The 141872-nt window shown below is 43.9% G+C and overlaps 9 protein-coding genes, 6 non-coding genes and 2 pseudogenes across 20 annotated transcripts in view; 5 read left to right on the plus strand and 12 right to left on the minus strand.

The window, feature by feature from the left end:
- Positions 1–12578: 12578 nt before the first annotated feature.
- LOC124015996 lies at positions 12579–17400 on the minus strand (annotated as a pseudogene). Its single transcript, XR_006835278.1, has 8 exons — positions 17268–17400; positions 16451–16643; positions 16009–16177; positions 15474–15609; positions 15026–15212; positions 14486–14843; positions 14040–14159; positions 12579–12706 (listed from the first exon to the last, which is right to left on the minus strand). The product of XR_006835278.1 is annotated as a 60S ribosomal protein L3-like (transcript).
- LOC124016578 lies at positions 13773–13903 on the minus strand. The gene has a single exon (XR_006835389.1). It is a non-coding gene; the product is annotated as a small nucleolar RNA SNORA54 (small nucleolar RNA).
- On the minus strand, positions 14926–15006 carry LOC124016591. Its single transcript, XR_006835401.1, has one exon. It is a non-coding gene; the product is annotated as a small nucleolar RNA U83B (small nucleolar RNA).
- LOC124016588 lies at positions 15319–15412 on the minus strand. Its single transcript, XR_006835398.1, has one exon. It is a non-coding gene; the product is annotated as a small nucleolar RNA U83B (small nucleolar RNA).
- A 15887-nt stretch (positions 17401–33287) lies between the features above and the next one.
- On the minus strand, positions 33288–38117 carry LOC124016044 (60S ribosomal protein L3). Its single transcript, XM_046331565.1, has 8 exons — positions 37986–38117; positions 37163–37355; positions 36717–36885; positions 36183–36318; positions 35735–35921; positions 35194–35552; positions 34749–34868; positions 33288–33415 (listed from the first exon to the last, which is right to left on the minus strand). Exons 1-8 carry the CDS (start codon positions 37986–37988, stop codon positions 33371–33373), a joined length of 1212 nt encoding a protein of 403 aa, XP_046187521.1. The 5' UTR covers positions 37989–38117; the 3' UTR covers positions 33288–33370.
- Positions 34482–34612, minus strand: LOC124016579. Its single transcript, XR_006835390.1, has one exon. It is a non-coding gene; the product is annotated as a small nucleolar RNA SNORA54 (small nucleolar RNA).
- On the minus strand, positions 35635–35715 carry LOC124016593. Its single transcript, XR_006835403.1, has one exon. It is a non-coding gene; the product is annotated as a small nucleolar RNA U83B (small nucleolar RNA).
- On the minus strand, positions 36028–36121 carry LOC124016589. Its single transcript, XR_006835399.1, has one exon. It is a non-coding gene; the product is annotated as a small nucleolar RNA U83B (small nucleolar RNA).
- A 72-nt stretch (positions 38118–38189) lies between the features above and the next one.
- LOC124016045 (solute carrier family 25 member 39-like) lies at positions 38190–54383 on the minus strand. Of its 2 annotated transcripts, XM_046331566.1 has the most exons (12): positions 53299–54381; positions 49934–50039; positions 47524–47583; positions 46867–46917; positions 41689–41798; positions 41443–41510; positions 41124–41248; positions 40757–40930; positions 40453–40562; positions 39648–39729; positions 39442–39522; positions 38190–39326 (listed from the first exon to the last, which is right to left on the minus strand). In XM_046331566.1, exons 2-12 carry the CDS (start codon positions 50028–50030, stop codon positions 39208–39210), a joined length of 1077 nt encoding a protein of 358 aa, XP_046187522.1. In that variant the 5' UTR covers positions 50031–50039; positions 53299–54381; the 3' UTR covers positions 38190–39207. The 2 variants fall into 2 exon arrangements, with proteins under 2 accessions (XP_046187522.1, XP_046187523.1); XM_046331567.1 differs by lacking the exon at positions 46867–46917 and having other exon boundaries at positions 53299–54383.
- A 1266-nt stretch (positions 54384–55649) lies between these two features.
- Positions 55650–63134, plus strand: LOC124016043 (progranulin-like). Its single transcript, XM_046331564.1, has 15 exons — positions 55650–55811; positions 56083–56220; positions 56827–56955; positions 57125–57209; positions 57298–57404; positions 57633–57783; positions 57901–58005; positions 58108–58199; positions 58324–58566; positions 58983–59193; positions 59314–59405; positions 59841–60170; positions 61367–61609; positions 61880–62125; positions 62339–63134. Exons 1-15 carry the CDS (start codon positions 55665–55667, stop codon positions 62480–62482), a joined length of 2463 nt encoding a protein of 820 aa, XP_046187520.1. The 5' UTR covers positions 55650–55664; the 3' UTR covers positions 62483–63134.
- A 3431-nt stretch (positions 63135–66565) lies between these two features.
- Positions 66566–71627, plus strand: LOC124015570 (RUN domain-containing protein 1-like). 2 transcript variants are annotated; one of them, XM_046330883.1, is made up of 6 exons: positions 66566–67122; positions 67942–67950; positions 68123–68281; positions 68399–68597; positions 68728–68823; positions 68912–71627. In XM_046330883.1, the coding sequence occupies exons 1-6, from the start codon at positions 66730–66732 to the stop codon at positions 69772–69774; spliced, it is 1719 nt and encodes a 572-aa protein (XP_046186839.1). In that variant the 5' UTR covers positions 66566–66729; the 3' UTR covers positions 69775–71627. The 2 variants fall into 2 exon arrangements, with proteins under 2 accessions (XP_046186839.1, XP_046186840.1); XM_046330884.1 differs by lacking the exon at positions 67942–67950 and having other exon boundaries at positions 66567–67122.
- Positions 71628–76064: 4437 nt separating this feature from the next.
- Positions 76065–78133, plus strand: LOC124015624 (60S ribosomal protein L27-like). The gene is made up of 5 exons (XM_046330983.1): positions 76065–76147; positions 76877–76959; positions 77106–77275; positions 77762–77872; positions 78049–78133. The coding sequence occupies exons 2-5, from the start codon at positions 76879–76881 to the stop codon at positions 78095–78097; spliced, it is 411 nt and encodes a 136-aa protein (XP_046186939.1). The 5' UTR covers positions 76065–76147; positions 76877–76878; the 3' UTR covers positions 78098–78133.
- Positions 78134–80284: 2151 nt separating this feature from the next.
- Positions 80285–85341, plus strand: LOC124015874 (interferon-induced 35 kDa protein homolog). Its single transcript, XM_046331353.1, is given in 10 exon segments — positions 80285–80323; positions 80400–80477; positions 82619–82777; positions 82958–83074; positions 83192–83339; positions 83413–83534; positions 83748–83861; positions 83863–83935; positions 84108–84230; positions 84590–85341. Coding segments are annotated over 10 exon segments (1146 nt in total). The 5' UTR covers positions 80285–80311; the 3' UTR covers positions 84790–85341.
- A 135-nt stretch (positions 85342–85476) lies between these two features.
- Positions 85477–95496, minus strand: LOC124015857 (branched-chain-amino-acid aminotransferase, cytosolic-like). Of its 2 annotated transcripts, none has more exons than XM_046331330.1 (11): positions 95387–95496; positions 92177–92248; positions 91494–91694; positions 91133–91243; positions 90907–91026; positions 90373–90536; positions 89718–89860; positions 87806–87891; positions 87489–87629; positions 87315–87389; positions 85477–87156 (listed from the first exon to the last, which is right to left on the minus strand). In XM_046331330.1, the coding sequence occupies exons 1-11, from the start codon at positions 95444–95446 to the stop codon at positions 87115–87117; spliced, it is 1215 nt and encodes a 404-aa protein (XP_046187286.1). In that variant the 5' UTR covers positions 95447–95496; the 3' UTR covers positions 85477–87114. The 2 variants fall into 2 exon arrangements, with proteins under 2 accessions (XP_046187286.1, XP_046187287.1); XM_046331331.1 differs by lacking the exon at positions 95387–95496 and adding an exon at positions 95139–95224.
- A 20777-nt stretch (positions 95497–116273) lies between these two features.
- On the minus strand, positions 116274–122814 carry LOC124015650 (17-beta-hydroxysteroid dehydrogenase 14-like). The gene is made up of 9 exons (XM_046331024.1): positions 122454–122814; positions 122314–122352; positions 121330–121427; positions 118891–118957; positions 117500–117591; positions 117252–117356; positions 117078–117145; positions 116813–116909; positions 116274–116630 (listed from the first exon to the last, which is right to left on the minus strand). The coding sequence occupies exons 1-9, from the start codon at positions 122542–122544 to the stop codon at positions 116487–116489; spliced, it is 801 nt and encodes a 266-aa protein (XP_046186980.1). The 5' UTR covers positions 122545–122814; the 3' UTR covers positions 116274–116486.
- A 3564-nt stretch (positions 122815–126378) lies between these two features.
- On the plus strand, positions 126379–135960 carry LOC124015902 (annotated as a pseudogene).
- A 5384-nt stretch (positions 135961–141344) lies between these two features.
- Positions 141345–141872, minus strand: part of LOC124015901 (excitatory amino acid transporter 2-like) — a 41688-nt gene continuing 41160 nt past the window's right edge. For both annotated transcript variants that reach the window (XM_046331385.1, XM_046331386.1), the window contains exon 11: positions 141345–141872. This exon is cut by the window's right edge and continues 986 nt beyond it. The gene's annotated coding sequence lies outside the window, so the exon portion shown is untranslated.

The following is a 141872-nucleotide window of genomic DNA, read 5'->3' on the forward strand; positions in this document are numbered from 1 at the left end:
ACAATGTGCTGAGATCTTGATTCACTGTATTATCTGAGTTCACTGACAAAAGCCTCTGTCCATAAATGTGTCTAAGGATGTTTCCACGAAGCACTCTGAATGAATAAGGCTTTTTTATGTACAGTATAGGCATTTTTATTTAGAATTCATAAGGAGCGGCCATTTTACAAGGCTGGATTACATAAAATCCTCAGTGGAGGAGAGGAGATACTGACATTACCATGAAGCTACATTGAGTCCTACTAGCCACATACACACACGGCAGTTTTTTATGTTTTGAGAATGGACGTTCTCCCTCTCTCTTTCATCTCTGTCTCTGTCCCTCCCTCTCTCAATTCCTCCATCTTGTCTGGCTAACATGCACAATCTCTCATTCTCTGTCCCTCTGTGACTTACACACTCACATACTACCTCCTCCCTTCTCCAACCCGTCTTCCCCATTGACTTACACTTTGTTTTGTTCTTGCTATCACCATGCCTCTTCCCGCTTATATGCCCCTCTCCTCTACTTTCTCATCTCTTTCCTCTTCCTCTCGCTCTCTCTCTGTCTGTCTCTCTATGTTCTCTCTCTCTTCTGTTGTTTTAGCTTGCTTTCTCATGAATGCAGAACATCTCTCTCCCTCTTTCTCTCCTTCCCTCTTCATCCCTCCCTCTCTATTTATCTCTCTCTGTCTTAGAATGCAGGATATTTGATGAAAGGAGGGAAGTGCTGTTGACATCACTGAAATCTAATTGACAGTGTGGCGATGGTGTCCGTCCATACAAGAGTCCCAGCTCACTGCGGGGGAAGATGCATTTGTGGGCCACACTCCTAATGAGCTCCTTACCACTGGATTCTCTGTGGCTTCAACAGCCATCCTCTCTTCATCCCTCTATCCCCGTCTCCTCATCCTGACAGCGGAGAGTTCAAGTCTGGAGTGGCTAGACGTGCCCTTGAAGAGTCAAGTCCTTTCTTGGCAGCCTAACAGAGTTGGACATTCCATGGGGACGTCATGGAGGGTTAACTCTCCGCACCCACCGCAGTTAGAGGAGAGCAAGGCTCCGGCTACACGGCTCGCATCATAGGCTGGGTTTCCTATGCTCTGTCGCTGAAGGTTACAAAGTGTCATATCTGAAATGGAGCCAGAGGAGGGAGAGATTTCTCACACTCTAATTGTGTGTGTGATTTACTCTCTCTACCCTCCCTTTCGCTGTTTCTCCCCTCTCGTACTGTGTGTCAATATCTGCATTTTAGCATGCAAGAAATTAGCCTCTCACTCTGAGAGTGTCTCCCTCTACCCTTCCATTCCCTTATCTCTCTCTCCCTCCCAGTGCTGTGTGATCAGGGAAGTGTGTGTGTGGGGGGGGTGAGGCCGGAGGAACATACGGTCTCCTTCTGGCTGGGAATATTAAGAGACCATACTCTTCTCTGGGCTGTCTTTGTGTCTAAGTACAGCAGTCTCCAAGGTTACATAACCTCGCATCAAATCAACAATGACCTTTGTCTGACTTTAGCAGCCAGTGTCCTGGGACAGAGCACCCCATGGGACCGTCAGGCACGTCACCTGAAGACTCGCCTCTTATCCCCAACAAACAGGCCACCGCAAGAGAAGGGCTCGGTTGAGCATGGCTGGAAACTGTTCAGCTGAAGAGTAACCCCACAAGGTTGAGAGAGAGAGAGAGAGAGAGAGAGAGAGAGAGAGAGAGAGAGAGAGAGAGAGAGAGAGAGAGAGAGAGAGAGAGAGAGAGAGAGAGAGAGAGAGAGAGATGGCCTCTTGTTTATGCTGACTAGAGAGTTGCTGACTGCGCTCACCTAGGTTATTTTGGGGTCAGGGAGAGGTGAGGCTACAGATAGCTAGGCATGGCTCCTCTACAAGACATGTACTTTCACAAAAACGTTTGAAACAGTAGTAGAAAAGAAACAGGTTTCAAAAAACAGTAGCAGAAAAGAAACAGGTTCCTCATTAAGAAACAGTGTTCCTCATAAAAAACAGTAGTAGAAAAGAAACAGAAAAAACAGTAGCAGAAAAGAAACAGGTTCCTCATTAAGAAACAGTAGCAGAAAAGAAACAGGTTCCTCATAAAGAAACAGTAGCAGAAAAGAAACAGGTTCCTCATAAAGAAACAGTAGTAGATAAGAAACAGGTTCCTCATAAAGAAACAGTAGCAGAAAAGAAACAGGTTCCTCATGAAGAAACAGTAGTAGAAAAGAAACAGGTTCCTCAAAGAAACAGTAGTAGATAAGAAACAGATTCCTCATAAAGAAACAGTAGCAGAAAAGAAACAGGTTCCTCATAAAGAAACAGTAGCAGAAAAGAAACAGGTTCTTCATAAATAAACAGTAAAACCACTTTTTTAAAGGCATTGGAGAAAATGGGCCATGATATCCTACCCATCCTGCACTCTGGTGGTGAGAGGCAGTACTTCATGCAGGGAGGAAGGGCACTCCTGCTCCTATAAGTTTGGGGAAGAAAGGAAAGCTGTGTCCATGGGAACGGGCTTGGAATACTGATGCCACAGTGCAGGGGTGCATTGAAGCTGCAGTCTATTCTGGCAAGCTCAGGCTAAGGCCTTAGGTATTCTCATTACAGCTGTCCTCTGAAAGCCATCAACAAATCTTACCTTTTTGTCAGAACTGGGCTTACAAGGAACTCCCTGTCACTATTATTCAATTGTGAATATCTTAAAGATAATAATACAACATTGATCAAATAGCAGCAGTGAAATAGTCTCTCATCATGTCCACATTGCGTTTGTCACTAAGCTTGTCAAAGTCCCCAGTCAGTCCTTCTGGTCCCCATAAGGGATTGTATGATTGTGATCTACTGCCTCTAAATGTTGAAAGTAAAGAGACATTAGACTAAAATGCACCATGAACTCCTTCTTTTCCTCCACTGGTAACGGCTGTGGCCAAATTTGGAGGTGGTGTCGATTAACTTAAGGTCGATCTTCTCCAGGGCCTCCCGAGTGGTCTAAGGCACTGCATCACAGTGCTAGCTGTGCCACTAGAGATTTTGGGTTTGAGTCGAGGTTCTGTCACAGCCAGCCGCGACTGGGAGACCCATGGGGCGGCACACAATTGGCCCAGCGTCGTCCGGGTTAGGGGAGGGTTTGGCTGGCAGGGATGTCCTTGTCCCTTCACACACTAGTGACTTCTGTGGTGGGCTGGGTGCAGTGCATGCTGACACAGTCACCAGGTGCACATGTGGTGTTTCTTCTGACACATTGGTGTGGCTGGCTTCTGGGTTAAGTGGGCATTGTGTCAAGAAGCAGTGTGGTTTGGTTGGTTTGTGTTTCAGAAGACGCACAGCTCTCGACCTTCGCCTCTCCTGAGTCCGTACAGGAGTTGCAACAATGAGACAAGATCCAGTGCCTTGCAAAAGTATTCATCCCCTTGGTGTTTTTCCTATTTTGTTGCATTTCAACCTGGATTTTTATCTGGATTTCATGTAATGGACATACACAAAATAATTGGTGAAGTGAAATGAAAAAAAGGACTTGTTTCAAAAAATTCAAAAGAATTTCAAACGGAAAAGTGGTGCGTGCATATGTATTCACCCCCTATGAGGCCCCTAGGTCCCAAAACTCCACAGCGGAGAGTGGAATATCTGTCCATAGGACCACTTTAAGCTGTAAACTCCACAGAGTTGGGCTTTATGAAAGAGTGGCCAGAAAAAAATCCATTGCTTAAAGACAAAAATAAGCAAACATGTTTGGTGTTCGCCAAAAGACATGTGGAGACTCCCCAAACATATGGAAGAAGGTACTCTGGTCAGATGAGACTAACATTTAGCTTTTTGGCCATCAAGGAAAATGCTGTCTGGCGCAAACGCAACACCTCTCATCACCCCAAGAATACCATGTTTTTCATCGGCAGGGACTGGGAAACTGGTCAGAATTGAAGGAATGATGGATAGTGCTAAATACAGGGACATTCTTGGCATTCTGGTTTCAGTCTTCCAGAGAATTGAGATTGGGACGGAGGTTCACCCTCCAGCAGGACAATGACCCTAAGCATACTGCTAATGCAACACTTATGTGGTTTAAGGGGAAACATGTAAATGCCTTGGAATGGCCTAGTCAAAGCCCAGTCCTCAATCCAATTGAGAATCTGTGGTATTACTTAAAGATTGCTATACACCAGCGGAACCCATCCAACTTGAAGGAGCTGGAGCAGTTTTACCTTGAAGAATGGACAAAAATCCCAGTGGCTAGACGTACCCCAAGTATTGGGGGGGGGGGGGTGAATAGTTATGCCTGCTCAAGATTTCTGTTTTTTGTCTTATTTCTTGTTTGTTTCACAATAAAAAATACTTTGCATCTTCAAAGTGGTAGGCATGTTGTGTAAATCAAATGAATATACACCCACAAAAAAATATATTTTAATTCCATGTTTTAAGGCAAGAAAATAGGAAAAATGCTAAGGGGGTGAATAATTTCACACGCCACTGTACCAATTGGATACCATGAAATTGGGTAGAAAAAGTGGTAAAAAATAATAATAATAGCAGAGGCAGAAATGTGCTGTTTCATATTTGATAAAGCCATGAGAAGGTACTTCAGAGCAGATGGAGAGATTCTTCCAGAAAGAGGCCATCACCTGAACAGTTGACCTCACCTCCATTAGAAAGGCAGGGAGTAATTAGTTGTGTATTTTACAGTGTTACTGGCAGATTTGGAGAAAGAAGTGATATTGTGTATAAGAGCGCTGTAGGTGTTGGGACTGGACGTATCTGTGCTTGCGCTGCAGTGAGGGTCAGTGCCTCTGGAGGTTATTATTGTAGTAGGATGTCCCTTGGGGGTATCCGTACCTATGTAGAACATGCGGGGGTTAGGTTAATAAACAGGCTGGAGCTAAAACCTCATTGTCGCGCGTCTTTATTTTAGATCATACTACATGGTGTCAGAAGTGGTTTTAAAATTCACATAAACGTGAAAGAGGTACCAAGTAAATCATACATTCAGGCTGTTTCAAAGCAGGGAGGGCACAGTGTTGGAGATAAAACAGCGCATATCATTATTTTGCTAGCTAACGAGCAAGGACTAAGTTATGTTAGATTTGCGTCAATTCGAATCTGGTATCAGGATAAATATGACAATGAGTCACAGACTGTATACTATGTATTTTTTATTAGCTAAGCAATAAGTGCTAAATGCAATTTTCGTATATACGGGCTCTCTGTCCCACCTCGCAGGGCAAACAGAGAACTGACTTGTTCTTGACAAAGATATAATAAATATACCATGCTTCCGAGCCGGCCTGTCAGAGTAGAGACTGGGCGTGGTTTAGACTCACCCAGCCTATCGTTGATTGTTGGCGCAGAGACCGGTCCCTGCCCCCTAAGCGCTTCAGTTGATAGATGTAAGTAACTGTTGCTGTGAAGAATATCTATGCGCTCATGCTCGATACCGCACCTGGCTCCTGTTATCTAACAAAAGACCGTTTGTTCTCGCAACACTACGTTCTGAATGTGCCACCCCCAACTCATTGCACAGTTCCTGTCTTCATGTTATTCTGTATTTTTCCATCATGAGAAAGGCCCATGGCCCTGAAACTGTTAACAATGTTTCAAGTCAGCTATGTTGCAAAACACATACATACATCGACACAAGCCAACAGCAGATAATATTAATTCACATATGGTAACGGGCTATAGTGCATAACACAGAATTCTCATAGTTACTGCTAATCAACATGTTGTAAGGGGAAGAAGCTGGCGGGATTTCAGGGTTTGCGACTCCAAGTTCAACTGCTGACTGATTTCACATTAGTCCCTCGGAGAATTTTGTTTGTATGGACATTCAAAACTGGCCGAAATGGATCAGGCGCTTTGAAAGGTACAGGGTAGCATCAGGCTTAAACGTGAAAAATGAGGCATTTCAAGTTAATACATTGATCTACTCTATGGGTGATGAAGCCGAGGATATATTAAATGCTTCAACGTTGACCGATGAAGAGAAACGTAACTACATTGCCGTTAAAGACTGTTTTGAAACGCATTTTGTAGGGAGACCCAACATTATTTTTGAGAGAGCTAGGTTTAGTATGCGCATACAGGAGCAGGGTGAAACCACCAACAGTTTTATCACAGCTGTTCACAAACTAGCAGAACAGGGAAGAGCTGATCCGAGATCGGATTGTAGTCGGAATAAGAAATATATCACTTTCTGAAAAGTTACAGTTGGATTCCCAGTTTACCTTGTCCAAAGCTGTAAACCAGGTTAGGCAGAGTGACACAGTAAAAAGACAGCAGACGATACAGCGCGACAGCAGCTCCTAGCAGAACGAAGAGAGTGAGGAAATACATGCATTTTCATACAGAGCTAAAAAAAACGGAGGGGAACACAGAACAGAGACAGACGTGGAGAAAACAATCACAGACAGCACCAGTAGCTAGTTAAAATGTTTGTCGCAAATGTGGGAAAGACTGCCCAGCAAAGGATACGGAATGCAGGAAATGTCACAGGAGAGGACACTTTTCAGCTGTCTGTCAATTAAAGCAAATGCATGAATGAGGCTTCAGAGGAGGTACAGCAGGACAGCATCTTTCTGGGAGAAGTAAAGGGAAACAATACTGGCGGGCATTCAGACATTAAACTCAATGGGGAGGTTGTGTCATTTCAACTAGACACTGGGGCAGCAGTAACAGCAATACCAACTAGGCTGTATAGCTATAGCAGAGATGGCCCTTTGCTCTCTACAAACAAAAAACTGTACGGGCCCAGTAATAACATTTTACCAGTGGTAGAGCACTTGGTGATTAAACTGGAGAGTAAAGAGTGCCATCCAGCCTGTCTTCGTCATTGACTCTCTAGCCAGACATTTGCTGGGGCTGCCAGCAATTGAAGCATTGCAACTCATTGAGAGAGTGAGCGAACTGGAGGACCCAGGTGAGGTTTTCAAAAAGAAATTCGCAAAAAAGTTCTGGTCTAGGAAGGATATAAGGTGACCACAAAATCCGCCTGAAAGAGGATGCTGTCCCCTATGCCCTTACCACCCCCCGCCAGGTGCCTATCCCTTTATTGGCCAGAGTAAAGGAAGAGTTGGGGAGGATGGAAGACATTGGGGCGGTGTCTAAAACAGAGAGTCCCACAGACTGGTGTGCAGGGATGGTGGTGGATCTGTGTGGACATGACTAAATTGAACGAGGCACTCTGCAGAGAGAGACACATATTACCATCAGTGGAGCAGTTACTGGCTCAGTTGGATGGCTCACAAGTCTTCACCAAGCTGGATGCCCGCTCAGGTTTCTGGCAGATACAGCTGTCATCAGAGAGTAGGGCACTCACAACGTTTATAACACCGTTTGGCCGGTACTGTTTTAATGTTTTGCCATTTGGAATCGCTTCCGGTCCTGAGCATTTCCAAAGTCCCATGTCCCAGCTGTTGGAGGGGCTGAATGGCGTCATAGTCCATGAGGACGATGTGCTCGTGTGCGGAAGGGACAGAGCAGAACATGATGGAAGGCTCACAGCAGTTCCTACCCGACTCCAGGAGACTGGCCTGACACTCAATGAAAAATGCACTTTTGCACAATCAGAGGACTTGTTCTTGGGATACAAAATCAGTGCAGCTGGAATAAAGCCGGGCCCCGAGAAGATCAGCGCCATCACATATGCCCAGACCCCAGAATGTGGCTGAAGTCAGGAACTTCTTAGGCATGGCCACATATGTGGGTAAGTTCCTCCCACAGTTCTCAGATACAACCAAACCTCAGAGACTTACTAGCCAAAGAGAATGACTGGTCATGGGGTCACATGCAACAGGTGGCGTTTGACAAAATCAAAGGAGATCTGGCCTCACAGAGAGTGCTGGTCCAGTACCGTCCCCACGCTAAGACAAAAGTATCAGCAGATGCATCTTCTTTTGGGCTAGGGGCAGTCCTCACACAGATGCTGGACAACATGGAGTGGGGTCCAATAGCATACATCTCCCGAAGCTTATCCGACACAGAGCAAAGATATGCTCAAGTAGAGAAGGAGGCGTTGGCTATCACATGGGCATGTGAAAGGCTCAGCCAATAACTTATTGGCCTGCAGTTTACAGCAGAGACTGACCACAAACCACTGTTGGCTCTGTTAGGGACAAAAGCACTGGACGACTTGCCTCCCAGAGTTCTGCGCTTCCGCCTCAGATTACTGAGGTTCACCTACAAGATGGTGTATGTGCCAGGGAAGGCACTGATCACAGCAGATGCACTCTCCAGGGCCCCAATTAAACGTCCATTATCAGAGGAGGAGCCATGTCTAGAGGGTGAGGTACAGGTGTCCATTAATGCAATAAGGGACAGTCTACCTGCATCTCAGACCAAACTGCAGCAGATTGCAGAGGAGCAACAACGAGACATCTGTCAACAGATAGTGCAGCAGTGCAAAAGGGATGGCCCAGGCAGGAGGAACTACCTTAGCTGCTGAAGCCCTATTGGGTGCACCAAAGTGACTTCCACTGTAATGGAGACCTTCTCATGAAAGGACAACAGATAGTTATCCCAGAGACTCTACAACCAGAAATGCTAAACAGAGTGCATGATGGACACATGGGGATAACCAAATGCAGACTGAGGGCTCAACAGTCAGTGTGGTGGCTTGGTCTGAGTACTCAGATTGCCAAGCTAGTGGCCCATTGTGAGGTCTGTACAAACTGTCAACCTTGTCATCCGGAGCCAATGATGGCAACGGAGCTGCCAAAACGGCCATGGCAAAAGGTAGGGGCGGATAAGTTCTATTGGAAAAATGACACTTATCTGCTAGTGGTAGATTACTACTCAAGATACATTGAAATAGCAAAGACACCCATAACCACATCAGCTGGTGTTATCAATGGATTAAAGTCAAATTTTTTCCAGGCAAGGGGTCGCTGAGGTCCTGGTTACAGATAACGCTCCCCAGTTCTCTGCGAGCTCCTTTTCTGCTTTTGCCGCAGAATATGACTTCATACATGTGACCAGTAGCCCCTACCATGCACAGAGTAATGGTGAGGCAGAGAGAGCTGTGAAAACAGTCAAGGGACTGCTGAAAAAGAACAAGGATCCATACAGGGCTCTGTTAGCTTACAGAGTTACACCACTGCATCATGGGCCGTCACCTGCTGAGCTCCTGATGGGCAGGAGGCTGCGTTCCCCATTGCCTGTCTCGCCGGCTCAGCTTAAACCCAGATGGCCTAACAGGAAGGCCTTCGCTGAGAGGGACAAACGTCTGAAACAAACGCAAACTGGAGACTTTAAATCGGAGACACCGTGCTAAAGAGAGGCCAGAGCTGACCGAAGGTCAACACGAGTGGATTACAAACTCAAAGACGCCAGCAATAGTGCTGAGGAAAGCGGATGCCCCACGCTCCTATGTGATGGACACAGGCTCAGAGGGGTACGAAGGAACAAAACACACCTCAGAGCTCTTCCAGATCTACCAGCCACACAGACTGAGGCCACAGAAAATGCACAAAAAGAGGGTGGAGGAGAGAGAATGCTCACAGAGCCACAAGCGCACCCAAAAAAAGGATGTGAAGCCACCAGAGTGGCTGAAAGACTATGTTACGTGAAGAGAAAACATACTGCTGGGGACCATACCCAGCAAAAAGAGATTGTACCTAAGTTAATGTTCATACTGTGTGATTTAATACTTTCATACTGTTTCAGGATGGGAAGTAGCATGTTAGACAAAACACTGGTTTCCAAATTGCATTTCAGTTATGCTTCAGTGGTTATGCATGTTGAGTTCTTGTTCATGGGAGAGGGGAAGATGTAGTAGGATGTCCCTTGGGGGTATCCATGCCTATGTAGGACATGCGAGGGTTAGGTTAATAAACAGACTGGAGCTAGAACCTCATTGTCGCGCGTCTTTATTTTAGATCATACTACAATTATTACACAACACAGGCCATCTCCATGAGTCTCCCTCCAGACACTGTATCACTTCTTTCAGTGGATGCATCATGTTCATATCACATTCTTTGGGATTTCTTTCCCCTCCTTGGACCTCAACGACGAGAAATGCTTCCGTTGGGGAAAGTTTTGAAAAACTGAAATGTGCTGTTGTGTGAACAATGCTCCAAAGACTTAAAGTAGCACTCCAGTCTCATTCTCGCCTCATTGAACACCTGATTTATTTAACAAAAGGCACATCTCAATAGGTGGTCCAGGTATGTCTGACACGGCACAAGTGGGGTTGTTCTCTATTGCTCTTCTATTGTTCCTCGAGCCAATAGACTTTCCATCAAACCAACTCCTTGAATGCCCTCCTGGTAGTTTGCAGTTCTGTCTAAAAACACTATTTTAATCAAAACATATTTGTTTACCCTTTACTGTGAGTACTTTACTGTCTTTATACTTGGGATATCACCTTAACAGGAAAAGTTTAAAAATCACTGGAGGACATCTTTAAGTTAATAGGAAATAAGGACCTTGAAAATCCTTCTGAAAATCAATTTTTTTGCAAAGGGTGCAGAATACTGTATTATGCAGAGATGTGTAGCGGGAGACGTGAGGGACGTAAATGGAGTGCAAAACACCTGCTTTTACCATGACAGACTGACCAGGTGAAAGCTATGTTCCCTTATTAATGTAACTTGTGAAATCATTAAAAAATGATTTTTACGCCTTGAGACAATTGAGACAAGAATTGTGTATGTGTGCCATTCAGATAGTGAACGGGCACGACAAAATATTTAAGTGCCTTTGAACAGGGTATGGTAGTATGTGCCAGGCGCACCAATTTGTGTCAAGAACTGCAATGCTGCTGGGTTTTTACATGTTCAACAGTTTCCTGTGTGCATCAAGTATGGTCCACCACCCAATGGACTTCCAGCCAACTGTTGGATAAACCTGTCAATAATCAACTGACTGGCTTTCTTGATGTTTATAGTATTCTCTCGAGTATGCAATCTGGCTTCCGCTCAGGTTATGGGTGTGTCACCATTGCCCTTGATTCTAAGCAACATTGTGCTGCTATTTTTATTGACTTGGCCAAAGCTTTTGATACAGTAGACCATTCCATTCTTGTGGGCCGGCTAAGGACTATTGGTGTCTCTGAGGGGTCTTTGGCCTGGTTTGCTAACTACCGCTCTCAAAGAGGGCAGTGTATGAAGTCAGAATCTCTGCTGTCTCAGCCACTGCCTGTCACCAAGGAAGTACCCCAAGGACGGTGCACTGTCCTCTCAGCACATAGCAAAGCTGCAGGTGTATGTAGGTTAAGTCTAGACTTGGTTTCCTCTATCGTAATCACTCCTCTTTCACCTCAGCTGCCAAACTAACCCTGACTCGGATGACCATCCTACCCCAGCTAGATTACAGATGTAATTTATAGATCGGCAGGTAAGGGTGCTCTCGGGCGGCTAGATGTTTACCATTCGGCCAGCAGAATTACCACTGCTCCTTATAGGACACTGTAAACGGGTCATCTCTGTATACCGTCACAAGACCCACTGATTGATGCTTATTTATCAAACAGCCTTAGGCCTCACTCCCCCCTATCCGGGGTATCTACTGCAGCCCTCATCCAACACCCGTTCCGCCAGTGACATTGTGCCAAAGTTGCCACAAGAGGAAACATTCCCGACCCAACAAATTGAGGCAATTGAGGGCAAAAGGGTGTGCAACTCAATAGGTGTTAATGTTCTGTACACTTTGTATAGCCAGTTGTCTGAATGGAAAATGACTTTCGTTTAGAAAGACGTGGCTGTATACATTCACATTCATGCAAAGCAATGGTCGAAATCTGACAAGGAATTTATCTAAACATACTATCATCCTGATCAGTGCACTCTGGACTGTAGTGTTCATTCCCTTGAAAATCCAGACAGCCTGCAGCAGCGGGCCATATCACAATAGTCCAGTCACTTTCTCAGTGTTGATGGAATAAGTGCCAGGATGTTACCCAAACAAAAGTCCCATTACGCACAATGATGTTAGCAGAGCATTTATACAATGCACACATCTTGCAGTGCAACTATGCAGGCAGTCATGAGATTCGCAACCCATCAATTAGCCTTGAACTGTACTAATTAACCACAGCTGCGGTTTCATTATTCACCAAGCTGTCATCTGCAGCTTCCCAATATGCTGACAGGCAGCGGTAAAAGGCCACCAGTACTGCCCAACTGAATCAACATCCTCCAGCTCCCTCAAGTTGGGCAACCACTAGTGAACTACAGGCAAGCAGTGCTTTATAAATCAGCTTATTTCATGAGCCATGTTGACCGTGACAAGTTAAGGGCTGATCGTCAACAGGCACGGCCAAAATGGACTAAATTCACAGAAATGTGAGTTAGAGGCACTCATCGAAAGCAAGTCTTAAGGGGTAGGTCAGTTCTGTGCATCTGTCCAGAGTCTTTGTACACCAGTGTCAAACAATAGGTGGTACAAACAGTAGCTACACAACTTTGTGACAAAGAAACTAGTCAAATTTTCCCCCTAAGGCTGCTGGGCTGTCAACTGTCCTACTTATCAAGACTCAAATTGACCAAGACACATTTAGCAAATAAGCAATTCATTTTTTGTTGAACAAATCCATGCATCAACCCAAATACAAGAACTCAATTTGCTGGGCCCACGTAGGCCTCAGATTAAAGTGTGAGATTATGCATATCATAAGAAACGAAGAAGGACTTTTCACTTGTTTTATTATTAAACAACTCCGCAGTGCAGCATGAGGACTCATACCACTAGACAGAGCTAGAGGACGACATTTAGGCAGTCTCTTCCTTGGCAATGCGGTCCTTCTTGAGTGGTCCCTGTAGACAAAAGGACAAGTGGTCAGTGACAATGCATAGAGTTTAATAAGCAGCCTCCACACCAGGGGTGTCAAACATACGGCCCCCAAGGAGGTTCGATCAGGCCCGCAGGATAATTTGAAAGTGGAAAAAATGCATAAAAGACATGGAATTAATATTTTTAATTCGCTGCAATTCATGGATTATCCGCTAAGGGGCGCACTCTTTCCATCAGAGTAGAAGACAAGCCGCATCACTGAGACAGACTGAAAACAGCAGACGGTATCAATGCGCCATCTGCTGCTTGTTACGACGTTGTTAATACCTTGGTCTCTACCTCTCCGCTACACCCTCATTAGCCAAAATGTCGTTATCCAAACGGAGAAAAGTAGATAAGGAGTGTAGAATTTTCAAAGAAAAATGGACCACGTCCTATTTATTTACAGAGATGCACGGAAAACCTTTGTGCTTGGTGTGTTTGCAACAAGTTTCGGTATTGAAGGAATATAATATTCGAGGCCACTACGAGACTCATCACAGCGAAAAATATGACGGCTTGCAAGGACAACTGAGAAGAGATAAGATTAACGAATTGCTGGCGGGTCTGAGGAAACAGCAGTCAACTTTCATCCAGAGCCGAGAAGTCAGTGAAGCAGCGGTAAAAGCCAGCTACCTAATTGCTAGCGAAATAGCATTAGCATCGAAGCCGTATTCCGACGGTGACTTTGTTAAACGATGCATGATGAAGGCGGCTGAACTTGTATGTCCCGAGAAGCGACAAGCTTTTGCCAATATTAGCCTGACGAGGAATACTATAGCAGAGAGGATTTCGGAACTATCGGCAGATTTAGACAGTCAATTGAAACAGAGAGTCAAGTCATTTATTGCATTTTCCGTGGCATTTTCCTAATGTTCTTGTGCTTCTTTACACCAAAACAAAGGAAAGACCTGATATTTTGGTTATTTATAGCAGAGTATGGTATAATTTTAATGGTCCGGCCCACTTGACATCTCCCTAGGCCGTATGTGGCCCACGATGCGAAATGAGTTTGACACCCCTGCTCTACACCATCTGTGGCTCCAGGGGTGATGTTCCCAGAGAGTGAACAGGGAACAGCAAAAAAATGATGCCGCTCCCCTGCCTCACTGAAGTTTGATCTAGCACCTGAATGGAACCCAAATTCATACCAAGAGTGAACCAGGTTACGATAAGTGCACTATGGGCATAGGGGACTGAGCTGCAATGCCAGTTGTACGTAAACTAGGGTGGGTCCACCACATTGATCCAGGGGACTTGTGAAACAGAGTGAAGCCATTGGAAGAGACAAGTAAATGTCATGGAAACTGAACGCACCATGAACGCCTTCTTTTCCTCCACTGTCTGGAAGCGGCCGTGGCCAAACTTGGAGGTGGTGTCGATGAACTTGAGGTCGATCTTCTCCGTGGCACGACGGCTGGACTGCACCAACAGAGACTGAAAAAAAAGAAGCATATATATATATATATATATATATTTTTTAAATATACAGATTAGTGATGCATTCCTTTAACAGGCCATACAGGACAACAACATTTAGCACAGTGTCCATCTGGTATGAAAAAAAATGCCCTAAAGTCAATACACGCCAGAACCCTACATGCAACAGGGCCAGCACACTGCCATTAGTTTCATCGATCCAGGGAGGGAACTACCCATATTTAATACGTACCTATTCAGTTCAGCCAACTTATAAGTACCCAATGCCAACTGACAATGCATTGGAATATACATGCATAAGATGGAATTATCTCTTTCCTCACCTTACGCAGGGTTAGCACCCTCTTCTTGACTCCAATTGTGCAGCCCTTCAGCATGACAAAGTCATTGGTCACCTCTCCGTAGTGGACGAAGCCACCCAAAGGGGTGATGCTCTTGTTGGACAGATCGTACTCGGTGGCGGCGTTGTTCTTCACCAGCTTGCCGTCCTTGGTGTGGTAGCCCTGGCCGATCTTGTAGATCTTCTTGTTGATCTCTGTGCGGTGGTGGTAGCCCTTCTGACCAGCACGGGCCACGGAGAAGGCCACGCGGGAGGGATGCCAGGCACCGATACAGGCCACCTTACGCAGACCACGATGGGTCTTACGGGGAGCTTCTTTGTGTGCCAACGGCTGGTGACACCTAAAGGGGAAATTTCAATGTTTAGTACCGGAGGGCTTAGCATTAATAACTAAAGCTTGGTTAACTACAGGCATTAGCGAGTTGTGGTCTCAGAAGGCAGCATGGAATGCATCCTCATGCGTGTCAGACACCATGCCTGATGCAGTGTTCCGTGTCTCACACAAAGCCCTTCAGACACATACCTTTGTATCCGTGACCCTTTGTGACACCGATGACATCGATCATCTCATCCTGGGTGAAGACATTGGTGATGGGGATAGACTGCTCCAGCTTCTCACGGGCCCAGTCCACCTTGTCAGAGATGGAGCCTCCATTGAGCTGCACCTCCATCAGGTGGGACTTCTTCTGCCTCAGGGGCAGCAGCCTCATCTGGATGGGGAGGAGAGAGGCATGTGAGCCTGCTAGTCCTGGGACAAGTATAGCTAGTACAAACACCATGTATTCAAACCAAAATTGGGTTAAATGTGATCCAGGGGACAGTCTCAGAAGGAAGGCAGCATGGAATGTATCCTCATGCGTGTCGGACGTCATGCCTGACGCAGTGTTCCGTGGTCTCGTCACAGACAAAGGGAGATCTGATTGATTAAAACTGTGGCGTTGCAGGGAGCGTATTCTATCCCGCTCACTCACCTGCGTGTGGGCGATGATGCGGACGACCTGGCAGTACTTCTTCATGGAGGCAAAGTCCTTCTCCAGCTGCTTCTTGCCCTCGTCATCCTGCCACTTCTTGCAGTACTTTGTGAAGGCCTTCTTCTTGGACTTGTACCTAAGAGCATGCAGCGTGACCGGAGGGTAGGGGAGAAGAGGCACACGGGTTGGCACAGGTCCTTCATAACCCCAGGGGGCCAGCGGAAGAACACTGCACTCAGCTGCTCGCCCAGCCTTCACAGGGGCGAAGGGGGCAGTTACAGCTTCAGAAGGGTTTTCGGCTCATGACGCGGTTTCTAAGAAGCGCTTTCCACCGGCCAGAGGAGCCCGGAGCTCATCAGGACACGAGGCACCCGAGCGGAGCTGCCACCAGGGGGGCACCGGATGTTAAGACTCACTGAAACACCACATATTTTATGTCGAGCAACATGCTTCAAAGCTCATATTTAAACGCAATTATACACTATCCAACCAATAATCAAAATATCTATTCTTTTTCACGTGTATAATGGCTCACCAGTTCCTGTAGAAGCGACGCTTGCACTCATCACTGATGTGCTCAGCGAAGATGGTCTTGAAGGAACGCAGGCCACGGGGGGTCTCGACATAACCCACAACACCCACCACAACCATGGGAGGAGTCTCCACAATGGTCACAGCCTCAACCACTTCCTTCTTGTTCACCTCTGTAGGAAAATAGTCAGGTATGAAGGTCAGTAATACAGGAGTTCCACAGTAGACTTAAATTGCATAAGTTCAATGCTCAACGACTGCGCTCAGTGCTCGACATTCATCAAGGGTTAGACCCAATATGTCCGCCCGTCGAGGGAATCATCACAGGCAGAAAGACAAACAGTAATGCAAGACCAAAACTAATATGGCTTGGTTATGTATTCATCAATCCCACAGCAATATTCACCCAGTCAATTAAACAAAACAGAATGAAGCCAAATACTCACTTGAGCCAGGTCTGTCGACTTCACGCACGATGTGAGTCATGCCAGCCTTGTAGCCAAGGAAGGCAGTCAAGTGGACTGGCTTGCTGGGGTCATCCTTGGGGAAACTCTTCACCTTACCACGGTGACGTCTGCTCCTCTTGCGGGGCAGGAAGCCCAAGGATCCGTGGCGGGGAGCCGAAAATTTACGGTGGGACTGTAAAGACAACGCAATTCAGCACATTGTCCATGAGGCATACAAAACTATATGAACGCACTTGAGTCAATATGTCAGAACTCGATATTGGTTGGCCTCGTGCTGTTCCTGTTCATTCTGTCCGCCCGTCGAGGGACTAGTCACCGATATTCACGAAATAAATCCCAATTAAACAAATCCCAACTATGGACGGAAACAGAGTCTTGGAATAAACATGTGTAACCGTAGTCGTTAGAGGTTCGGAGGACCTTGACTAGCTACTGTTGGGCGGGCTAATGGGTCAGGCCTCATAAGGTAAAGCCCGTTATAAAACAGTAGAAATTTAACTAGCACGTTGTCAGTCTTAAACAAGTTTGATTGTGAACTAACGTTACAAAATGTCTGTTTAAAATGTATTTGAGTAACGAAGCATGCTAGGCCTCAGAGTATCAGCCATTTTAAACTACCAGTATGCCAACGATTACTTCATACATTCATTCTGTAATAATCTAAGACCATGTTATTATGGTAAGGTCTAACATACAACTATTAATTACAGATGACACATCCTACCTATTGACTTAGAGGGGCAACATAAGGTTTAAGAAGATGCTAAACGGTCTCAAATAAGAAAGACGAACTCACCATTTTGTCTCAGAGCCGATTGAAAAAGAGGCCTATGTAAGGGGTATGTTTGGTATTTATACAAGGACGTGACCCATCACGTGATTAACGTCGCCAACCAGCATCATGGCTCCGCCTTCCTGCTGTACAAACGCTAGCTTCAAAATCTAGAATTCCACTGTAACAGAAATGCATCAGCTAATAGATAAGGCAAAAGCTCTTGTGATTGGTGCAACACCTTTTTTATTTTACAACTGAACAGCAGGGGCTGTACTAGCAAAGATGAACACTTTTAGCGTACAAGGAAAGCATGCTAAAGTCTGAATAAGCCTTAGGTCACAGGGCCGTTCCCCCACAGTTCTGAATTTAACTAATGGACACATTCATGGATACACGTATGACAGTGTTCACAGTTGTAGGAGTAGCCTCCCTGTGGGCCAATAGAAAGGGCTAGAAAACAACAACAAAAAAGCCCATTCCTCAACTTTGTCTGAATTGAGAGACAGAGACTCCTCCAGGGTGATTTGAAGCTCAGGTTTCTAGGTGCAAAGTCTTAACCAGGAGCAGTCTTGCACAGCGTGCATGTGAGCGTGCATGTGAGCGTGCATGTGAGCGTGCATGTGAGCGTGCATGTGAGCATGCATTGGCAGCTGCGAACAGTCTCTTCCCATTCTGCCACAGAAGAAGGTAGCCAACCCTGCTTCTCCACACACACAGCCCCTCAGCAGGCCTGTTGCTCTCGGTCAAGGTTTATCTTCTGGAAGAAGATCTTCCCAAACTCATAGGTGCTGATCATGACAGCACAGGCTGGGGCAAATTTGATCACCCTGGGTAGGAAACCTGAGGGGGATAAAGAGACAATTTACCAGTCCTCCACCTGATTTAGCCTCAGGCATTCAGACTGCTTACTATAACATGCACACATGACTGTAAGTCAGGCATTGCAAATATATACTTTTTATATATCCTTTGGACTTACCTGCAAAGAGCCCCCTGTATCCCGATTCAGCCAAAATTCCCCTCATGATATGCCATGTGGATGTGGGATTCTTCCAGTGGTGGGCCGTCAGAGCCCTATTTCCTCTTGGTTGCACTGCTTCCAGCCTCAGGTTGAGATTTGGAGGGCTGGTCTTTATGTTAGATCTTTTATCCAATCATATTTGCCATCATGTGTTGCCAGGGTTCTAAAATCTGCCCTCAGGCCTTCAGAATCAATAGTGCGGGCGCTTGTAGCTTAAAGTGAATGGAAATTAAAATTTCGTGTCAACCAATCAGCTTTAGAGTTGGCTATTGTACGCCTGCTGGCTGGCTCCAGTGTTTCACAGGAGCCAGCTAGCAGGCATATAGTGCGTGCACGTCTTTTGATTGGATTACCAATATTGAGAGGCAGGTCCTATATGGGCAGGTATATGCAAACCTCAGAACTAGGAAACTGAATTTGATAAACTAATTAACTTGCGTACTACTAAGCTGTTTTTTTAACCCACAATGGCGGAAGGAGGAGAAGATATCGATTTGGTCGAGGATATAATTATAACGCCATTCTCAAGACAAACTTTTCAAGAAAAGTTAGACATTGTCAGGAGAGGTCACCCGACGCCGATGCTACAAAGCCTGTCACAGGCGGGAAAGGGGTTCGTTCGCCACTTTCAAAGTTCCAACTACGAGCGCTATCAATGGCTCACAGGCTCGAGAAGCACTGCAAACTGTACTGCTGGGAATGCCTATTATTTGCAAGTGATAGATTTGGTGTTTGGAGCCACACTGGCTTTGCAAACTTGAGTTGTCTAACCAAGGCAGCAATGAGACACGGCTGGGCACTTACAAGCAATGGTGCTTTTGAAAACTTTTGGGGACACCCGAGTGGATCTACAGCTCAACGAACAAGCGTGCAGGGCAACGGGAGCTGCACAATGAAAAGATATTGTACTCTTCCCCTGCAATTCTATGAATAAAAATGTCAATTTCAAGGTGACGCAACGCCTGGTTTCATACTGCGTTTCTGTCTAAATGTATAGTGTCTAGAGCCATGGCATCATAATGATGGAAATAAGAGGTGGATTAATTCGGGTGGGACTGAGTAGGACCTCACTGAAGGCCCAGGCCCCAGGCCCACGGCACGCCATTGGATTCTTCACAGGGACAAGAAGGAAGGGAGAAAGACAGAGATTTAGTGGGCAATCCTACGTTCTATCAGAGAGGATAAAATACGATTTCAGACGTGAATGGCCATATGGGTACATAAGACCCTGTAATTATGTAACAGTATAATTTTAAACCGTATATTACACATCTCCCAGTGTCTCCATCTCTCCCAGTTGGATCTGTCTTCGTGTCTTCACCACGTCAAAAGGTAGAGTCATGATGGCAGCAACCTGGGACAGAAGACAAAGACACACTCTCTATAAGCAATACCCAGTGAAATCAACAGCAATACCACAGTGAAATAAACATAAATTACCCCTGATCTATTGATCAGCAGTACGTTATATAACTAGACAGGTGAAACACTAAAAACAGGCTTTAACCAGGGGGTCCACCTGTTATCAATTATCAATAGTCTGGCCCGGGTCTCTGCTGGCCCAGGTCTCTGCTGGCCCAGGTCTCTGCTGATGACTGCCCAGGCGGAGAGGTGTGTAAGGAGGGCAACACCTGCTGCAAGGTCCCCTCAGATGGCTATGAATGTTGCCCAATGTATCAGGTATGTATGGGGTGGTACTGTTGATACTGTATAGTGGTCTCTATATCCAGCATGTCTCATGAAGAGGGAGTAATATAGTGGTCTCTCTATCCAGCATGGCTCATGAAGAGGTTGTAATATAGTGGTCTCTCTATCCAGCATGGCTCATGAAGAGGGAGTAATATAGTGGTCTCTATCCAGCATGGCTCATGAAGAGAGAGTAATATAGTGGTCTCTCTATCCAGCATGGCTCATGAAGAGGGAGTAATATAGTGGTCTCTCTATTCAGCATGGCTCATGAAGAGGGAGTAATATAGTGGTCTCTCTGTCCAGCATGACTCATGAAGAGAGAGTAATATAGTGGTCTCTCTGTCCAGCATGGCTCATGAAGAGGGAGTAATATAGTGGTCTCTCTGTCCAGCATGGCTCATGAAGAGAGAGTAATATAGTGGTCTCTCTGTCCAGCATGACTCATGAAGAGAGAGTAATATAGTGGTCTCTCTGTCCAGCATGGCTCATGAAGAGAGAGTAATATAATGGTCTCTCTGTCCAGCATGACTCATGAAGAGTGTTGGATCAGCTCCCACACAGGCCAGTCAAAGCCCTTTTCTGTCCCATTACTCCAATGGTGGAACCAGTTTCCCCCTGATGCTCGGACAGCAGAGTCCCTTTTTATTATTGTATTTTACTACTAGCACTAACTTTGTGATCTCTGTGCAGTGCGGGAGCAATGAGCCATCTGCAATCTTTTTGGGCTCCAACTCTATTCAAATTAAAGTTTCAGCAGGTTCATGGGGAAAAGAAAAAGACCCCAAACTGTTTCTATTAGACAATGTGCTGAGATCTTGATTCACTGTATTATCTGAGTTCACTGACAAAAGCCTCTGTCCATAAATGTGTCTAAGGATGTTTCCACGAAGCACTCTGAATGAATAAGGCTTTTTATGTACAGTATAGGCATTTTTATTTAGAATTCATAAAGAGGAGCCATTTTACAAGGCTGGATTACATACAATCCTCAGTGGAGGAGAGGAGATACTGACATTACCATGAAGCTACATTGAGTCCTACTAGCCACATACACACACGGCAGTTTTTATGTTTTGAGAATGGACGTTCTCCCTCTCTCTTTCATCTCTGTCTCTGTCCCTCCCTCTCTCAATTCCTCCATCTTGTCTGGCTAACATGCACAATCTCTCATTCTCTGTCCCTCTGTGACTTACACACTCACATACTACCTCCTCCCTTCTCCAACCCGTCTTCCCCATTGACTTACACTTTGTTTTGTTCTTGCTATCACCATGCCTCTTCCCGCTTATATGCCCCTCTCCTCTACTTTCTCATCTCTTTCCTCTTCCTCTCGCTCTCTCTCTGTCTGTCTCTCTATGTTCTCTCTCTCTTCTGTTGTTTTAGCTTGCTTTCTCATGAATGCAGAACATCTCTCTCCCTCTTTCTCTCCTTCCCTCTTCATCCCTCCCTCTCTATTTATCTCTCTCTGTCTTAGAATGCAGGATATTTGATGAAAGGAGGGAAGTGCTGTTGACATCACTGAAATCTAATTGACAGTGTGGCGATGGTGTCCGTCCATACAAGAGTCCCAGCTCACTGCGGGGAAGATGCATTTGTGGGCCACACTCCTAATGAGCTCCTTACCACTGGATTCTCTGTGGCTTCAACAGCCATCCTCTCTTCATCCCTCTATCCCCGTCTCCCATCCTGACAGCGGAGAGTTCAAGTCTGGAGTGGCTAGACGTGCCCTTGAAGAGTCAAGTCCTTTCTTGGCAGCCTAACAGAGTTGGACATTCCATGGGGACGTCATGGAGGGTTAACTCTCCGCACCCACCGCAGTGAGAGGAGAGCAAGGCTCCGGCTACACGGCTCGCATCATAGGCTGGGTTTCCTATGCTCTGTCGCTGAAGGTTACAAAGTGTCATATCTGAAATGGAGCCAGAGGAGGGAGAGATTTCTCACACTCTAATTGTGTGTGTGATTTACTCTCTCTACCCTCCCTTTCGCTGTTTCTCCCCTCTCGTACTGTGTGTCAATATCTGCATTTTAGCATGCAAGAAATTAGCCTCTCACTCTGAGAGTGTCTCCCTCTACCCTTCCATTCCCTTATCTCTCTCTCCCTCCCAGTGCTGTGTGATCAGGGAAGTGTGTGTGTGGGGGGGGGTGAGGCCGGAGGAACATACTGTCTCCTTCTGGCTGGGAATATTAAGAGACCATACTCTTCTCTGGGCTGTCTTTGTGTCTAAGTACAGCAGTCTCCAAGGTTACATAACCTCGCATCAAATCAACAATGACCTTTGTCTGACTTTAGCAGCCAGTGTCCTGGGACAGAGCACCCCATGGGACCGTCAGGCACGTCACCTGAAGACTCGCCTCTTATCCCCAACAAACAGGCCACCGCAAGAGAAGGGCTCGGTTGAGCATGGCTGGAAACTGTTCAGCTGAAGAGTAACCCCACAAGGTTGAGAGAGAGAGAGAGAGAGAGAGAGAGAGAGAGAGAGAGAGAGAGAGAGAGAGAGAGATGGCCTCTTGTTTATGCTGACTAGAGAGTTGCTGACTGCGCTCACCTAGGTTATTTTGGGGTCAGGGAGAGGTGAGGCTACAGATAGCTAGGCATGGCTCCTCTACAAGACATGTACTTTCACAAAAACGTTTGAAACAGTAGTAGAAAAGAAACAGGTTCCTCGTGAAAAAACAGTAGCAGAAAAGAAACAGGTTCCTCATTAAGAAACAGTAGCAGAAAAGAAACAGGTTCCTCATAAAGAAACAGTATAGAAAAGAAAAGAAAAAACAGTAGCAGAAAAGAAACAGGTTCCTCATTAAGAAACAGTAGCAGAAAAGAAACAGGTTCCTCATAAAGAAACAGTAGCAGAAAAGAAACAGGTTCCTCATAAAGAAACAGTAGTAGATAAGAAACAGGTTCCTCATAAAGAAACAGTAGCAGAAAAGAAACAGGTTCCTCATGAAGAAACAGTAGTAGAAAAGAAACAGGTTCCTCAAAGAAACAGTAGTAGATAAGAAACAGATTCCTCATAAAGAAACAGTAGCAGAAAAGAAACAGGTTCCTCATAAAGAAACAGTAGCAGAAAAGAAACAGGTTCTTCATAAATAAACAGTAAAACCACTTTTTAAAGGCATTGGAGAAAATGGGCCATGATATCCTACCCATCCTGCACTCTGGTGGTGAGAGGCAGTACTTCATGCAGGGAGGAAGGGCACTCCTGCTCCTATAAGTTTGGGGAAGAAAGGAAAGCTGTGTCCATGGGAACGGGCTTGGAATACTGATGCCACAGTGCAGGGGTGCATTGAAGCTGCAGTCTATTCTGGCAAGCTCAGGCTAAGGCCTTAGGTATTCTCATTACAGCTGTCCTCTGAAAGCCATCAACAAATCTTACCTTTTTGTCAGAACTGGGCTTACAAGGAACTCCCTGTCACTATTATTCAATTGTGAATATCTTAAAGATAATAATACAACATTGATCAAATAGCAGCAGTGAAATAGTCTCTCATCATGTCCACATTGCGTTTGTCACTAAGCTTGTCAAAGTCCCCAGTCAGTCCTTCTGGTCCCCATAAGGGATTGTATGATTGTGATCTACTGCCTCTAAATGTTGAAAGTAAAGAGACATTAGACTAAAATGCACCATGAACTCCTTCTTTTCCTCCACTGGTAACGGCTGTGGCCAAATTTGGAGGTGGTGTCGATTAACTTAAGGTCGATCTTCTCCAGGGCCTCCCGAGTGGTCTAAGGCACTGCATCACAGTGCTAGCTGTGCCACTAGAGATTTTGGGTTTGAGTCGAGGTTCTGTCACAGCCAGCCGCGACTGGGAGACCCATGGGGCGGCACACAATTGGCCCAGCGTCGTCCGGGTTAGGGGAGGGTTTGGCTGGCAGGGATGTCCTTGTCCCTTCACACACTAGTGACTCCTGTGGTGGGCTGGGTGCAGTGCATGCTGACACAGTCACCAGGTGCACATGTGGTGTTTCTTCTGACACATTGGTGTGGCTGGCTTCTGGGTTAAGTGGGCATTGTGTCAAGAAGCAGTGTGGTTTGGTTGGTTTGTGTTTCAGAAGACGCACAGCTCTCGACCTTCGCCTCTCCTGAGTCCGTACAGGAGTTGCAACAATGAGACAAGATCCAGTGCCTTGCAAAAGTATTCATCCCCTTGGTGTTTTTCCTATTTTGTTGCATTTCAACCTGGATTTTTATCTGGATTTCATGTAATGGACATACACAAAATAATTGGTGAAGTGAAATGAAAAAAGGACTTGTTTCAAAAAATTCAAAAGAATTTCAAACGGAAAAGTGGTGCGTGCATATGTATTCACCCCCTATGAGGCCCCTAGGTCCCAAAACTCCACAGCGGAGAGTGGAATATCTGTCCATAGGACCACTTTAAGCTGTAAACTCCATAGAGTTGGGCTTTATGAAAGAGTGGCCAGAAAAAAATCCATTGCTTAAAGAAAAAAATAAGCAAACATGTTTGGTGTTCGCCAAAAGACATGTGGAGACTCCCCAAACATATGGAAGAAGGTACTCTGGTCAGATGAGACTAACATTTAGCTTTTTGGCCATCAAGGAAAATGCTGTCTGGCGCAAACGCAACACCTCTCATCACCCCAAGAATACCATGTTTTTCATCGGCAGGGACTGGGAAACTGGTCAGAATTGAAGGAATGATGGATAGTGCTAAATACAGGGACATTCTTGGCATTCTGGTTTCAGTCTTCCAGAGAATTGAGATTGGGACGGAGGTTCACCCTCCAGCAGGACAATGACCCTAAGCATACTGCTAATGCAACACTTATGTGGTTTAAGGGGAAACATGTAAATGCCTTGGAATGGCCTAGTCAAAGCCCAGTCCTCAATCCAATTGAGAATCTGTGGTATTACTTAAAGATTGCTATACACCAGCGGAACCCATCCAACTTGAAGGAGCTGGAGCAGTTTTACCTTGAAGAATGGACAAAAATCCCAGTGGCTAGACGTACCCCAAGTATTGGGGGGGGGGGGGGGGGTGAATAGTTATGCCTGCTCAAGATTTCTGTTTTTGTCTTATTTCTTGTTTGTTTCACAATAAAAAATACTTTGCATCTTCAAAGTGGTAGGCATGTTGTGTAAATCAAATGAATATACACCCACAAAAAAATATATTTTAATTCCATGTTTTAAGGCAAGAAAATAGGAAAAATGCTAAGGGGGTGAATAATTTCACACGCCACTGTACCAATTGGATACCATGAAATTGGGTAGAAAAAGTGGTAAAAAATAATAATAATAGCAGAGGCAGAAATGTGCTGTTTCATATTTGATAAAGCCATGAGAAGGTACTTCAGAGCAGATGGAGAGATTCTTCCAGAAAGAGGCCATCACCTGAACAGTTGACCTCACCTCCATTAGAAAGGCAGGGAGTAATTAGTTGTGTATTTTACAGTGTTACTGGCAGATTTGGAGAAAGAAGTGATATTGTGTATAAGAGCGCTGTAGGTGTTGGGACTGGACGTATCTGTGCTTGCGCTGCAGTGAGGGTCAGTGCCTCTGGAGGTTATTATTGTAGTAGGATGTCCCTTGGGGGTATCCGTACCTATGTAGAACATGCGGGGGTTAGGTTAATAAACAGGCTGGAGCTAAAACCTCATTGTCGCGCGTCTTTATTTTAGATCATACTACATGGTGTCAGAAGTGGTTTTAAAATTCACATAAACGTGAAAGAGGTACCAAGTAAATCATACATTCAGGCTGTTTCAAAGCAGGGAGGGCACAGTGTTGGAGATAAAACAGCGCATATCATTATTTTGCTAGCTAACGAGCAAGGACTAAGTTATGTTAGATTTGCGTCAATTCGAATCTGGTATCAGGATAAATATGACAATGAGTCACAGACTGTATACTATGTATTTTTTATTAGCTAAGCAATAAGTGCTAAATGCAATTTTCGTATATACGGGCTCTCTGTCCCACCTCGCAGGGCAAACAGAGAACTGACTTGTTCTTGACAAAGATATAATAAATATACCATGCTTCCGAGCCGGCCTGTCAGAGTAGAGACTGGGCGTGGTTTAGACTCACCCAGCCTATCGTTGATTGTTGGCGCAGAGACCGGTCCCTGCCCCCTAAGCGCTTCAGTTGATAGATGTAAGTAACTGTTGCTGTGAAGAATATCTATGCGCTCATGCTCGATACCGCACCTGGCTCCTGTTATCTAACAAAAGACCGTTTGTTCTCGCAACACTACGTTCTGAATGTGCCACCCCCCAACTCATTGCACAGTTCCTGTCTTCATGTTATTCTGTATTTTTCCATCATGAGAAAGGCCCATGGCCCTGAAACTGTTAACAATGTTTCAAGTCAGCTATGTTGCAAAACACATACATACATCGACACAAGCCAACAGCAGATAATATTAATTCACATATGGTAACGGGCTATAGTGCATAACACAGAATTCTCATAGTTACTGCTAATCAACATGTTGTAAGGGGAAGAAGCTGGCGGGATTTCAGGGTTTGCGACTCCAAGTTCAACTGCTGACTGATTTCACATTAGTCCCTCGGAGAATTTTGTTTGTATGGACATTCAAAACTGGCCGAAATGGATCAGGCGCTTTGAAAGGTACAGGGTAGCATCAGGCTTAAACGTGAAAAATGAGGCATTTCAAGTTAATACATTGATCTACTCTATGGGTGATGAAGCCGAGGATATATTAAATGCTTCAACGTTGACCGATGAAGAGAAACGTAACTACATTGCCGTTAAAGACTGTTTTGAAACGCATTTTGTAGGGAGACCCAACATTATTTTTGAGAGAGCTAGGTTTAGTATGCGCATACAGGAGCAGGGTGAAACCACCAACAGTTTTATCACAGCTGTTCACAAACTAGCAGAACAGGGAAGAGCTGATCCGAGATCGGATTGTAGTCGGAATAAGAAATATATCACTTTCTGAAAAGTTACAGTTGGATTCCCAGTTTACCTTGTCCAAAGCTGTAAACCAGGTTAGGCAGAGTGACACAGTAAAAAGACAGCAGACGATACAGCGCGACAGCAGCTCCTAGCAGAACGAAGAGAGTGAGGAAATACATGCATTTTCATACAGAGCTAAAAAAAACGGAGGGGAACACAGAACAGAGACAGACGTGGAGAAAACAATCACAGACAGCACCAGTAGCTAGTTAAAATGTTTGTCGCAAATGTGGGAAAGACTGCCCAGCAAAGGATACGGAATGCAGGAAATGTCACAGGAGAGGACACTTTTCAGCTGTCTGTCAATTAAAGCAAATGCATGAATGAGGCTTCAGAGGAGGTACAGCAGGACAGCATCTTTCTGGGAGAAGTAAAGGGAAACAATACTGGCGGGCATTCAGACATTAAACTCAATGGGGAGGTTGTGTCATTTCAACTAGACACTGGGGCAGCAGTAACAGCAATACCAACTAGGCTGTATAGCTATAGCAGAGATGGCCCTTTGCTCTCTACAAACAAAAAACTGTACGGGCCCAGTAATAACATTTTACCAGTGGTAGAGCACTTGGTGATTAAACTGGAGAGTAAAGAGTGCCATCCAGCCTGTCTTCGTCATTGACTCTCTAGCCAGACATTTGCTGGGGCTGCCAGCAATTGAAGCATTGCAACTCATTGAGAGAGTGAGCGAACTGGAGGACCCAGGTGAGGTTTTCAAAAAGAAATTCGCAAAAAAGTTCTGGTCTAGGAAGGATATAAGGTGACCACAAAATCCGCCTGAAAGAGGATGCTGTCCCCTATGCCCTTACCACCCCCGCCAGGTGCCTATCCCTTTATTGGCCAGAGTAAAGGAAGAGTTGGGGAGGATGGAAGACATTGGGGCGGTGTCTAAAACAGAGAGTCCCACAGACTGGTGTGCAGGGATGGTGGTGGATCTGTGTGGACATGACTAAATTGAACGAGGCACTCTGCAGAGAGAGACACATATTACCATCAGTGGAGCAGTTACTGGCTCAGTTGGATGGCTCACAAGTCTTCACCAAGCTGGATGCCCGCTCAGGTTTCTGGCAGATACCGCTGTCATCAGAGAGTAGGGCACTCACAACGTTTATAACACCGTTTGGCCGGTACTGTTTTAATGTTTTGCCATTTGGAATCGCTTCCGGTCCTGAGCATTTCCAAAGTCCCATGTCCCAGCTGTTGGAGGGGCTGAATGGCGTCATAGTCCATGAGGACGATGTGCTCGTGTGCGGAAGGGACAGAGCAGAACATGATGGAAGGCTCACAGCAGTTCCTACCCGACTCCAGGAGACTGGCCTGACACTCAATGAAAAATGCACTTTTGCACAATCAGAGGACTTGTTCTTGGGATACAAAATCAGTGCAGCTGGAATAAAGCCGGGCCCCGAGAAGATCAGCGCCATCACATATGCCCAGACCCCAGAATGTGGCTGAAGTCAGGAACTTCTTAGGCATGGCCACATATGTGGGTAAGTTCCTCCCACAGTTCTCAGATACAACCAAACCTCAGAGACTTACTAGCCAAAGAGAATGACTGGTCATGGGGTCACATGCAACAGGTGGCGTTTGACAAAATCAAAGGAGATCTGGCCTCACAGAGAGTGCTGGTCCAGTACCGTCCCCACGCTAAGACAAAAGTATCAGCAGATGCATCTTCTTTTGGGCTAGGGGCAGTCCTCACACAGATGCTGGACAACATGGAGTGGGGTCCAATAGCATACATCTCCCGAAGCTTATCCGACACAGAGCAAAGATATGCTCAAGTAGAGAAGGAGGCGTTGGCTATCACATGGGCATGTGAAAGGCTCAGCCAATAACTTATTGGCCTGCAGTTTACAGCAGAGACTGACCACAAACCACTGTTGGCTCTGTTAGGGACAAAAGCACTGGACGACTTGCCTCCCAGAGTTCTGCGCTTCCGCCTCAGATTACTGAGGTTCACCTACAAGATGGTGTATGTGCCAGGGAAGGCACTGATCACAGCAGATGCACTCTCCAGGGCCCCAATTAAACGTCCATTATCAGAGGAGGAGCCATGTCTAGAGGGTGAGGTACAGGTGTCCATTAATGCAATAAGGGACAGTCTACCTGCATCTCAGACCAAACTGCAGCAGATTGCAGAGGAGCAACAACGAGACCACATCTGTCAACAGATAGTGCAGCAGTGCAAAAAGGGATGGCCCAGGCAGGAGGAACTACCTTAGCTGCTGAAGCCCTATTGGGTGCACCAAAGTGACTTCCACTGTAATGGAGACCTTCTCATGAAAGGACAACAGATAGTTATCCCAGAGACTCTACAACCAGAAATGCTAAACAGAGTGCATGATGGACACATGGGGATAACCAAATGCAGACTGAGGGCTCAACAGTCAGTGTGGTGGCTTGGTCTGAGTACTCAGATTGCCAAGCTAGTGGCCCATTGTGAGGTCTGTACAAACTGTCAACCTTGTCATCCGGAGCCAATGATGGCAACGGAGCTGCCAAAACGGCCATGGCAAAAGGTAGGGGCGGATAAGTTCTATTGGAAAAATGACACTTATCTGCTAGTGGTAGATTACTACTCAAGATACATTGAAATAGCAAAGACACCCATAACCACATCAGCTGGTGTTATCAATGGATTAAAGTCAAATTTTTTTCCAGGCAAGGGGTCGCTGAGGTCCTGGTTACAGATAACGCTCCCCAGTTCTCTGCGAGCTCCTTTTCTGCTTTTGCCGCAGAATATGACTTCATACATGTGACCAGTAGCCCCTACCATGCACAGAGTAATGGTGAGGCAGAGAGAGCTGTGAAAACAGTCAAGGGACTGCTGAAAAAGAACAAGGATCCATACAGGGCTCTGTTAGCTTACAGAGTTACACCACTGCATCATGGGCCGTCACCTGCTGAGCTCCTGATGGGCAGGAGGCTGCGTTCCCCATTGCCTGTCTCGCCGGCTCAGCTTAAACCCAGATGGCCTAACAGGAAGGCCTTCGCTGAGAGGGACAAACGTCTGAAACAAACGCAAACTGGAGCCTTTAATCGGAGACACCGTGCTAAAGAGAGGCCAGAGCTGACCGAAGGTCAACGCGAGTGGATTACAAACTCAAAGACGCCAGCAATAGTGCTGAGGAAAGCGGATGCCCCACGCTCCTATGTGATGGACACAGGCTCAGAGGGGTACGAAGGAACAAAACACACCTCAGAGCTCTTCCAGATCTACCAGCCACACAGACTGAGGCCACAGAAAATGCACAAAAAGAGGGTGGAGGAGAGAGAATGCTCACAGAGCCACAAGCACACCCAAAAAAGGATGTGAAGCCACCAGAGTGGCTGAAAGACTATGTTACGTGAAGAGAAAACATACTGCTGGGGACCATACCCAGCAAAAAGAGATTGTACCTAAGTTAATGTTCATACTGTGTGATTTAATACTTTCATACTGTTTCAGGATGGGAAGTAGCATGTTAGACAATAACACTGGTTTCCAAATTGCATTTCAGTTATGCTTCAGTGGTTATGCATGTTGAGTTCTTGTTCATGGGAGAGGGGAAGATGTAGTAGGATGTCCCTTGGGGGTATCCATGCCTATGTAGGACATGCGAGGGTTAGGTTAATAAACAGACTGGAGCTAGAACCTCATTGTCGCGCGTCTTTATTTTAGATCATACTACAATTATTACACAACACAGGCCATCTCCATGAGTCTCCCTCCAGACACTGTATCACTTCTTTCAGTGGATGCATCATGTTCATATCACATTCTTTGGGATTTCTTTCCCCTCCTTGGACCTCAACGACGAGAAATGCTTCCGTTGGGGAAAGTTTTGAAAAACTGAAATGTGCTGTTGTGTGAACAATGCTCCAAAGACTTAAAGTAGCACTCCAGTCTCATTCTCGCCTCATTGAACACCTGATTTATTTAACAAAAGGCACATCTCAATAGGTGGTCCAGGTATGTCTGACACGGCACAAGTGGGGTTGTTCTCTATTGCTCTTCTATTGTTCCTCGAGCCAATAGACTTTCCATCAAACCAACTCCTTGAATGCCCTCCTGGTAGTTTGCAGTTCTGTCTAAAAACACTATTTTAATCAAAACATATTTGTTTACCCTTTACTGTGAGTATTTTACTGTCTTTATACTTGGGATATCACCTTAACAGGAAAAGTTTAAAAATCACTGGAGGACATCTTTAAGTTAATAGGAAATAAGGACCTTGAAAATCCTTCTGAAAATCAATTCTTTTGCAAAGGGTGCAGAATACTGTATTATGCAGAGATGTGTAGCGGGAGACGTGAGGGACGTCTAAATGGAGTGCAAAACACCTGCTTTTACCATGACAGACTGACCAGGTGAAAGCTATGTTCCCTTATTAATGTAACTTGTGAAATCATTAAAAAATGATTTTTAAGCCTTGAGACAATTGAGACAAGAATTGTGTATGTGTGCCATTCAGATAGTGAACGGGCACGACAAAATATTTAAGTGCCTTTGAACAGGGTATGGTAGTATGTGCCAGGCGCACCAATTTGTGTCAAGAACTGCAATGCTGCTGGGTTTTTACATGTTCAACAGTTTCCTGTGTGCATCAAGAATGGTCCACCACCCAATGGACTTCCAGCCAACTGTTGGATAAACCTGTCAATAATCAACTGACTGGCTTTCTTGATGTTTATAGTATTCTCTCGAGTATGCAATCTGGCTTCCGCTCAGGTTATGGGTGTGTCACCATTGCCCTTGATTCTAAGCAACATTGTGCTGCTATTTTTATTGACTTGGCCAAAGCTTTTGATACAGTAGACCATTCCATTCTTGTGGGCCGGCTAAGGACTATTGGTGTCTCTGAGGGGTCTTTGGCCTGGTTTGCTAACTACCGCTCTCAAAGAGGGCAGTGTATGAAGTCAGAATCTCTGCTGTCTCAGCCACTGCCTGTCACCAAGGAAGTACCCCAAGGACGGTGCACTGTCCTCTCAGCACATAGCAAAGCTGCAGGTGTATGTAGGTTAAGTCTAGACTTGGTTTCCTCTATCGTAATCACTCCTCTTTCACCTCAGCTGCCAAACTAACCCTGACTCGGATGACCATCCTACCCCAGCTAGATTACAGAGATGTAATTTATAGATCGGCAGGTAAGGGTGCTCTCGGGCGGCTAGATGTTTACCATTCGGCCAGCAGAATTACCACCAATGCTCCTTATAGGACACTGTAAACGGGTCATCTCTGTATACCTGTCACAAGACCCACTGATTGATGCTTATTTATCAAACAGCCTTAGGCCTCACTCCCCCCTATCTGGGGTATCTACTGCAGCCCTCATACACCCGTTCCACCAGTGACACGGTGCCAAAGTTGCCACAAGAGGAAACATTCCCGACCCAACAAATTGAGGCTATTGAGGGCAAAAGGGTGTGCAACTCAATAGGTGTTCATGTTCTGTACACTTTCTATAGCCAGTCGTCTAAATGGAAAATGACTTTCGTTTAGAAAGACGTGGCTGTATACATTCACATTCATGCAAAGCAATGGTCGAAATCTGACAAGGAATTTATCTAAACATACTATCATCCTGATCAGTGCACTCTGGACTGTAGTGTTCTTTCCCTTGAAAATCCAGACAGCCTGCAGCAGCGGGCCATATCACAATAGTCCAGTCACTTTCTCAGTGTTGATGGAATAAGTGCCAGGATGTTACCCTGACAAAAGTCCCATTACGCACAATGATTTTAGCAGAGCATTTATACAATGCACACATCTTGCAGTGCAACTATGCAGGCAGTCATGAGATTCGCAACCCATCAATTAGCCTTGAACTGTACTAATTCACCAAGCTGTCATCTGCAGCTTCCCAATATGCTGACAGGCAGCGGTAAAAGGCCACCAGTACTGCCCAACTGAATCATCCTCCAGCTCCCTCAAGTTGGGCAACCACTAGTGAACTACAGGCAAGCAGTGCTTTATAAATCAGCTTATTTCATGAGCCATGTTGACCGTGACAAGTTAAGGGCTGATCGTCAACAGGCACAGCCAAAATTGACTAAATTCACAGAAATGTGAGTTAGAGGCACTCATCGAAAGCAAGTCTTAAGGGGTAGGTCAGTTCTGTGCATCTGTCCAGAGTCTTTGTACACCAGTGTCAAACAGGTGGTACAAACAGTAGCTACACAACTTTGTGACAAAGAAACTAGTCAAATTTTCCCCCTAAGGCTGCTGGGCTGTCAACTGTCCTACTTATCAAGACTCAAATTGACCAAGACACATTTAGCAAATAAGCAATTCATTTTTTGTTGAACAAATCCATGCATCAACCCAAATACAAGAATCAATTTGCTGGGCCCACGTAGGCCTCAGATTAAAGTGTGAGATTATGCATATCATAAGAAACGAAGAAGGACTTTTCACTTGTTTTATTATTAAACAACTCCGCAGTGCAGCATGAGGACTCATACCACTAGACAGAGCTAGAGGACGACATTTAGGCAGTCTCTTCCTTGGCAATGCGGTCCTTCTTGAGTGGTCCCTGTAGACAAAAGGACAAGTGGTCAGTGACAATGCATAGAGTTTAATAAGCAGCCTCCACACCAGGGGTGTCAAACATACGGCCCCCAAGGAGGTTCGATCAGGCCCGCAGGATAATTTGAAAGTGGAAAAAATGCATAAAAGACATGGAATTAATATTTTTAATTCGCTGCAATTCATGGATTATCCGCTAAGGGGCGCACTCTTTCCATCAGAGTAGAAGACAAGCCGCATCACTGAGACAGACTGAAAACAGCAGACGGTATCAATGCGCCATCTGCTGCTTGTTACGACGTTGTTAATACCTTGGTCTCTACCTCTCCGCTACACCCTCATTAGCCAAAATGTCGTTATCCAAACGGAGAAAAGTAGATAAGGAGTGTAGAATTTTCAAAGAAAAATGGACCACGTCCTATTTATTTACAGAGATGCACGGAAAACCTTTGTGCTTGGTGTGTTTGCAACAAGTTTCGGTATTGAAGGAATATAATATTCGAGGCCACTACGAGACTCATCACAGCGAAAAATATGACGGCTTGCAAGGACAACTGAGAAGAGATAAGATTAACGAATTGCTGGCGGGTCTGAGGAAACAGCAGTCAACTTTCATCCAGAGCCGAGAAGTCAGTGAAGCAGCGGTAAAAGCCAGCTACCTAATTGCTAGCGAAATAGCATTAGCATCGAAGCCGTATTCCGACGGTGACTTTGTTAAACGATGCATGATGAAGGCGGCTGAACTTGTATGTCCCGAGAAGCGACAAGCTTTTGCCAATATTAGCCTGACGAGGAATACTATAGCAGAGAGGATTTCGGAACTATCGGCAGATTTAGACAGTCAATTGAAACAGAGAGTCAAGTCATTTATTGCATTTTCCGTGGCATTTTCCTAATGTTCTTGTGCTTCTTTACACCAAAACAAAGGAAAGACCTGATATTTTGGTTATTTATAGCAGAGTATGGTATAATTTTAATGGTCCGGCCCACTTGACATCTCCCTAGGCCGTATGTGGCCCACGATGCGAAATGAGTTTGACACCCCTGCTCTACACCATCTGTGGCTCCAGGGGTGATGTTCCCAGAGAGTGAACAGGGAACAGCAAAAAAATGATGCCGCTCCCCTGCCTCACTGAAGTTTGATCTAGCACCTGAATGGAACCCAAATTCATACCAAGAGTGAACCAGGTTACGATAAGTGCACTATGGGCATAGGGGACTGAGCTGCAATGCCAGTTGTACGTAAACTAGGGTGGGTCCACCACATTGATCCAGGGGACTTGTGAAACAGAGTGAAGCCATTGGAAGAGACAAGTAAATGTCATGGAAACTGAACGCACCATGAACGCCTTCTTTTCCTCCACTGTCTGGAAGCGGCCGTGGCCAAACTTGGAGGTGGTGTCGATGAACTTGAGGTCGATCTTCTCCGTGGCACGACGGCTGGACTGCACCAACAGAGACTGAAAAAAAAGAAGCATATATATATATATATATATATTTTTTTTAAATATACAGATTAGTGATGCATTCCTTTAACAGGCCATACAGGACAACAACATTTAGCACAGTGTCCATCTGGTATGAAACAAATGCCCTAAAGTCAATACACCCCAGAACCCTACATGCAACAGGGCCAGCACACTGCCATTAGTTTCATCGATCCAGGGAGGGAACTACCCATATTTAATACGTACCTATTCAGTTCAGCCAACTTATAAGTACCCAATGCCAACTGACAATGCATTGGAATATACATGCATAAGATGGAATTATCTCTTTCCTCACCTTACGCAGGGTTAGCACCCTCTTCTTGACTCCAATTGTGCAGCCCTTCAGCATGACAAAGTCATTGGTCACCTCTCCGTAGTGGACGAAGCCACCCAAAGGGGTGATGCTCTTGTTGGACAGATCGTACTCGGTGGCGGCGTTGTTCTTCACCAGCTTGCCATCCTTGGTGTGGTAGCCCTGGCCGATCTTGTAGATCTTCTTGTTGATCTCTGTGCGGTGGTGGTAGCCCTTCTGACCAGCACGGGCCACGGAGAAGGCCACGCGGGAGGGATGCCAGGCACCGATACAGGCCACCTTACGCAGACCACGATGGGTCTTACGGGGGAGCTTCTTTGTGTGCCAACGGCTGGTGACACCTAAAGGGGAAATTTCAATGTTTAGTACCGGAGGGCTTAGCATTAATAACTAAAGCTTGGTTAACTACAGGCATTAGCGAGTTGTGGTCTCAGAAGGCAGCATGGAATGCATCCTCATGCGTGTCAGACACCATGCCTGATGCAGTGTTCCGTGTCTCACACAAAGCCCTTCAGACACATACCTTTGTATCCGTGACCCTTTGTGACACCGATGACATCGATCATCTCATCCTGGGTGAAGACATTGGTGATGGGGATAGACTGCTCCAGCTTCTCACGGGCCCAGTCCACCTTGTCAGAGATGGAGCCTCCATTGAGCTGCACCTCCATCAGGTGGGACTTCTTCTGCCTCAGGGGCAGCAGCCTCATCTGGATGGGGAGGAGAGAGGCATGTGAGCCTGCTAGTCCTGGGACAAGTATAGCTAGTACAAACACCATGTATTCAAACCAAAATTGGGTTAAATGTGATCCAGGGGACAGTCTCAGAAGGAAGGCAGCATGGAATGTATCCTCATGCGTGTCGGACGTCATGCCTGACGCAGTGTTCCGTGGTCTCGTCACAGACAAAGGGAGATCTGATTGATTAAAACTGTGGCGTTGCAGGGAGCGTATTCTATCCCGCTCACTCACCTGCGTGTGGGCGATGATGCGGACGACCTGGCAGTACTTCTTCATGGAGGCAAAGTCCTTCTCCAGCTGCTTCTTGCCCTCGTCATCCTGCCACTTCTTGCAGTACTTTGTGAAGGCCTTCTTCTTGGACTTGTACCTAAGAGCATGCAGCGTGACCGGAGGGTAGGGGAGAAGAGGCACACGGGTTGGCACAGGTCCTTCATAACCCCAGGGGGCCAGCGGAAGAACACTGCACTCAGCTGCTCGCCCAGCCTTCACAGGGGCGAAGGGGGCAGTTACAGCTTCAGAAGGGTTTTCGGCTCATGACGCGGTTTCTAAGAAGCGCTTTCCACCGGCCAGAGGAGCCCGGAGCTCATCAGGACACGAGGCACCCGAGCGGAGCTGCCACCAGGGGGGCACCAGATGTTAAGACTCACTGAAACACCACATATTTTATGTCGAGCAACATGCTTCAAAGCTCATATTTAAACGCAATTATACACTATCCAACCAATAATCAAAATATCTATTCTTTTCACGTGTATAATGGCTCACCAGTTCCTGTAGAAGCGACGCTTGCACTCATCACTGATGTGCTCAGCGAAGATGGTCTTGAAGGAACGCAGGCCACGGGGGGTCTCGACATAACCCACAACACCCACCACAACCATGGGAGGAGTCTCCACAATGGTCACAGCCTCAACCACTTCCTTCTTGTTCACCTCTGTAGGAAAATAGTCAGGTATGAAGGTCAGTAATACAGGAGTTCCACGGTAGACTTAAATTGCATAAGTTCAATGCTCAACGACTGCGCTCAGTGCTCGACATTCATCAAGGGTTAGACCCAATATGTCCGCCCGTCGAGGGAATCATCACAGGCAGAAAAAAAGACAAACAGTAATGCAAGACCAAAACTAATATGACTTGGTTATGTATTCATCAATCCCACAGCAATATTCACCCAGTCAATTAAACAAAACAGAATGAAGCCAAATACTCACTTGAGCCAGGTCTGTCGACTTCACGCACGATGTGAGTCATGCCAGCCTTGTAGCCAAGGAAGGCAGTCAAGTGGACTGGCTTGCTGGGGTCATCCTTGGGGAAACTCTTCACCTTACCACGGTGACGTCTGCTCCTCTTGCGGGGCAGGAAGCCCAAGGATCCGTGGCGGGGAGCCGAAAATTTACGGTGGGACTGTGAAGACAACGCAATTCAGCACATTGTCCATGAGGCATACAAAACTATATGAACGCACTTGAGTCAATATGTCAGAACTCGATATTGGTTGGCCTCATGCTGTTCCTGTTCATTCTGTCCGCCCGTCGAGGGACTAGTCACCGATATTCACGAAATAAATCCCAATTAAATAAATCCCAACTATGGACGGAAACAGAGTCTTGGAATAAACATGTGTAACCGTAGTCGTTAGAGGTTCGGAGGACCTTGACTAGCTACTGTTGGGCGGGCTAATGGGTCAGGCCTCATAAGGTAAAGCCCGTTATAAAACAGTAGAAATTTAACTAGCACGTTGTCAGTCTTAAACAAGTTTGATTGTGAACTAACGTTACAAAATGTCTGTTTAAAATGTATTTGAGTAGAGAAGCATGCTAGGCCTCAGTGTATCAGCCATTTTAAGCTACCAGTATGCCAACGATTCCTCATACATTCATTCTGTAATAATCTTAAGACCATGTTATTATGGTAAGGTCTAACATACAACTATTAATTACAGATGACACATCCTACCTATTGACTTAGAGGGGGAACATAAGGTTTAAGAAGATGCAAAACGGATTGAAAAAGTCTCAAATAAGACGAACTCACCATTCTGTCTCAGAGCCGATTGAAAAAGAGGCCTATGTAAGGGGTATGTTTGGTATTTATACAAGGACGTGACCCATCACGTGATTAACGTCGCCAACCAGCATCATGGCTCCGCCTTCCTGCTGTACAAACGCTTGCTTCAAAATCTAGAATTCCACTGTAACAGAAATGCATCAGCTAATTGATAAGGCAAAAGCTCTTGTGATTGGTGCAACACCTTTTTATTTTACAACTGTCCATCTCAACTTGTTCTCAACTAGCCTACCTGGTTAAATAAAGGTGAAAAATAATAATTTTAAAACAGTAAAACCAGTCAGAGCATACAAAACATTCTATACATCCATGTAAGGTACACAAGAAATAATAAACACACAAATTGAAGATCAAGGCAACAACTCAGTTCAGTCCAGTAGCCTAGTTTGTAGAACTCCAGATCTTTCTCAAATGCTGAAAAAAAATCTAATGAACGTTCTTCAAAAAAACTATATTGAGCCCAGGTCTGAAATGGATCAACAGAAAACCTACACACATTCAATCATGTAAAAATATAAATAAAAAGTATGTCAACCCCTTTTAGATAGCATAGTCAATTTGCCAGCTGTTTTGTCTGAAGTATTTCGGTTGATTGAATAACATGTACCAAATTAACTCATAAAACCCATTTCTCATCCTAGGGGAATGAGCCATGGTAACCCACCTACATGGTATTTATTCCCATCACAAAAATGGACATTGAATAGTAAGCTACATTTGGTCAGATGACAAATCAATATGAGAGAATGCTACATTAAGAATATCCACTCATCTCAGCTCAGCCTTGCATTTGGTCTGGGCTAGTAGTTGAAGGGAAGGTCTTGATTGAATGGATTACTTTGCATGCAGTTTTTTTAGGGTTGTTGTTAGAAGTGTTATCCCAGGTATGAACAGCAGGGGGCTGTACTAGCAAAGATGAACACTTTTAGCGTGCAAGGAAAGCATGCTAAAGTCTGAATAAGCCTTAGGTCACAGGGCCGTTCCCCCACAGTTCTGAATTTAACTAATGGACACATTCATGGATACACTTATGACAGTGTTCACAGTTGTAGGAGTAGCCTCCCTGTGGGCCAATAGAAAGGGCTAGAAAACAGACAAAAAATCCTGTGCATTGGCTGCTGCTAATAGTCTCTTCCCATTCTGCCACAGAAGAAGGTAGCCAACCCTGCTTCTCCACACACACAGCCCCTCAGCAGGCCTGTTGCTCTCGGTCAAGGTTTATCTTCTGGAAGAAGATCTTCCCAAACTCATAGGTGCTGATCATGACAGCACAGGCTGGGGCAACTTTGATCACCCTGGGTAGGAAACCTGAGGGGGATAAAGAGACACAATTTACCTGATTTAGTCCTTCATTCAGACTGCTTACTCTACCAGCACTTCAGGCATTGCAAATATATACTTATTATATATCCTTTGGACTTACCTGCAAAGAGCCCCCTGTATCCCGATTCAGCCAAAATTCCCCTCATGATATGCCATGTGGATGTGGGATTCTTCACAGGGACTAAGAGGAAGGGGAGAAAGACTTAGTGGGATTTAGTGGGCAATCCTACGTTCTATCAGAGAGGACAAAATATGATTTCAGATGTGAATGGCCATATGAGTACATAAGACCATGTAATTACACACCTCCCAGTGTCTCCATCTCCCCCAGTTGGATCTGTCTTCGTGTCTTCACCACGTCAAAAGGTAGAGTCATGATGGCAGCAACCTGGGACAGAAGACAAAGACACACTCTCTATAAGCAATACCCAGTAAAATCAACAGCAATACCCAGTGAAATCAACATAACTTACCCCCTGATCTATTGATCAGCAGTACGTTATGTAACTAGACAGGTGAAACACTAAAAACAGGCTTTAACCAGGGGGTCCACCAGGGGGTCAATTATCAACAGTCTAATGGTTGTCACAATGACACAGCAATTCTCTATTCTTTTCTGGTGTCAACTCAACCCTTATAATAACTCATGAGAGGACTGTCGAACTGCCATGATTTGACAGGGAACTTCCTGTTTTACTACAGATCTAGGCTAAGTAAATGTGTCCACGTCTCTCACACATGAGAGAATCTCTCTAAACAAACATAGGCCTGTTTTCAGCAGGGAGAGGCATTTGATCTTATTTATCATGGCCTCTTTCTGTCATAAATACAAATAACATCTGTGTTACAACTGGCTTTCCTTTCCTGGTGAGAGATAGCACACTGAACTCTTCTCCATGTTTGTCAATGATCTACCTAAAATAAAACACACCTCTGCCTCACTTACAGTAAACTGAAAAGAATAGGAGCGGGAAAAAAATAATTTGACTATTTAGCTGTATACACCTTGCAATGTACAAACCATCCATCATCTTCTTCATGAAATCTAATAGAAGACATCTGCTTAACATACATTGTAAATTCCCAGTAGTGGTATTAATGAGATACTCACAGCTCCAGAGATGGCTCCTGCTGTGAAGCTGATTGAGAAGGTGGCCTGAGACACATTGTACTGATCACACAGCTGGGCCTTCACCAGCTCATAGTTGAACCAGTACAGGGCTGCACACACAGAAAAACAGTCAGATTGAAAAGTCACTGAGAAACATTATCACACCGAAGATAGTATTTATTTTTCACCCACACAGGCGGTCTTCATTATGTAACCCCCCAACTACTATCAACCAGTCCAACTAAGCCCTAGCAGTGACAGATAAATGGTTAGTGACATAACGTCCATGGAGGTGAAGTCTCACCTGAGAAGGGGACGTCTCGTAGGACGGTGGGTCCCCAGCCCCTCCACAGGGACAGCCAGCCATCCTGGGCAACACTAGAGCGGATACACACCCTCAGCTCGCTGTAGGTCAGCTTCCGGGACTGCATCTTGGTACGCACCAGCTCTAATGGGCTGATCACACTCACTGCTCCCACTGGAGAACACACAGAAACGGGGGAGTCAACGGAAGAGGGGCAGCAACAAACACATTACAGAAGGGAACAATGTAATAATGGCATTATTATATATATACATTCTTAGTGTGGTGTGTGACAACTGAACTATCATAATCAAGACTTAATCAAATTCAAGATATTGTGAACCCCCATCCCATGTAGTCCACTTACGTCTAGCGAGACCCCCAGCCACCAGGGGGATGTAGTTGCCTTGGAACCCCATGCCGTAGCGCAGTAAGTCTCTGAGCTGGTCATAGCAGGTGAAGTAGATGACAGTGGCAGGCACCGCCATCACCCTGTACACAAACAGCAAGAAACTGTCAATCTCAAAGCTCTGCAAGCTGTTATATGATTAGGTGCAAAACAACACACTGAAATTGAAACCATGAAGTTATAGTTCTGAGTTCTCTTTTACACGATCAAGGACTGATCGCTCTTGTTACCGTTCTTTATTACAAATACATGTACTTGAAATACTCCAGTGACTCACAGTGTGGGAGGCAGCCCGCTCCACAGAGACCTGACCCCCTCGTTGCGCGTGATCTTCACAAAAGCATCCTGAGAAAAACATACACCACACCGTGTTTGTCCTTGGGAACTGTGGAGTTCCAAAAAAATACAAACATTTTGGACTTCAAAAGACAGGTCGTTCCCCATCCAGTGTTTTAACGATGTCAAACCAGGTGATGTTGTGCTGTGTTGGTGGGAGTGAATAAGAGGGTTCTGAGTCTCTTACCAGGGTGCCACTGAAGTGGGTTGGTGTTTTGTACCAGCTGGTGCAGCTGGCCCCATACTGACACACATAAATGTGATCCATCAGGCCATTACAATACAGGAAGCACTTCCCTGAGACACAAAACACAAGAACAGGGTCACCAAAACAACCATACTGGTTAATATGTTACTGTACGAGACATGATGCTCTACTTCTATCTATACTATAGATAGGTAAATGTGAACCTACTGGGAGTAATGCCAAACGTTGGCGTCTCTGTAGGGCACGCATTCATGTGTAATTATAGTAGGTCCGTTTGATACATCTATAGCTTCTAGTTATGTCAAATGAATGGATATTCAATAGTTCTGTAAAATAATGACATTGGTAAAAAAAAAAATACTTTAACAGTTTGTTTTTCAGTCAATAGTTGAACTTATATTGATGTGAGAGTGTCCATGACAGAGGTTAGATAAGCTATTAATAACAGAGGTTATGGCAATGACCGGTCAGACAGACACTGGGGACGATAACACCAAGGCTGCTCTAGCCAAGGCCTGCTCTGGACTACTAGTGTTTGCCTTATTTTAGGTATTGGCAAATGGTCAATCCAAGGCAAAGTATTTGAGGAGAAATCTATAAACAAACAAACGAGCTCCTCTAGTAATAGAAAATTACATTGTAAAATAAGTGTTATACAGTATAACCTATGAACTACTTGTTTGTTTCTTTGAGATTCATAAACACAAGTACCACAAGGTATAATTTGATACCCGGTAGCTATGAATCATGTTGAAATCTTTCAAGTACCAGAAAGCACTGATTGTTACCACATCATTTCCTTGTGAAGTTCAATATGCTAATACTAACTAGCTGGTTACAATATCTGGGCAAATTTCCCTTAGTTTTCTTTATAAAATGTTCAGAGTGAGTTATGGTGTAGCTGAGTGGAGAGATAGAGAGAGAGAGCGCCAAGGCTGTAGCCCATATAATCATTCAGCTGAGAGTATGAGGGTGCACTGAGGAAGAGTATGAAGTTACATACATATGTATGTAACTATGTATGTATGTATGTATGTATGTATGTATGTATGTATGTATGTATGTATGTATGTATGTATGTATGTATGTATGTATGTATGTATGTATGTATGTATGTATGTATGTATGTATGTATGTATGTATGTATGTATGTATGTATGTATGTATGTATGCATACATATACATACACACATATATACACATATACACACATATATACACATATACACACATATATACATATACACATATATATACATATACACATATATATACATATACATATACACATATATACATATACACATATACACATACATATACACATACATATACATATACACATACATATACACATACATATACACATATATATACATATACACATATATATACATATACATATATATATATATATATACATATATATATATACACACATATATATATATACACACACATATATATATATATATACACACACACACACACACACACACACACACATACATATATATATATACACACACACACACACACACACACATACATATATATATATACACACACACACACACACACACATACATATATATATATACACACACACACACACACATACATATATATATATATACACACACACACACACACACATACATATATATATACACACACACACACACACACATACATATATATACACACACACACATACATATATATACACACACACATATATATATATACACACACACACACACACACACACACACACACACACACACATACATACATACATATATATATACAGTGCCATGCGAAAGTATTCGGCCCCCTTGAACTTTGCGACCTTTTGCCACATTTCAGGCTTCAAACATAAAGATATAAAACTGTATTTTTTTGTGAAGAATCAACAACAAGTGGGACACAATCATGAAGTGGAACGACATTTATTGGATATTTCAAACTTTTTTAACAAATCAAAAACTGAAAAATTGGGCGTGCAATATGTGCCATGTAAAAAAGCCAACGTTTGAGTTCCTTGCTCAGAACATGACAACATATGAAAGTTGGTGGTTCCTTTTAACATGAGACTTCAATATTCCAAGGTAAGAGGTTTTAGGTTGTAGTTAATATAGTATTTATAGGACTAGTTCTCTCTATACCATTTGTATTGCATATACCTTTGACTATTGGATGTTAATATATGCCATTTAGCAGACGCTTTTATCCAAAGCGACTTACAGTCATGTGTGCATACATTCTACGTATGGGTGGAAAGCTGTTGGGATCGAACCCACTAGGTTTTGTTGTAGTTAATATTATTTAAGGACTAGTTCCTATACCATTTCTATTGCATAACTGAGCTACACAGGCACTTTAGTATTGCCAGTGTAACAGTATTAAAATGTTCCATCAGTTTATGTTCCACATTATACTGTCATTATACAACATTATCTTCACCAGATCCTGTTACGGAGTCTAGTTGATAGGTAATCGACTAGCCGGACTGTTCCCCGGACTCCACTTGTTGCCATTCGTACAATGCACAAACAAGGCTATTGAACCTGACATTGGTGTCTGTCGTTATTCCTTTATCTAACATATCATACTGAAACAGATCCCTCTCAGCACTGCCTGGACTATGCAAAAATGCAAATGCTTTCCGTTTGAGTTATATTAGGTTTTATTTTCATCGTTTTTCATCGTCCCTCTCCTCGCCCCTGTTAACTTGAAATGACACAACGACAAGGTTCCAGTTTAACAAAGTTTACTATACCGTATGAACACCCTCAAAGGTCGCCATTACACTCAAGGCTAGGTCCATCAACTACCAGACTTCCTGCGCATGCTCACTCTTGACTGAGAGATAGCCCCGTAATAACAGAAATATTGGGATACTTAAAACATGAACTTAACAGCCCCTACCTGGGCTCAAACCAGGAACACATCGACAACAGCCACCCTCGAAGTAGCTTTACCAATCGCTCCACAAAAGCCGCGGCCCTTGCAGAGCAAGGGGAATAACTACTCCAAGTCTCAGAGCGAGTGACGTTTGAAATGCTATTAGCTCGCACCCCGCTCACATCGGTTACACCAGCCATTAGGCTGATAAGCTTGAAGTCATAAACAGCGCTGTGTTTGCGAAGAGCTGCTGGCAAAACGCACGAAAGTGCTGTTTGAATGAATGCTTACGAGCCTGCCGCTGCCTACCATCGCTCAGTCAGACTGCTCTATCAAATCATAGACTTAATTATAACATAATAACACACAGAAATACGAGCCTTTGGTCATTAATATGGTAGAATCTGGAAACTATCATTTCGAAAACAAAACGTTTATTATTTCAGTGAAATACGGAACCCTTCCGTATTTTATCTAACGGGTGGCATCCCAAAGTCTAAATATTCTTGTTACATTGTACAACCTTCAATGTTATGTCATAATTACATAAAATTCTGGCAAATTAGTTCGCAATGAGCCTGACTCTGCGTGCAATGAACGCAAGAGAAGTGACACAATTTCACCTGGTTAATATTGCCTGCTAACTTGGATTTCTTTTAGCTAAATATGCAGGTTTAAAAATATATACTTCTATGTATTGATTTTAAGAAAGGCATTGATGTTTATGGTTAGGTACAGTCGTGCAACGATTGTGCTTTTTTCGCAAATGTCCTTTTGTTTAATAATCCCCCAGCGGTGCACCGATTATACATCCCCCAGCGGTGCACCGATTATACATCCCCCAGCGGTGCATCGATTATACATCCCCCAGCGGTGCATCGATTATACATCCCCCAACGGTGCATCGATTTCCGATTGTTATGAAAACTTGAAATCGGCCCTAATTAAATCGGCCAATCCGATTAATCCATCAACCTCTAATAGACATAGAGGTCGACCGATTAATCGGAATGGCCGATTATATACAGCCGATTTCAAGTTTTCATAACAATCAGAAATTGGTATTTTTGGGCGCCGATTTCCGATTGTAATTTTATTTTCTACCTTTTATTTAACTAGGCAAGTCAGTTAAGAACACATTCTTATTTTCAATGACTGCCTAGGAACTGTGGGTTAACTACCTTGTTCAGGGGCAGAATGACTGATTATTACCTTGTCAGCTCAGGAGTTCCAATTTTGCAACCGCACAGTTAACTAGTCCAACGCTCTAACAATTGCACTCCACGAGTAGCCTGCTTGTTACGCGAATGCAGTAGAAGCCAAGGTAAATTGCTAGCTAGCATTAATCTTATCTTATAAAATCAATCAATCATAATCACTAGTTATAACTACTAATCCAGTTTAGCAGGCAATATTAACCAGGTGAAATTGTGTAATTTCTCTTGCGTTCATTGCAAGGGCCGCGGCTTTTGTGGAGCGATGGGTAACGATGCTTCGAGTGTGGCTGTTGTTGATGTGTTCCTGGTTCGAGCCCAGGTAGGACCGAGGAGGGGGACAGAAGCTATACTGTTACACTGGCAATACTATAGGGCCTATCAGAACATCCAATAGTCAAAGGTATATGAAATACAAATGGTATAGAGAGAAATAGTCCTATAAATACTATATTAACTACAACCTAAAACCTCTTACCTTGGAATATTGAAGTCTCGTGTTAAAAGAAACCACCAACTTTCATATGTTCTCATGTTCTAAGCAAGGAACTTAAACGTTAGCTTTTTTACATGGCACATATTACTTTCTTCTCCAATACTTTGTTTTTGCATTATTTAAACCAAATTGAACATGTTTCATTATTTATTTGAGGCTAAATTGATTTTATTGATGTTTTATATTAAGTTAAAATAAGTGTTCATTCAGTATTGTTGTAATTATCATTGTTACAAATAAATAAATAAAAAAATTAATCGGCTGAGTTAAATTGGTATCGGCGTTTTTGGTCCTCCAATAATCGGTATCGGCGTTGAAAAATCAGAATCGGTCGACCTCTAATAGAGGGTACATATAATTGCCAAAGATTTCAAAATCAATTTGCTCAGACTATGGTTAAAGCGCATTTGTTTTGTTTTCCCAGGAAACCCAGTTTGTTAGTAGGTCATATTGGCAGAGCAGTGCCAGATAGGCACATGTAGTCAGTCAGACTGGGCAAAGTCTGGGCATGCAGCGAGCGGCGCCGGCTGGTTTACTCACATTTGGAGGGGCGGATTACACCACTCCATGAAGCAGAGTCAGCAGCTAAAGCTATGAAACAAAGCAAAGAGAGAGAGATAGAAACACAGAGATGGAGAGAATGAAAGAGCACAAGACACACAAAATAAGCATTTGAGCAGAGAAAAGCTAAAGCATGTCTCACATTCCACTAAATGTAGCCCGACATGGCTGCCGAAGGTCAACATTGCTGACATAAGGACTTCTAAACCCCCTTTACTTCAACCCCTCTTCTATTATTTAGGTTTAGGGAGCAGATGGGCAAGAGGCTGAATGTAGTCTCTCACAGGGAAAATGATGACAGTGCAGTTGAGTTTATTTATTTAATTTATAATTTTTTAATTTAACTAGAAAAGTCAGTGAAGAACAAATTCTTATTTACAATGACGGCCTATGAACAGTGGGTTAGTTCAGGGGCAGAACAACAGATTTATACCACGTCAGCTCGGGGATTCAATCAAGCAACCTTTCGGTTACTGGCCCAATGTGCTAACCACTAGGCTACCTGCCTCCCCAGTTTTCAGGGGTGGGGAGTGGGGACATAAATAAACATCTAATACTTAGACTATCCCCGCAATGGTAAGAAGCAATAAGCAGACTCATCGTATAAGCAATGAATGTTATCTGTTGGTGTTCTACCTTGATAGAATGGTGTTTGCTGGGCCTGCAGCCTTATCTTCACAACGTCCAGTGGTGTGACTGTGAAAGAGAGACAGATTCAATTATACTGATCTATTAACACACATCATGGGTCTCGTCAATGAGGAACATCTGCATACATGAGTGTGAGCGTATGTTTGTGTGAGGTGCAGGTATTGGAGTGGCCATCACAAAGCCCTGACCTGAATCCTATAGAAAATGTGTGGGCAGAACAGGAAAAAGCGTGTGCGAGCAAGGAAGCCTACAAACCTGACAGTTACACCAGCTCTGTCAGGAAGAATGGGCCAAAATTCACCCAAAGTATTGTGGGAAGCTTGTGGAAGGCTACCCAAAACAATTGACCCAAGTTAAACAATTTAAAGGCAATGCTACCAAATACTAATTGAGTGTATGTAAACATTCTGACACAATGGCAATGTGATGAAAGAAATACAATCTGAAATAAATCACTCAACTATTATTCTGACATTTCACATTCTTAAAATAAAGTGGTGATCCTAACTGACCTAAGACAGAATTTTTTACTAGTATTAAATGTCAGGGATTGTGAAAAACTGAGTTTAAATGTATTTGGCTAAGGTGTATGTAAACTTCCGACATCTTCCGACATCAAATGTATACAGTGGGGCAAAAAAAATATTTAGTCAGCCACCAATTGTGCAATTTCTCCCACTTAAAAAGATGAGAGGCCTGTAATTTTCATCATAGCTACACTATGACAGACAAAATGAAAAAAAAAAATCCAGAAAAATCACATTGTAGGATTTTTTATGAATTTATTTGCATATTATGGTGGAAAATAAGTATTTGGTCAATAACAAAAGTTTATCTCAACACTTTCAAAATCTCACGATACATGGCCCCATTCATTCTTTCCTTTACACGGATCAGTCATCCTGGTCCCTTTGCAGAAACAGCCCCAAAGCATGATGTTTCCACCCCCATGCTTCACAATAGGTATGGTGTTCTTTGGATGCAACTCAGCATTCTTTGTCCTCCAAACATGACGAGTTGAGTTTTTACCAAAAAGTTCTATTTTGGTTTCATCTGACCATATGACATTCTCCCAATCTTCTTCTGGATCAACCAAATGCTCTCTAGCAAACTTCAGACAGGCTGGACATGTACTGGCTTAAGCAGGGGGACACGTTTGGCACTGCAGGATTTGAGTCCCTGGCGGCGTAGTGTGTTACTGATGGTAGGCTTTGTTACTTTGGTCCCAGCTCTCTGCAGGTCATTCACTAGGTCCCCCCATGTGGTTCTGTGATTTTTGCTCACCGTTCTTGTGATTATTTTGACCCCACGGGGTGAGATCTTGCGTGGAGCCCCAGATCGAGGGAGGTTATCAGTGGTCTTGTATGTCTTCCATTTCCTAATAATTGCTCCCACAGTTGATTTCTTCAAACCAAGCTGCTTACCTATTGCAGATTCAGTCTTCCCAGCCTGGTGCAGGTCTACAATTTTGTTTCTGGTGTCCTTTGATAGCTCTTTGGTCTTGGCCATAGTGGAGTTTGGAGTGTGACTGTTTGAGGTTGTGGACAGGTGTCTTTTATACTGATAACAAGTTCAGACAGGTGCCATTAATACAGGTAATGAGTGGAGGACAGAGGAGCCACTTAAAGAAGAATTTACAGGTCTGTGAGAGCCAGAAATCTCTCTTGTTTGTAGGTGACCAAATACTTATTTTCCACTATAATTTGCAAATAAATTCATAAAAAAATCCTACAATGTGATTTTCTGGATTTTTTTTGTCTGTCATAGTTGAAGTGTACCTATGATGAAAATTACAGGCCTCTCATCTTTTTAAGTGGGAGAACTTGCACAATTGGTGGCTGACTAAATACTGTTTTGCCCCACTGTATATATAAGTTTGATAATTATATAGACCTGATCATCTGTTGAAGAAATTGACCAACACCGACTAGTTCAAGTATACCCAGTTTGTCATTTATTGATTTTAACACATCGGTTTTGTCCTTTACCATTCCCGGTGGTGAAAATATTAAATTGTCTGTCTGTAGAAGAGTCACGTTTTCGTTTTGAAGTAGGTTCCCCTGTCTTACTCTCTGCCATGTTTGGGTGTTGCTTGGTTTCATCATATTTGTTGATACATTTCTCTAGTCTTATGATTTGTTTTGTACGGTTATCCAGATTGAAGGTGCTAATATTCCCCATCAGATTGTGTAGTGATAATATTTAGTCTAATTTACTGATTTAGAATATTGTGTTTTTATCTTGAGGTGGTCTACAGCTGTGTTCATTCCACCATCTTGGTGTTTGCAATCTGTGCTTTTACTGGTTCCCCTAAATTTCCCTAGGTAGGTTTATTTATTTATTGGCAGAGAGGACATGTTTGTTGTTGTGCCCCTCTATTGGACATTGATCTTACCGAACACTGATGTGAGCAGCGCCCCAGTGCCAGAGGCCAGCATCTGCTGCACTGGAGTGATCCCAGCTGAGGGGGTAACAACAGGCCGCTCCCCCATCCTGACCACCTGAGACAGACAGGGAGACAGAAAACATCAACTTTAACCACACTACTCAAATGTCAGTGTCATAGTGTTACTTTAGTTCTCTTCTAATGAGAGGCAAGTTAGTGCTTGACAGATTCCATTATATGTGAAATAAACAAGGCTGTTGGGGAGTGCCTCTGCTTTGAGATAGGCTATACTCTGTCAAACTGTGCCTGATTACTGAGACAAAATATAATGTCCTCAGGGCAAGACGGCCAGCATGGTCACTGCCTGGACAACAGCATGACTATTGTAAAGCTTGAGCTTAGCCTAATCCTAGGCTCCTGCATATTATCCAAGCGTATTCAGAAGTCTATTTCTAAGTGATAGTGACTAGACGTACAGTAGCCTCGTTCATGTGTGATAGGAGGGGTTATAATAGAGCGCTTGACACACTAAGATAAGGTATCTGTTGTGTGCACATCTCCCCTCTCCTAGCTACTACACCCAGTTTTCAAACCCCACACACTCCCACAACACCTCACTGATACAATAGCACGTCTGATAACATAAAAACTACTATCCACAGAAGATTGACTAAGCCCACATTCAATACAGACAGCGGGGGGTATTAGAACCTGACGAATTGAAAATGGGTGATATCAAATGGCAATTTGAAATGGGTGATATCAAACGTGTTTACTAAGATACATTAATAATTGGCAGATTATGAATGAAAGAGTCTAGAAAGCAACAAGAAAGAACATCTACCTCTCTCTTTACAGTACCACTAACATAGGGCTAATTGTTTCTAGATGAACATTTCTAGCCCAGTTCTTGATCAGAGGGAGCCATCTCAAGCATATGATCAAGTGTTGTTGAGAGGCTCTTGCTGCCAAGGGATTCTTTTTAATTTTTACCTTTATTTAACTAGACAAGTCAGTTAAGAACAAATTCTTATTTTCAATGACGGTCTAGGAACAGTGGGTTAAGTGCCTTGTTCAGGGGCAGAACGACAGATTTTTACCTTGTCAGCTTGGGGATTTGATCTTGCAACCTTTTGGTTACTAGTCCAATGGTCTAACCACTAGGAATGCCTGACAGCTTGAAATACATTTTGGACACTACAGTGAAAATGGTTAACTTTGTTAAAGCAAGGCCCCTGAACTCATGTATTTTCTGCAATAGGCAATGACTTGGGCAGAGACCACGTAATGCTTTTATAACGTAACGCTTTTATAACATACAGAAGTGCGCTGGTTATCAAGGGGCAAAGTATTGACAATTCTTTTTAAATTGAGAGATAAGCTTAAAGTTCTTCACTGAGCATAATTTTCACTTATCTGACCGCTTGCATGATGATGAGTTTCTCACACGACTGGCCTATCTGGGGGATGTTTTTTCTCGCCGGAATGATCTGAATCTAGGATTACAGGGACTCTGCAACTATATTCAAAGTGTGGGACAAAATTGATGCTATGATTAAGAAGTTGGAGCTCTTCTCTGTCTTGATTAACAAGGACAATACACAGGTCTTTCCATCATTGTATGATTTTTTTGTGTGCAAATTAACTCAAGCTTACGGACAATGTCAAATGGAATATAGCGAAGCACCTGAGTGAGTTGGGTGAGCAATTATGCAGGTACTTTCCCAAAACAGATGATACAAACAACTGAATTCCTTATCCCTTTCATGCCCTGCCTCCAGTCCACTTACCAATATCTGAACAAGAGAGCCTCATCGTAATTTCTGGATTGGGCTGTGCTCAGAGTATCCTACCCTGGCAAATGGCGTTGTTAAAGACACTGATTCCCTTTGCAACCACGTACTTGAGAATGTGAGAGTGGATTCTCAGCCCTCACCAGCATGAAAACTAAATAATAATAATAATAATACAGGCACTGTCACGACTTCTGCCGAAGTCGTTGCCTTTCATTGTTCGGGCGGTGCTCGGCGTTCGACGTCACCGGTCTTCTAGTCATCATTGATCCTTTTTTCATTTTCCATTGGTTTTGTCTTGTTTTCCCACACACCTGTTTTCAATCCCATTCATTACCTGTTGTGTATTTAACCCTCTGTTTACCCTCATGTCTTTGTCAGAGATTGATTTGTTGTCAGTGTAGTGTGATTGTTTGTATAGGTGCGCGTCGGGTCTTCGTACCCATGTTTTGTTTGTACATTTATTGTTATGGAGCATACTCGTGGAACTTTATTAAAAGACTCCATATTTAAACTCCATTTGACTCTCCTGCGTCTGACTTCCCGCCACCTATTACACCTATGCCTGACAGGCACAGACTGTGTGTGGAAAATTATTTAAGACAGACTCTCTCCAAATACAACCCAACATTGCAGAATTATGTGCATCCTTTCAAGCACAACCTTCTCATTAACCTGTGATGAGTTAGTCACAATTGTCAATGAACAAATAAGGTTTTATATGTAAGATGGTTAAATAAAGAGATGTATATTATTATTTGTGCTTTGGTCCTATAAGAGCTCTTTGTCACTTCCCACAAGCCGGGTTGTGACAAAAACTCACACTCATTCTTATGTTTAATAAATGTATTGTATAGTGTGTGTGGCAGTCTTACAACGATGGCAAAAAACAACATTGTAGAGTGCACTGACCCTGGTGCTAGAGGGGGTACAGCTGAAGGTTGAATGTTTGAAGGGGTACGGGACTATAAAAAGTTTGGGAACCACTGTGCTAATCACTGTTCAATCTCTCACTCACAGAGCAATGGCTAATTTAGTCTTTACATTTCCACCCTGTTGAGATTATGCACATAACAGATTGGAAAATGCACCTCAAAAAATGTAAGTGCCTGAGTTTGATCAACATGTTTTTCTGAAAGCTAAGTAACTGTAATATTGCACTGTACTGCATCTCATGTTTGCACTACACCCACATCTACAAAGATACTTTGTGACATCTCCACCCAGTCAACAAATCTGACTCTGTAGCCTTGTTGGCGTGGTGATATAATGATGATGAAGGACTAACACACGGACATTTTGTCGTGCTGGGAGAAAAAAAACATGTTGTCGTGCTCCTTTCTCAATTATAAAACGCTCACAAAACATTGGTTGTAGAACCTACCTAGGTAGCTAACGTTACATGAGCGACCATGCATGTACAGTAGAGTAGCTAATCTAATGGCAAAACAGGAACACATGCCAGCCCTCCCCAATCCAAGATGCTTGATAGCTAAGGCTAGCTAGCTGGCTAACAGACACTAGCTAGCTGACTAAATATCGCAAAACAGAAGATACATCATGCCAAAGCTTGATACTCACCTCTAGTTTATAGCGTAGCTATAACGGGTATCTATCTGCGTTGTGAATTTGATGGGATTTCATGGCATGTTGCCTGTTTCCCTGAGTGTTGAATGGACATGCTGTTCACAGCCGTGAGCTGCTGTTAGCTAACTTGACAAAGCTATCGAGCTAGGAACAAGTAAACCGACCCCTGATTTGTCTGCCGTGTCAAGACACGCCTTCCATTAGTCTGACCACGGTTCGTGCTTGGTTATTCTTCTTCTTCCCTTGCAAAAAGAAATTGAACTATATTTTAACACATTTAAATACTCTGCCAACAAAAACGCTGTTAGAATTATAAATGTGCGTCCTCCCCTCCCTGACTTGCCTCTTTACTTGAAATAAATGCCTCCCCTTCGTATCTCTATTACACTGTTCCTGCCATCTCTGCAACATCACTGTCCATATCAGGCGTGTTGCCTCTGCCTTGCTTATTGAAACTACAACATCCCCACTACTAAGTGCTTGTTAAGCCAGTACATTAACTGCCTCGTTCCCCTCCACCCCCACATGGGCTGGGACCCAAGTAAATCTTATCTGTATACCCATCTGTCTAATCTTGCCATGGGTTTGTAGACCCTCATTAAACATGGCCTTGTCTGCCATGTGACCTAAAGGACTGGAGACTCATCAACACTGCACATGAATCAGAGCAAATAACTACTCTGTCTGGCTTGACTTCCTCCACCCACTGCAAGGCCAACAGTATGGCTATCAACTCTGCCTTATATACAGCCAGATAATCTGTAATATGTTTCTTGACTGCCACCCCACAGTCCTGCATCGCAAACGCTGACCCAGTACGTCCTGAACCATCTGTGTAAATAGCCACAAAATCCTGATACACAGTATCCAGACATCTCTTAAACAAATCAGATGGATCAACACCCTCCCTATCTTTCTGTAGGTTGACCCAATAATTAATTGCCAACTGCTGTCTCCTAATCTACAATGTCATATCCCCCATCTACACCTGTAGCGCAGCCACTGGTGAGGTCCGAAACGCCCCACTACGTTATCTGAGTCCTTGCCCTTGCTTGTTTCTCCTCCATCCTATCCGTTGTTATTGGTTTGTCCCAATGACAGTATTTATATTTGTCCTTTGAACTACTGCACCTTCTAGCGGATAAGCTTTTCTAGTACCTGTCAGTGGCGCGTGTGTGGTAGATTGACACCTGTGTAAACCATTCAGAATGTCGAATAGCTAGGAAGACATTTAGGGGCGTGAACATATTTCCTGCACTTGATATTTTGTTGTTGAGAAACTTCAGCGCTTTCAGGAGTCGGCTACATTGTCAAGGAGCACTGACACCTGTAAAGTCACTGAAATAGAGGTAAGGTCAACTTTTTTTTATGTAGATAGTGGCAAGATCTCAATGACAAATTCTAAACTTCTCAAGTGAAATTGTACCAAATGTTCTACTTCAAATTAAATTGCATATATTGTTTATGCTATCCTTGTCATTGCTTTTAAATTGTTGTCATTGTTCATTGTCTTTTGTGATAACAATTACAAATAATTTAATATGGACCTAGGTGGGTGGGTCCATCTTTTAAAATTCTAAATGCACATTCTGGCCAACATGGTTGAGTGTGTGCCAATAGAAAAATAAGCATGATGATATGTCAAGGTCCACAGTTCTTCTGGAACTGTTAAAGCCCATTTCATTCTCCTTTTGAAACCACCTTGTCACAAAATACAGTAAGTGAACAGTACTGATTGTCAGGTGAATATTGTCTGTGGTTAATACACCTGTGTTCCCTATTGCTCTTGATACCACAATGAAGGAAAGTATCTCTTATGGGAGGTACTTGGCTCAAATTAAGGGGAATTTTCCTTTCATAAAAACAGGTAAACTGAAAGTAGAAATACTGTATTCTGCATCATTTTTGTGTCTAGTAGCCTAAACAACACTGAAGCAATGGTAGACTGCTTTAATGATCTCCCATGTGAAGCTCAGCACTTAGTAACAGTATAATCATATCCCCTTTTCTGCATCATAGATTCATTATTTAAATGTGGTTGCATATGAGGAGGGCTTTGTCATGGTAAGAATGTGGAACTGTTAACTTTCTGAAGCTCACCAGATGGAACATAAAAGAGGAAGTGAACCTATGGAAATAGCTTGGGGAATTTTGATATACTTTAGTAGGCTACAGCACTACCCAGTTAAGAGGAAAGTGAGAGTGCTGTCTAGATTTAGTTCTGATGACTTCATTGTTGAGAATTTATGCATTTCTGTACAAAAGAGCTTTCTAACATTTGTCAGTTATTGATTGTACAATAAATGCATATAATATATAGTTTGTGTTAAAGTTATTTCTGTCTCTCTCTTTCTCTCCAGATGCAGAGGTATCTGGTGTTCTGTATGGCCCTGTTGGCCATACAGAAGGTCTCTGCTGATGACTGCCCAGGCGGAGAGGTGTGTGAGGAGGGCAACACCTGCTGCAAGGTCCCCTCAGATGGCTATGAATGTTGCCCAATGTATCAGGTATGTATGGGGTGGTGCCTGCAGAGCTTAGCCCTTAGCTTTATTTGCAGCCTGAACCCGAGTTCCCCGACCCTTGTACACTGAATTATATCTATTAGAAGTGTACAAACCAAATAGGTAGACTATGGTGTCATTGTCTCTTACCCTGAAATAGATATCTTTTTAATTGCACCCTTGTGCTAGCATTCTCTCGTAGTATCTGTTTGGTCTGTAAGATGTGAGATTCTAACACACTTTGTTAATCAAACTACTCTCTTACCATTTATCTCAGGCTGAGTGCTGTGAGGATCATATCCACTGCTGCCATGAGGGAACACTATGCGTTGTGAATGAGTCCATGTGTGTGAATGGAACTGTCTCCCTACCATGGGTGGAGAGAGTCTCTGCTAAACAGTCCATATATCCTAAAGTAAGAATGCCAGTGAATCCAGGAAGAAAGTTTAGATGACCATTAACAACGTTGAAATGCACTGTAACAATGACACCAGTTGATTTTCATGGCAATATGTGTCCCTGTTTTCAATCATTCACATTGTTGAGGAAAACTCGTTGGAGGAATCAGGCAGAACTCATTTATCAGCAATAAGAGTTTATTCAAGCAACTGCAGGGACGATCACGACACAAAGAACGGCTTACCCCTCTCTTAAAGCTTTATACAAACAAGAATCGGTTCTAACCAGTTCTCACAGCCTACGATTGGGGAGTGATATGATCTTTAGAGATCTAAATAGACAGAACTAGAATTCAGCCTGGTTACGGCTTTAGTGGCCTAGAGATAAGGAGCCAAAAACAAAACCCTTTGTGAGGTGTGTGAAGAGGGTACTGAAAATTAACAGTGAAAAGTACATACAGTACTATTCAACTCAAGCATTTACATAGCATTAGACTCTAACAAAACCATTTTCCCCCAACAACGTAATTAACCTAGATGAACGTAAGGAAATTAAAAATACTATGATCAGTCATGTTTTTTGTCATTGAAAAAGTCAAATGTATTTTTTTCTACCCCTCTAGTCTTTCAGAATGATCAGTGCATATGCCGGGAATGAGGATGATAACATCTGCCCTGACAAGTCCCACTGCCCCGAAGAGTTCTCCTGTCTGAAGGCCACTACAGGCTATGGTTGCTGTCCTATTGCTCATGTAATAACCTAACCACTGCTGCAATCTAGCCTTTTGCGCCAGATTCATACTGTTATACCGTTCACATAAACATGCATTGGTGTCAATGGAAAAACTAGAGTTATGTGCACAAATATCAAGTTAGGATGCAGGCCTGAGTGAATAGTAAATTGATCTAATGTACATACAGGCAGTGCCTTGCTCGGATGGGAAACATTGCTGTCCTGAAGGCCACCAGTGCAGCACAGACTGCAGCTCCTGCATCAAACAGACAGGTTAGACTCTTGTGGAGTCACATGTTGCCATCTTATGCTTCTGTTGCAACATCATCACTAACCCCTCTGCCTTCTTCCACCCCGGTAGAGCCTGTTGTTGCAGTGATGTGCAGTGACAGAGAATCTGAGTGCCCAGTGGGAACCACATGCTGTGAGACTCCAGATGAGAGTTGGGGGTGCTGCCCCATGTCCAAGGTACAGGGGGGCTATATGGAGGGGGCTAGGGGGTTATATTATAATGGATTTGCGAGTCAGGAATCATATTGGTCCTTTGAATGTGTGACATGTACACTCTCCAGTGTCTGTAATCACTCCATGGAGAGATGTCTAATCAAGGATTTGCATGGCCTTATGTGCTAACCCTTTGTTTATATATGGTCATCTCATGAGGTGATTCTCTGTGTGTCTGTGTGCACTGACCAGGCTGTGTGCTGTGAGGATAAGATTCACTGTTGTCCTGAGGGCAGCACCTGTGACATCAAGCAATCCAAGTGTATATCCACTACCAACAAGGAAATGCCCATGTGGGCTAAGTTCCCTGCCCGCAAGAGGGCAGAGTGGGAAAACCAGAATGGCAGGTTTCACCCCCCCCCCACACACAAAAAAAGGCATATTTTCCTGATCTATTTTTGTACCAATCACTGTCTGGATGTTAATGTGTATATGATAATTTTGCTGTACGTGCTTTCAGAAGTTGCCCAAGTGACGACACCTATTCCAGTCACTACCACCTCAGCCAATAGGAGTCCTGCTTCTCTTTGGGAGGGTACTTCTCCACCCTTCATTAGGACAGGAGGTATGACATTACACTTCTTCTTAGAACAATACAATAGTGTTGTGGATTATTTTGTTAGCTCGTCCAGTTGTGTTGATCGCTAACACCCTGCTGTCTCTCCAGACGTTCCCTGTGATGAGTCAACGGCCTGTTTGGATGGAACCACATGTTGTAAAACACAGGAAGGAGGATGGGCATGCTGTCCTCTGCCACAGGTATACTATGTCTCATACTGTAGGGGCCCATTCACTCTCTTAGCTAATCCATTTCTTCAAGATAGATCAACCTGATTGCATGTCTTTTGCTTCCCCTTTTTGTTTGGGTTCTTCTCTCTTCCAGGCAGTTTGCTGCAGTGACTTCGTCCACTGCTGCCCACATGGTAAGAAGTGCAACCAGACTGCCCAGACGTGTGATGACCCCTCAGGCTCCCCCTATGAGCCCTGGCTGAAGAAGGTTCCTGCTGTGCCTCGGGAGGGTAAATTGCCAGGAGATGTTACCTGTGACCCCACCCACGTGTGTCCCGACAACACCACCTGCTGCAAGACAGCGTCAGGAGGCTGGGCCTGCTGCCCCTTGCCTGAGGTAGGGACAGAGAGATATGGCTACTACTGCTGTGGATAGGCAAATTCATGAATGGCCTCTTAACTTGACTGCTCTGCGATGCGGTGAGAGATTCTGTATGACTAACAAAGAGGCACTTGGTCTTTACGACATCCCAACATCACTTCCTCATTCTTTACTCCTGTCAGCTTGCTGCTGCTTGTGATCTTAACCTTTCTTCTGCCTTGTTAAGGGGTTTTGGAGCTTGAACCAATTGTTGTTTTAATAGCATTGAAAAGTAGAACTGGGAAACTGGGTAATATAGGGAGTCACAACTTTTCTCTAACTTGCATAATCTCTTCTGCTACCAGCAATACCTCTACATAATTCCTATAAAGGCTTGTGAGTCTTAAATGGCAGAAAATGTTTGTTCTGTGTCTATCCCTTCCTCCCTCCAGGCTGTTTGCTGTGAGGACCATGAGCACTGCTGTCCCCATGGCACCACCTGTGACCTGGCTGGCCTCACCTGTGATGGTCCCTCAGGGTCGGAGCCCATGGTGGGGAAGGTGCCAGCTCTCACAACTCTGGCATCTGATCATGAAGAGGCAGCCACAGACCAGCAAGGGGTGCAGGTGGATGACATGGAGCTGCCTACAGAGGATGACAAAGGTGATGAAGATGAGGAGGGGCCCAGGACACCATATGACGCCCACACCACCTGCTGCTTTATTAAATATTTTGTTAGCTCGTCCAGTTGTGTTGATCGCTAACACCCTGCTGTCTCTCCAGACGTTCCCTGTGATGAGTCAACGGCCTGTTTGGATGGAACCACATGTTGTAAAACACAGGAAGGAGGATGGGCATGCTGTCCTCTGCCACAGGTATACTATGTCTCATACTGTAGGGGCCCATTCAAGACAGCGTCAGGAGGCTGGGCCTGCTGCCCCTTGCCTGAGGTAGGGACAGAGAGATGCGGCTATTACTGCTGTGGATAGGCAAATTAAGGAATGGCTTCTTAACTTGACTGCGATGCGGTGAGAGATTCTGTATGACTAACAAAGAGGCACTTAGTTTTGGTCTTTACGACATCCCATTATCACATCCTCATTCTTTACTCCTGTCAGCTTGCTGCTACTTCTGATCTTAACCTTTCTTCTGCCTTGTTAAGTAGTTTTGGAGCTTGAACCAATTGTTGTTTTTATAGTATTGAAAAGTAGAACTGGGTAATATAGGGAGTCACAACTGTGCTCAATACTTCTACATCATTTCTATAAAGGCTTGTTGTGTGTCCTTTCCCTTCCTTTCCCTTCCTTAAGGCTGTTTGCTGTGAGGACCATGAGCACTGTTGCCCCTATGGCAGCACCTGTGACCTGGCTACCCTCACCTGTGATGGTCCCTCAGGGCCAGAGCCGATGGTGGTGAAGGTGCCCACCCTCACAACCCAGGCACCTGATCATGAGGAGCCACCCGTAGACCACCAGGGGGTGCAGATGGACGACATGGAGCTGCCTACAGAGGATGATGACAGTGACGAAGACGAGGAGTTGCACAGGACACAGTGTGACGCCCACACCAGCTGCCCAAAGGCCGCCACCTGCTGCTTTATGAAGTCCACCCAGAAATGGGGCTGCTGCCCACTGCCACAGGTGAGTGTTACAGTAATGGTTAGTGCTGAGCAATTGGTGCTTTTGAGGTCTGTTCGGTTTCAGTTCAGTTATGAAAAGAATAATAACGGATTTCGGTTTTGTTTATTTGGGTTGAATGCTGTAACAGCACAGAATAAAACAATAAAAGTCCCATGATGGAAGTGACTGGCCATTACTGCTTTTCACATTGCTTTACTTTAATAAAATATTTGGTTTTGTGTGTATTACATTTGTTTTAATTTATAACTTTGTTATTTCATTCCAATTAATCATTTAATCTCTATAGAGCTGCTGCCTATGCTGTCTGACAAAATAACTATTTTGTAGTTCTTCAACATAAATAAGGCATACTTTTATGACTGCTGAATACCAACTATCAATCACTTAGATCATGTATTTCCAGGTAGAGATACCTCGCGAAGCAACAGCTGCTCCAAAGACAGTACAGTATGAAGATAGGCAGAAACTGCATCTCCAATAGAAATATCTAATCACGCTTGTAGGCGATGCTCATGCGCAGAAACGCCATTGGGTCTAACGGGCATCACGTGCCGAACTGCGCATGTTCATGCCACCAAATCAAAGGCACTTCTTCAATATAGTATTTTTTATTAAAATTAAAACATGTAAGATTGTCACTTTCATGAGGTTGGAGTAATAACTTGTTCAACTATTTAAGACGTTGGATCAAATCTAGGTTGTACCTTTAGATTTGAGGAAAAAAAATGTAAGGACACTTTTTTTACTTGTCCCATTGACTTCTCAAACCCCAGCCTGGTCTGCTTCTCAAGCCTCTCTATATCCCTTCTGTAGCAGGCATGAAAGAAACACAGACCGGACAAGTCGATGCGCAATGGATTATAGTCATTGTAGTTAATTACAATGTTTTATGCGCTAAACTATGTAGAATATTGGCTTGTTGGAAACAACTCCCTACAACATCTCACAGTTGAGGCTGGATCTGATTTATCTCTAAAGAAACTGCAACGTGCGCATTGAGCTCATAAAAATAAAGAAATAAATAAAGAATAAAGAAATTAAAGAATTAAAATAATTGAACTGACATCGGTCAATTAGTTGCTTGATAACCAAAATATTGGTTAATCACTCAGCACTATTAATGGTGTTCCCATTAAGGAAGGATTTTAGGGAATGAAAGCCCTTTCCCTCACTACTCGCTGTTCCCTCTTCCCCAGGCAGTGTGCTGTGCTGATGGAGAGCACTGCTGTCCCAAAGACTACATATGTGATATGAGCAAGACTTCCTGCTCTAAGGGTGGCGTGGTGATCCCATGGTACAACAAGCTGGCAGCTGAGCCAGATGACAGTGCCCTCACTGCCCCCCTCTCTGTGAAGTGTGACACCCAGAACAGATGCCCTGAAGGCTCTAGCTGCTGCCAACTTTCCACAGGACAGTGGGGCTGCTGCCCCCTGCGCAAGGTTTGTTTGAGCGAGGGTGTGTGTTGGTATGCACATGCGTATAGAGAACCCTAGAAACAGTTTTGCTCTGCTATCTCACATGGGGAACCTTTCATGTCTGTACCACATCTGGCTGTGATTGGGAGTCCCATAGGGCAGCGCACAATTGGCCCAGCATTTGTCCAGGTTTGGCCAGGGTAGGCTGTCATTGTATATAAGAATTTGTTCTTTACTGACTTGCCTAGTTAAATTTAAATATAAATAATTTCTCTGTCTTGTCTCCCTGTATAGGCTGTGTGCTGTGCAGATGAGGAGCACTGCTGTCCACAGGGCTACAGCTGTAACATGGGTTCAGGGACTTGCCAGAAGCTAATGTTTCTTCAGTTCCAGATGGTACCCCTAACTCGGGTGTCTGCGCCTGAGCCCCCGACCCCACAGGAGAAGGAAATCCACTGTGGGGGGCCGTTTGTCTGCAATAATGAGGAGACATGCTGCAAGGTCTCCGCCACTACATGGGCCTGCTGTCCCGTTCCAAATGTATGATACACCTCCGCCCTCTCACCACAGACACCACAAACGCTTCTAGAAATGAAAATGACATACTAATGTTAGTGGAGTTCAAGACTAAGGCATCTACTCTCCTTCTATTGAATAGTCAAATTCCTATATTGTTTCTCTCATTGCTTCCTCGATCTCTTTTTTTACTCTCCCTTCCACCTTATCCCTGCCCTCCTCCACCTGTCCTCCTAGGCGGTGTGCTGCAGTGACATGAAGCACTGCTGCACTACAGGCTACACCTGTGGTGAGGGAGGGTCCTGCACCCAGTCCACTGGCTTCAAATGGGACCACTGGCAGGTGTTCTTCTCCAACAAGAAGAGAGCCCTGCGTGTGTGACAACATTGGGCTCGACCCATCACTCCAACCGTTGCTAGGCCCACACTCCACCACCAGACGCATTGCACTAATGAAGGGACGCAGGAGCTTAATATCACTGTTACAGTATATCAAATTGTGTTTTTTACAGAGGAAAAATGGTGTGTGTGTGTATATATAGGAAAGGGAAGTGAAAATAAGTAACATTTTGCGCCATTGGTAGGTGCTTGGAATGTTACTACATTTATTTCAAGAGATACCCATGCTTGCTCATGAACAGAAACTATCAAGGATTTGCTGTCCACAGGGCTACTCCAAAAATTAGATACCAATGTTGAACAATCTTTTAGGGTTGTGACTCAGGGAAGGATTGGAATGTGATAAAACTAGTTGTAAGATACTATCAAGATTGACACAGAGGAGCATATACATGACAAGAACTTAGTACTGTTTTACAATGTTTGTTACCTTTTAAACAGGAAAAGTGTTGTGTTTTTTAGTTGATCATGTGAAGTGCATTGTGCCTCATAGTTTCAAGTATACTTTTGAAATGCCTTTTACATTAGTCTGCCATATGTAGGCCGTCATTGTAAATAAGAATTTGTTCTTAACTGATTTGTCTAGTTAAATAAAGGTTAAATAAAATAAATATGCCACCCTGTGGCTGAACTGATACTGTCTACTTGGGAAGACTTGAAATAAATATATATATATCTCTATATATATATATATATATATATAAATAAATAAATAAAGGTTAAAAATACATATATAACTAGGAAAGTCAGTTAAAAACAAATTCTCATTTTCAATGACGGCCTAGGAACAGTGGGTTTTACTGCCTTGTCCGGGGGCAGAACGAGAGATGGGGCAGAACAAGAGATTTTGTCAACTCAGGGATTCGGTCTTGCAACCTTTCGGTTACTAGTTCAATGCTTTAGCCACTAAGCTACCTGCCACCCCACATACCCTCCAATGCTCTAGCCACTAGGCTACCTGCCACCCCACATACCCTCCAACGCTCTAGCCACTAGGCTACCTGCCACCCCACATATCCTCCAACGCTCTAGCCACTAAGCTACCTGCCACCCCACATACCCTCCAACGCTCTAACCACTAAGCTACCTGCCATCCCACATACCATCCAACACTCTAGCCACTAGGCTACCTGCCACCTCACATACCCTCCAACGCTCTAGACACTAGGCTACCTGCCACCTCACATAACCTCCAACGCTCTAGCCACTAAGCTACCTGCCACCCCACATACCCTCCAACGCTCTAACCACTAAGCTACCTGCCACCCCACATACCCTCCAACGCTCTAGCCACTAAGCTACCTGCCACCCCACATACCCTCCAACGCTCTAGACACTAGGCTACCTGCCACCCCACATACCCTCCAACGCTCTAGCCACTAAGCTACCTGCCACCCCACATACCCTCCAACGCTCTAACCACTAAGCTACCTGCCACCCCACATACCCTCCAACGCTCTAACCACTAGGCTACCTGCCACCCCACATATCCTCCACGCTCTAGCCCACATGCCACCCCACCCTCCAACGCTCTAACCACTAGGCTACCTGCCACCCCACATACCCTCCAACGCTCTAACCACTAAGCTACCTGCCACCCCACATACCCTCCAACGCTCTAACCACTAAGCTACCTGCCACCCACATACCCTCCAACGCTCTAACACTAGGCTACCTGCCACCTCACATACCCTCCAACGCTCTAGCCACTAGCCACCCCACATACCCTCCACTAGGCTACCTGCCACCCCACATACCCTCCAACGCTCTAACCACTAAGCTACCTGCCACCCCACATACCCTCCAACGCTCTAACCACTAAGCTACCTGCCACCCCACATACCCTCCAACGCTCTAACCACTAAGCTACCTGCCACCCCACATACCCTCCAACGCTCTAACCACTAAGCTACCTGCCGCCCCATATGCCCTCCGTCTTGTTGCTACCACATTTTAAGTAAGAGATCGATTATCCCACTTCCTTGTGTTTTAGAAATTATGCCATTTTAAATGGTCCGTAATGATTCTGGCTGTTGCTACCAAAGGGAATTAATTTGCTGTAAAATGTGATTTAAAAATAAAAGTAATTGCCAAATCAATTGTACACTATGCATGTGTTGGGTTGTGAACAGTGTTCACTCAAATCTGTGCCCAGGATGTAACTATAGTAGGCCTTGCAAGTAAAAAGGTAAAAACTCAAGAGGTGATAAAGGTGAGTACTGAGTTGGAGAAAAACCACATTCAATGTCTGATACGTTTTCTGTGGGTTTTATGGCGGACTACACTCCAAAAGGTGTATTGGCGCCACCAACTTGACGATTGGAAACCCAATAAAATATGAATACATCCATACGTAATAATGATACTAACTTAATCCACCCTAATAAAAAATAGTATATAGACAAAACAAAATCCAACTTCGTATTTTAGATACCCATATCTCCCTTAGGTTCTAGGACCTGAGACGGTGGTACGGCTTGGGGCAATATTCCTTATCTCCTTTGGTGTGAAATCTTTCTGCCTCAGGAACCGCTCCGCCGCAATCACTATGATTTCCATCTTCCTGAACCTTCTCCCCACCATGGCAGTGCCAATAATTACCATAGCTATAAATGCCACAAAGTCCACCTTCTTAACCTTTAAAATGTCAGGATCCTGCTGGTGAAAGGCAACTCCGGCAGCCTAGAAATCCTACCTTGGATTCTTCTGGAGCACCATTCAAACCTTTTCATAGCTGCTGCATATGAAATACTCTGTGCCAACCCTGACTAAGCCACCTCATTCTCTTACACCCTTGTGGGGCATTCGGAAGACTTGGCTTCATTGTTCCCACCGCAATTGCAACATGTCACATATTCATCACTTTTATAAACATTATGGTCCCTTCCACTTGGACATCTCGGCTTCTCCCTTCTGCAAACACTTGCTACATGACCAAAACCTTCACAATGATCACACTGCATTTGTCTTGGGAGAAATGCTCGGACTCTGTAGTTAATATGCCCTAACTGCATTTGAGTAGGGAGACTCCACATCAAAAGAACAAATAGACTTTATTTTTTCACCATTCATCACACCATTCATCCAACGTGCTTCAATTACTCCAGGAATATTTTTAATCTCTTCAAAATCAACTTCCCACGAGACTCCTGCGGCGGCCTGATGTACCCCCCTTGAGGGGTGCCCTGTTCCGAAGAGACACACAAGACACTTTAAACTTTATTTTATTTTATTTCACCTTTATTTAACCAGGTAGGCTAGCTGAGAACAAGTTCTCATTTACAAATGCGACCTGGTCAAGAATAAAGCAAAGCAGTTCGACACATACAACAACAGAGTTACACATGGAATAAACAAACATACAGCCAATAATACAGTAGAACAAGTATATATACAGTGTGTGCAATTGAGGTGAGATAAGGGAGGTAAGGCAATAAATAGGCCATAGTGGCGAAGTAATTACAATATTGCAATTAAACACGGGAGTGATTGATGTGCAGAAGTTAAATGTGCAAGTAGAGATACCCGGGTGCAAAGGAGCAAGATAAATAAATCAATGCAGTATGGGCTAGCAATTTAGAAAATTTCAGATTTTTTTTCCTTTATTTAACTAGGCAAGTCAGTTAAGAACATATTCTTGTTTCCAATGACGGCCTAGGAACAGTGGGTTAACTGCCTGTTCAGGGACAGAACGACAGATTTGTACCATGTCAGCTCGGGGATTCGAACTTGCAACCTTCCGGTTACTAGTCCAACGCTCTAACCACTAGGCTAGCCTGCAGGTTCGGTCTGATGAGCCCACCTCTCGTGATCCTCACAACCTTCACTTTACCCAGTACTCTCTCCACCAGTTTGAATAAATCAAATGGTTTCTTCAGGATTGGTACTCTACGAAACCACCGGATTAAACACCAACAAACCATACTCCTACTATTCTCGTCAGTGTGCCCCACTGGGACGTTATGCTACGGATAGGTTAAAATGGCATATTGCTGTTTCTTGCAGGCAGTTCATATGCACACCAAATCAGTGCTTTTACGATGACGTGGCACTGTTTATGACGTTTGGAAGCCCGCCTCTCCCTTTGACGTATGAATATTTCAAGATGGCGATGCACCTGCTTCATCGGTGGTAAAAAACGGTGTACATAAACGATAAAACAAAGCGTCGTTTCCAGTTGACAATAACTTTAATATTGGAGGACAACGTTGTCTTTATTACCTTTCAAACATGTCGACAGAGGAACTGTCAACCTCGGACAGCGAAGCTGCCTTTGCTGGGGCTGGCGAGCGATGGGCGCCCGTCGGCGCTGTAGCCAGTCCGGAGGATGAGAGCGGGAAGGGAAACGCGGTCGAGCCGAGGAGGAAAGGCTCAGCTGCGTCTGGTGAGACGGAGATGGCCGCAAGATTGAGGAAATTGGAGGACGAACAGGGCCTGCTGAATTCCTCGCTCCTCGCTTTGACATCTCATTTTGCACAAGTGCAGTTCCGCTTGAAGCAGATAGTTCACGCTCCGACTGATGAGAAGGAGAGGATGCTGGTAGAACTCGAGGAGTTTGCCTTCAAAGGCTGTCCTCACGTGGTGGGATGCAGGCCACAGGACTCTCAACAGCTTGAAAACGCGGTAAGTAGTCCATCTAGCCCACGGCTGGTCAAGCTTGGTAGATCCAAGAATGTAAACAATGGTTTCTCTTCAGTAAGTGAAAAAATGATGTCAACACAAACACTCAATTGCTTGAGGTTGTGTGATTATGCAAGCTATAGGCTATCCATTATGTGTAGAAAAATAGGTTATGTTAGTCCCCCACAAAACAGACCACAGACCGACGTCAGTACAGTGTTCCACCAGTAATACCTGGTGAGGGGATGGGAGTGAGTGTGGTGGTCACATTAGTTGCTGCCCGTAGGCTGGTCATCATTCAGTGTCAGTAGGATAGCTGTGAGGATGACCACTGGACACATATAGACTCAGACACACCCTGGGATGCAACACTCAACATGCGATCGTACACACACGCACACACAGGCAGTAGCAGCCACCGTCTTGTCAAACCTCTCACAGGAAATGAAATTATCCTGTGGCTACCTGGCTTTTGATTAAGGCTTTGGTTTGCATCAAAACATCAAGGCTGTACTCTCTGTTCTGTTCCCTGAGATCTGTTATCTCCAGAGGAAGATAGGAAATGGTGGTATCTCATCAACACAATAAGTGACTGACAGGCTCAGTTAACATGCTTCCAGAAGATCATTATCACTATTATTACAGAGATCAGACCTGACCTCTGTAATCATAGCTTCTGTATGCACAACTAAACCAAACCCCATAGTTTACTCCATGCAACTCTCCATTTACCTTCGTCATAAGGCCTGCTTATGTAATACTGTCTTTGATTAAAGGTTTTATTTTTCTGATTTCCTCTGTGTCTACATGCTTTACTTGTAGGAGGACCTGGTGAGTATGGCTACAGCTCTCTGTTCCTCTCCAGCATCTGTTTAGTCTGTCTTAAGTAAACATGCACAATGAATAAGGGCTGTGTATAGATCCTCCCCATCACTCCCTGTCCCCTCTGTACACCCCAGTCCTCCACTGACAGTGTATTCTGTGTTCTCTCTTCTCCACACAGAGTGAGAGGGAGAAGAGGGAGCGTCTGGAGGTCCAGAGGGAGAAGCAGAAGGAGCTCATCGTCCAGCTGAAGACCCAGTTGGATGACCTGGAGCGCTATGCCTACCAGGAGGGCAGCTACGACTCCCTGCCCCAGTCTGTGGTCATGGAGAGACAGAAGGTAGGGCTCCGTTCATGTACCAGAAGTCTCCTAAAAGTCTGTTCGATACAATGTTGTTTCCTCCCCATGTGTAATGTCCTGGTAATACTCATGACTGTTCCACTCTTCCACTGCCAGGTAATCATTGACGAGTTGATCAAGAAGCTGGATGTGAACTTCAACGAGGACATAGGGAACCTGACGCCTGAGGAGCTAAGACAGAGAGTGGACGCTGCCATCGCTCAAATTGTCAACCCAGCCAGGGTCAAGGAGCAGCTGGTGGACCAGCTCAAGACCCAGATCAGGGACCTAGAGATGTTCATCAACTTCATCCAGGGTAGGTGGCAGTGGGCCTGGGATGCCATGTTGGCTGTGGTTAGGTGTCTTGGAAGCTCAGTAATACACTTGTTACCGAAATATTCCACCAATATTCTGACTTACTACTGTATTTTCCCTTTACCCAACAGATGAGGTAGGGAACCCTCTTCTGTCTGATGGTGAACCCAGCCAGCAGCCGAGGACAGCAGGGCCCAACACCAGAGCCCCTGGAGGGAGGAAGAAAAGTCAGTTATCACCCAGCATTATTATCATAGGCTCTACAACATCACTCACAATACATCTGTTCTAACGATTCTCTTCTCCTGCCCATAGTGGACCCAGAGCAGGCCCAGAAGATGAGGCAGACGGGCTTGCAGCTAATCCAGCGGGCCCTGGCTGTGCTGCAGATCTTTGCAGTGAGCCAGTTTGGCTGTGCGGCTGGCCACGTTCCCCAGAGTATGTGGTCGCAGGGGGAAGTGGGCCAGGACTACGGCCCTCTGCTGCAGCGTCTGGAGGGGGCTGTAGACCGGGTTCGAGTGCAGGCCTCGTGCAGACAGCCCTCAGTAGATCACGTGGTCAGCTACAACAGCAGCTTGGCCCTGGGGCCCCGTGATGAGCTCACTGCCTTAGTGAGGAAGGAGCTGGCCATGGCTCTGAGAGACCTGCTAGCCCACGGTCTCTACTCCCCCTCCCAGGGCATGAGCCTGGTGCTGGCCCCCATCTCCTGCCTGCTGCCCTACAGACCTGGCCCATCGACCATCCACCCCTGGGAGCTCTTTGTCAAGTACTACCACTCCAAAAATGGCAAGGCCTTCGTGGAGTCGCCAGCCCGCCAGCTCTCGCAGTCCTTCAGCCTACCTGTTGCGGGCAATCCGGTCACTGTCACACCCAAGCAGTCTCTGCTCTGGGCCATTCACTCTGTGTTGCTGGAGCACGATCGCTACAAGCGAGGAGCAGACTCGGAGTTCAAGGCTCTGGTATGCATGGCTCTGAATGAGCAGAGGCTAGTGTCATGGCTTAACCTGCTGTGCAAGTCAGGGGCCTTGGTGCACCCGCACTACCAGCACTGGAGCTATATGGCCCAGACAGGCTTCGAGGGAGCCCTGCGCATCCTGGGACGTATCAGCCACCTCAAGTTTAACCTGCCGGTGGACCTGGCTGTGAGGCAGCTCAAGAACATCAAGGATGCCTTCTGAGAAGGGACTGTCGAGAGACACCCAAAACCATGCTTTCAGCTCACATGGTTACCAGGCCTGATTTAAGGCTAAAAAATAATACAATCAACTGGCCCTTGAGGACTGGAAGGCATGGTTTGGGTCTTCCTCAAGTGCTGAAATTATAATTGGCATAAAAGAATTGTGCTAATGTTGCTTTATCCGTTTAACTTTAAATGTATCTTGGGTCGTTGGGTCAAAACATTTTTGTTAGCATCCTGTCTAAAAACATGGCATGAATTACGTGCAAAGCTGTTCAACAAAAATCAAGTGTGCAATGTTGAGATGCATTATATAGCAAATCTGATTTTTATATAGCAAATCTGTAACTCTAACATTTAATTTATCCATGCCCCCCATAACCACACAAAGGGAGCATATCAAGATCTTAATGACTTGTTACATTGCATTATATGGAGCTTGTTGCCTCCCCTTAGGAAACCCTTCCTTTATGTGATGTTGTTTGACTTGTCCCTATGGAGATGAGATACAGTAGCTCAGACCTATGCAGATAATATCGTGAGGTTGGCCTTTTATAGTAATTCACTACTGTATAATGATTACCTATAGAATGGGTGATCATCAATGTGACCAAATGTATAGTCATTCCCTCCCCATACTCTGTAGTATGGGTAAAAACAGACCAGTATCCTGCACTGTCACTAAACTGTACATTTTGTGTTCTCTACGGAAGAGAATAATATGGGTTACTACAGTTCACATTCACAGAGCATTGCTCTCTGTCTGTGGTTACTCAAAGCTCCACTGTTGCGTTCACAGAAGACGCGCACTATTCAATGCACTCAGGTCAAATGAACGTGGCAACAGTTTATGCTCTCACCAATGAATGTACAAGAGAGGTCAAAATTCTAAAGATGTCACGAGTGTTCTGAAAATCAAAATGATCACTCATGCAGCATGTAGTGTCTCTCCGTTGAGAAATAAGCAGAACCTGCCTAACGTGTCTTAAAGAAGGTGGATAACGTAGAGACCCTGTATTAACTGCTGCTTTACTGGTCCGTATGGAAGTGATTACAAAAATATATACGATTGAGCTATTTAGCTTATATGTAATTATATATTTAATCGTCCAATATTTAAGATGATTGTGGGATGTGATTGTTTTCTCTGTTTCTATTCGTTTTTTGAATGGTGAATGAAAACCTCTTGAAGTGAAATCTTCCTATTACATGTGAATCACATGGGGTGTATCCTGAAAAGCTGTCTGTACAAACCATAGATACGGTTCATTTCCACATGAGTGAAAACTGTTATCATCCTTGGTATGGTTTTTCCAACCCTCATATTAAGGTGTTACCTACTTTGTTACTGGTTAAGTGCTGCTCCCAGACTTTCTGTTCTATTCTCTTATGGTATTGTACTGAGATCTATTTCTATTTTGTTGTATAGTAAATTGCAAATGCCTCAGCCGGACCACTACCAGACTATGCTTGGATCTGGTCTGTGCTTTACTGGTGTGCGTCTACATGTAGTGTATGGGAGGACAGGTTGTCCTACATCGAAAGGGATACTGATGTGTTAGTGTGAATATCAATACCCCCTTCATTTAGCCTGCATTGTTACTTTTCACTTTTCAAATGCACTGTGCTCATGTCAAAACTACTGTTAACGCAAACATAGACGCACACATCACAATACTACTACTAAGCAATGTACATTTCTGTATGAAAAATGAGACTTAGTTACTGTCTCTGATTTTGTTTTTGCTTTTCTGTGTATACCCTACTGGTCAGATTGAGAAAAAGTTATACAGCTGTTTATTGTTTTTGTTCAATAACTATGAATGTGAGCAAATAAACCATTTCAAAAACCTATTTCAGCCCATGCACAATTTGTATCCATTCATTGCTTTCAACACAATTGTTGTCAGTGCACATTAATAAGTCATAGAAAATACAGGGGTAATAATGATGCCTGACACTTTTGTCTTTAGTCAGGTTGCAGGCCTTCACTTTGCATAGCAGCATCAGAGAACACTGGCAACTGTGCCATCAACTGAATAGGACACCTTGATTGCCACATGTCACAGAGAAGCTCAATATAGGGCTGACTCTAGGTTGCCTTTTATAAGCTTGACATAAATGGCTCCTGAGTGGCGCAGTGGTCTAAGGCACTGCATCTCTGTGCTAAAGGCATCACTGCAGACCCTGGTTCAATCCTGGGCTATATCACAATTGGCTGTGATTGGGAGTCCCACAATTGGCCCAGGGTCGTCAGGGTTAGGATAGGCCGTCATTGTAAATAAGAATTTGTCCTTTAACTGACTTAAAAAATGTATATATGATCCAAAATAAAGGAACTGGACCAGTTCTGAGCATTTCTTATTATTATTTTTATTAAACCTAATACAAAAATCAGCTTACATTGCTACATCAAACATGTCAAACAAAACAAAACACAGGTAGGTATTAACAAGAAAATACTCGAACATACAAAAAATATCAATCAAATAATACAAAAAATAAACAATTTTATTGCAATTGTATTCACCCTCAAAAAATCGTATAATGGTTCAGGAAGATGTTATTCACTAGGGTTAATGTTTTAATAAGATAATTAAATTCAATCAGAAAAAATGTGTAATTTTGGTATAGAATTTTGAAATTTTTGTTTGTGTATGAAGAATTTGGCAACAAGAATTTAAAAAATGAACAATCATTTCAGTGGTCTTGTTATCATTGCAATAGTAACATATATCTTTCATGTCAAAAACATGGGTTGTGTTCATAATGGTAAATAAGTATTTTGCAAGGTTTTCCCAAAATTCTGACACAAATTTACATTCAAAGAACAAGTGAGAGATTCTCACCTTCTTTTTCAAAGAAAACGCAGATATCATCAATAGCCACACATTTGGATATCATAGAATTACATGGATATATCTTCTGTAAAAATGTTGAAGTGCACTTCCTTAACTTTGTTTGGTATACAGTATTTGTAAGGCCTTAACTATGCATTTTTCCAGACAGTGTCAGAAAAATGTTCCTCTCGGTGTAAGTTGGTTTTGTGAATGAAGAATTCGTCTTATATATTTATTACAACAAGATTTATTAAGTAAGCCCACGCCTTCCAATCTGACTTCTGGATAAACTTTGTGATCATTCCCAAAATTAAGATGACTTTTCATAAGTGTAGTTAGACCACTGGGAACGACTTTGATCACAGAAATAAACTCTCTGAAAGGTATTGGAAACTCTTTCAATGTTATAAGTTGTTCATATGTGAGAATATTACCCATGTGGTCGAAAACATGAAGAACAAAGTCAATATTCCTCTCATGCCAGCTGGGGTAGAACAATGACTTATTCCTTACAGTTATGTCTGAAATATTCAACAAGAGAGCTTTATGTGGGGAAAAATTGTGCAGGAAACATATTTTCCAGGTCATTAAAGCTTGTTGGTGAAACCTAGCCAATTTAGCAGGTAATCTTTCAGTAATATAATTACATTTCAGTAAAAATGTAAGACCTCCCAATTTATTAAACACATTATTTGGAATGAAATACCATATTGAATCAGTATGGATCAAACATTTTTTCAACCAGTTTATTTTGAAAGTGTTATTTATGTCAACAAAATCCAACACTTCTGGACCGCCTTCAGCTCTTTTGTTAGAAAGGACAGATCTTTTTCCGTTTGTGAAACTTATTTTTCCAGATGAAGTCAAGAAAGGTCTTATTGATCTCTTTACAAGTAGCTGAATTTACACATAACAATAAAGAGGGCTACACAAAACGAGACAGTCCCTCTGCCTTGGACAGAAGTACACTCCCAAGTATAGAAAGATCTCTTTGTAACCAATTATTAAATATATTTTTAGTTCTCTTAATTTTAGTAGAGAAATTCAAATGTTGTCTGACTAAATGGTTTTTTGACAGATGTATTCCTCAATATTTAACACAGTCCTTTACAGGAATATTTTCTATTTCTTTATCATCAGAGTCAAATAAACATAAGATTTCACATTTAGAAACATTCAGCATTAATCCTGATTCAATAGAAAATGCAGTTATAGCATTAAGGGTGACCTGGTCTTTGTCTCTTTAAAAAAATATATATATTTCACCTTTATTTAACCAGGTAGGCTAGTTGAGAACAAGTTCTCATTTGCAACTGCGACCTGGCCAAGATAAAGCATAGCAGTGTGAACAGACAACACAGAGTTACACATGGAGTAAACAATTAACAAGTCAATAACACAGTAGAAAAAAGGGGGAGTCTATATACAATGTGTGCAAAAGGCATGAGGTAGGCGAATAATTACAATTTTGCAGATTAGCACTGGAGTGATAAATGATCAGATGGTCATGTACAGGTAGAGATATTGGGGTGCAAAAGAGCAGAAAAGTAAATAAATAAAAACAGTATAAAAACAGTATGGGAATGAGGTAGGTGAAAATGGGTGGGCTATTTACCAATAGACTATGTACAGCAGCAGCGATCGGTTAGCTGCTTAGATAGCTGATGTTTGAAGTTGGTGAGGGAGATAAAAGTCTCCAACTTCAGCGATTTTTGCAATTCGTTCCAGTCACAGGCAGCAGAGTACTGGAACGAAAGGCGGCCAAATGAGGTGTTGGCTTTAGGGATGATCAGAGAGATACACCTGCTGGAGCGCGTGCTACGGATGGGTGTTGCCATCGTGACCAGTGAACTGAGATAAGGCGGAGCTTTACCTAGCATGGACTTGTAGATGACCTGGAGCCAGTGGGTCTGGCGACGAATATGTAGCGAGGGCCAGCCGACTAGAGCATACAAGTCGCAGTGGTGGGTGGTATAAGGTGCTTTAGTGACAAAACGGATGGCACTGTGATAGACTGCATCCAGTTTGCTGAGTAGAGTGTTGGAAGCCATTTTGTAAATGACATCGCCGAAGTCGAGGATTGGTAGGATAGTCAGTTTTACTAGGGTAAGCTTGGCGGCGTGAGTGAAGGAGGCTTTGTTGCGGAATAGAAAGCCGACTCTTGATTTGATTTTCGATTGGAGATGTTTGATATGAGTCTGGAAGGAGCGTTTGCAGTCGAGCCAGACACCTAGGTACTTATAGATGTCCACATATTCAAGGTCGGAACCATCCAGGGTGGTGATGCTAGTCGGGCATGCGGGTGCAGGCAGCGATCGGTTGAAAAGCATGCATTTGGTTTTACTAGCGTTTAAGAGCAGTTGGAGGCCACGGAAGGAGTGTTGTATGGCATTGAAGCTCGTTTGGAGGTTAGATAGCACAGTGTCCAATGACGGGCCGAAAGTATATAGAATGGTGTCGTCTGCGTAGAGGTGGATCAGGGAATCGCCCGCAGCAAGAGCAACATCATTGATATATACAGAGAAAAGAGTCGGCCCGAGAATTGAACCCTGTGGCACCCCCATAGAGACTGCCAGAGGACCGGACAGCATGCCCTCTTAAGAAAAGTGTAGTATTATCAGCCATTTGGGAAATGTTGATTTCTTTGTTAAAAAATGGTTAATCCATACAAATTGGCATTATTCAGAATATCTAGAGATAGAAGTTCCACAACCAAAATTAATAAAAATTGCGAAATTGGGCATTGCTGTCATACACTTCTGTTGATACTAAATATTTAGGAAGTATTAAGATTTAGTAGTACATAACTACTTATATCTTTGTAAAACATGCAAATTACTTTAATCAAATTTTCACCAAATCCAAAAAGTTTAAGAGACCTAAAGAGAAATTCATGTTCAATTGTGTCAAAGGCTTCACATAAGTCCAAAAATAAGACAACTGAGTCAATTGCATCTGAATAATCTATAAGGTCCAAGACTAAACGAATATTAGAGTTTATGTGACGGCCCTTCATCTATTCCTTTCTTTAATCTTTTGGCATAAACCAGAGCAATCCATTTATAATCAACATTTAAAAAAATAATTGGTCTCCAATTGTCAATGAGAGAAGGGTCTTTATCGGGCTTCGGAATCAATGAAATAAGACCCTGTTTCATAGTGTTGACCATTTCCCCATTTTTAATGCAATCTTGAAACATATTGAAAATCGTGTCGTGTAGTAAGTTCCAAAACTGTCTATAGAATTCAACTGACAGGCCATCCGGGCCAGGTTCTTCAGTTGACACAGGTGAACCGCAAACTGAGGGGAAATCATCCTCAATTACAGGGACATTATTCTGAATGTGGCAAATGTAGCTTTTACAACCATCTTCCTAAAATTGAGATCTGTAAAGGTTTTCATGCCACCTTTACCAGTTCCGAGCAAAGAGGTGTTCCGCTCGGCGGAAATGACGCATCATTGATTTGATGTGAAAGGTCACGAAAATCTTCTCAACTTCCTTTCCTGCTAGCGGTGGCCACAGAATAGCACCAGTGAGTGAATTTCTCAACGCAATAATCTTCAACCATCTTGATAAATCCTGACGTTTACATACTTTTTGATTGTTTTTTACCCTAAAGTATACGTTTAAGATCCGGGTTTAGGGATAATTTCCCTAAATTTGACATTTATATTGGAAAAATATGTACTTTTATATAGTGTCCGCTATCCATATAGCTAGCGTTTCAACATGGCAGCTTGCTTGATGAGGGTTCATGTCGATTCAAAACCAACCACTTCGGTTATGTAATTTATATAATCAGATAACCACAATGTGCTCGGTTAATGGCGTTCGGTTGCCCATTTAAATGTATGAATGTATACAACATCTCACCTGAATGGTAACGTTAATAAGCTAGCTAGGTAAATAAATAGCGATGGCTGTCTAGCTGAGCTGGGCAATAGAACGAGTCAAAATTTACTCGGCTGAAAAACCGCAAAAGAACGTTGGTTAAGACATGTAATTTAACTTTTCTTAAAATACTGTTTTTCATTACATGACTTTGCTAATTTACGTCGTTGCTCCTGCAATCGCGTTCAGTCATTGGTCATCTGACGTCCAAGCTGACGTAGCTAGTTTTAGGTAATAGCATACCGGTACTCCCTAGATAACAAAGATACTACTGATATCTAGAAGCAGTGAATATTGTCCCACATTGATCATTCCATGGCGTCTTGTGTTAGTAATAGTGCTTTTCTTTTATAACTCCTCTGTCACCCAGAGATGGGCAAGTTCATGAAACCTGGGAAGGTGGTGATGGTCCTTGCTGGGCGCTACGCTGGTCGTAAAGCTGTTATAGTCAAGGTAAGTTTGCTCCTGAGCTATTGCTAAATGTGCATATTTCACTCCCAGTTTGATTAGTTACTGTTTGCTTGGATAATCCTCTTGAAATGTGGTCCATAAACACTGGTAACTGAACAGCTAACTATATATGGATTCTCTTCCTACAGAACATTGATGATGGCACCTCAGACCGCCCTTATAGCCACGCACTTGTCTCGGGCATTGACCGCTACCCCCGCAAAGTGACCACAACCATGGGCAAGAAGAAGGTTGCCAAGAGGTCCAAGATCAAGGCCTTTGTAAAGGTGTACAACTACAATCACCTCATGCCAACCAGGTCAGTGCCAGGTGGACATGGGAGTAATGGTTTGTTTAGGTGGCTACCTACTGACATGTGAGACTAAACTGTAGGTGACTAGCAGTATTGCATCCATGTCTACATTTTTATGGAATTCTAGCAGTGGCCAAACTGACAGGGTTCTATTAAGTAGGATGCAACGTCAAGGAATGTATAGATGGTGTACAGACTGGACCCTTTTCTGTTTGATGTGGTGAACTACCATTTCACACTCCTAAGCCATGTTGTACTGAGCTGACCCAAAGTATGGTTTGGGTCAGCACGCTAGTGAAGTCTGGCTTCTCAACACATTTAATCTCTGCATGCATTAGTAATTTTGATAGATGGTTCGATTTTCATTCTTGATTCTTGGAATGTTCAGAGTAGTTGATGGAGAAGTGTTATCCACTTGCGTTTGTCCTTTTTTATAGGAATTTGACGTAGGTGTCTTACTAAGTCTCTTGCTGTGTTTTTCCTTGTGCTCAGATACTCCGTGGACATTCCCCTGGACAAAACTGTCGTCAACAAGGATGTCTTCAGAGACCCTGCCCTGAAACGCAAAGCCAGACGGGAGGCCAAGATTAAGTTTGAGGAGAGGTGAGTCTTTTCCCACACCAGGAACCAGGACTTGTGAGAAATGCACAGGTTCTTTGTCCTGATACTATCTGACACATGATACAAGTAGCTTAACTACTATAGGATAATAAAATGGCAGGCTTTTTCGTCTCCATTGTAAACCTTTTCTAAAATGTGTTTTTTTTTTCTATCCATAGATACAAGACAGGGAAGAACAAATGGTTCTTCCAGAAGCTTAGATTCTAGGTGTTCATTGGTTTCACAAATAAATGTATAAAAATATCTTGACTGGTGTTTTCATTTTTGGTTTTATTGACAAGTGTTGGAGATTAAGCAATACAGCTGCTGATTGCCTCATAAAAAGCAGTAGAAAGGTGTTTACAAAAGCTGCTTGTTAATGATAATGTCATGAATTAACTTATTGGCCCAACCAGACTTGTGTGAACATGGCGTTGACAAGTGGAAACGCTGGAAAGTACAAGCTTGTCCTTTTACATTTTGCTCAAATCCATTTCCACACTATCATATTGGTCTAATGGTATCAGTATGGCACAGTGGTCACCAAGCTACTGGGTGCATGTTTTCCAGCCACTAGCACACCTGAGAAATCTATTCAAGGTCATTTTATATTCAGGACCCTGTCTTTCAAGGGATAATTTGTAAAAATCCAAATAACTTCACAGATCATTGTAAAGGGTTTAAACACTTTACCATGCTTGTTCAATGAATCATAAACAATGAGCATGTACCTGTGGAATGGTCGTTAGGACATTAATGACTTAAATGTAATGTAAATGTAAGGTCAGTCATGAGAACTTAGGACACTAAAGAGGCCTTTCTACTGACTGAAACACAAAGAAAGATGCCTGTGGTCCCTGCTCATCTGTGAATTTGGTTTAGGCATGCTGCAAGGAGGCATGAGGACTGCAGATGTGGCCAGGGCAATAAATTGCAATGTCCGTATTGTGAGATGCCTAAGACAGCGCTACAGGGAGACAGGACTGAGAGCGTATCGTCCTCGCAGTGACAGAACGTGCAACAACACCTGCACAGGATCGGTACATCCGAACATCACACCTGCGGGACAGGTACAGGATGTCAACTGCCCGAGTTAAACCAGGAACGCACAATCTCCATCAGTGCTCATACTGAGAGGCTGGACTGAGGGCTTGTAGTTCTGTTGTAAGGCAGGTCCTCACCAGACATCACCGGCAACAACGTCGCCTATGGGCGCAAACCCACCATCGCTGGACCAGAGAGGACTGGTAAAAAGTGCTCTACACTGACGAGTCACGGTGTTGTGTGATGGTCAGATTCGTGTTTATCTTCGAACGAGTGTTACACTGAGGCCTGTACTCTGGCATTGGATCGATGTGGAGGGTCCGTCATGGTCTGGGGCAGTGTGTCACTGCATCATCGGACTGAGCTTGTCGTCATTGCAGGCGATCTCAACGCTGTGCGTAACAGGGACGACATCCTCCTCCCTCATGTGGTACCCTTCCTGCAGGCTCATCCTGACATGACCCTCCAGCATGACAATGCCACCAGCCATACTGCTCGTTCTGTGCATGATTTCCTGCAAGACAGGAATGTCAATGTTCTGCCATGGCCAGCGAAGAGCCTGGATCTCAATCCCATTGAGCATGTCTGGGACCTGTTGGATGTGAGGGCCAGGGCCATTCCCCCCAGAAATGTCCTGGAACTTGCAGGTGCCTTGGTGGAAGAGTGGGGTAACATCTCACAGCAAGAACTGGCAAATCTGGTACAGTCCACGAGGAGATGCACTGCAGTACTAAATGCAGCTGATGGCCACACCAGATACTGACTGTTACTTTTAATTTGACCCCCCCCCCCTTGTTCAGGGACACATTATTCCATTTCTGTTCGTCACACTGTCTCCGTTGTTGAATCTTGTTATATTCATACACATATTTACACATGTTAGGTTTGCTGAAAATAAACGCAGTTGACAGCGAGAGGACGTTTCTTTTTTTGCTGCGTTTATATATATATATATTCAGTAAAAGATGATGTATTGAGTGCTGTGCTGGAGCATAATCAAGGATTTAATGAGTGCGCGTAAGGGCTACCCAAGCGCCTACCTCTTGTCGAAATCTGCCGTGTCAGATTGAAGAAACTGAAACTGAAAGAAAAAGACGTACCATTACACAACAGCTAACTACGGTAAGTGGTTTACTCAGCTTTGTCTTCTATAAAATCGTAACTAAATGATGTTAAACTCATTTTAATTTAAAATGGTTTGGATATGTGTTAAGAGTCATACTTTTTTAAATTAAAGATTTAAAATGTACGGTCAATGGTACTTGGACGCGTTGATTGTTGGGCCGAATCAAAAAGGAATGTGTAACTATATGAATTCCCGAAAGCTTTAAACTAGATCGTTTCAAACAACTTCATTTTATGAAGTGTAGCCTACACTCGTCAGTTTCTCCGACAGTCATGTGTGATGAGGTAAGGGGGACCCCATCTTCAGTGAGTCCTATCATTTGTATAAACAGGCGGCTGACCTAATGGAATTGTTTTTCAGGATTTCTCCTTAATGACAGACACCCAGGGATCACAAAACACCTTGGATGGAATCCTACATGCTATCAGCAAATGCAAGGTATATTTGACCAAAGAAAGGATATTGATTGGGAAAGCCCCAAAACTTGTCTGACTCCAATCACACAAGTCTAGGACCAAAAGGCTCCTTAACAGCTTCTACCCCCAAGCCAGAAGACAATGAAATGGCCACCAGGACTATTTACATTTGTTTTTACACAGCTGCTACTTGCTGTTTATCTATGCATAGTCACTTTACCCCTACCTACATGTACACATTTCCTCGACTAACCTGTACACCTGCACATTGACCCGGTACCCCCTGTATAATGCCTCCTTTTTGTTATTTTATTGTTACTTTTTATAATTGGTAAATATTTTCTGAACTCTTTCTCTTTGTTGGTTAAGTAAGCATTTCACGCTAAGGTCTACCTACATCTGTTGTATTCGGCGCATGTGACAAAGTTTGAATTGCGAAATAAATGTAAAATATATATATATACATACAGTGCCTTGCAAAAGTATTCATCCCCCTTAGCATTTTTCCTATTTTGTTGCATTACAACCTGTAAAAAATGTTTTTTTAAATTTAGATTTCATGTAATGGACATACACAAAATAGTCCAAATTGGTGAAGTGAAATGGAAAAAAGAACCATACAAATGGAAAGGTGGATCGTGTATATGTATTCACCCCCTTTGCTAAGAAGCCCCTAAATAAGATCTGGTGTAACCAATTACCTTCAGAAGCCACATAATTAATTAAATAAAGTCCACCTGTGTGCAATCTGTGTGTGTGTGTGTGTGTGTGTGTGTGTGTGTGTGTGTGTGTATATATAAACTGTTCTGCAACACTGCCAAGAAAGTGGCACCACCAAGCAAGTGGCACCATGGAGACCAAGGAGCTCTCCAAACAGTTCAGGGACAAAGATGTGGAAAAGCACAGATCAGGGTTGGGTTATAAAAAAATATCAAGACATTTTGAACATCCCACGGAGCACCATTAAATCCATTATTTATGTAAAGAATATGGCACCACACCAAACCTGCCAAAAGAGGACCGCCCACCAAAACTCACAGGCATTAAGCAGAGAGGCAACAAAGAGACCAAAGATAACCCTGAAAGAGCTGCAAAGCTCCACAGTAGAAATTGGAGTATCTGTCCATAGGACCACTTTAAGCCGTACACTCAACAGAGTTGGGCTTTGCGGAAAAAATCCATTGCTTGAGGAAAAAAATAAGCAAACACGTTTGGTGTTCGCCGAACGGCATGTGGGAGACTCCCCAAAATATGGAAGAAGGTACTCTGGTCAGATGAGACTAAAATGTCATTTTTTGGCCATCAAGGAAAACTAAATCTGGCGCAAACCCAACACCTCTCATCACCTCGAGTACACCACACCCACAGTGAAGCATGGTGGTGGCAGCATCATGCTGTGGGGATGTCTTTCATCGGCAGGGACTGGGAAGCTGGTCAGAATTGAAGGAATGATGGATGGCGCTAAATACAGGGATATTCTTGAGGGAAACCTGTTTCAGTCTTCCAGAGATTTGAGACCGAGATGGAGGTTCACCTTCCAGCAGGACCCTAGCATACTGCTAAAGCAACACTTGAGAGGTTTAAGGGGAAACATTTCATTGTCTTGGAATGGCCTAGTCAAAGCCCAGACCTCAATCCAATTGAGAATCTGTGGTATGACTTAAAGATTGCTGTACACCAGCGGAACCCATCCAACTTGAAGAAGCTGGAGCAGTTTTACCTTGAAGAATATACAACAATCCCAGTGGCTAGATGTGCCAAGCTTATAGAGACATACCCCAAGAGACCTGCAGCTGTAATTGCTGCAAAAGGTGTCTCTACAAAGTATTGACTTTGGGGGGGTGAATAGTTGTGCACGCTCAAGTTTAAAAAAAAATTGGTCTTATTTCTTGTTTGTTTTCAACGTGGTAGGCATGTTGTGTAAATCAAATGATACAAACCCCCCAGAAAATCTATTTGAATTCCAGGTTGTAAGGCAACAAAATAGAAAAAATGCCAAGGGGGTGAATACTTTCGCAAGCCACTGTGTGTATATTTAGATATATAGAGAGAGTTAGAGAAAGAGAGGCTTTGTCTAATGTATAATAATTCATGCATATTTAATCTCCTTGGTTTGTGAGTGTAGCCTATGGCTCAAGGGCCTCATAGAATCTGTGTTCTCAGGTTCAACACAATCAGTTGCTGAAGGAGCAGCAGGACCTGTCCAGAGCCAGGGATGACCAGGAGGACCTTGCTAAACAGTTCAGACAGCGCGTAGTCAAACTGAGGATATCTCTGGAAGAGGATGACAACAACCAAGCCAGGGATGTAGACTCTGAAAGGGTATGACAACCTCTCGCAAACCACTAAACCGAAGATCAACACTAGGATTAACATTTGTCTTAGGATATCACTATATTTCGCTTTTCCTATACTTAGTGGCTTTTTGCGGGGTTGAGAGAGGTCTTGATAGAGGTTTTGGATTCTGCCTGAATGACTGATAGGAGTAATGTTTCTCTGCAGAAGAAGATGGCTGCCCTGCATGATGAGGAGAGCAGACTGAAGAGGGAGATCCAGAGAGCAGAGGAAGAACTGCAGCTTGAGGAGGAGAGCACCCACCACCTCAAGCAGCAGACTGATGTAGGGCCACACCCCAAAACTCAGGAGCTGTATTGTTAGTCTTAGTGTGGCTGTGTACTGTAGTAGATGTGTTGAGATTTAGTTTCACTATTGAAGATGGTCTTTCTTGGTTTTTAGGTGTCTACTGCTGCAGTGCCTGAAAAGAAGGTTGTGTTCACTGGAGAAACGGGTGATGGTGCAAACATACTCTATTTTAATGTGAAGCCACATATAGTGTATCCAATGGAGGAGGGCACTGCACTGATCACTTTTGAGGATGAGGAAGGTAAGACCGAAACCTTTACTCTGTCTAGCACCTATTTTATTTCTGTGGTTATTATACCACCTTTCCTCCACAGTGGCCCAGAAGATCCTGAGCCTGAGGGAGCATAAGGTGGATCTGGGCGGGGATCTGGGCGGGGATTGTGCCATCACTCTGGAGGCCACGCTCGTACAGCTGCTGGTGCCCTGTCAAGTAGAGGTACAACCACAGAGAGACATCTCCACTAGTGTTTAGGTGTTAGGCAGATGATGTAATCAGTGCAATACAAGGGCCTGAACAACTGTGGCTCTGTTATGAAGAGTGTCATGTGCAGAATAACTTGGATTACATCCAGTTAGTTTATTTCATTGGTATGTATGTCATTGCATTCCTTTGTGTGAACCAGTGTCTGTGTGTGCACCTGTCTCTCAGTTGGACACCGAGGTATGTTCCCGCCGTATCCTGGTTTCCAACCTGCCCAAGAAGGCCGGGGAGGACCGCTTGCTCGACAAACTGGAGATCCACTTTGCCAAGAGCAAGAATGGAGGGGGGGGAGGTGGAAGAGTCTGACATGCTGCATGATTCTGGCAACGTGGTCATCACTTTTATAGAAAACAATAGTACGCAAGTCAAGTTCCTGTCAGAAAAAAAATATTTTTCTTCATAAAGGGGAAAAGCTCAGACAAATGAATTTTCATCATACTGTTATTTCTGTCCATTCTTTCTGACTTTATATAATGAGAAATGTACAACTTTTGATTATCTGAGCGTACTGTGCATTGTTTACCACAGTTGCCAAAGGCCTGACTGGCAAGCTGTACCACGATGTGGAGTTTGAAAAAGGGAGGAAGCACAGTGTGAAGGTGACTCCATTTCTGAACGGAGAGATCACAAGTTTCCAGGTAAGCAGATTTCATATTCATGGCCATGAGTTTATCCCTTTAACTCCATGACAACCAGACTATGAAATAAGCAATTTATCATAGACCAACTACACTATCAGCAGAAATACCTTTATGCCTAGTGAAATCAATTCTGAGAGTAATGTTATAAACCATACACAGTATCAGCCTGTGGTTGTGCGCCCATTAAAATTGTTACAAGTTACAACTACAATGGGATTGTTATTCAATTAGGAAACTCAAGGCCCAATACACAAGATAATAGGTGCTCAACTCATTGTTTGGGACTTACAGACAAGCTAGTCTAAACATTAATGTCTAGAAGCTGTCTGCAGTAAAGCGATATCCTCCAATCTGACCCCTCTACCAGACACGGCTGTCAGCGTACTGTGCTGCTGACTGGCATCCCTGCCGTCATGGAGCAGGAGAACCTGCAGGACCTGCTGGAGATCCACTTCCAGAAGACCAGTAACAGTGGGGGAGAGGTGGACGCCTTCCTCTACAACCCTCTGGGGCAGCACACCCTGGCCCTGTTTGAGGAGGACTGTCCCACTGAAGACCAGAGCCAGTGAGAGGGCCAGGCACTGATAGCCCTCCCCAGTGAGCTCAACAGACACCTTTCTATTGCTGCTCATCTCAGTACAGGATCAGTTAAATCCAGCCTGGGGATCTAATCCTGGCCTGCTATCAGCATGTTCTGATAGAGATATGATCTCATCTTTCAATCAAATGCTAATCTTAGGGGTTGGCACTGTGCCAAAGCTGTTGTCTGAGGTTGTCTTTTCCTGTTTCAAAACATAATTTGGTAGAATCTATTTATATACAATTTCTGATTATGTATATGCAGATCATTTTGGGTGAAATGTTTTTAGTGAAGAAAAAATATTCAGAACAAAAGTTGCCAAAGAAATGTAAATTATGCTTGACAAGACTAATTTAGATTTCTTTAAGTTAACATTTAGAAGGAATGTGTATTCTACAGCTCTCTAAAGGTGTCAATATTTAGTGTTCTATAATCATGGTATTCTATTGTTTTCTGTCATTCTTAGTATTGAATGAGCAATCCTGTACGGTAGAATCAGTGATTGTAATAAAGTCTGTCCAATGGACCAAGTCAGACATTACGATGGTGTGTGTGGTTCGTTCATTATTACTGAGAAGGGACTACGCTGACAATGTGAGATTTGAGTTTTAATCGAGTAAAGTGCATGAGCATCAAAGCAGTACATAGTTTAGCAAAACCACATCCAGTCAGACAATGGAACACAGATGGAGTTTATTGTAAAAATCTAGTAACAATGTCCCACAACAAAAACACAAAGATCCAGCAGGATAGCCTAGTGCAACCACTACAGACAAGTTAGATCCACAGGACAACGACAGTCCACACACCCGGTCAGGCACTTAGGGAGGAATGGAGAAAACCAAGCGATATGAAAGAGGCAAATACATTCATAGAAAGGAAAGCAGCAGGGTGAGGACATAAACCTGGATATACAGTTAATAATTGGGAAGACAGTTGTTCCAATTGACAAGAAAAACCCAGACAAAAAAAATAACTACTCATTGTTACCTTAAGTTTACATAATGATTACACACAACCTAGTGCAGAAGTCAGACAGTCTATAGCATCTATTGAACGTGGTCTCTCTCGTACTCTGAAGTCTACATTATAAACTGGTTGGCTGACAGCCGTGGTTTATCAGACCATATACCACGCATATGACAAAACATGTATTTTTACTGCTCTAATTAAGTTGGTAACCAGTTTATAATAGCAATACGGCACCTCGGGTTTGTGGTATATGGCCATTATACCACGGCTTAGGGTTGAGTCCAGGCACTCCGCAATGCGCATATGAACAGCCTTTAGCCATGGTATATTGGCCATATACCTCGGGCCTTATTGCTTAAGTATATCATGTAGCTATAGCTAACCTCTTTGTGTATGCTTGAGTTCACTTGGACCTCTCCATTTTAATCTCAATCTTCTCAACATCACTTTCTTAGTGGCATCTTTCCAATCCAGAAAGACACGTGATCACTTGACTGAATTTCTTCTGCTCAGTCACACACTTGACTTAAATCAAACTAAGGTCAGTGTAAACTCATTTCTAGGAGATTGTTGAAAAGCACCTCTGGTGTCAATATGCTATGTATAAATAACCATTTGTATTCCTGATATACATAGGTTCTACAACAACAAAAAGTACTTTAAATCATATTCTACTTCCTCAGGTTATAGAGTGACATTTAGAAAGTAACAAATCCTGTGACGTGGTTTTGATCTGATCCGTTCCTACAGTCAACACATTCCTTATGATGTCAGCCAGTGATAATGTCTAACAGACTCAATTGTTCCTATTAAGGACCTGTAAAAAGTTATTCCCATATTGCAAATGACCAATAACCCCCTACAATAGTTGTGCGTATTGCATATTTAAACTATTACAACAATACATTAGTTTGTGTTCAATAGCATGGACAACCCTATAGACCATCTCAGGTAGTGTTTATTAAAAAGCTTGGAGGACGATTTCGTCTGTAACCTGTGCTACAGTATGATAAAGGACTGAATAGGAAGAAGACCGACTCTGTTCCTAATACAGACTAGACTAGGTTGGTTGAACCGAGGCTGCAGCCGTTTCACAGCATTACTTATACAGTATTGTGTAACTGTCGGTATTCCATGCAAATTGCAACATTTGAATGACAGACTAATCCTATCCCTTTAAAAGTCCCCGCAGAAACACCAAGAGTAACAGACGTGACCTGTTCATCTCTGCCGGTCTGCCAGCCTATCAGAAGGAGTGCATTATGGGTTGTGCTGAAGCTGCTGGTCTTGAAGATGGAGCGGAGGACTGGTCGCGATATGATTGGCATGTGCAAACTGCCAATTAAACGACCAGTGGTGCCCATTCACTCTGTTTCCGGCCATACTGAGGAGTGGATGGCGCCAGAAGTGAAGAGTGGAAACAAAAAACGAGCATCATCTTTATTCTGTTGCTTAGAGCAAAATGTATTTAGTTCTAATTAATATCGAAGGGAAGTACTCTGTTTAAAGGGTCAAAGCAAGCATTAGGGCAGACCTGCTTACCTGCATGTCTGTCAGCTCTTTGTGGAATCGCTTGGCCAAGTCTGGACCATTCTGCATTGTAGGAATTTGGTAGGTCTGAGGGAGGGGAAGAGAGAATATAATCTGGAGCATTTTGTTTGAGGGCAAAACAAAAGGGTTTCAGAAAAATGTAAATACACCAAGGCTTGTGGTTACCTTCCCTTTGTAGAGCAGGCTGCCGACGGGACAGACCACACAGGCCGTCCCTGCACCAAACACCTCCGTAATCCTGCCTGAGTCCAGAGCACCGAGCAGCTCCTTCATGCCCATGGTGCGCTCTGTCACTTTGAACTCTCCCTGAAGGAAACAAAACAAGTCCGTATGACTGTGCATCACTAGAATTCCAATAAAATAATTATGCTAACCATCTTCTGTCTTCTATGTCAATGGATTACACTGGTCTTATATCCTCTCTGTTCTCAAATAACTTTGATCTTTTCCCATTATAACCTCCCTCTTCCTCCCCTACTTACCCATTCTCTGGCCAGGTCTAGCAGAGACTGTCTGGTGACTCCTGGGAGAATGATGCCATCTAGAGGAGGAGTCAGCAATTCTCTCTCTGCATACAAACAGGCACTCTTACTCACATGCATAAGCTGTACACCGTCGTTTGGAGTTGAACAGAATTCACCATTTCAAGTTGAACAGAAACATTAACATCAACAGGGGGAAGCACTGACACAGCCTATTTTGACAGTCTAGACATACAGACTAGAGACAGTCAAACAGACATACAGACTAGAGACAGTCAAACAGACATACAGACTAGAGACAGTCAAACAGACATACAGACTAGAGACAGTCAAACAGACATACAGACTAGAGACAGTCAAACAGACATACGGTACCTTCAGAAAGTATTCATACCCCTTCACCTAGTCTGCATTTGTGTTACAGCCTGAATTCAAAATGGATTAAATATTTTTTTTTTATCTCTCAATCTATACACAATACCCCACAATAAAGTGAAAAGCACATTTTTGCACATTTATTGAAAATTAAATACAGAAATCTCATTTACGTGTACATACCCGAGCCAACATTTTATCGAAGCAACTTCGGCAGTTATTACAGTTGTGAATGAGTCTGTAAATCTCTATGAGCTTTCCCCACCTGGATTGTGCAACATTTGCCCATTATTATTTTCACAATTTGAAAGAGCTTGAAGAATTTGTTATTGATCATTGCTAGACAACCACTTTTAGGTCCTGCCATAGATTTTCAAGTAGATGTAAGTCAAAACTGTAACTCGGCTACTCAAACATTGACAGTCTAATTTTGAGGTAGAGTTGGCCTTGTGTTGTAGGTTATTGTCCCGCTGTAAGGTGAATTCATCTCCCAGTGTCTGGTGGAAAGCAGACAACCAGGTTTTCCTCTAGGATTTTACCTGTGCTTAGCTCCATTTATTTTTCATCCTGAAAACCTCCCCAGTCCTTAACAATTACAAGCATACCCATAACATGATACAGCCATCACTATGCTTGAAAATATGGAGTTGTACTCAGTAATGTGTTGTATTTGCCCTAAACACAACACTTTGTATTCAGGACAACAAAAAAGTTAATTGCTTTGCCACATATTTTGCTGTATTACTTAAGTGCCTTGTTGCAAACAGGATGAATGTTTTAGAATATTTTTTATTCGTACAGCCTTCCTTTTTCCCCACTCTGTCATTTAGGTTAGTATTGTGGAGGAACTACATAGTTGTAGATTCATCCTCAGTGGTTTCCTAATTACAGTCATTAAACTCTAACTGTTTAAAAGTCACCATTGGCCTTGTGTTGAAATCCCGAAGCGGTTTCCTTCCTCTCTGGCAACTGAGTTAGAAGGGATGCCTGCATCATTGTTTGACTGGGTGTATTGATACACCATCCAAAGTGTAATTACTAACTTTACCATGCGCAAAGGGATATTCAGTGTCTGCTTTTTTAAAAATTATTATTATTCTTTTTATTTATTTTTTTACACATCTACCAATAGGTGCCCTTCTTTGTGAGGCATTGGAAAACCTTCCTGGTCTTTGTGGTTGATTCTGTGTTTGAAATTCACTGCTCAACTGAAGGACCTTACAGATAATTGTATGTGTGGTGTACAGAGATGAGGTAAACATTAATAACTCATGTTGATTACTATTATTGCACACAGTGTGAGTCCATGCAACATATGTGACTTGAACTTATTTATGCTTGCCAGGGATTGAATACTTATTGACTCAAGACATTTCGGATTTTAATTTGACATTATCACTGGCCTATTGTGTGTAGGCCAGTGATAAAATCTAAATGTAATCAATTTTAAATTCAGGTTGTAACAACATTTGGAAAAAGTCAAGGGTTGTGAATACATTCTGAAGGCGCCGTGCAGACCATAGACAGTGAAACAGACCTCCTCCCTCATTCGTCCAGTAGATGAAGAGGTTCATGGTGCCGACCTCTGTGATCTCCTCCTGCTCTCCATACAGCCACAGGACCTGCTGACAGCCCTGCTTTATAGCCTCATTCTGCACTGCTATAGTAGGCCCATAGTTACTGACAGAGAGGGGAGAGAGACAGAAAGTATGAGAGTGAAAGGGAGGAACAGACATGGGAGAGAGGAGGGGTGATGGAATATTTCATTTCAGAAGGCAGCTCCCTTGGAAACACACAACCCTCATAAACAGCTCCTCCTGCTGGGGGGGCTGACCTTGTGAGAGAGGTCAAACAACATGGCTACCAGAGGACAGACGGGACATTAAGTTCATGTTCAGCTAACATGCAGCCAACATGTTGTCTAGAGGAATGTGCATGGTTAAAATAGCTAAACAATTACATTATAAGCCTCAAACTGTCTCTATTCAGAAGTTAACTTGGGGGCCCAGAGTCAGACCATATCTTGATAATTACATGATGTTATACAAGAGTTGTTATATAGCTAATAAGCTATTAAGAAACCACTCCTTTTTCAGAAATTCCAATGCAACAAAGCAACCCATTGTTGCTGTCGCAAATTGTTGAGTCACTTCTACTTGGAAGTGTGTGTGTAATAATAATAATATACTCACCCCCCCATCTTGTAGGCTCCGACCCCCCCTCTCCAGGCCCTGACATAGCTTGGGTCTGCCAGCAGAGCGACTGGGCTGAAGGCCCCTGTGGTAAAGTAGGGCCCTACAGGACCCACGATGCAAAATAGTAGGGCTTGGCTGGCCCTCGACACACCCAGGGAAGGCTAAGGCCAGGAGGGGGAGAGGGGAGGAAGGAGAGGGGTGTTACTGGAGGAAACAGTGACAGCGCTATGTCACTACCTAGGGCTAAGTGTAGATGGTTAAAAAATAGATATGATCATTATTTTTCTTTAACTAGGCAAGTCAGTTAAGAACCAGTTCTTATTTACAATGATGGCCAAGGAACAGTGGGTTAACTGCCTTGCTCAGGGGCAGAACGATAGATTTTACCGTGTCAGCTCAGGGATTTGATCTAGCAACCTTTCAGTTACTGGCCCAACACTAACCACTAGGCTACCTGCCCCCACCCCCAATGTGAAATGTGAAACCATGGAGACAGTCTCCTGTGTCTGTGAGAGGGGGAGCAGTGCTCACCTCAATCCCAATGTAGGTGGGTCTGATGTAGAGGCTGGCGTCTAGGGAGTAGGGGACCCAGTCCTGGTCCACCTCCACCAGCTTCCTGATGCACTCCAACAGCTCCACCTTGTCAAACAACTACACAGAGATGGGAGGGACAGAGGACCTGTAACTACTTGGTTCAGTTCAATTGAGTGGAAAACCAGAACCGGGTTCTTCAGGACCAGGTCTGAGAGAGACTCACAGGGAGACAGCTGCGGTCAGCAGTGCGGTGCATCCTCTCCATGTTCAGGTTGGGTCTGAACAGACGGATGTGGTTGTCCACCCCTCTGAACGCCTTCATGCCCTCAAACAGCTGAGAGACAGACACAGACATACTGTTCATACATCTGGCAGAATGAACCATCTCTGAAAGAATAAGCTAGGTGACTTGTATCAAGGACCGAGGTCTCAGTAAGACAGTGCTCGCCTCGTCAGGCAAATTGACCACTGCGCTCACATTTCCTTTATGAAACAGAATGTGAACTATTGCGACGTCTGTCTGGTTTTACGTGGCTAACATAGCCTAATGTCTCCTATGTCTGCACTATGGCTCCTTCTCTCACCTCTATGGAGTAGTGCAGGGCAGAGGTGGCAGGGTGCAGCGACAGGTTCTGAAAGGGCTTGATCTGGGGAACCTTCCAGCCCTCTTTCTCTGACCAATAGATGGTCAGCATGTGGTCTGAAAACTGCTTGCCAAACACCAGGGAGGCGGGGTCTGGCTTGGGCTTCCCCGCAGTGTTGCGCTCGATAGTGAGGTCTGCGGCCTGAGAGAGGAAGAGCAGCGGGGCAGAGCAGAAGAGGCAGACGGACAGACAGACGAGGAGGGGAAAGGAACAGAGCGAGGGCCGAACACAATGATTGTCTTTATTGTAATGAAAGGGCTTGCTTGGAGCGGAAATTAATGGTGGCTTGGGAGCCAATTAAGCACTTCAATTAAACTGAATTAAATAATCAAAGCACAAGGAAGTGAGAGAAGAGAAGAAAGGGTACAGAGTCACGTGGTGGACTAAGAAAGCGTTTGATCAATAGACCCCCGGGCTGACTGGTAGGCTACTGAACACGAGCCAAATGACACTTCTACCTGTAAAGAAGCTTCAGCCGGCCTCTGTTAATAAACAGCCGTGCCTCAGAGTCATGCCAAGCTCCTAAAAACCTCCTGTGTTGGGGGTTGTGATGACAAAGATTAATACAATGACTCAGGATACTGTCTCAGGTGTCTGGTCATTACTTCTCCTTTATATATTACCTTGAATGAGCTGGCAAACCGCAACGACCCCAAAGAGTAGGGGATGGCTTGAATGAACCGTCCATGAAGTGCCTAATAAACAAGAGAAAACATTACATTTAATAATCCTGGTAAAGTTAAAAGAACATAGGCATCAGAATAACATTATGACAAATAACCTACTAAGAACCTTGTAATACAATCTACTCCCACATTAGAAACTTGCCTTCTCAACCAAGGTTACAATGTTGTCCCTCTTCTAGATAGATGTAAACCAGTAAAGCACCACGTGTCTGGCGTGACATTTTATTTATTTATTTATTTTATATATATATATATAGTGTTCAGTACCTGCACTGTGTCTGTGTAAGGGACAGCTGGAGCAAAGCAGGCTGTAAATACACTAACAATAAATATATATATATATACACACACACACACAAAAAGGTATGTGGACACCCCTTCAAAACTAGTGGATTTGGCCATTTCAGCCACACCCGTTGCTGACACGTGTATAAAATTGAGCACACAGCCATGCAACCTCCATAGACAAACATTGGTAGTGGAATGGCCTTACTGAAGGACTCAGTGACTTTCAACGTGGCTCCGTCATAGGATGCACCCTTCCCAACAAGTCAGTTAGTCAACTTCCTGCCCTGCTAGAGCTTCCCCGGTCAACTGTAAGTGCTCTTTTTGTGAAGTAGAAACATCTAAGAGCAACAACGTCTCAGCTGCGAAGTGGTAGACCACACAAGCTCACAGAACGGGACCGCCGAGTGCTGAAGAGCGTAAAAATTGTCTGTCCTCAATTGCAAAACTCACTACCGAGTTCCAACCTGCCAATGGAAGCAACGACAGCACAAGAACTGTTCGTCGGGAGCTTCATGAAATGGGTTTCCATGGCCGAGCAGCCGCACACAAGCCTAAAATCGCCATGCGCAATGCCAAGCGTCGGCTGGAGTGGTGTAAAGCTCGCCGCAATTGGACTCTGGAGCAGTGGAAACGTGTTCTCTGGTGTGATGAATCACGCTTCACTATCTGGCAGTCCGACGGACAAATCTGTGTTTGGCCAACGCTCTCAAATGCCAGGAGAGCGCTACCTGCCCCTTAGTTCCAGTGAAGGGAAATCTTAATGCTACAGCCTACAATGACATTGTAGATGATTATGTGCTTCCAACTTTGTGGCAACAGTTTGGGGAAGGCCTTTTCCTGTTTCAGCATGACAAAATGTGATCCATACAGAACTGGTTTGTTGAGATGGGTGTGGAAGAACTTGACTGGCCTGCACAGAGCCCTGAACTCAACCCCATCATACAACTTTGGGATTAATTGGAAGTCCTTACACAACCTGGAGGTTTGTTTTGGGTTATTGTCCTGTTGAAAAACAAATTATAGTGGGACTAAGCCCAAACCAGATGGGATGGCGTATCGCTGCATAATGCTGTGGTAGCCATGCTGGTTAAGTATGCCTTGAATTCTAAATAAATCACAGACAGTGTCACCAGCAAAGCACCCCCACACCATCACAACTCCTACATGCTTCACGGTGGGAACCACACACGCAGAGATCATCCATTCACCTACTCTGCGTCTCACAAATACACAGAGGTTGGAAACAAACCATTGCAGCAATTCCACCATGAAGGCCTGATTCACAGTCTCCCCTGAACAGTTTATGTTGAGATGTGTCTGTTACTTGAACTCTGAAGCATCTATTTGGGCTGCAATCGGAGGTGCAGTTAACTCTAATGAACTTATCCTCTGCAGCAGAGGTAACGCTGGGTCTTTCTTTCCTGTGGCGGTCCTCATGAGAACCAGTTTCATCATAGCGCTTGATGGTTTTTGTGACTGCACTTGAAGAAACTTTCAAAGTTCTTTACATTTTCCGCATTGACTGATCTTTATGTCCTAAAGTAATGGACTGTTGTTTCTCTTTTCTTATTTGAGCTGTTCTTGCCATAATATGGACTTTGTCTTTTACCAAATAGGGCTATCTTCTGTATACCACCCCTACTTTGTCACAACAACTGATTGGCTCAAACACATTAAGGAAAGAAATTCCACAAATTCACTTTTAACAAGGCACATCTGTTAGTTGAAATGCATTCCAGGTAACTACCTCATGAAGCTGGTTGAGAGAATGCCAAGAATTTGCAAAGCTGTCATCATGGCAAAGGGAGGCTAATTTGAAAAATCTCAAATATATTTTGATCTGTTTAGCACTTTTTAGGTTACGACATGATTCCATAACGTGTGTTATTTCATAGTTGACGTCTTCACTAGTAACCTACAATGTAGACAATCTACAATAGTAAAAATAAATTAAAACCTTTGAATGAGTAGGTGTCCAAACATTTGACTGGTACGAGAGAGAGAAGAGAGAGAAGAGAGAGAAAGAGAGACAGAGAGACACAGAGAGAGACTGTGTGTTGGAGACATAGCCAACACCTCATAGCAGGCATGCCATTTTACAATGAAACGTAATTTGACACTGTATTTCCATGCATTGAGATTTCGCTTTTATCGTAAAAACAACACCCTTCACATTTTAAAGCTTACATCTGTAGATTCTGACTGGCTAAAGATTCGGAATAATGTAATCCACCCTAAATATTCATTACTGCATTGTTATTTTGCATAACAATGAAAATCTGTTTAAAGATGTTTACACCACACATTTATTTATCACCCCCGCTCCGAATGCTGGCGCAAAGACACCCCTAGGCCTATTCATATGTGACTGCACGCTTTATGTCCACACTGCCAACACGAATAACGTCACCAAAAGCAGTAGCTGCGCCTGTGTAGCTGATAGACTGAAGATAAAGCAGCGCGGGACGAGTAGCACATCAGTTAAACAAGTAAATAGTAGAGGTCCATTAACTCTTACTTGTTCAACACATTAGCCCCGCATTGTTAACTATTTACAGACGATCGAGATAAACAGACAATAGCGATATAAGAGAGTGATCTTTGGACTCACCGTCCTCAGAACTGCCATCGCCGCTACGTAGCTAATGAATGGTATGTGTCCGTGTGGGAGCAAATTCTATAAACAGTGCGTTCCGTATTGGACCTTGGCATAATGACAACAATGTTCTTGAGATTAAAATAATAAAACACCAACCATGTCCAAATTCGTATCTGATATATATTTCTTATATATTTCATTTGTAAATTGTGCAAGAATATGTTTGCAAATTCCATTGAATTTCAAGTAGGCTATTTTACCTTTACACGAAATAATAAAGACGTCATCTGAAGACATGCTGGTATGAATACTGGATTCATTGTTAATAAAATATACAGCAAATTATAATGGAAGATGATAATATTCAGCACAGCAGTGTATTGTTGAAGATGACATAGGCGTGACGAATCTCTGCCATCTGATTGGACAAAACAGACACGATTAGATGGGTTCGAATAAACGAGGTTAATCAAGTTCAAACGACCAAGAGTGGAGATGGCCACGATTGGTCTACGAACGGGGAGTTGTAGCAATCTTGTTATTTGATTGGACGTCGTGCTTTCGGTGGGATGGGCATTTAAATACTACAACGTAACCATCATTTGGATGTGTATTTGTTATATAATGCATAATTTCTCCTGTAATATTGTATACATTTTTATAATAATACTATGTTGAACCCTGTCGTTTTCTTTACATGCCAATGTTGTCCATCAGCATTCAGCACACTTGCATTGTCCAATACCGTGTCCACAAAGATTGTCTATTATATTAACAAGATAGTCAAGTGGCAGCTCTAAAAATAGAAATGTATGTCCTCAAAGATGGAAGATAGCCGGGGAGGAGGCGAGATCAGGTGGGACCATTATAGCCAATGAGGAAAAAGAGGGCCGAACAGGCCCCCATTAATATCGACAGGACTGAAGTGAAGCGGGTCAAGAGTTTCAAGTTCCATGGTGTCCACATCACTAACAAACTATCATTGTTCAAACACACCAAAACAGTTGTCATGAGGGCACGACAACACATTCTCCCCCAGGATAATGAAAAGATTTGGCATGGGTCCCAGATCCTCAATTTTTTTTTTTACAGCTGAGTAAAACATCTTGCTTCACATTTTCCTCTCTGGTGTGCATATGGAAAGCTGATGCAACTCTCCGGAAGCATTTCCCGGTTGCACACATTTTATGATCTTTGGGTTTCACAACTTCTTCTAGTGCACCACTGAGATATACAGTATATTAAATACTAGGCACTCTGGCTATCACACTCACAGAACCTATGTAGCTAAGCCTACTGACTGAAAATAATGAATTTAACTTACATGCAAGTGGATGCTATCCTATGGGAGGGTGGCAAAATATCTTGTCTGATATATGTCTAATTGTTACTAATCAAATGTATTTTACTGTATTCAAAATGTGTGTATTGTAAATAAAAAATATTGGCATAAGTGAGGTTGTATAATCTATTCCAAGTAACCTAAGTTTAATCAATGTGGGCATCTGTGTTTTGTGGAGCCTGCATCACTTGTTGGTCTAGTTTCATTTAATGTTGAATTAGGCCTACTCTGGGGATTTCTCCTGGGGATTTGTTCTACCCTGTAGCAAAACAAATGACAAATCCATGTCACTGAGATTTGTGCTCTGGAGTTTGGAGCATTGTGAAGAACATTAAAATCATGCAAAATACTTCACGAGAAAGCATGACTTAGCCACAGAGGATCATTAGCTTTTTTAAAAAAATAGCATTGGATTGTTTAAAATCAAAAGCATGTAGGCCTATATGCCTAGCTGGGAAGCATTTCAATTTGGGCAGCACATGTAGCAATAGGCCTGGGTAATTATTGAGATGCGCCTGTCAGTGAAAAGCAATGCATCTAAAATATGTGTGAAGATAATGTGCAGAATGCGCTCAGCTCTCCAGAATGTGATTAGCTGTCTCCCGCCAGTTCTTGCGCATTCCTTGTTTGTATTAGTTGTTTGACTGTTGAGTGTTCTTTTTTATAAACTCACCTTTACGTATGTCACCAGTAGTACATTTACCTTTAATCTGCATCATTTGGTTACATTCAATTCAGTTAATGCATGGATTAAAGGACAATTCTACCCCAAAACAATATTTTGGTATTTGTTTAATCAGTCCATTGATTACATAATCCCCAAATGTTTTGCTTGTCAGCACTCAAGTTTTCAAGACATGTAATTTTACAGCAAAGTGCATCATGTGGGGATGATTTCTGTATTTGGAAAGTAACATATCTTGAAAACTTGATTACTGACATGCAAAACATTTTTAAATGGATTTTTTATTTCACTTTTATTTAACTAGGTAGGCCAGTTGAGAACAAGTTCTCATTTAGAACTGCGACCTGGCAAAGATAAATCTAATCAGTGCGATACTAACAACACAGAGTTACACATGGGATAAACAAATATACAGTCAATAACACAATAGAAAAATCTATATACAGTGTGTGCAAATGTAGTAAGAACCGGAAAGTAAGGCAATAAATAGGCCATAGTGGCAAAATAATTACAATTTAGCAATTAACACTGGAATGGTGGATGTGCAGAAGATGAATGTGCAAATAGAGATAATGGGGTGCAAAAGAGCAAAAAAAACAATATGAGCTAGTTGGGTGGGCTATTTGCCAGAGGTGGGACCAAGTCATTATTTTACAAGTCACAAGTAAGTCTCAAGTCTTAGCACTCAAGTCCCAAGTCAAGACAGGCAAGTCCGAGTCAAGTATCAAGTCCTAAACTTTGAGTTTCGAGTCCTAAACAAGTCATAATGTGCTCTTCACCAAATGTAATACCATTTCATATGTTTAACAAGAGTAATAGTATATTATATTTATGCAAATCATGAATGCTTTTAAAAATATCTCTATATGTATTACTTTCATTACATTTTACATTTAAGTCATTTAGCAGACGCTCTTATCCAGAGCGACTTACAAATTGGTGCATTCACCTTATGACATCCAGTGGGACAGTCACTTAACAATAGTGCATCTAAAACTTAGGGGGGGTGGGGGGGTGGGGTGAGAGGGATTACTTATCCTATCCTAGGTATTCCTTAAAGAGGTGGGGTTTCAGGTGTCTCCGGAAGGTGGTGATTGACTCCGCTGTCCTGGCGTCGTGAGGGAGTTTGTTCCACCATTGGGGGGGCCAGGGCAGCGAACAGTTTTGACTGGGCTGAGCGGGAGCTGTACTTCCTCAGTGGTAGGGAAGTACAGCAAATGTTATATTTCCATAGAAATACATGAGTAGCCATGAGAAAGACACACCCACCCAATAGTGATCGACTATCGAGGATCGCTATGGGGCGAAATCGGGCTATGTAGGCTTGTACACAATCGCCCAAACTTAACACACACACACACTCTCTCTGTGTGGTTACAGTTGTCAATGGTTTTAGGAACAGCAGTAACATCAGGCAGGATTTAGGCTATCTTGGGTGCGATGATCACGTTCCCGCACTGACTGACTGTGTGGAGGCTCATTGATTTAACGTTACGTTAGCCTACATGATGCAGCAGTAAAGTAATAAAATATATAGCTGTCGGCTATATTAGCCATGACTTAACATTCTATGTGCAGCTTCAAATGTTGAACAAAGTTGGACATTTTTGCGCCTCCGTTTGTAATTTTCTTCCCGCATGTTTTGCAAGTTGCAATCCGTTTTTTTGTTGACACAGCGTCGTCTTTATATCTGAAAATAATAATTTGGGGTATCATCTTTCCAAGGGCTCCATCTGAATTCACCTGCCGACCTTCCTCTGCACTGCCACGCACAACTTTTTCTCAGCTGGCACAATTTGATTGGCTGCTGTCCGATTCAAACTGTAATCAGTTAAATGAAGAGTTGATGCACTGTACACGTTTTTTAATAGCATAATTTTATATATATACTCATATATACACACATATGTACACACATATATATATATATACACACATATATATATACACACATATATATATATACATATATATATATATATATATATATACACACATATATATATATACACACACATATATATATATACACACACATATATATATATACACATATATACACACATATGTACACACATATATATATATATATTTATATATATATATATATATACACATATATATATATATATATATATATATACACACATATATATATATATATATATATATATATATATATATATATATATATATATCCACACATAGATATATATATACACATATATATATATACACACACATATATATATATACACATATATATATATATACACACACATGTTTATTTATTTTATGTGATGATAAAAGGCTCATACAATACAAATATTTTTATGTTTTCTTTCACAGTGATAGCGACTCCGACTGGGAGGCCCCGGTGCAAAGCTGCCCGCTCTACCTGTGCCCCCAGTGGTGTTCATATGCCACAGTTCATTACTGCAGGCATGACTGTGCCTCAGAGCCGAAAGGGCACAGCATGGAGGCGTCGTTGTGTTCTGTGTCGCATGAAATGCACCACTTTACATCAGAAAGAGACTGCTATGGGACATGGCACAGGTAACAAAATATTATGATGAGGACTTCCAAGAGGTGTGTACTGTTTTTTAAATTTTTTAATTTATTTTCTAATATTTATTGTAAATTTTTTTTGTGTGTGTGTGTTAGAATTTCTTTTTGATATGTTGTATATAGTTATTTGCACTGCTGTATATAGTTATAGGTAATTTCACCAATTCGGCCACTTGGGTACATTTGGGCAACTTGTGTGGGACACCTGGGTGACTTCATGCTAAATGTCATGTAGCTCCACCCATTCCTGAAGTTATCAGTCTGAAACTTTGCACACCTACAGTTGCCCTCTGGTGTTATCCATCAAAATTATCTCCAGCATCCTATCTGACTGTGTGGCTATTCTAGTACATGTGAAAGATGATACTACAACAATAAAAAACAGAAAATGTATGCTCTTTCTTTCTCTTTTCTTCCACCAGATCTACTGTGTTATATTCTCCTACATCCAATTAACATTTCCACAAATTTCAGAATGTTTCCATTCAAATGATACCAAGAATATGCATATCCTTGCCTCTGGGGCTGAGCTAGAGGCAGTTAGATTTGGGTATGTCTTCAGGCGGAAATTGAGAACAAAGGGTTGCAGCCATAACAATTAAGTCGAGTTGCAAGTCATGTTTGTGACTCGAGTCTAACTCGAGTCCAAGTCATATGACTCGAGTCCACACCTCTGCTATTTACAGATGGGCTGTGTACAGGTGCAATGATTGGTAAGCTGCTCTGACAGCTGATGGTTAAAGTTATTGAGGGAGATTTAAGACTCCAGCTTCAGTGATTTTTGCAATTAGTTCGATGGCAGTTATGTCATTTAGGACCTTGAGCGTGGCTGAGGTGCAACCATGACCAGCTCGGAAACCAGATTGCATAGCGGAGAAGGTACGGTGGGATTCGAAATGGTCAGTGATCTGTTTGTTAACTTGGCTTTCAAAGACTAGAAAGGCAGGGTACAATAGATATGTCTAACATTTTGGGTCTAGAGTTTCTCCCCCTTTGAAGAGGGGGATGACAGAAGCAGCTTTCCAATCTTAAGGGATCTTGGGTGAAAAAGAAATGGCGAGGCTTGGGAAAGTTGCTGTGGAGGGTGCAGAGCTGTTGACCGGGGTAGGGGTAGCCAGGTGGAAAGCATGGCCAGCCGTAGAAAAATGCTTATTGAAATTCTATTATTGTAGATTTATCGGTGGTGACAGTGCCTCAGTGCAGTGGGCAGCTGGGAGGAGGTGCTCGTATTCTCCAGTGTCCCAGAACTTTTTGGAGTTTGTGCTACAGGGCGCAAATTTCTGCCTGTGCTTATTGGTTCCTGAACGTTGAATATTGCGAGGGCTATTTGATGCTAACGCAGTAGGCCACAGGATGTTTTTGTGCTGGTCAAGGGCAGTCAAGTCTGGATTGAACCAAGGGCTAGATATGTTCTTATTTTTATTTTTTTTCAACGGGGCATGCTTATTTAAGATGGTGAGGAAAGCACTTTTAAAGAATTACCAGGCATCCTCTGATGGAATGTGGTCAATAGAATCCAAGATGGCGTAGCAGTCGGACGACTTGTCATGTCGTGTCCCTTGTATATATCGTTTTTTTACATATTTTTCTTTGCATATCTTTTAAAACATTTTGCTAAACCTCAACTTCGAAATACTCTCCTGCAACCCGCCTCACCCAATGTAGCGCGGATCTGCTTTTTTTTCTAAAGTACTTATATTTACTTCGGATCCGGAACCCCTCAACTGAAGCTAGCCAGCTAACTACCAGCAAACCATTGCCAGCGGTCATCAGCTAACTGGTCATCAGCTAACCTTTAGCTCGGAAAGCTCTCGCCAGTTCGACCAAAACGCGACTCTAACCAGAGCATAACGGACCTATTATTATTTATTTTTTTATCCCCGGATTCCCACCGCAAACGGAACATTTTCAGCTGGATCTTCACAACTAGCTAACTAGCTAACCGCAACCCCGGATGATTACTCCTGGCTAGCGTTTCCATCCACTTAGCTTGAAGCTAGCTCAGCCAGAGCTCCTGTGCTACCACCAAAGCATACTCCTGGGCCACAATATCCGGACCCACGACCGTTCTATCGATGTCACCGCATGAAGAGGCATAAACAGACTCACCCCATTGCGACGTCCCCCAAAGACTAACTTTCTAGCCCTTGCTATCTGCTTGCTTGCTAATTCGGCCTGCTAACTGCTAGCTTGTTTAGCCCCGGTCCGCTAACTGCTACCTAGCTCAGCCCCGTCCTATTAACTGTTAGCACAGGCCTGCTAACTGTCTGAATTGCTGCGTCCCCAGCCAGCCCAACCACTCACTGGACCCATATTTACTTTCAATCTCTTTTCGATTTTTAATTTGATTATACCTTCCGGTAACCTGCCTCACCCAATGTGATATGGAATCGCTATTATTTTTAATTTTTATAACACATTCAAGAACCTCCAGAAGCTAACCAGCTAACTAGCTACAAGCTATTTAGTCATTGTTAGCCACTGCTAGCGGCTTTACCTTCTGCACAGCCAGCCAGTTTTTTTAACCTGGATAATACTCACCAGTCCCATCCACCGCTGCCCCCTGGACACTGATCACTTGGCTACATAGCTGATGCATGCTGGACTGTCCATTAATCACGGTACTCCATTCTGCTTGTTTATGTTTTATCTGTCGGCCCCAGCCGCACTCAGGCTCTGTGTGTAGTTAATCCGACCCTCCCTGCCTAGTCAACGCCATTTTACCTGCTGTTGTTGTGCTAGCTGATTAGCTGTTGTTGTCTCACCTACTGTTTAGCTAGCTCTCCCAATTCAACACCTGTGATTACTGTATGCCTCGCTGTATGTCTCTCTCAAATGTCAATATGCCTTGTATACTGTTGTTCAGGTTAGTTATCATTGTTTTAGTTTACAATGGTGCCCCTAGTTCCACTCTTCATACCCCTGATACCTCCTTTGTCCCACCTCCCACACATGCGGTGACCTCACCCATTACAACCAGCACGTCCAGAGATACAATCTCTCTCATCATCACCCAGTGCCTGGGTTTACCTCCGCTGTACCCGCACCCCACCATACCCCTGTCTGCGCATTATGCCCTGAATATATTCTACCATGCCCAGATATCTACTCCTTTTACTCTCTGTCCGAAACGCTCTAGGCGACCAGTTTTGATAGCCTTTAGCCGCACCCTCATAATACTCCTCCTCTGTTCCGTGGGTGATGTGGAGGTAAACCCAGGCCCTGCATGTCCCCAGGCACCCTCATTTGTTGACTTCTGTGATCGAAAAAGCCTTGGTTTCATGCATGTCAACATCAGAAGCCTCCTCCCTAAGTTTGTTTTACTCACTGCTTTAGCACACTCTGCTAACCCTGATGTCCTTGCCATGTCTGAATCCTGGCTCAGGAAGGCCACCAAGATTTCTGAGATTTCCATACCCAACTATAACATTTTCCGTCAAGATAGAACCGCCAAAGGGGGAGGAGTTGCAGTCTACTGCAGAGATAGCCTGCAAAGTAATGTCATACTTTCCAGGTCCATAGCCAAACAGTTCGAACTACTAATTTTAAAAATGACTCTCTCCAGAAATAAGTCTCTCACTGTTGCCGCCTGCTACCGACCCCCCTCAGCTCCCAGCTGTGCCCTGGACACCATTTGTGAATTGATCGCCCCCCATCTAGCTTCAGAGTTTGTTCTGTTAGGTGACCTAAACTGGGATATGCTTAACACCCCGGCAGTCCTACAATCTAAGCTAGATGCTCTCAATCTCACACAAATCATCAAGGAACCCACCAGGTACAACCCTAAATCTGTAAACAAGGGCACCCTCATAGATGTCATCCTGACCAACTGGCCCTCCAAATACACCTCCGCTGTCTTCAACCAGGATCTCAGCGATCACTGCCTCATTGCCTGTATCCGCTACGGAGCCGCAGTCAAACAACCACCCCTCATCACTGTCAAACGCTCCCTAAAACACTTCTGTGAGCAGGCCTTTCTAATCGACCTGGCCCGGGTATCCTGGAAGGACTTTGACCTCATCCCGTCAGTTGAGGATGCTTGGTCATTCTTTAAAAGTAACTTCCTCACCATTTTAGATAAGCATGCTCCGTTCAAAAAATGCAGAACTAAGAACAGATACAGCCCTTGGTTCACTCCAGACCTGACTGCCCTCGACCAGCACAAAAACATCCTGTGGCGGACTGCAATTGCATCGAATAGTCCCTGCGATATGCAACTGTTCTGGGAAGTCAGGAACCAATACACGCAGTCAGTCAGGAAAGCTAAGGCCAGCTTCTTCAGGCAGAAGTTTGCATCCTGTAGCTCCAACTCCAAAAAGTTCTGGGACACTGTGAAGTCCATGGAGAACAAGAGCACCTCCTCCCAGCTGCCCACTGCACTGAGGCTAGGTAACACGGTCACCACCGATAAACCCATGATTATCGAAAACTTCAACAAGCATTTCTCAACGGCTGGCCATGCCTTCCGCCTGGCTACTCCATCCTCGGCCAACAGCTCCGCCCCCCCCCCCCACAGCTACTCACCCAAGCCTCTCCAGATCCAGATAGCAGATGTTCTGAAAGAGCTGCAAAACCTGGACCCGTACAAATCAGCTGGGCTTGACAATCTGGACCCTCTATTTCTGAAACTATCCGCCGCCATTGTCGCAACCCCTATTACCAGCCTGTTCAACCTCTCTTTCATATCGTCTGAGATCCCCAAGGATTGGAAAGCTGCCGCAGTCATCCCCCTCTTCAAAGGGGGAGACACCCTGGACCCAAACTGTTACAGACCTATATCCATCCTGCCCTGCCTATCTAAGGTCTTCGAAAGCCAAGTCAACAAACAGGTCACTGACCATCTCGAATCCCACGTACCTTCTCCGCTGTGCAATCTGGTTTCCGAGCCAGTCACGGGTGCACCTCAGCCACGCTCAAGGTACTAAACAATATCATAACCGCCATCGATAAAAGACAGTACTGTGCAGCCGTCTTCATCGACCTTGCCAAGGCTTTCGACTCTGTCAATCACCATATTCTTATCGGCAGACTCAGTAGCCTCGGTTTTTCGGATGACTGCCTTGCCTGGTTCACCAATTATTTTGCAGACAGAGTTCAGTGTGTCAAATCGGAGGGCATGCTGTCCGGTCCTCTGGCAGTGTCTATGGGGGTGCCACAGGGTTCAATTCTCGGGCCGACTCTTTTCTCTGTATATATCAATTCTATATACTTCCGGCCCGTCCTTGGACACTGTGCTATCTAACCTCCAAACAAGTTTCAATGCCATACAACACTCCTTCCGTGGCCTCCAACTGCTCTTAAACGCTAGTAAAACCAAATGCATGCTTTTCAACCGTTCGCTGCCTGCACCCGCATGCCTGACCAGCATCACCACCCTGGATGGTTCCGACCTTGAATATGTGGACATCTATAAGTACCTAGGTGTCTGGCTAGACTGTAAACTCTCCTTCCTGACTCATATCAAACATCTCCAAACGAAAATCAAATCAAGAGTCTGCTTTCTATTCCGCAACAAAGCCTCCTTCACTCACGCCACCAAACTTACCCTAGTAAAACTGACTATCCTACCCATCCTCGACTTCGGCGATGTCATTTACAAAATTGCTTCCAACACTCTACTCAGCAAACTGGATGCAGTTTATCACAGTGCCATCCGTTTTGTCACTAAAGCACCTTATTCCACCCACCACTGCGACCTGTATGCTCTAGTCGGCTGGCCCTCGCTACATATTCGTCGCCAGACCCACTGGCTCCAGGTCATCTACAAGTCCATGCTAGGTAAAGCTCCGCCTTATCTCAGTTCACTGGTCACTATGGCAACACCCACCCATAACACGCGCTCCAGCAGGTGTATCACACTGATCATCCCTAAAGCCAACACCTCATTTGGCCACCTTTCGTTCCAGTTCTCTGCTGCCTGTGACTGGAACAAATTGCAAAAATCGCTGAAGTTGGAGACTTTTATCTCCCTCACCAACTTCAAACATCTGCTATCTGAGCATCTAACCGATCGCTGCCGCTGTACATAGTCTATTGGAAAATAGCCCACCCATTTTTACCTACCTCATCCCCATACTGTTTTTATTTATTTTATTTTCTGCTCTTTTGCACACCAATATCTCTACCTGTACATGACCATCTGATCATTTATCACTCTAGTGTTAATCTGCAAAATTGTAATTATTTGCCTACCTCCTCATGCCTTTTGCACACAATGTATATAGACTCTCCTTTTTTCTACTGTATTATTGACTTGTTAATTGTTTACTCCATGTGTAACTCTGTGTTGTCTGTTCACACTGCTATGCTTTATCTTGGCCAGGTCGCAGTTGCAAATGAGAACTTGTTCTCAACTAGCCTACCTGGTTAAATAAAGGTGAAAAAAAATAAAAAATAATATCCTTCCAGGATACCCGGGCCAGGTTGATTACAAAGGCCTGCTTGCTGAAGTGTTTTAGGGAGCGTTTGACAATGATGAGGGGTAGTCTTTTGACCACGGACCCAGGAAATGAGGCAGAAGGTGAATGCACCAATTTGTAAGTCGCTCTAGATAACAGCGTCTGCTAAATGACTTAAATGTAAATGTAATGTAAATGATCACTGAGATCCTGGTTGAAGACAGCAGAGGTGTATTTAGAGGGCAGGCTGATATCTATGAGGGTGCCCGTGTTTACGGTGATGGTTTAGGGTTGTACCTGGTAGGTTCCTCGATCATTTGTGTGAGATTGAGGGACGGCCGGGGTATTAAGCATATCCCAGTTTAGATCACCTAACAGTACACACGCTGAAGATAAATGGGGGGGGGGGAACTAATTCACATAGTGTCCAGCGCACAGCTGGGGGCTGAGGGGGGGGGGGTCTATAACAAGCGGCAACAGAGAGACTTATTTCTGGAAAGGTGGGTTTTTAAAGTAGAAACTGAAACTGTTTGGGCACAGAACTTGATAGCATGACAGAACACCGCAGACTCTCTGCAGTAGATTAACCCCATCCCCTTTGGCAGTTCTAGCTTGGGCAAAAATATTGTAGTTGGGGATGGAAATTTCAGAATTTTGTGGCCTTTCTAAGCCACGATTCAGACACGGCTAGGACATCAGGGTTGGCAAAATGTGCTAAAGTAGTGAATAAAACAAACGTAGGGAGGATGCTTCTGATTTAACATGCATGAAACCAAAGCTTTTACGGTTACAGAAGTCAACAAATAGCGGCTGGGGAATAGGAGTCGAACTGGGCCCCCAGTTAACTTCAACATCACCAGTGGAGGAGTAGGATAAATCAAATCAAATCAAATGTATTTATATAGCCCTTCGTACATCAGCTGATATCTCAAAGTGCTGTACAGAAACCCAGCCTAAAACCCCAAACAGCAAAGCAATGTAGAAGCACGGTGGCTAGGAAAAGCTCCCTAGAAAGGCCAAAACCTAGGAAGAAACCTAGAGAGGAACCAGGCTATGTGGGGTGGCCAGTCCTCTTCTGGCTGTGCCGGGTGGAGATTATAACAGAACATGGCCAAGATGTTCAAATGTTCATAAATGACCAGCATGGTCCAATAATAATAAGGCAGAACAGTTGAAACTGGAGCAGCAGCACGGCCAGGTGGACTGGGGACAGCAAGGAGTCATCATGTCAGGTAGTCCTGAGGCATGGTCCAAGGGCTCAGGTCCTCCGAGAGAGAGAAAGAAAGAGAGAAAGAGAGAATTAGAGAGAGCACACTTAAATTCACACAGGACACCGAATAGGACAGGAGAAGTACTCCAGATATAACAAACGGACCCTAGCCCCCCGACACATAAACTACTGCAGCATAAATACTGGAGGCTGTGACAGGAGGGGTCAGGAGACACTGTGGCCCCATCCGAGGACACCCCCGGACAGGGCCAAACAGGAAGGATATAACCCCACCCACTTTGTCAAAGCACAGCCCCCACACCACTAGAGGGATATCTTCAACCACCAACTTACCATCCTGAGACAAGGCTGAGTATAGCCCACAAAGATCTCCGCCACGGCACAACCCAAGGGGGGGCGCCAACCCAGACAGGAAGATCACATTAGTGACTCAACCCACTCAAGTGACGCACCCCTCCTAGGGACGGTATGAAAGAGCCCCAGTAAGCCAGTGACTCAGACCCTGTAATAGGGTTAGAGGCAGAGAATCCCAGTGGAAAGAGGGGAACCGGACAGGCAGAGACAGCAAGGGCGGTTCGTTGCTCCAGAGCCTTTCCGTTCATCTTCCCACTCCTGGGCCAGACTACACTCAATCATATGACCCAATGAAGAGATGAGTCTTCAAGAAAGACTTAAAGGTTGAGACCGAGTTTGCATCTCTTACATGGGTAGGCAGGCCATTCCATAAAAATGCAGCTCTATAGGAGAAAGCCCTGCCTCCAGCTGTTTGCTTAGAAATTCTAGGGACAATTAGGAGGCCTGCGTCTTGTGACCGTAGAGTACGTGTAGGTATGTACGGCAGGACCAAATCAGAGAGATAGGTAGGAGCAAGCCCATGTAATGCTTTGTAGGTTAGCAGTAAAACCTTGAAATCAGCCCTTGCCTTGACAGGAAGCCAGTGTAGGGAGGCTAGCACTGGAGTCATATGATCAAATTTTTTGGTTCTAGTCAGGATTCTAGCAGCCGTATTTAGCACTAACTGAAGTTTGTTTAGTGCTTTATCCGGGTAGCCGGAAACTAGAGCATTGCAGTAGTCTAACCTAGAAGTGACAAAAGCATGGATTAATTTTTCTGCATCATTTTTGGACAGAAAGTGTCTGATTTTTGCAATGTTACGTAGATGGAAAAAGCTGTCCTTGAAATGGTCTTGATGTGTTCTTCAAAAGAGAGATCAGGGTCCAGAGTAACGCCGAGGTCCTTCACAGTTTTATTTGAGACGAATGTACAACCATTAAGATTAATTGTCAGACTCAACAGAAGATCTCTTTGTTTCTTGGGACCTAGAACAAGCATCTCTGTTTTGTCCGAGTTTAAAAGTAGAAAGTTTGCAGCCATCCACTTCCTTATGTCTGAAACACATGCTTCTAGCGAGGGCAATTTTGGGCCTTCACCATCTTTCATTGAAATGTACAGCTGTGTGTCATCCGCATAGCAGTGAAAGTTAACATTATGATTTCGAATGACATCCCCAAGAGGTAAAATATATAGTGAAAACAATAGTGGTCCTAAAACGGAACCTTGAGGAACACCGAAATTTACATTTACATTACATTTACATTTAAGTCATTTAGCAGACGCTCTTATCCAGAGCGACTTACAAATTGGTGCATTCACCTTATGACATCAGTTGATTTGTCAGAGGACAAACCATTCAAAGAGACAAACTGATATCTTTCCAACAGATAAGATCTAAATCAGGCCAGAACTTGTCCGTGTAGACCAATTTGGGTTTCCAATCTCTCCACAAGAATGTGGTGGTCGATGGTATCAAAAGCAGCACTAAGGTCTAGCAGCACAAGGACAGATGCAGAGCCTCTGTCTGATGCCATTAAAAGGTCATTTACTACCTTCACAAGCGCAGTCTCAGTGCTATGATGGGGTCTAAAACCAGACTGAAGCATTTCGTATACATTGTTTGTCTTCAGGAAGGCAGTGAGTTGCTGCGCAACAGCCCTTTCTAAAAATTTTGAGAGGAATGGAAGATTCGATATAGGCCGATATTTTTATATTTTCTGGGTCAAGGTTTGGCTTTTTCAAGAGAGGCTTTATTACTGCCACTTTTAGTGAGTTTGGTACACGTCTGGTGGATAGAGAGACGTTTATTATGTTCAACATAGGAGGGCCAAGCACAGGAAGCAGCTCTTTCAGTAGTTTAGTTGGAATAGGGTCGGGTATGCAGCTTGAAGGTTTAGAGGCCATGATTATTTTCATCATTGTGTCAAGAGATATAGTACTAACACACTTGAGCGTCTCTCTTGATCCTAGGTCCTGGCAGAGTTGTGCAGACTCAGGACAACTGAGCTTTGAAGGAATACGCAGATCAAATCAAATCAAATTCTATTTGTCACATACACATGGTTAGCAGATGTTAATGCGAGTGTAGCGAAATGCTTGTGCTTCTAGTTCCGACAATGTAGTAATCTAGCTAACAATTCCAAAACTACTACCTTATACATACAAGTGTAAAGGGATAAAAAATATGTACATAAAGATATATGAATGAGTGATGGTACAGAGCGGCATAGGCAAGATGCAGTCGATGGTATCGAGTACAGTATATACATATGAGATGAGTATGTAAACAAAGTGGCATAGCTTAAAGTGGCTAGTGATACATGTATTACATAAAGATGCAGTAGATGATATAGAGTACAGTATATACGTATACAAATGAGATAAATAATGTAGGGTATGTAAACATTATATGAAGTAGCATTGTTTAAAGTGGCTAGTGATATATTTTACATCAATTCCCATTATTAAAGTGGCTGGAGTTGAGTCAGTGTGTTGGCAGCAGCCACTCAATGTTAGTGGTGGCTGTTTAACAGTCTGATGGCCTTGAGATAGAAGCTGTTTTTCAGTCTCTCGGTCCCAGATTTGATGCACCTGTACTGACCTCGCCTTCTGTCTGGATGATAGTGGGGTGAACAGGCAGTGGATTGGGTGGTTGTTGTCCTTGATGAACTTTATGGCCTTCCTGTGACATCAGGTGGGGTAGGTGTCCTGGAGGGCAGGTAGTTTGCCCCCGGTGATGCGTTGTGCAGACCTCATTACCCTCCGGAGAGCCTTACGGTTGAGGCCGGAGCAGTTGCCGTACCAGGCGGTGATACTGCCTGACAGGATGCTCTCGATTGTGCATCTGTAGAAGTTTGTGAGTGCTTTTGGTGACAAGACGAATTTCTTCAGCCTCCTGAGGTTGAAGAGGCGCTGCTGCGACTTCTTCACGATGCTGTCTGTGTGGGTGGACCAATTCAGTTTGTCTGTGATGTGTACGCCGAGGAACTTAAAACTTACTACCCTCTCCACTACTGTTCCATCGATGTGGATAGGGGGGTGTTCCCTCTGCTGTTTCCTGAAGTCCACAATCATCTCCTTAGTTTTGTTGACGTTGAATGTGAGGTTATTTTCCTGACACCACACTCCGAGGGCCCTCACCTCCTCCCTGTAGGCCGTCTCGTCGTTGTTGGTAATCAAGCCTACCACTGTTGTGTCGTCCGCAAACTTGATGATTGAGTTGGGGGCGTGCGTGGCCACGCAGTCGTGGGTGAACAGGGAGTACAGGAGAGGGCTCAGAACACTCCCTTGTGGGGCCCCAGTGTTGATGATCAGCGGGGTGGAGATGTTGTTACCTACCCTCACCACCTGGGGGCGGACAGTCAGGAATTCCAGTACCCAGTTGCAGAGGGCGGGGTCGAGACCCAGGGTCTCGAGCTTGATGACGGGTTTGGAGGGTACTATGGTGTTAAATGCTGAGCTGTAGTCGATGAACAGCATTCTCACATAGGTATTCCTCTTGTCCAGATGGGTTAGGGCAGCGTGCAGTGTGGTTGAGATCGCATCGTCTGTGGATCTATTTGGACGATAAGCAAATTGGAGTGGGTCTAGGGTGTCAGGTAGGGTGGAGGTGATATGGTCCTTGACTAGTCTCTCAAAGCACTTCATGATGTCGTTTAGCTCAGTTACCTTAGCTTTCTTTGGAACAGGAACACTGGTGGCCCTCTTGAAGCATGTGGGAACAACAGACTGGGATGGGGATTGATTGAATATGTCCGTTTTACTCACCTCCGTTTTGGTTGCGGGCCGTGTCAGTGGCACTGTATTGTCCTCAAAGCAGGCAAACAAGGAATTTAGTCTGCCTGGGAGCAAGGCATCCTGGTCCATGACTGGGCTCGTTTTCTTTTCGTAATCCGTGATTGACTGTAGACCCTGCCACATACCTCTTGTGTCTGAGCCGTTGAATTGCGATTCTACTTTGTCTCCATACTGACGCTTAGCTTGTTTGATTGCCTTGCGGAGGGAATAGCTACACTGTTTGTATTCGGTCATGTTTCTGGTCACCTTGCCCTAATTAAAAGCAGTGGTTCGCACTTTCAGTTTCACGGGAATGCTGCCATCAATCCACGGTTTCTGGTTTGGGAATGTTTTAATCGTTGCTATGGGAACAACATCTTCAATGCATGTTCTAATGAACTCGCTCACCGAATCAGCGTATTCGTCAATGTTGTTGTTTGACGCAATACAAAACATATCCCAGTCCACGTGATGGAAGCAGTCTTGGAGCGTGGAATCAGATTGGTCGGACCAGCGTTGAACAGACCTCAGCGTGGGAGCTTCTTGTTTTAGCTTCTGTCTGTAGGCAGGGAGCAACAAAATGGAGTCGTGGTCAGCTTTTCCGAAAGGAGGGCGGGGGAGGCCCTTATATGCATCGCGGATGTTAGAATAGCAATGATCCAAGTCTTGTTTTCAGATTTAAAAAGAGGAGTCCGTAATTTGCTTTCTAATAATCATGATATTTTCCTCAAAGAAGTTCATGAATTTATTACTGCTGAAGTGGAAACCATCCTCTCTTGGGGAATGCTGCTTTTTAGTTAGCTTTGCGACAGTATCAAAATAAGGGTATGGCTAAAGGCTATAAGAACTGGTCGTCTAGTGCATTGGGGACAGAATAAAAGGAGCAGATTTCTAGGCGTGGTAGAATGGATTCAGGGCATAATGTTGTCACAAACCGGCTCAAAGTTCGTAACAAAAAGGAGACAACGTGGAGACCAGGAATAACAAAATATATTTATTAAATAAAGTAAAATAAGTACAATTAACAATGGTGTGTGTAATCAGTAGTGCAAGTGAGTGTTTTGCATGCATTAATGTGATAATGCGGGGTGTTGAAAGGTGCCAAAGCAAACAACCAAAGGCCACAAAAATACCACAACAAAATCTATAAAGGTGTCTGCATGGAGAGAGTCTCCACCATGAATGGGGCAGTGGTGTATTTATCCTGGGACACACCAGGTATTTATCCTGGGAGTCCAGGTGTGTCCCATTTCTCTGACGATCCTCCCGGCTCCGCCCACCGACATCCTACTTAGGAAGACAAGAGCAAAGAGAAAGAATTCGTCAGACAGAGTGGGAGGGTCGTCACAATGTACAGACAATGGTATGGTAGGATGTGAGTATAGTGGAGGTAAACCTAGGCATTGAGTGACGATGAGAGAGGTCATCTCTGGAGGCACCAGGGGGGACAACAGAGCTATCTAAGGCATGTTGAGTGGGACTGAGGGCTCTACAGTGAAATAAAACAATAAGAACTAGCCAAGACAGCAGTAGACAAGGCATATTGACATTAGAGAGAAGCATAAAGAAATCACAGGTGTTGATCAGGAGAGCTAACACAACAGTGTATCCGGTGCCTCGGCTAAGGAAAAGGCCTACTGTATGTCTGTCTCCCCAGCCTGGTGAGTACTGTGCCGGCTCCCAGCCCGGAGCTTCCAGAGATGCCGGCCTCCAGTCCGGAGCCCCCAGCGACGACGGCCCCCAGTCTGGGGCCCGCCCTGGCCAAACCAAAATACAGACATAAAAAGGATCTCTAAGGTCAGGGCGTGACAGTACACCCCAACGCTGGCTCCGCTGGCTGGCTCACCACCACAGGAGGCTCCCCTGGCTCACCCCACTTGGTGCGGGGACCCTCTCCGCCGACCCAGCGGATAGATGCCCACCCAGATCCACCCCTATAGGTTTAGGTACTGTCACGCCCTGACCTTAGAGATCCTTTTTATGTCTGTATTTTGGTTTGGCCAGGGCGTGAGTTTGGGTGGGCATTCTATGTTTTGTGTTTCTATGATTTTCTATTTCTATGTTTAGGCCGGGTATGGCTCTCAATCAGGGACAGCTGTCTAATCGTTGTCTCTGATTGGGAACCATACTTAGGTACCCCTTTTCCCACCTGTGTTTGGGCGAAGTTAACTTTGTTTGATGGCACATAGCCTTAAGCTTCACGGTTTGTATTGTTTAGTCGGACCACATCAGGCGATCACGTCTGCAGTCTAGTCGTGATGGATCGGTGGGGCTCCGTCTCGACAATAATGGTTCCAGGCCAATTGGCAAGGAAGGTATTATAGCCCTACAATTAGCTGGTATATGGGCCTACCTCAAGGCTAGCTCAATGCTAGCTGGTGCTTTCTTCGGGGCAGAGGCGTTAGATAACAGTAGCCACTCATTTGCAGCTAGCTAGCTGCGATGGTCCGGTGTAATGATCCAGAGCGGCAGGAATCCGGTGATGTGGTAGAGAGAAGCAGTCCGATATGCTCTGGGTCGATATCGTGCAGTGGAGACTGGCAGGTATTGTCCGAGCTAAGGCTGGCAGGTGACCGAGAAAAAGGTGAAGACCGCTAGCCGTGGCTAACAAAGACTAGCAGCTAGTTAGCTGGCTAGCTCCTGATGGAGTTCCAGTTATAAGGAATAAAAATAGCAGATCTGTACCACAATGGGCGAGGCAGGTTGCAGGAAAGTATATTTAGTTCGTAGATAGAAAGTGAGATTAATATATATATATATATATATATATATATATATATATACGAAAAAGACTGGCTATTTACACTGGATAAGACAAACACACACGTCCTACTGCTACGCCATCTTGGGTCAGACACTTTGGGACTATGTCATCAATGGACTAATGTGTCTGGTTGCCTGTTTTGGGATGTCTGGTTTTTCTGATTGTCTTAACTCACCACCACTAATAAGCTGAGTTTATGTTAATGGAATTTTGTTTAAATTAATGATTAGAATATTCCACCCTGAAACCATATGATTGTATGAAATTGATTAGAATCATGAGATTATTCTAATAATGTGTGTGGTTTTAGTCAGAATGATATATCCATGAGTGTAGTTTAGTCAGAATTAGGGTATAACAATACTGTATATCTGTACAATATGTCTATTATAGAATCTTAAAAACAGACAGTCTGAGCAAGATTCGGTGCCGACCTTGGCTAGGGGCCACTGAGAATACTTCCCAGGGTCTCCCTATCTTGAGAGAGGACGGGTGATTCTCATGGCCTCCCCTAATCTTTGTCGGCTGGGTAGCAGGACAGTATGTGCGTAGGATACTTACTGTTTGTGTGGAAGTATTGTAACGGTTTTGACTTGGTTATTATTTATAGGGGTGCCAGGTAGGTTGTGCCTACCAGAGAAAACATTGGTTTCTCCTTTTAGTTTGGGTGGGAATGAGTCCCATCTGGTCCGTCAAGTCTACACCAATACAAAGGATTTATGTAAAAGTCAGGATGGAAATAAACTTTTCATAAACCCTTAAAACATTGGAAAGAACTTCAAAAAAACTATATTATTTTGCGTGGGTTGGTATTAACATCAATGATTACACACACATATAATAATAACACAATGAGTTCTGGTTCCTCCAGAAATGTCCTGTACCTCGGGCCTAAAGAGTCCAGTCCGGTAAAGGAGTTCAGTGAACTCAAGTGACTTTTGTCACGCAATGTTTGTCCGTTCATTCAGTGTAGCGTAAACACCGTATTAAACATACCATCAATATAACAATTATTTTACCACAGAACTTAAAGCGTATCAACTCTTACTAAGTCCTCAACTACAACTAACTACATAAATCATCACAGTATACCTCACATCAAAACAAATGAAATACCGTATACAAAAAGGTGGTGGTCAGTCAGACAATCCAATCCGCCAGTAGATCTCCAGCGGAGAAAGGCCACGAAGAACGGAGAGGTGTAGTCCATGGACGCAAAGAGTGGATCCGATCCTGGGTAAACTCTATTAGGCTACAAAACAACGGAATAGAGAAGCTTCGGGAACTGAGGGTTGAACACATCCTCATTCACGTCTCTATCACAACCCCACTTTTGCGCAGCTGATGCTGGCTATTTAATTGGGAATTAAAGGGAAAGCGCCCTATTGGAAGGAGCTGCACTGAGACGGTTCAGAAAATTCGGGGCCGTCACAGTATGTGCGCAGCTATAAAATGGATGTCTTTGTATTCTTGACTTTAGAACGTTCTCTGAATAAACTGTACTAACCTTTTGCATAAGCTGAGTCTTTGACTAATTATTATTATTATTATTCCCATGGTCTTATAAACCTCGGATTGGTCAGAGCTATTGATTATCATTGGGATTGAAAATTCTTGTGACAGTTTCTCAGCAATTATTTTCTTCAGCAAGTCAATTAAGTGTATATATATTGTTTTACATCCATTGTGAATGATAATAGTTCCTCACAGTATTTGAAAAAGCTTTCACCCAGTAAACTAATAGAAAATGTAAGTGGAAAACTATTGCGAAAACTGCTCCAGATCACTTGATATCCACCACAAAGGGGAAAGAATAGAATATGGAGGGTGGAGAGGGTCAGACCCGATTGAACTTAAACGGTCTATCGTACAGCAGAGCGTGTCCAACTCCAAACCAACCACACTGAATAGATAGGAGCATATCATGAGTGCAGTTTACAAAACAGAGCTCTCCATGCAAAATAGGTCCCCTATATACATATCTCGTGTTTTTTCCTCTCTCCCCTACCCCAATCCCATTATCATTTATATCAACAATGCAACGGAAAAAATAGTTTAATCGTTTTTATTGCAACAACACAAATTATTGCAGCTTTACCATCTCACCACCAGGGGGTGCTGTACCATCTCCAGCACCTCTACATCACGTGGCTATGGATAAGACAGGGTGATTGGTTCAATAATCACAAGCAGGATGGCAATAGATCATAACAGGTCCTGTTATTGGTCAGGTAGGCACAAGGCCCGGAGTGACAGGCCTGCTCATGGGACCTGGCTCTTGTAGCCGTAGTTGAGTTCTGCCCCTCCACTAAGCAGCAGGTCTATCCCAGTGCAGAACGTAGCATCAGCAGCCAGGTACAGAGCAGCCAACCCACTCTCAGCTTCTGTCCCCATTCGACCAAGCAGCTGTTGGAGATTAGGAAGAATGTTATAGATGAGGCATCAGGTTCATCAAGACGAGAGATGCAAGTGAAATTGGGAAGTCTCTACCAACCCTCCCTTTTCAATGCATTCTGAAATATGTCATTGTAACAGATCTTATATTTCATCGTATATCTTGTATCGGCTCCTGTCCAGTGAGCACTTGCCTGTGCGTTCTCTCCCTCTTTAATGGTAGCTAAGGTATCTGCAGTCTGTCCAGCCAGCTCCTCCCACAGAGGTGTCATCACATTACCAGGGGAGATGCTACAAGACAATACACATTTAGACTGCAGCAAACAGAGCTAGAGATAAGAGAAAAAAGTGGAAAAATACAAAAGTATTTTAAAACAGGACGGACAAAAGGGCAAGAGAAAAAAATAAGTAGAAAATCCTAAAAGTTTGCAAATGGAGACAGATGCCAGTTCTACTCACCAGTTGACTCTCACTTGGTATCGACTCTCATCCACAGCCATGGCTTTTGTCATGGCAATGATCGCCCCCTTGTGGAGGAAAAGAGACACATCACCCCTGTTAGGCCTACTTCTCCAAGCCTCAAACAGTGGGATAAAGTACTGATGCATACTGTTATCTAGATTTTTTGTTCACCTTAGTGGCTACATACGGTGCTGCATTTTTCTGACCAATGGAGCCCACCAGACTGGACAAGTTAATGATGTTCCCCTGGCGCTGTCGCAGGTGGGGCAGGGCATACTGAGGAGGGGAGATCCCGTGATGACGTAACACATAGGGTATATAAAAACCCATTATTAAGGCTCATACATGCTTATAACAAGTAATAAAGCATCATACCTGAAGGCTTTCAGTAAAGGAAATATAATGAGTGAATGATTTACTTTGGAGGCCAAGAAGTAACTGATGAGGTTAAGATTCAAAAGATCTCTGAACTCATCTGCAGTAGTGTCATCTGTGGGTTTATGAGGTGGGTCTGAAAGGGGATGAAAGTGAGGGAACTCAATGAATACAGCATAAACACTAACCAAATGTCTATGGAGTGAATTGTAGAAGAGGGGGAAGAAACATGCATTTCATATCCACAAAAAAAAGTGTTAAGTGGTACAAAAACGTGTGCAGATCTTAAAAAACGATGAAAACCAGTAGAGCATTAAAAATACATCCGCGTTACGACTTGCACCTTTGTCAGGGTGTGACGATCAGGAGGTGATCGGTTTGATGCTGCAAGCTGCAAAACGTATACACGAAGTACAAAACATGAGGAACACCTGCTCTTTCCACATCAGACAGACTGGGTGAATACAGGTGAATGCTACGATCCCTTATTGATGCCACTTCAAATCAGTGTAGATGAAGGGGAGGAGACAGGTTAAAGAAGTATTTTTAAGCCTTGAGACAATTGAGACATGGATTGTGTCTGTGTGTCATGCAGAGGGTGAATGGGCAAGACAACATATTTAACTTCCTTTAAACAGAGTATGGTAGTAGGTGCCAGGCGCACCGGTTTTGTCAAGAACTGCAACACTGCTGTGTTTTTCACCATAAATAGTTTCCTGTTTGTATAAAGTATGGTCCACCACCCAAATGACATCCAGCCAACTCTGGGAAGCATTAGAGTCAACATGGGCCAGCATCCCTGTGGAACGCTTTCGACTCCTTGTAGAGTCCAGGCTGTTCTGGGGGCAAAAGGAGGGGTTCAACTCAATATTAGGAAGGTGCTCTTAATGTTTTGTACACTCAGTGTATGTATTTTTAATGCTTGAATATGCCTGTTTAAATCATGGCTTGCCAGGGCCTCCCAAGTAGCACAGCGGTCTAAGGCACTGCATTGCAGTGTTAGCTGTGTTATATGGCGGGCTGTGTCGCAGCCGGTCGCGCCTGGGAGACCCATGAGGCGACGCACAATTGGCCCAGCGTCGTCCGGGTTAGGGGAGGGTTTGGCCGGCCGGGAAGTCCTTGTCAGTGCATGCACACTGACAGTTGTTCGGTGCTTCCTCCGACACATTGGTGCAGCTGGCTTCCGGGGTTAAGCGTGCATTGTGTCAAGAAGCAGTACGATTTGGCGGGGTTGTGTTTCGGGACAATGGGACAAGACTGTAACTACCAAATTGGATATGACAAAATTGGGGAGAAAGAGGGTAAAAAAAGTATATATATAATAATAAAAATAAGTGCCTGGACGTGGATTGGTATTCCAACTATCAGCCGATTTGTGGATATATCATTTCCTTAACAACATCAATACTCATACAAAATAATATCAGATACTTACGCCACCCAGCATTGTTGACCAGACAGTCTATTTGACCATATTGCTCCACTGTCACTGAAATCAACCTCTGCAGAGAGAATACCATACGTTGAGTTGACTGCACTCTGTCATTGACCACCACACTGTGTTAGACGTGTATAATTACTCTCTCCGGGTATGTGGACCTATGATCCCATTACCTATGTACCTACCTAACTTGCTACATAGAGCCTAAGCTGAAAAACCAGCTAGACGCACCACTAAAATAACGTACAAACATAAACACATTCCTCAGTCAAACACACAAAACAGGTTATAACAATGTCACTACTGTTCACAAGCACCAGGATCTGGACACTGAATGATGATTGGATGTGTAGAAAAAAAAGAAGTCGCTCTGGATGAGAACATCTGCTAAATGACCTAAATGACCTAAATGACCTAAATGTAAATGTAAAACATTATGGAAAGCTTCCGTCTTGCAGTGTTAGTCTGACCACTAATACATTTGAATTGTCTGATGAGGCTTCATCCATCTGTCCACTCCAGTTGAAGTCGAAAGTTTACATACACTTAGGTTGGAGTAATTAAAACTTGTTTTTCAACCACTCCACAAATTTATTGTTAACAAACTATAGTTTTGGCAACTATATCTACTTTGTGCATGACACAAGTCATTTTTACAACAATTGTTTACAGACAGATTATTTCACTTATAATTCACTGTATCACAATTCCAGTGGGTCAGAAGTTTAGATACACTAAGTTGATTGTACCTTTAAACAGCATGGAAAATTCCCGGAAATTATGTCATGGCTTTAGAAGATTCTGATTGACTCAAATGATGTCAATTAGCCTATTGCAGGTGTACCTGTGGATGTATTTCAAGGCCTACTTTCAAATGCAGTGCCTCTTTGCTTGACCCCATGGGAAAATCAAAAGAAATCAGCCAAGACCTCAGAAAATAAATTGTAGACGTCCACAAGTCTGTTTCATCCTTGGGAGCATTTTCCAAATGCCTGAAGGTACCACGTTCATCTGTACAAACAACAGTACGCAAGTATAAACACCATGGGACCACACAGCCGTCATACCGTTCAGGAAGTAGAAGTGTTCTGTCTCCTAGAGATGAACGTACTTTGGTGTGAAAAGTACAAATCAATCCCAGAACAACAGCAAGGGACCTTGTGAAGACGCTGGATGAAACAGGTACAAAAGTATTTATATCCACAGTAAAACAAGTCCTATATCGACATAACCTGAAAGACCGCTCAGCAAGGAAGAAGCCACTGCTCCAAAACCACCATAAAAAAGCCAGACTACGGTTTGCAACTGCACATGGGGACAAAGATCAGAATTTTGGATAAATGTCCTCTGGTCTGATAAAACAAAAATAGAACTGTTTGGCCATAATGACCATCGTTATGTTTGGAAGAAAAAGGGGGAGGCCTGCAAGCTGAAGAACACCATCCCAACCGTGAAGCACAGGGATGGCAGCATCATGTTGTGGGGTGCTTTGCTACAGGAGGGACTGGTGCACTTCACAAAATAGAAGAAATCATGAGGATGGAAAATTATGTGGATATATTGAAGCAACATCTCAAGACATCAATCAGGAAGTTAAAGCTTGGACGCAAATGGGTCTTCCAAATGGACAATGACCCCAAGCATACTTCCAAAGTTGTGGCAAAATGGCTTAAGGACAACAAATTCAAGGTATTGGAGTGGCCATCACAAAGCCCTGACCTCACTCCTATCGAACATTTTTGGGCAGAACTGAAAAAGCAGGCCTACAAACCGGACTACAAACCGGACTCAGTTACACCAGCTCTGTCAAGAGGAATGGGCTAAATTCACCTAACTTACTGTGGAAAGCTTGTGGAAGGTTACCCGAAACGTTTGACCCAAGTTAAACAATTTATTTACTAGGACTAAATGTCAGGAATTGGGAAAAACTGAGTTTAAATGTATTTGGCTAAGGTGTATGTAAACTTCCAACTGTTTAATATATATATATATATTTTTTAAACAAATTAATAAATATATGTCAGCACAGACCTCAATGCCTGAGTGAACTCTCAGTCTGGGAGGCACAAAAAACAGGAAACCAGGGCACAGGAAACACAAAGCTTCAAATAATGACCGACTGGGCCTTTAACAGTGATTTCTAAGCAGTTTATAAGCAGACCTTCAAATGAGGAGCAAGGGGCTTGCTAGAGCTGTGAGTAAACTCAGACGAGAAGAGTCCTTTCACAGACAGGGATAATACAACAAAGACTAAAGATAGGTGGAGTGTAGATTACAATACACAACGTTTTAGTAAGCATTCTGATAAACCACAGGTCATGTGATCCATTGAGGAATGAGGATATAAACTCTGTTGAAATGTTGTGCATATGAGTGATCATTTGACTCTCATTTCACTGCCCTATAAGATAAGTCATTGCCCAGAAGCCCTACCTTGATGTCCTCCTCTTTGGAGATGTCACAAGGTACAAATTTGCATGACCCTGGCCCTGCCCTGTTCAGCTCGGCCTCTAGAGCCTGTCCTGCTGCCACTGTCAAAAAAACCAAAACAATATATATATAATAAGAATACAGTAAATATGCAATGTAAAGATGATGTCGAGAGGGATTTATTAAATGATTCATAAAGTCTTCAACAATGGATCACTGATGAATGAAGATTCTGAGACATTATTGTGTGGTGATTCTGATGTTTTCTTGTAACTGATGGCTTCTACGGTTGTGGCTCGATGGATAGGATAACTAATGCAGTAGGTTAGGATAACTAATGCAGTAGGTTAGGAGAACTAATGCAGTAGGTTAGGAGAACTAATGCAGTAGGTTAGGATAACTAATGCAGTAGGTTAGGATAACTAATGCAGTAGGTTAGGATAACTAATGCAGCAGGTTAGGATAACTAATGCAGCAGGTTAGGATAATTAAAGTAGCAGGTTAGGATAATTAACGTAGCAGGTTAGGATAATTAACGTAGCAGGTTAGGATAATTAACGTAGCAGGTTAGGATAATTAACGTAGCAGGTTAGGATAATTAACGTAGCAGGTTAGGATAATTCATGTAGCAGGTTAGGATAATTAATGTAGCAGGTTAGGATAATTAATGTAGCAGGTTAGGATAATTAAAGTAACAGGTTAGGATAATTAAAGTAGCAGGTTAGGATAATTAAAGTATCAGGTTAGGATAATTAACGTAGCAAGTTAGGATAATTAATGTAGCAGGTTAGGATAATTAACGTAGCAAGTTAGGCGAAAAAGTTTAAGGTTAGGTTTAGCTACAATCCTACAGTTGTCGCCGACGCAACTCGAGCATGCAACTTTTGGTACGAAGCTGTACTCCATCTAGCCACAACCGTAGAAGCCACCAGTTCCCCCACACCTGCAATGGTATACTTTAATCTGAGCACCCCCTCTTGCACTCACCCCCTCTTGCACAGAATACAACTTTGGCTCCATTCTCCACTGGGGAAAGAACAACAGAATAGCACATTATTGTTTCCCCAGTACCTCACTCTGCTCAAATCTCAACAAATTTACTTCAAATCAGCAACTTTGATTCTTACCGAATACTTTGACAATCCCTCTACCAATCCCCTTGGACCCGCCGGTCACAATGACAACTTTGTCTCCGTAACGCAAAGTACTGCCTGACATGTTCACTAGAGCCAACCCGTCACGGGTGATGATTTCAGTGACGATACGTTCGCAAAGAACCGCCACTACCTGGTTGACTGTGTTTGGTCGATTGCCACAAACAAAGTGACTTGCCCTCTTTCCAAGCTACACTTTTTATTCTATTTCTTTACATGCAGCAAAATATATAATTGCATCCCTCCCGTTGTCTTTTTGCCTTTTACATTTCTACGTTAACTTTCTCTTCCCTCCTCCAAGTTCCTTAAAAATCATGGGTTTTGTTGTCGTCTGTGAAGACAGGTGAGCGGCTTTGTGGGATTTGTAGTTTAAACTCCATGCAAGTTTTAACGCACATCCTGGTGCTGCAACCTGCTGTGTCAACATGCATACCGGTATCTCAGTCTATGTATGAGGCATATTCTGAAATTGAAAAAATAAGCCATTACATTCATCAATTAACCAAGAAGCCAATGGGATGGTTTTTGCAATTGTCTAATGCATAATTTAAAAAATATATTTAAATGCTTTAATGCTCACTTTCCTGTAAAATCCACCTCATATCAGTGTTATAACTGTTATACATTTGACATGTTTTTTTTCCCCACCTTCCAACTGACACACGTCTCTAAATAGTTCAACTCAACCATCAATTCTTATTTTACATTTACATTTGAGTCATTTAGCTTACAATCGTATCCATAGCGATTTAAAAGAGCGATTAGGGTTAAGTGCCTTGCTCAAGGGCACATCAACAGAATTTCTTTACCTCGTCGGCTCGGGTTTCAAACCAGCCAACTTTCGGTTACTGGCTCAACGCTCTTAACTGCTAGGCCCCATGTAACCTTTTTCTGGCCCAGAAATAATGCTGTTGACATCTTACAGTGGTCATTATATGTCACTTACATTTTTGTTGACACAACACCTGTGAGTCATTACCTGCCTGACACGTGTGCACCATACCCTATACTATACCATACACTAAGCCATCTGAATAAAGGCTTACGAAAGGATCATCAGAAAAGGAGTGTCATGGCTTTTTGTTGTAGGCTTTCAGTTTTACTGTTCGGTCTCATAACATGTGTTAACATGTTTGTAAATGTGACTTGGGCCCTACATTTGTCCTGACCACACCTCACCAGGAAATGCATTGGCTCTGCTACATAACTCATTTAGGGCCCTGAGTATTTCCTGGTAAGGTGACATTGTCAGAAAAACACAGGGCCCTAGTCAGGAGCATTATAAATACTGAAGCCAGGATGGAACTCCAAAATACATTCTCACTGGGATTTTATGGGTGTTCATTTGGGTCTCGTGAGGACATCAATACATGTGTTGAGGATGGTGTGTGTGTTTTTGTGTGTTTGTTTATGACAGGGAGAGAGGGGAAATTGAATACTTTAAGAGAGAGGCAGGGGGCTGACATTAGGGGTGGGGGTATGAAGAGGACTTTAAGAGAGAGGCAGGGGGCTGACATTAGGGGGTGGGGGTATGAAGAGGACACCGTGCTGAGGTTGTAGAGAGAAAGCAGTGGATTGAATTTCGACCTGACAGCATTCTCCAGAGAAATAGTAGGCATGAGAGAGAGCAAAGGGGAGAGACTGAGGCTGTGACCTACAAACAAGCTTAACTATCTTCACTTCACCCAGGGTGGGGTATCAGCAGACAGATTAACACTACCCCTGAAGGAGCCTTGGCCCCCCCATGACACAGCTAGGGAGGTGGGAGATAGAGACTTACGTAGAGATCAAACAGGGGATAGACAGACAGAGAGACAGCCAGAGGGTGGGCCGGACGGACAGACAGACAGACGGCCAAAGGGAGGGCCAGACAGACAGACAGACAGATACCCCTTGGCGGAGGTACAGTAGTGGAGGCACCGTGATTCTCTTGAGTAATTAGTCTCTATCAACAGGAGCTGACTGACAGAGGGGTGAGTGGAACAGTGCAGGCTGCTTCTTGTAAATAACACCAATAATATGGTTCTTACTTCACAGCAGCATGCTTGGGCATGGCATGTAACTAGGATGTTTATGAGTAGGACTCTGTTATTCTAATAATGGCTGTGTTGACTGTAAAGACTAATGTTCTGATTAAAGAAATAGTCATTCTGACCGAACATAAAGGTTAACGGTTCTGATTGAAATAACACCTGTCTAGTTCATGCTTTTATTTGTTATTCTTTACTGTAGATGTAAAATGTGTCTTGCATACTACCGGTCAAGACTTTCAGAACATCGAGTCCTTCAAGGGTTTTTCTCTATTTGAACTATTTTCTACATTGTAGAATAATAGTGAAGACATCAAAATTATGAAATAACACATATGGAATCATGTAGTATCCAAAAAAGTGTTAAACAAATCAAAATGTATTTTGTATTTGAGATTCTTCAAATAGCCACCCTTTGCCTTGATGATAGCTTTGCAAACTATTGGCATTCTCTCACCAGCTTCACAAGGTAGTCACCTGGAATGCATTTCAATTAACAGGTGTGCCTTCTTAAATCAAATCAAATCAAATCAAATTTATTTATATAGCCCTTCGTACATCGGCTGATATCTCAAAGTGCTGTACAGAAACCCAGCCTAAAACCCCAAACAGCAAACAATGCAGGTGTTAAAAGTTCATTTGTGGAATTTTTTTCTTTCTTAACGTGTGAGCCAATCAGTTGTGTTGTGACAAGGTAGGGGTGGTATACAGAAGATAGCCCTATTTGGTAAAAGACCAAGTCCATATTATGGCAAGAACAGCTCAAATAAGCAAAGGGAAATGACAGTCCATCATTACTTTAAGACATGAAGGCCACTCAATACGGAACATTTCAAGAACTTTGAAAGTGCAAAGTGCAGTCGCAAAAACCACCAAGCGCTATGATGAAACTGGCTCTCATGAGGACCACCACAGGAATGGAAGACCCAGAGTTACCTCTGCTGCAGAGGATATGTTCATTAGAGTTACCAGCCTCAGAAATTGCAGCCCAAATAAATGCTTCACAGAGTTCAAGTAACAGACACATCTCAACATCAACTGTTCAGAGGAGACTGTGTGAATCAGGCCTTCATGGTCAAATTACTGCAAAGAAACCACTACTAAAGGACACCAATAAGAAGAAGAGGGTTGCAAGGGCCAAGAAACATGAGCAATGGACATTAGACCGGTGGAAATCTGTCCTTTGGTCTGGAGTCCAAATTGGCGATTTCCACCGTAAAGCATGGAGGAGGAGGTGTTATGGGGTGATTTGCTGGTGACACTGTCTGGGATTTATTTAGAATTTAAGGCACACTTAACCAGCATGGCTACCACAGCATTCTGTAGCGATACGCCATCCCATCTGGTTTGGGCTTATGGGACTATCATTTGGTTTTTCAACAGGACATTTTTATTTTATTTTTTAAATGTAACCTCCATTTAACCAGGCAAGTCAGTTACAATGACCCAACACACCTCCAGGCTGTGTTATGGGCTATTTGACCAAGAAGGAGAGTGATGGAGTGCTGCATCAGATGACCTGGCCTCCACGATCCCCCGACCTCAACCAAATTGAGATGGTTTGGGATGAGTCAGACCGCAGAGTGAAGGAAAAGCAGCCTACTAGTGCTCAGCATATGTGGGAACTCCTTAAAGACTGTTTTAAAAGTATTCTATGTGAAGCTGGTTGAGAGAATGCCAAGAGTATGCAAAGCTGTTATTCTGCTGTAGAAACTAGTAAAAATAATGAAAAACCCCTCAATGAGTAGGTATTCTAAAATTCTTGACCGGTAGTGTATTTGGGGGCGAATTGGCGTAAATTACTTTAAGCTTACATTTCTGTTAAATAATTATTAGTATTAAAATGGCCAATAATGTGAGTTGTTTCTCCTCCCACTTCTTTGTCTGCCTTTACCTGATATGTCTCTTCTTCTGCAGTACCTGATATGTTTCTTGATAACTTCAGCAGCGTTGTGCATTTCTCTCTAGAGTAAGGGGACAAACTGTCCTCACAAAGAACTAAATAGAAGCTGAATGACAGACCAAGGAATGGAGAACCATGACAAGGGTGGAGGTGAAGGAGGAGGAGAAGGAGACAAGAAACATCTCCCAGAGGAGGTGAGCGAGAGCGACAAGGAGACCAAGGACCAGCGCAACAAGGCGGAGAAGGGAGAGAAGGAGACAGAGAATAATGGCAGTGAAAAGGAGAGGGTTGAGGGGAAAAGGGAAAGCTGTCGTCGCTCAGGCTCCCTGTGGAGGGGGGGCTGGGCCCTGACGGAGCGGCTAGCCATCAACGTGTCGGGGATGCGCTACGAGACACAGCTCCGCACTCTGGCCCAGTTCCCCGACTCCCTCCTGGGGGACCCTAACCGCAGAATTCGCTACTTTGACCCTCTGCGCAATGAGCTGTTCCTGGACCGGAACCGGAACTGCTTTGACGCCATCCTCTACTTCTACCAGTCTGGCGGGCGGCTGCGGCGGCCTGCCAACGTGCCCCTGGATGTGTTCTTGGATGAGCTGCGCTTCTATGAGCTTGGTGAGGAGATCATGGAACGCTTCAAGGAGGATGAGGGCTTTCCCAAGGAGGAGGTGCCTGCGCTGCCTGAGAACGAGATGCAGAGGAAGGTTTGGATGCTTTTTGAGCACCCAGAATCCTCCTCGGGCGCACGCATCATCGCCATCATCAGCGTCATGGTCATTGTGGTGTCCATCGCCATCTTCTGCTTGGAGACGCTGCCTGACTTCAGGAACGAGAAGGAGCTCCGAGAGGTGAGAGGGGGCCGTTGTGGGGCCAGGGGCCTGAGGGCCAAACAGAAATGACACACAGGAGAGAGAGAATGAGAGAGAAACAGAGAATAGTAGAAAAGGAAACAAACAAAGGGACCAGGAGAAAGGAGAGGCTGCGGGAGATGTACATAAAGCACAGATAGAGGAAGTTGAGGAATGAAGAGAGGAATGAAGAGAGGGATGAAGAGAGGGATGAAGAGAGGGATGAAGAGAGGGATGAAGAGAGGGATGAAGAGAGGAATGAAGAGAGGGATGAAGAGAGGAATGAAGAGAGGGATGAAGAGAGGGATGAAGAGAGGAATGAAGAGAGGGATGAAGAGAAGGATGAAGAGAGGGATGAAGAGAGGGATGAAGAGAAGGATGAAGAGAGGAATGAAGAGAGGGATGAAGAGAAGGATGAAGAGAGGGATGAAGAGAGGAATGAAGAGAAGGATGAAGATAGGGATGAAGATAGGGATAAAGAGAGGAATGAAGAGAGGGATAAAGAGAGGAATAAAGAGAGGGATGAAGAGAAGGATGAAGAGAGGGATGAAGAGAAGGAATGAAGAGAGGGATGAAGAGAGGGATGAAGAGAAGGATGAAGAGAGGAATGAAGAGAAGGAATGAAGAGAGGGATGAAGAGAAGGATGAAGAGAGGGATGAAGAGAAGGAATGAAGAGAGGGATGAAGAGAGGGATGAAGAGAAGGAATGAAGAGAGGAATGAAGAGAGGGATGAAGAGAAGGATGAAGAGAGGAATGAAGAGAGGAATGAAGAGAGGAATGAAGAGAGGGATGAAGAGAGGGATGAAGAGAGGAATAAAGAGAGGGATGAAGATAGGGATAAAGAGAGGAATAAAGAGAGGGATGAAGAGAGGGATGAAGAGAGGGATGAAGAGAAGGAATGAAGAGAGGGATGAAGAGAGGGATGAAGAGAAGGATGAATAGAGGAATGAAGAGAAGGAATGAAGAGAGGGATGAAGAGAGGGATGAAGAGAAGGATGAAGAGAGGAATGCAGAGAGGGATGAAGAGAAGGATGAAGAGAGGAATGAAGAGAGGAATGAAGAGAGGGATGAAGAGAGGAATGAAGAGAGGGATGAAGAGAGGAATGAAGAGAGGAATGAATAGAGGATGAAAGAGTAAGGAATGCATCTTGACAGGGTGCTAAGAGAACAGAGGTTAGCACATTGGGAGACTGATGATGGGGTGATCATCAACAGTCAGTGAAGGATGACAATTAGTAAAGGATGACAGTTTGTGGATGACAGTTGGTGAAAGTCAATGACAGATGTCACCCTGTGGAACATAAATACTACATGTGTGACGACACAGGCCCCTCACAGGGTTAAACACAACATGCGACACACACACACACACACACACACACACACACACACACACACACACACACACACACACACACACACACACACACACACACACACACACACACACACACACACACACACACACACACACACACACACACACACACACACACACACACACACACACACACACACACAGACAGGACAGAGTGATTTCTGAGATTATTTTAGTCATGTCGTTAAAATTGAGGGAAAGGAATGGGAAGAGTGGGGGGTGAGGAGAGGAGAGGGGGAACGAAAGTGTGGTAGGAAAACAATAGAAATAGGTTGGAGGAGAGAGAGAATCACAGTTAGGGAACTAGAGAAAGAGGGAGGTTGCAGGTAAGAGCGGGAGAGAAAAAGGGGTGGGACAGAGAGAGATGAGGGGCAGGAAGGGAGGGGTAAATATGGACTGCACAAAGAACATTATGCTTTATTGATGGTATCTCCAGATCACTGACCATCTGTCTCACATTGACTGGTGCTCCAGGATCACTGCCAAGACGACTCCGTATGGGAATAGATGGAGTTGATAGGAACATATAAACCAAGAGAAAGAGAGAAAGAGGGAGAGAGAGAGGGAGAGAGGGAGAGAGAGAGAGAAAGAGGGAGAGAGAGAGAGGGAGAGAAAGAGGGAGAGAGAGAGAGAAAAAGAGAGAAAGAGGGAGAGAAAGAGGGAGAGAGAGAGAGAGAGGGAGAGAAAGAGGGAGAGAGAGAGAGAGAAAGAGGGAGAGAAAGAGGGAGAGGAAGAGAGAAAGAGGGAGAGAAAGAGGGAGAGAGGGAGAGAGAGAGAGAGAAAGAGGGAGAGAGGGAGAGAGGGAGAGAGGGTAAGTGAAAGTGGAGTGCAAAAGAGGAGAGTGGAGAGGAGCGTGTCTCACGTTACTCCTTAGAGATCTAAAGGAGCTATATATAGCGTAAGGACAACCCTAAGAGCACATCAACACGTAAACGTTGGTTCCCATTAATAAACACACTGACTCATACCCACTGAAAGAGGCATGGAAAGAGTAGTACAGAACACCTATTTGATGACTCGCACAAAATGAAATGTACTTCACCTGCCAAGTGGATTACCGACAAGGTTGGCTTAGCTGCTTTTGGATTTTGAGGGATCATGCAAAAGCACAGAACACAAGGTATATGGTGGGTCTTACCGAAGCGCATATGCACACACCCGACCTCTCACACTCACTCACATGATCAGAACATCTGACAGAAGACACACAGCGCTCTGTACAGACTCAAAATGGCAGCATAGGTGGCAGCAACTGAAAATAAATCCTTGTCTTTTACAAGACGACCACCTCCTGTTGCAACGGAAGCTCTAGACATACAGTATTGAAAGACGTGCTGTATGGTTCTCTAGACATACAGTATTGAAAGACGTGCTGTATGGTTCTCTAGACATACAGTATTGAAAGACGTGCTTTATGGTTCTCTAGACATACAGTATTGAAAGACATGCTTTATGGTTCTCTAGACATACAGTATTGAAAGACGTGCTGTATGGTACTCTAGACATACAGTATTGAAAGACGTGCTTTATGGTTCTCTAGACATACAGTATTGAAAGACGTGCTGTATGGTTCTCTAGACATACAGTATTGAAAGACATGCTTTATGGTTCTCTAGACATACAGTATTGAAAGACGTGCTGTATGGTTCTCTAGTCATACAGTATTGAAAGTCGTGCTGTATGGTTCTCTAGACATACAGTATTGAAAGACGTGCTGTATGGTTCTCTAGACATACAGTATTGAAAGACATGCTGTATGGTTCTCTAGACATACAGTATTGAAAGACGTGCTTTATGGTTCTCTAGACATACAGTATTGAAAGACGTGCTGTATGGTTCTCTAGACATACAGTATTGAAAGACGTGCTGTATGGTTCTCTAGACATACAGTATTGAAAGAGGTGCTGTATGGTTCTGTGACCATTTGGAATGAGCAGCTAGTTGTTATTCCTTTCTTATTGGGTGACAAAGAGTGAGAATGTCTGTCGGGGAAGTGTGATCATGGCTTTTCAACCTCATAAAGGTGAGGAGAAATGGAACTAAAGTGGGTGACAAATGTGAGGGCAAATGTCACTGTCATTTCAGTTGGTAAAAGCATTCCAGGCCTCTACATAGAGATTAACATATACAGTATATGCCCAAACAAACAACTGCTGTATATACACCTCACACAGGCAAACTCATGCAGGCACACGGACAGGCACTAACACACAACTTTTGCTTCACTTTTGCTTCACTATAATTTTATCATAGGCAATAAAAATTCTGAGCCATTTGCCTCCAATCCATCTTATGGCTGGACATACCATAAAACCTACGTTTGACTGTCTCACTTTGAATCCCAAGACTGCTTCTTAGAAAACATTGTCAGGATGAAATGAAGTGTCAGATTCGTCAGTCAGTGCAGACGCTGTGCTGTAACATTAGCCGTTGTCACATGCAGTCATGCTCTATAATGTTTTTCTTCTGTTTAAATATAGAGACAAAACACATTTGCATCAAGGTCTGCGGAAGGAAAGAGAAAGTGTGATTGCACAAGTGAAGTTATACACAGTATTACAGTTATCACAGTCTTAATCAGACCGTGATGACAGATGCATTTTCCACATGTGCTGAGGAAAAACTTTGCCACCTTTAAATTAATCACTTCTCCTCCCTCTCTCCTCCTCATGTTTACTGTAGTCATCATGGTTCTCCCCGACCTATGTCTAACCTTCCACCCTTACTATTTCTTATTAATGAATTTATGTCCTTCATTACCCTTGTAATGAACACGAGGAGAGACAGAGAGTTGGTTTCAAGTGCAGCGTGCAGCAGGTGTTTATTGTAAAGGACCACAGGAGGAGGCAGGTAGCTGGGCCCAGGGGCAGGCATAAGGTCATACACAGGAGGAGGCAGGTAGCTGGGTCCAGGGGAAGGCAGAAGGTCCTACACAGGAGGAGGCAGGTAGCTGGGTCTAGGGGCAGGCAGAAGGTCCTACACAGGAGGAGGCAGGTAGCTGGGTCCAGGGGCAGGCAGAAGGTCATACACAGGAGGAGGCAGGTTGCTGGGTCCAGGGGCAGGCAGAAGGTCCTACACAGGAGGAGGCAGGTTGCTGGGTCCAGGGGCAGGCAGAAGGTCCTACACAGGAGGAGGCAGGTAGCTGGGTCCAGGGGCAGGCAGAAGGTCCTACACAGGAGGAGGCAGGTAGCTGGGTCCAGGGGCAGGCAGAAGGTCCTACACAGGAGGAGGCAGGTAGCTGGGTCCAGGGGCAGGCAGAAGGTCCTACACAGGAGGAGGCAGGTAGCTGGGTCCAGGGGCAGGCAGAATGTCATACACAGGAGGAGGCAGGTAGCTGGGTCCAGGGGCAGGCAGAAGGTCCTACACAGGAGGAGGCAGGTAGCTGGGTCCAGGGGCAGGCAGAAGGTCCTACACAGGAGGAGGCAGGTAGCTGGGTCCAGGGGCAGGCAGAAGGTCATACACAGGAGGAGGCAGGTAGCTGGGTCCAGGGGCAGGCAGAAGGTCATACACAGGAGGAGGCAGGTAGCTGGGTCCAGGGGCAGGCAGAAGGTCCTACACAGGAGGAGGCAGGTAGCTGGGTCCAGGGGCAGGCAGAAGGTCATACACAGGAGGAGGCGGGTCGCTGGGTCCAGGGGCAGGCAGAAGGTCCTACACAGGAGGCAGGTAGCTGGGTCCAGGGGCAGGCAGAAGGTCATACACAGGAGGAGGCAGGTAGCTGGGTCCAGGGGCAGGCAGAAGGTCCTACACAGGAGGAGGCAGGTAGCTGGGTCCAGGGGCAGGCAGAAGGTCATACACAGGAGGAGGCAGGTAGCTGGGTCCAGGGGCAGGCAGAAGGTCCTACACAGGAGGAGGCAGGTAGCTGGGTCCAGGGGCAGGCAGAAGGTCATACACAGGAGGAGGCAGGTAGCTGGGTCCAGGGGCAGGCAGAAGGTCATACACAGGAGGAGGCAGGTAGCTGGGTCCAGGGGCAGGCAGAAGGTCATACACAGGAGGAGGCAGGTAGCTGGGTCCAGGGGCAGGCAGAAGGTCCTACACAGGAGGAGGCAGGTAGCTGGGTCCAGGGGCAGGCAGAAGGTCCTACACAGGAGGAGGCAGGTAGCTGGGTCCAGGGGCAGGCAGAAGGTCCTACACAGGAGGAGGCAGGTAGCTGGGTCCAGGGGCAGGCAGAAGGTCATACACAGGAGGAGGCAGGTAGCTGGGTCCAGGAGCAGGCAGAAGGTCCTACACAGGAGGAGGCAGGTAGCTGGGTCCAGGGGCAGGCAGAAGGTCCTACACAGGAGGAGGCAGGTAGCTGGGTCCAGGGGCAGGCAGAAGGTCATACACAGGAGGAGGCAGGTAGCTGGGTCCAGGGGCAGGCAGAAGGTCATACACAGGAGGAGGCAGGTAGCTGGGTCCAGGGGCAGGCAGAAGGTCCTACACAGGAGGAGGCAGGTAGCTGGGTCCAGGGGCAGGCAGAAGGTCATACACAGGAGGAGGCGGGTAGCTGGGTCCAGGGGCAGGCAGAAGGTCCTACACAGGAGGAGGCAGGTAGCTGGGTCCAGGGGCAGGCAGAAGGTCATACACAGGAGGAGGCAGGTAGCTGGGTCCAGGGGCAGGCAGAAGGTCATACACAGGAGGAGGCAGGTAGCTGGGTCCAGGGGCAGGCAGAAGGTCATACACAGGGGGTCCAAAAGGGAACAGTACAGGCAGGGAAAAGGCTAGTAATGTAGTCTGGGAGATCAGGCAATAGGTAGATAACAGGAAATCCGATTGGCTAAAGTACAGGCAGGGAAAAGGCTAGTAATGTAGTCTGGGAGATCAGGCAATAGGTTGATAACAGGAAATCCAATAAGCTAAAGTACAGGCAGGGAATAGGCAAAAGGCACCGTTAGTGAACCATCATACACAGGAGGAGTAAATCACAGGAAAGCCAGCGCTCTGAAAGACATGTGTCACAAAACAAACAAAACCTCACAGTGACGGGGTGCAAAGAACTGAACTAAATAGTGTGTGATAATGACATACAGGTGTGTGAACAGGTGATTAGAATCCAGGTGATTGGGATCTGGAGAGTGAGCTGCGTTCAGGGGATCTACGTGTTGGAGGGTGTGAGTTGGAAGGAGACGTTACAACCCTGTTTGTTATCTCTTGTCTAAACCACGGTCATCCCCCCCTTCACTGTTTTATCTCCCCTCAATCTCTCCTGCTTCATTTCTAACACCACTCACTTTCCCTCTCTCCTTCTCTCCCTCCAGAAATTCACCTACCAGCCCCATCCTACCCTCCCCAACATCACCATCCTGGTGCCTCCCACTGGCAGTGCTTTCCATGACCCCTTCTTCCAGGTGGAGACCATATGTATCTTCTGGTTCTCCTTTGAGCTCATCATGCGCTTAGCCAGCTCCCCAGTAAGCTCCACTTCTTCAAGGACGTGATGAACACTATCGACTTCCTCGCCATCATTCCCTTCTTCGTCACTCTGGGCACAGAGCTGGCCAGGGACAAAACCTCCAACAAGGACCCGGGCATGTCTTTGGCCATCATCAGGGTCATTAGGCTGGTCAGGGTGTTCAGGATCTTCAAGCTGTCGCGTCACTCCAAGGGCCTGCAGATCCTGGGCCAGACTCTGAAGGCCAGCCTGAGAGAGCTGGCCCTGCTCATCTTCTTCCTCTTCATCGGAGTCATCCTCTTCTCCAGCGCTGTCTACTTCGCCGAGGCGGACAGCCCCGACACGGTGTTCACCAGCATCCCCGAGGCCTTCTGGTGGGCCGTGGTCTCCATGACGACAGTGGGCTACGGGGACATGTACCCTACGACTCTGGGGGGCAAGCTGGTGGGCTCCATGTGTGCCATCGCTGGTGTGCTCACCATCTCCCTGCCAGTCCCCGTCATTGTGTCCAACTTCAGCTACTTCTATCACCGAGAGACGGAGTGTCTCGAGAAAATCAGTGAGTACACCCACATCAGCACCTCTCTCTGGGAGGGTGAGGATGAGGAGGGAGACAAGGGGAGGGAGATTACACTCCCCTGTATGTGGGTGACTGCAAGGGAATCTGTAACCCCCTCAATGGGACACTGCTGTCAGGACTGTGTGCGGGGCAGGACGGGTGGGAGAACAAAGGCAACGTGTACCTCAGGGAACCCCTGGTCACTCAAGTGTGAGACAGGATAGATGGATAGACAGAGGATCTGCTGAATACAACCCTGGTACTCTGCCTCTAAGTTAAATAGAGAGAAAGATAAAGGAGGATGGCAAAGTAAAGGAGACGAGATACAAAAAAAATACTATTTTACTCAAGGACTTACTTGCACGCTTGCACCGTCAATGGCTTACACCGTTTACTACAAACAGAACTGATGAGACCATGGCAGATATTGTGACAGCTTGCGTTTAGCTAATGTCACTGAGAATTGAGTATGATGCCATCATATTGACAATAAAAACAGCTGAAACAGAATGTATATTTATTTATGATATATTTACCAGATTGTAATAACAGTTTATACAGTACATACAACTCTAGCAATTGTAAATGTTGGTGTTTATAAGACATGAGTGAATTGCAGTGCCATTTTATATGTTATTGTGTGCTAGCTAGTTAAATGCACAGGGCCATTCTGAATGTGTGTAGAGGGTTGACTAAGGGCGTTTTTACCATTTTTGTCAACCCAGTACAGTTTGCAATTTTTTGTGCAGCGTGAACACTCTCAAAGAGGTCAGACCCACTCAGAAGGAGACAGAAGAGCCCCCTAAGCAAACCGAACTGAGATCATCTCGAGAGCTGGTCTGAGTTCGGTTCTCTTGAATTCCGAGGTTTGATTCCTTTTTTAGGGCAATGTGAACACAAAGCTCCCCCGGGTTCACTTGTCATTATTTCCGCACGACACACTAGGCTCCTGCAGCATTGTTTCCCTTGTCGTAACCACTCACATTGGTGCCACAAAAGAGAGAAGTGGATGTGCAGGTTCATGGAAAAAAACGTGATGTTTTTTTGTATTGATTAGCGATTGTCAAGAATCCACAGAAATGTTTAGTTTTTAGTTCAGACTATTTGTTTGCCATATGTGATCTATAGGCTAAGAGAGGTTCATAAACTGTTTATTTGATTGTGGGGTTTGAATAGTGTGAGAAGACAACAACATATTTGGTGAGAATCACAACATAGGGTCCAAAATCAATTCTAGCTCTTAAAAGGGCGGCAGCCTACATTGGGTGTACAATATTCAATTACAGTATTATTTAATCTGCAGTTATTGTTCTGCTATTTATTCTGTAACCAATAATATTTACATGTAGTAGTGTCTTCTGATTAAAATGATTATTTATCCCCTTTTTTCACTAAATGCAGTCTATTAGCTTTCAAAATGTAAGCAGGTGTATATAGCTGTCTGATAACACGTTTTGATGGAATGTCTTGTCCTGCACTGCACTTTGTAAAACCCTGGAGTGCATTGAGTGAATTTTGGAAAAAGATCTTGGTTCCTTTCTAAACATGGCAATGCAAAGGGGACTCGGACCACAGGATAGGTGAAGTGAACCGACAAAAGAGTTGAGTCCTCATTCAAAGATCAGTTCTTTTAAAGAGGACAATGTGTAAAAACAGTCTGAATGTCCTGATGGGACTGGGCACCGTCTCTGAAAGCTATGGCAGAAATGCTCTGCAGTGATATTGTGGTGACGTGGAACACAAAGAGATCAGCCTGGGGGCTGTGGTGCAAACAGAGAGCAGCCCTAAGTGTTGGCCCTGGGACAGTGGAGAGTTTTCAGTGTGTAAGGGAGACAGCTAGGCTGGGCGGCAGGGAAATCTGATCCTGGACCTGTCAGGCTTCCAGCTGACCCTTCCTCCCAATGGCTGTGCAGGGCTAACACTAGTAATAATAATAATAATATATGCCATTTAGCAGACGCTTTTATCCAAAGCGACTTACAGTCATGTGTGCATACATTCTAGTAGATACCACTGGCCTAAATCCACACTCACCCCACTGGGTAGAAGTACTTTACTGGTCATCCAAAGACACATCCCTGCCCCTGTCCATGTTACCATGGTGCCTCAATTATCTTGCCTACTTAGAATGTGTCTTAACAAAATGCTTTGCACAGTGTTCACTGTTTATACTGTGCTTTATAAATACAGTGCCTTGTGAAAGTATTTGGCCCCCTTGAACTTTGCGACCTTTTGCCACATTTCAGGCTTCAAACATAAAGATATAAAACTGTATTTTTTTGTGAAGAATCAACAACAAGTGGGACACAATCATGAAGTGGAACGACATTTATTGGATATTTCAAATTTTTTAACAAATCAAAAACTGAAAAATTGGGCGTGCAAAATTATTCAGACCCCTTAAATTAATACTTTGTAGCGCCACCTTTTGCTGCGATTACAGCTGTAAGTCGCTTGGGGTATGTCTCTATCAGTTTTGCACATCGAGAGACTGACATTTTTTCCCATTCCTCCTTGCAAAATAGCTCGAGCTCAGTGAGGTTGGATGGAGAGCATTTGTGAACAGCAGTTTTCAGTTCTTTCCACAGATTCTCGATTGGATTCAGGTCTGGACTTTGACTTGGCCATTCTAACACCTGGATATGTTTATTTTTGAACCATTCCATTGTAGATTTTGCTTTATGTTTTGGATCATTGTCTTGTTGGAAGACAAATCTCCGTCCCAGTCTCAGGTATTTTGCATACTCCATCAGGTCTTCTTCCAGAATGGTCCTGTATTTGGCTCCATCCATCTTCCCATCAATTTTAACCATCTTCCCTGTCCCTGCTGAAGAAAAACAGGTCCAAACCATGATGCTGCCACCACCATGTTTGACAGTGGGGATGGTGTGTTCAGGGTGATGGGCTGTGTTGCTTTTACGCCAAACATAACATTTTGCATTGTTGCCAAATAGTTCCATTTTGGTTTCATCTGACCAGAGCACCTTCTTCCACATGTTTGGTGTGTCTCCCAGGTGGCTTGTGGCAAACTTTAAATGACACTTTTTATGGATATCTTTAAGAAATGGCTTTCTTCTTGCCACACTTCCATAAAGGCCAGATTTGTGCAATATACGACTGATTGTTGTCCTATGGACAGAGTCTCCCACCTCAGCTGTAGATCTCTGCAGTTCATCCAGAGTGATCATGGGCCTCTTGGCTGCATCTCTGATCAGTCTTCTCCTTGTATGAGCTGAAAGTTTAGAGGGACGGCCAGGTCTTGGTAGATTTGCAGTGGTCTGATAATCCTTCCATTTCAATATTATCGCTTGCACAGTGCTCCTTGGGATGTTTAAAGCTTGGGAAATCTTTTTGTATCCAAATCCGGCTTTAAACTTCTTCACAACAGTATCTCGGACCTGCCTGGTGTGTTCCTTGTTCTTCATGATGCTCTCTGCGCTTTTAACGGACCTCTGAGACTATCACAGTGCAGGTGCATTTATACGGAGACTTGATTACACACAGGTGGATTGTATTTATCATCATTAGTCATTTAGGTCAACATTGGATCATTCAGAGATCCTCACTGAACTTCTGGAGAGAGGTTGCTGCACTGAAAGTAAAGGGGCTGAATAATTTTGCACGCCAATTTTTCAGTTTTTGGTTTGTTAAAAAAGTTTGAAATATCCAATAAATGTCGTTCCACTTCATGATTGTGTCCCACTTGTTGTTGATTCTTCACAAAAAAATACAGTTTTATATCTTTATGTTTGAAGCCTGAAATGTGGCAAAAGGTCGCAAAGTTCAAGGGGGCCGCAAGGCACTGTATGTTCTTATGATCAGAGATTGTGAGCTGCACAGATAGTGGGTTGTGTGTGTGCATCTGTGTATGTGTGTGCGCTGTGTATGTGTATATGTGTGTGTGGTTACCAGTATGTGTGTGTGTGTGTGTGTGTGTGTGTGTGTGTGTGTGTGTGTGTGTGTGTGTGTGTGTGTGTGTGTGTGTGTGTGTGTGTGTGTGTGTGTTTGTGTGGTTACCAGTACGTGGTGTGTGTGTGTGTGTGTGTGTGTGTGTGTGTGTGTGTGTGTGTGTGTGTGTGTGTGTGTGTGTGTGTGTGTGTGTGTGTGTGTGTGTGTGTGTGTGTGTGTGTGTGTGTGTGTGTGTGTGTGTGTGTGTTTGTGTGGTTACCAGTACGTGGTCTGTGTGTGTGTGTGTGTTTGTGTGGTTACCAGTACGTGGTCTGTGTGTGTGTGTGTGTGTGTGTGTGTGTGTGTGTGTGTGTGTGTGTGTGTGTGTGTGTGTGTGTGTGTGTGTGTGTGTGTGTGTGTGTGTGTGTGTGTGTGTGTGTGTGTGTGTGTGGTTACCAGTATGTGTGTGTGTGTGGTTACCAGTATATGTTCTGTGTGTGTGTGTGTTTGTGTGTATGCACGTGTGTGTGTGGTTACCAGTATGTGTTCTATGACTGCGAACCCTGTTAATATTTGTTGTATTTAATAAAGATAGTATTTTATCAGTTATCTAAATGAGTCCCTGTTTTGTTAACAGAGGGGAGATGAGTCAGCAGATGTCCACTTCACCACAAAACAATTATCTAAACAACAACAACCAAAATGTCTAGTCTTTCAAAATGTTGCCATTATTGGCAGGTTTAGATACCATCTGTTTAACTTGGTGAGAGAGAAAATTGGATCGCACCCCAAAGGATTGAAATGATTTCCCTCCTTGCAACTATGTCTTTAGTCTCTAGAGGTCAAAGCACTCAGTGCAAATCCTCCTAGTCATCCCAGCTCAGGGACATCATACTGAGGACTCTGTGGTTGCTTCTTCTGAGCCATGAAGCCAGAAGAAATATGTACTGTGTATTTTGCAGATTGAAATAATTATGTAAAGAATAACGAATTACAACATACATTTTATGGGACAACCATACAAACAAATCCCATAAGTACAGTGATTCATGTCTATAGTTGTCACGCCCTGACCTTGGAGATCCTTTTTATGTCTCTATTTTGGTTTGGTCAGGGTGTGAGTTGGGGTGGGCATTTCTATGTGTTGTGTTTCTATGATTTTTTTTATCTCTGTTTTGGCCGGGTATGGTTCTCAATCAGGGACAGCTGTCTATCGTTGTCTCTGATTGGGAACCATACTTAGGTGCCTTTTTTCCCACCTGTCTTGGTGGGAAGTTGACTTTCTTTATGGCACTTAGCCTTAAGCTTCACGGTTTTGTTTTGTAGTGTGTATTGTTTTGTTCTGCGTCTTTTTCTTAATTAAAGAACATTTATGCCCACAACGCTACACCTTGGTCCGCTCCTTTCATCAGCCGTGACAGTAATGCATGTCTTTCTGCAACATTCTTCACCCTCCGCCCTGAAAAAGCCTAGTTGGCAGAAATGGTGAAATGTGCAGGTGGGATTAAATAAACATGCGACAAGTGTGACACTAATGTCATGGCATCAATAACCATCCTCTACATAGAAATAACATCCACCAGTTCCATACCCTACTCTGCCAGGGAGGACTGAGGAAACTCAGTGACTGTTGCTAAAAGAGAGAAATGCTTCTAAATAAAACTGGAGAAAAGCCAGACTGAAGTGAAGTTGAAATGAGTTGATGGGTTATCAGCAACACTGACAATTTGAGCAGATGAGTCTCTTCATACCCTCACTGCTTGATGACTGTCCCAATGATTACATACCCTAACCCCCCCCCCCCCCCCGGGTTGGCTGACATTCCGATGTCGTGTTGTGGGTTAGATGTTTCTAGTGTAATATATGGACAAATCATTTTGTGGTTTTGAGTGATTTATGCTTGTTTTTGGTTGCTATTCATTTAATTGACAAAAAAATACAAGTGGCAATCTTGTTGTGTAAGAAATTCCTGTATGTGAGCCGAAAATACTCCGTTCACTACATATAAATAGAGTAATGAATCATAGTCTGTCTGTTTTGTTGAATACCTTCACCCAGAGAGTCGAGGCATGTCTGTCCCTGTTCACTGGGTTCACTAGGTGGTGGTGGCCTGTTGTGGCCTGAAGCTTTCCCTTATTATCTACCTGTTTCTCTCATCCTCTCCTCTTCTCTCCGTGACGTCAGTCCTGTTTGCAATTACCCACAGTGCCCTGCGCTGTCTGGAAGAATGAGTTGGATTGACGTCTTTCTGGCCATCTGCCGTTCTTCTATTCCTCCCTCCCTCCCTCCCTCCCTCCCTCCCTCCCCCTCCCTCCCTCCCTCCCTCCCTCCCTCCCTCCCTCCCTCCCTCCCTCCCTCCCTCCCTCCCTCCCTCCCTCCCTCCCTCCCTCCCTCCCTCCCTCCCTCCCTCCCTCTCTCTCTCTATCCCTCCCTCCCTCCCTCCCAACCCTCCCTCCCTCCCTCTCCCTCCCTCCCTCCATCCCTCTCTCCATCCCTCCCTCCCTCCCCAACTCCATCCCTCCCCAACTCTTCTTTGAGAGGATTAAGTGTGTTGATATCTCTGTGTGTCTTTGTCTCATCAGTGTGTGTGTGTGTGTGTGTGTGTGTGTGTGTGTGTGTGTGTGTGTGTGTGTGTGTGTGTGTGTGTGTGTGTGTGTGTGTGTGTGTGTGTGTGTGTGTGTGTGTGTGTGTGTGTGTGTGTGTGTGTGTGTGTGTGTGTGTGTTCGAGGTTTGGTGTGCCAGTTGCAACTTGAACGTCCAGTAATATCCTTGTCCACTGGATTTCATCATTGTCTTTAGTCACAAAATATTGATGTGTGTCCCCTTTGTTGTAGTACTAATCTGTACACAGTTTTTACACAAGGTACAGAAATAACCAAATCTTTGTCATTGTAATTTAAATAAATCTCTAAGATTTTATTACATACAATATACACAAAACCTGGATCTGCAAACCTGCATTAAGACTGAAGGATTTGGGTAGGCAGTAATGACCTTCAATGAAAGGCATTTCAGAGGGACAGAGGAAAACAAATCAATATGACAGAACCAATGAGAATATCTCTTAATTAACCAATAAATAATTAAAGTACAAGAGTAATGAAACAACAAGTAAATTAATACGTGAATCACAATGAAAACAGACTGCTGTGCAACACAGACTGAAGACTGTTGTGCTGGAAAAAATGTCTAAAATTACTAACAACCATCATTTCAGACAACAGACAATGAGAAAAAATGACTAACCATACGTACTGAGAAATAACAATATTAACAACAATAACCGTATTATGATTGTCATTTCAGGACAAGTTGAGGTACAAGATGAGGTAAAGTCAAGTGAAGTGTTGAGTTTGTAGAGGACAAGGAGAGGAAGAGAAGAGAGAGCGAGGAGGTAGAATAGTGTAAAAATAGTTTGAC

The sequence above is a fragment of the Oncorhynchus gorbuscha genome, linkage group LG26 (assembly GCF_021184085.1).
Source record: "Oncorhynchus gorbuscha isolate QuinsamMale2020 ecotype Even-year linkage group LG26, OgorEven_v1.0, whole genome shotgun sequence".
In the NCBI taxonomy this organism is placed as follows: domain Eukaryota; kingdom Metazoa; phylum Chordata; class Actinopteri; order Salmoniformes; family Salmonidae; genus Oncorhynchus; species Oncorhynchus gorbuscha.

Coding starts and splice junctions, on each gene's coding strand:
- LOC124016044 (XM_046331565.1), bottom strand. Junction 36,319..36,716: donor CGTCGCTTCTACAGGAACTG/GTGAGCCATTAT, acceptor GCATGCTCTTAG/GTACAAGTCCAAGAAGAAGG. Junction 35,922..36,182: donor GCATCATCGCCCACACGCAG/GTGAGTGAGCGG, acceptor CTCCCCATCCAG/ATGAGGCTGCTGCCCCTGAG.
- LOC124016045 (XM_046331566.1), bottom strand. CDS start 50,030: ATGGGGGAGCGGCCTGTTGTTACCCCCTCAGCTGGGATCACTCCAGTG. Junction 46,918..47,523: donor GCAAACACCATTCTATCAAG/GTAGAACACCAA, acceptor TTTGTTTCATAG/CTTTAGCTGCTGACTCTGCT. Junction 41,799..46,866: donor TGTAATCCGCCCCTCCAAAT/GTGAGTAAACCA, acceptor TTTGTGTCTCAG/GGAAGTGCTTCCTGTATTGT.
- LOC124016043 (XM_046331564.1), top strand. CDS start 55,665: ATGCAGAGGTATCTGGTGTTCTGTATGGCCCTGTTGGCCATACAGAAG. Junction 58,200..58,323: donor CATGCTGTCCTCTGCCACAG/GTATACTATGTC, acceptor TCTCTCTTCCAG/GCAGTTTGCTGCAGTGACTT. Junction 58,567..58,982: donor CCTGCTGCCCCTTGCCTGAG/GTAGGGACAGAG, acceptor TCCTCCCTCCAG/GCTGTTTGCTGTGAGGACCA.
- LOC124015570 (XM_046330883.1), top strand. CDS start 66,730: ATGTCGACAGAGGAACTGTCAACCTCGGACAGCGAAGCTGCCTTTGCT. Junction 68,598..68,727: donor GTTCATCAACTTCATCCAGG/GTAGGTGGCAGT, acceptor TTTACCCAACAG/ATGAGGTAGGGAACCCTCTT. Junction 68,824..68,911: donor CCCTGGAGGGAGGAAGAAAA/GTCAGTTATCAC, acceptor TCCTGCCCATAG/TGGACCCAGAGCAGGCCCAG.
- LOC124015624 (XM_046330983.1), top strand. CDS start 76,879: ATGGGCAAGTTCATGAAACCTGGGAAGGTGGTGATGGTCCTTGCTGGG. Junction 76,960..77,105: donor GTAAAGCTGTTATAGTCAAG/GTAAGTTTGCTC, acceptor CTCTTCCTACAG/AACATTGATGATGGCACCTC. Junction 77,873..78,048: donor AAGATTAAGTTTGAGGAGAG/GTGAGTCTTTTC, acceptor TTCTATCCATAG/ATACAAGACAGGGAAGAACA.
- LOC124015857 (XM_046331330.1), bottom strand. CDS start 95,446: ATGAATCCAGTATTCATACCAGCATGTCTTCAGATGACGTCTTTATTA. Junction 92,249..95,386: donor CTTTATTATTTCGTGTAAAG/GTAAAATAGCCT, acceptor CTTGTTTATTAG/GCACTTCATGGACGGTTCAT. Junction 89,861..90,372: donor GGAGCCTACAAGATGGGGGG/GTGAGTATATTA, acceptor CCTCTCTGTCAG/TAACTATGGGCCTACTATAG.
- LOC124015650 (XM_046331024.1), bottom strand. CDS start 122,544: ATGTCAGGCAGTACTTTGCGTTACGGAGACAAAGTTGTCATTGTGACC. Junction 117,592..118,890: donor GGTCAACAATGCTGGGTGGC/GTAAGTATCTGA, acceptor ATCCCCTTTCAG/ACCCACCTCATAAACCCACA. Junction 116,631..116,812: donor AAGAGGGAGAGAACGCACAG/GCAAGTGCTCAC, acceptor AATCTCCAACAG/CTGCTTGGTCGAATGGGGAC.